The sequence below is a fragment of the Taudactylus pleione genome, unplaced genomic scaffold (genome assembly GCF_031769625.1).
Source record: "Taudactylus pleione unplaced genomic scaffold, aTauple2 ptg000644l, whole genome shotgun sequence".
NCBI lineage: Eukaryota > Metazoa > Chordata > Amphibia > Anura > Myobatrachidae > Taudactylus > Taudactylus pleione.
This window is the reverse complement of record NW_028285046.1, coordinates 127,902-272,080: the sequence shown is the minus strand read 5'-3', so window position 1 is coordinate 272,080 and position 144,179 is coordinate 127,902. Positions and strand designations below refer to the sequence as shown.

The 144,179-nt window shown below is 45.9% G+C and overlaps 1 protein-coding gene across 1 annotated transcript; it reads left to right on the top strand.

The window, feature by feature from the left end:
- The first annotated feature begins 82,156 nt into the window (after positions 1 to 82,156).
- On the top strand, positions 82,157 to 140,043 carry LOC148478902 (adhesion G protein-coupled receptor E1-like). Its single transcript, XM_088455200.1, has 12 exons — positions 82,157 to 82,201; positions 88,097 to 88,265; positions 104,492 to 104,605; positions 104,694 to 104,881; positions 108,708 to 108,875; positions 121,690 to 121,884; positions 131,270 to 131,505; positions 134,049 to 134,109; positions 134,206 to 134,297; positions 137,027 to 137,195; positions 138,004 to 138,102; positions 138,823 to 140,043. Exons 1-12 carry the CDS (start codon positions 82,157 to 82,159, stop codon positions 138,892 to 138,894), a joined length of 1,608 nt encoding a protein of 535 aa, XP_088311326.1. The 3' UTR covers positions 138,895 to 140,043.
- Positions 140,044 to 144,179: the final 4,136 nt, after the last annotated feature.

Sequence of the window (144,179 nt, the reverse complement as noted above, 5' to 3'; positions counted from 1 at the left end):
AATATAGCAGCGCTGATAGGCAGGTCTATGTATGAATGGTCAGTTCGCCTGACCGTTCCTTCAGCTGCCGATATCGACAGCTGCAGCATGGCGATGCCCTATCCCCACATCAGGGACAGCTCTGTCCAGGCACGGATTGGGATGGAAAACCAGCCCAGGAAAATTCTGGAAGCAGCCCTTATGGGGGCGGGTCTGTTGAGGAGGGCAGTATACCAGGGTTCACAAAATACACGCTATAGCATGTATTTATGTGCTATGGGCAATGAGAGACTCACTTTTTAAAAGTTAGTGGGTCCTGTAGGATGCACTACAGCAGCCGGCCCAGCATCTTCCCAAACCAATCAGCCTTGGGCGGCAGCGTCTCTTCATCCAATAAGGAAGACGCCCGCCCGTCCCCAGTGCCCACTAGCTATTGGAAAACATGAGGGGCCTGGATTATAGAGCACACAGCAGCCGCCACCACAGAAGGGGAGGACTGTGCATGAGGAGCCGACTCAGAGAGGTGGAAGCTGGAGCATGTGCTCCCCGGCACTGCACATCCAATCCCAGTACAAGCGGAACCTCCAATCCTCCCCAAGTATTGGCACTGGCAGCACCTACAACCCCATTACAAGTGGCACCTCCGATTTCCCTCTCCCTCCCCCCCATACAGGCACTGGCAGTGGTACCTCTGAACCCCCCCAGTCAATGTGGCACCTGCACATTGGCTCCAAGCAGCAGAAGCAGGTGTCAGGGGAGCCTTGTGTTGTGGAGCCCTTTTCCAGTCACCGGCGTCTGCACTCTCCTGGCCACCGCAGACCGAGTTCACTGTTTCCAGGACTCAGGTGAGAGGTGGCAGGGTGGCCAGGGCTGGGTGGGTGTAAAGTGACAGACAGAGCCTTTCTTCAGGCACCATCATCTGCACTCTCCCTCCGCAGACTGAGGGCTCTGCACTGGGGCACTCTGCCCAGGACCCAGGTGGCAGAGTGCCCTTGGCTGTTTAGGTGAAAAGTGGCTTAAAGTAGTGTGGGCAGGGGGCAGTTCACCTCCAGTTCTATTACTCCCTGGGGATTTGGAGGATGTGAGGTTCAGGTAGGTGTGTGAGTTAGGCCCTTTGTGTGGTAATTCAGGGGAAAACAAATGGCATGTATGACCTTATCTGATCCCCCTCTTACATTATTCTTATTATATTTTTTTTCTGAGATGCTTCAAGGGTTCTGTAAGGCTGTACAGGGGGATAAGATACAGACAGTATATACAGAAAATTCACATACACAATACAAGTGTGCAGTTAGCATAATTATGTACAGAAAAGAAAGGGTAGAGGGCTCTACTAATATGAGATTACATTCTATAGGGATTATGTTGTCCATACATTGGCAGAACCGGTTGTTTTGCAATGGAATTGAGCAGCCGGTTCTGTGCCGCGTTTGGCCACAAACACAGATTCTCAAACTAGGCAGAATCAGTGGTGTAACTGTAGTACACTCATCGGCAGATTGGATTTATAGGCAACCCTGAAGACAATGTAATTGATCCCTATCAGATTTTGTTCGGGATTGTTGATTATTTTGGGCCCAATTTGGTCATCCAAACTGGTGCGCGCGTGTGTGTGTGTATATATATATATATGTGTGGGTGTGTATGCGGTATAGATATATATATATATGTATATATATATATTTATATTTATAACACACAGCAGCCGGCGGCCCAGTATCTTGGGTGGGACGGATAGCGTGTGGGGGCCATACTGACAAGGGGAAAGCCAGAGTAGTGGCGAATAAGACTGGTCTCCCTGTCTTAATTGCCCCAGGGTGCTGACAGTGTGGTGGGACCCTTTTGGTGCAATGCCAGTGAATGCCCATAGCCCCCTCCTTGCACCCCAGTACTTTGCCGGCTGTCTACCTTTGCCACTTCCGTACCCCAGCAGTGCCTGCCCCTAGCCCCCTCCTTTACCCCCAGCTCTACCCCAACTGCTGCTTGCCCTTATCCCCCTCTACCCCATCTGCAACCTGTCCCCAGCACTGTCCAAACTGCTGCCTGCCCTCAACTCCTATAATATGTGATGGGACCCAGTATCAGTGGAGTAGGACCCCAATTTCTTGAGTGAGAGGTCCCAGGGACCCACAATTTTTTTTGCTTAGTGCAATCACTGGTATACTCCCTCCTCTTAGGGCCTTGAGGTGCTTTTGCAAGCCGTTGAGGGGAGCAGCGTCGGCAACAGAAATCTTGGTGAATGATACATTGTCCATCCCTCTGCACTAGGTACAGGTCAGTCAGTTTGGAGGTAATTTCTTACCTATATGGTGGTTTATCTGCCATGGGGAACCTCTGAAGAATTTGAGCCTCACTGAGCAGCGTCTTCAGCTGGTATTCACTATTCATGTAGATCACACTGCCTGGAAGATGCCTGTTTACGTAGAAATATAACCAATGTCCTCACCATAACCAGATGATGTATAGTAACAGAAGTTTTTGTGCAGGGCAAAATGTGAATTTCCCTGATCAAACAATTTCTGTGTCTCTCCAGGCCCCCGTTATACTCCTCTTACATCTCTCCATCCTCATGCCTCCCTGTGGTTCTCCAGGCTGCCTGTGTCTCTTCATCTCCAGGACCCCTTGTCTGTCTCCATATGTCTCTCTAGGCCTCCTTGTGTCTCTCCATCCCGAGGTCCACCTGTAGCTCTCAGCCTCATTCCCCCAGCTCCAGTGTGTCTCATCCCCATTCCTTCAGACCCAGTCTGTCTCATCCCCATTCCCTCCAGCCCCAGTGTGTGTCAGCCTCATTCCCTCCAGTCCCAGTGTGTGTCAGCCTCATTCCCCCCCAGCCCCAGTGTGTCAGCCTCATATCCCCCAGCCCCAGTGTGTGTCCCAGCCGCAGCGTGTCAGCCTCTTTCCCCCCCAGCGTGTGTCCTAGCCCCACCGTGTGTCAGCCTCTTCCCCCCCAGCCCCAGCATGTGTCATCCTCATTCCCCCCCTACCCCCAGTGTGTGTCATCCTCATTCTCCCCCCCCCCAGCCCCAGTGTGGGTCATCCTCATTCTCCCCCCCAGCCCCAGCGTATGTCCTAGCCCCAGTGTGTGCCAGCCTCATTCCCCCCTCAGTCCCAGCATGTGTCCCAGCCCCAGTGTGTCCCAGCCTCATCCTTCCAGCATGTGTCCCAGCGTCAGTGTGTCTCAGCCTCATTCCTACCAAGCCCCAGCATGTCAGCCTCATTCTCCCCCCAGCCCCAGCATGTGTCCCGACCCCAGCCTGTGTCAGCCTCATTCTCCCCCAGTCCGTGTCAGCCTCATTTTCCCCCCAGTGTGTGTGAGCCTCATTTCCCCCCCAGCCCCAGTTCATGTCAGCCTCAAACTCCCCACAGCCCCAGTGTGTCAGCCTCTTTCCCCCCCAGCCCCAGCGTGTGTCCCAGCCACAGCGTGTCAGCCTCATTTACCCCCCAGCCCCAACGTGTCTCCCAGCCCCAGCATGTAAACCTCTTTTCTCCCCCCAGTGTGCGTCCCAGCCCCAGTGTGTGTCAGCCTCATTCACCCCCTAGCCCCAGCATGTGTCCCGACCCCAGCCTGTGTCAGCCTCATTCTCCCCCAGCCCGTTTCAGCCTAATTTCCCCCCCAGTGTGTGTGAGCCTCATTTTCCCCCCAGCCCCAGTTCATGTCAGCCTCAAACTCCCCACAGCCCCAGCGCGTCAGCATCTTTCCCCCCCAGCCCCAGCGTGTTTCCTAGTCCCAGCGTGTGAGCCTCTTTCCCCCCCAGCGCCAGTGTGTGTCCCAGCCACAGCGTGTCAGCCTCATTTACCCCCCAGCCCCAACGTGTCTCCCAGCCCCAGCATGTCAGCCTCTATTCCCCCTAGCATGTGTCCCAGCCCCAGCGTGTGTCAGCCTCATTCACCCTCCAGCCCCAGTGTGTGTCCCAGCCCCAGTGTGTCAGCCTCTCCCCCCTCAGCCCCAGCATGTGTCCCAGCCCCAGCGTGACAGCCTTTTTCCCCCACAGCCCCAGCATGTGTCCCAGCTCCAGTGTGTCAGCCTCTTCCTCCCCCCTCAGCCCCAGCATGTGTCCCAGCCCCAGCGTGTCAGCCTCTTTTTCCCCCACAGCCCCAGCATGTGTCCCAGCTCCAGTGTGTCAGCCTCTTCCTCCCCCCAGCCCCAGTGTATCCCAGCCACAGCATGTGTCATCCTCATTCTCCCCCCCTGCCCCAGCATGTGTTCCAGCTCCAGTGTGTCAGCCTCTTCCTCCCCCCAGCCCCAGTGTGTCCCAGCCACAGCATGTGTCATCGTCATTCTCCCCCCCAGCCCCAGTGTGTGTCATCCTCATTCTCCCCCCCTGCCCCAGCATGCGTCCCAGCCCAGTGTGTCAGCCTGTTTCCCCTCCAGTGTGTGTCCCAGCCCCGGCATGTCAGCCTCTTTCTCCCCCCCAGCCCCAGCATGTGTCCCAGCCCCAGTGTCAGCCTCTTCCCCCCCAGCCCCAGTGTGTGTCATCCTCATTCTCCCCCCAGTGTGTCATCCTCATTCTCCCCCCCTGCCCCAGCATGTGTCCCAGCCCCAGTGTGTCAGCCTCTTTCCCTCCCAGCCCCAGTGTGTGTCCCAGCCCCAGCATGTGTCATCCTCATTCTCCCCCCCAGCCCCAGTGTGTGTCATCCTCATTCTCCCCCCAGTGTGTCATCCTCATTCTCCCCCCCCTGCCCCAGCATGTGTCCCAGCCCATGTGTCAGCCTCTTTCCCCCCCAGCCCCAGTGTGTGTCCCAGCCCCAGCATGTGTCATCCTCATTTCCCCCCCCCAGCCCCAGCATGTGTCATCCTCATTCTCCCCCCCAACCCCAGTTTGTGTCATCCTCATTATCCCTCCCAGCCCCAGCGTGTGTCCCAGCCCCAGCCTGTCAGACTCATTCCCCCCCAGCCCGTGTCAGCCTCATTTTCCCCCCAGCCCCTGTTCATGTCAACCTGATTCTCCCCACAGCCCCAGCATGTCAGCCTCTTTCCCCCCCCAGCCCCAGCGTGTGTCCCAGCCCCAGCATGTCAGCCTCATTTACCCCCTCCCAGCCCAGCGTGTCTCCCAGCCCCAGCATGTCAGGCAGGGATCGCCGGAGGGGGGAGTTATCACTCCCCCGCTCTAGGCTGATGAGATGTTAATACTCGGTAAAGAGGCGGAACAGGAAGCGTTATAGCGGCATGATAAATGCTGCTATAATACATCTACCCCATTGGCTCCAAAGGAAGCTCATCCCTCTGATGTGTAAGAAATGTAATGATCACGTTAGCAGTAATTTCACTTCTGTTTTGTGCCTCTGCAGCGTTACTGTGCATGTACAGCCTACTGACCATGGGTGGTTAGCTGCCATTCTGCGCTAACTTGCTGGGGACTGTAATACATTTCAATGTCAGATGGAGTCCCAGAGCAAATAGTTTGAGAACCCCTGTTTATAAGACAGAGTGGCAAACCTTAACACAATTCTGACGCAGTGCTGGAACTGGGACCTCCCATTAGCAGATGTCTAGTTTTGCCTATGCCACTGGGTGGTACATAGGGGCACTTACAAACTTTTGCTTTGGGGCCTTCATATACCTAGTTACACCCCTGCTCTAAGCCTGCCCATGTGTGACAGTGATATGACTGAGATTGAAATGTGATAGGGTGCGGAAATGTGAAAGTCTCGAGAATTCAGCAAGTTAGCAGATACATTTAAGCTGGGTTTAACTGAGTACAGTAGCAGCGGGCGTCGTACTTAGCATACAGTAAGTCTGTTGTTGACCTGTAGACAAAATTACAGCCTATTTAAAGGTAAAGAGGCTTATCCACTAGGTGACCTGAAAGACTGAACGACTAGCGTTCAGACCTTCAGGTCGCCGAGCTGCGGTGCCCGCACTGAGCCCGACCTCCTATCTTTGAACATACCGGACCTGACAATCGGCGTCAGGTTGACGGGCATGTTCAGTAGATAGTCGGGGTCGGCAATGACCCAGCGTGCACGCGCATCGCTGGTCCTTGCCGTCTACCCATTACATGACTTTGTGAACAATGCGACCAAAACCTCCTGGTATACAAAGCTCCTGTGATTTCAGATGAATATCTTGCACCCAGGATAGGGCAGGTGCAAATCTGTGCTGATTAGTGTAGACGGCTGCTCTCACAAGCATATGCACGGGGGCTGTGCTGCCGCATAGATGCAATATGGTTGGAAATCCACAGCTGTTTTCTTGCATACAGATGCAGCTGCTTTGTGTGTGAGGCTGAATCACACTTATTGTCTATTGCACATGTTTTGCTTTTAAGTAGAGATGAGCGGTTCGGATTCTGTGGAATCCGAACCGCTCCGAACATTGGGGATCCGAGTCCACCCGAACCCTGTTCGGGTGTTCACCGCCTGACTCGGATCCCCGTTCGGGGCCGAACGGCGGCCGCCTGATGTCGGATTCTCACTAGAGAATCCGACATCAGGTCTCCTCGCGTGTAGGGCAGAGCAGTGATAGCGCTCTGCCCTACACAGACACAGACACACAGCCGCCAGCGGCAGCTGTGTGTTTGTTACAGCAGCCAATGAGAGTCACACAGACTCTCATTGGCTGCTGCACGGAGGGAGCCGGCTGGAGCTCACACATGAGCTCCGTCTTCCGGCTCCCTCCTCAGCGTGTGACAGAGCGGACGGCGCGGGAGCGGGGATACAGGTAAGTTTTATTTTTTTTATTTTTTTACTTGTCAAAGGTCCGGGGGCGCTACTGGGGGGGGGGGGTCTGCACTACTGGGGGGGTCTGCTACTGGGGGGGGGCTATACTACTGGGGGGGCCATACTACAGAGGGGCCTGCTACTGGGGGGGCTATACTACTGGGGGGGGGGTCTGCACTACTGGGGGGGGGTCTGCTACTGGGGGAGGCAATACTACTGGGGGGGCCATACTACAGAGGGGCCTGCTACTGGGGGGGGCTATACTACTGGGGGGGGGTCTGCTACTGGGGGGGCCATACTACTGGGGGGGCCTACTACAGGGGGGGCCATACTACAGGGGGGGCCCATACTACAGGGGGGGCTACTACTGGAGCAGCCTACTACTGGGGGGGCCTGCTACTGGGGCAGCCTACTACTGGGGGAGCCATACTACTGGGGGGGCATACTACTGGGTGGCATGCTAATGGGGGGCATACTACTGGGGGGGCCTGCTAATGGGGGACATACTACTGGGGGGGCCTGCTAATGGGGGGCATACTACTGGGGAGCATTCAACTGGGGGCACTGCATAGTGGACCGTACTACTAAGGGGACTGCATAGGGGGCACCACTGCTGGGGGACATTGTGTAAGGGACACCGCTACTGTGGGCATTGTGTAAAAGGGTCACTACTGTGGGCATTGTGTAAAAGGGGCACTACTGTGTGTCGTAACATAAATAAGAGACACTACTTTATGGTGTAATGTGAATCAGGCCCTATGTGCGGTGTAATGCTAATAAGATTGTGCACTGTGACTCCTAGGGCCGTAGCCCACTTTGTAAACAAGTACTGTGACTCTGCTGGCCGTACCCCACTGGGTGGGTGCACTACTTTTCATTTCTGCCACTGCTGTGTGGCAATGTGTCATAGATGTGCTTTATACTGTGGTGTCTGTGTCGTTGTGCCGCTGCTTTGTCGCTTAGTAACCAGTCAGCTCACTGCAACCTTTGGCCAATAATGTTGAAAACAATATTATAAGCTGTGATATGGTCTAAATTGACTGGAAATTAATGTTATTGAGGTTAATAATACTCTAGGAAGAAAAAAAAGACCAATTTATGTGATTTTAGCTTTTTTTGTCAATTTTTGTAAAAAAATCCAAATCCAAATCCAAATCCAAAGCCAGTCACCGCAGTTTGGCAAATCCAAATCCAAATCCAAAGCCGGACGACGAATTAGAACCAAATCCAAATCCAAATCCGGCAAAAATGGTCCGGCGCACATCCCTACTTTTAAGTAAAAACAGTTATTAAATATAAAATAATGAATAAGTGCTTGTCTTCACTTGTCCACAGTAGAAAAACTACCAAGCGCTGGATTATTTCTTTACTGGTTTTTTTTTTTGGCTGCTGTCTGTAAATCCTATATATGGACTTTAAATGTGGTTTATAAGTCAGCCTTGTTGAATATCAGCCTCCATGATTGAGGCGAGTGCAATTGATTTGAACTGCAATTAATTGTACTGTTAAGGAAGCTGTTAGTGAAGAACTTGCAGGAATGTGTGACCTGTGAGGTGGGCTGCAAGTTTAAATGTTTTGATCAACATATTAACTAATATTTCAAACTTTCCTTTTGTTAGATATATAGAACAACTGTCTTTCTGTTTTGACTCCGTTTCCACTAATCTTCTAGGGCTTTCTGTTGTTAAACTGCTCCATCTCAGGTCCTGAGCTAAGAACTAGTAGTGTCAGTGACCCTTCCAACTAGAGATGTGCACAGACTCCTACTTGTTTTGGTTCTAACTCATCATCATGTTTTTGATTTGGCAAAAGCACCCTCAAATGTTTGGTTCGGCTTTCTTTAAAAATTGAATTGATAAAAACAGCTTAAATCATGTAACTTGGACCTATTTTTGTTCCCATAGTATTACTATCATCAATAACATTCATTCCCAGTGATTTCTGACCACCACACAGCACCTGAAATAACAAGGAGAGGACTTACATGCAATGATGCAATCCAAAACATACATGATTTGTTTTTTAGATCCAATTCACGAACTTAGCGAGAAGACCTGAATTGGGACATGCTTTGACTCGGAACCCCAAAGTTTGGGTGTTTTCAGTTTTCAGCAAAACCAAACCACTCATCTGCAGTACCAACATCTCAGGATGGATTCTAATAATCTCGAATGGAGCCATTAATCTGGGAGGGCAAATAGTGTTATCTAGAGCCTGTTTTTCATGTGACACAACTGTCCTTTTTCTATTAGATAAGCTCACACTTTAATCCACCTCCTAGCTGTCCTACATTGGGGATGTAGTTATATTGCCGACGGACTGGATGCTGGCCACCGATATACCGACGCCGGCATCCCGCTGCCTGGCATATTGCCAACATCCCAAAGGATATCAGGATACCGGCGTTGGCATCCCGAACTGCCCGAAGCCCGAACGTCCAGACTCAGGTAAGTATAATACTGTACTATAACAACTCAAATAAAAACAATGTTTGCAGAAGCGATTTCATTGTGGGCGAAGCTGCAGGCAACAGTCATTTTATTATAATTCTTTTACACATAACTGAGCATGCACTGATCTAATTGATCTGTGCAGCGCTTTCAGGCCCGTCCACAAAGGTGGAGTTGCTTCAGAGAGGAATAGGTTCGAGGAAGTAGACAGGGAGGGATTGCTATACAATCCAAATCACGCAAGATCTGACATTTCCAGGATTATGATGTTTTACCTTGATTTGAGACCCATATTTGTTTGGGGGAACCAAAGCATGCCTTGGTTCGACTCGGTACCCCTACGTTCGGATGTGTTTAGTTTTCAGCAAAACTGAACCTCAAATCTCTAGTCATGAGTACCTCACAGTTTATATTGAGACTTTGGCCCTCATTCAGAGGCTGTCGGAGGATGCAAGTGGTCGCTCAGAAACTGGGCGGCCACTTGCATCCTGACCGCCCACCTCTGTTTTGGTCGTTAGGCTGTGGGTTTACACCCACAGCTCTAACGACCGCTAGGGTGATGATCGTGATGGTCATAGACCATCGCGACCATCGGGGCTTACGACGAGACCCTAGGGTAGGGTCTCACTTGTCGTAAGCCCCGGAGAGCTTCTGGCTCTGTCAGAGCCGGAAGCTCTCCACTGACATCACTAGTGATGTCAGTGGGGCCTCCCCCAAACGGCAGGCGTTCCCATGGGAACGCCTCCATTTGGGCTGCCACCCCCCCGGCCCGCCTTCCAAACGGGGTGAGCTGTCAATCAACATCGACAGCTCACCCCCTTTGGAAAGAGACCCGCTACGACCGGCGCTGTCGGTCGTAGCAGGTCTCACGCATGCGCACGAAGGAGCCGGCTCCCTCGTCCACATGCGCACTGGACAAACATCGAGGCGGCCGTGCGGTCGTAGACCATACAGCCGCCTCTAAATGAAGCCCTTTATTAGGTCATTAGCCCATAAACTGGCTGGGGGATTGGGGAGTTCTTACTAACTGTGGGCTTCTAACAGCTTCTAACAAACAGTTGTTCAACTAAATTGGGGGAGGGAAGTACACCAAGAAAAATATGATTAAACTACACTTCTCCATTGTCTGCTATGCACTGTAGGTATTATACATTTACATGTGATTATTTATACTCTCCATGTTTTTGTGTTGCATTATTTTTATTTTTTTTATTTGACATGGATCCATATTATTATCCACCCCAGATCTCTGTGATAAAAAAGGAAGCAGTACTCCATGTGCGTGTTTATCTGGATCTATTATGAAGAAGAATGATGAAGGACTTTACATATGTACAAGTAAGAGAGGGATGGGATGAGTGGAGTCTGCTGTTTAACCCTTATGCTGGATACACACTTGTCAATATATTGTTCGTTCAATCGACAAGCGATAAATTGTGAGTGCATTGGCAGTTGTGTTCATCTGATCTACCTCTGAAATACGTCTGTCACAGATATATCAGGGCGGCCCTGCAGCACAGTTAATGCCGATATACCTGAAAGATATATCAGTGCATCTGCGTGTGTATGGGCGAAACGCCGACTGCCGACATTGACATCTGAACTGGGCGGGCAAATTTAAATGACACATCGAACGGCCAATTGGTAAGTGTGTATAGTTTATCAATCGGCTGCTTGGATGGCTGATCGGTCTACCGACTGTTCCGTTGTCAAAGTGTGTACCCAGTGTGTACTTGAACTGGCTGCAGGGGCGTGACCAGCCAATCTGCTGCCTGAGGCCATATCAGTAATGCTCCCCCTTATCTCTTATACAAACTACCATGAACATTTCTATATGTGTAGTGGGCACATAGATATTGCCTCAGACAGCTGCAGCAGGTTGTTTCTTTATGGGTGTACATATAACTAGCTGAGACTTTCTTTAATAAGACCAAACTGAAATGCTACAGTATGGCATGCACAGAGCTATCACTTGCACCAGTTATCAAGACCACTGCTGTCATCTGATTAGGCTAATTAGAGACTGTACACACTTGTATGCAACAGTATAAGTGCCTTTGGTCAGTATATATGTTTCACTAACTCTCTAGATAAAAAAAAAAGTTATCACAACCTCTACTGGCTACAAATATCACCATTCCTGCACATTTTAATGCACAATTAATGTTTATTTACTGAAGTTGGGCAGCCTTTCAATTTATTCAGAGCTGATTAAAGCTATGGTGGTCTGGGGGACTTCAGATATACCCCTAAAAGTCTAAAATTTGTCTAAATTTGTGAGATAATGCTAACAAGCCATCGTTGGTATAACTTTATATGTATATATTAACAGTCAATCCTTTGCTGACTTATGCTGCTTAAAGCTGGGTACACACTGGCTGATATATTGTCCCAGACATCAACCAGTATGTACACCTGGGAGGGAGAGGTACAGATCAATGATCCGCTCTGCAGCACTGATGTGGCTGTTCCTTGAGAGGGACCAGTGAATTTGAAGGCAGCCCCATAACTGTATGCCATGCCAGGAGTCAGATGGGACCTGTTTGGGAACTTAGACCATTCGCCGCTGTTCGGCAGCAGGCCCCCAGAGATCCAATGGGCCATAAGCTCATTGCACACAGACATATATACTACACACTAAATCTACGCAAACACAACACACCATGTACACAAGAGCCACACGCACATTGCATCTGTCACTCACCTGGTGCAACAGCATCAGTCATAAGGTCAGTAGAAGAATCCTGGGGAAGCTCATTTTGCGGCTAAGCTGGGGCCACACTTCTTGTTCTGTCCTTTGAGTCCGGCGCGCTGCTGAATTGTTGCCAGGCGGCTGACAGAGTGCATGTATCCCTAGTGGCACCCTCTGCTGGCTGGCGCTCTATGTGCCAGTGTAGTCTGCCAAATGGACGGGTCGGCCCTGAGTAGTACAATGAAGAAAGTAGAAGGAGGGAGTTGAAAATAGCTAAGTATAATTTAGAATCTCCCCTTTACCTCTTATATAATCTGGGTGGTGATGCACTACCTATATATGGCAATAGACAGTGTATAGGAAACTGTACATAGAACAGGACTTTTACTCAGGGTCCATTTCTCAGTGATTTATGGGCCTATTTATCAATCCCCTTTTAAATTAAATTTGTGCAGAAACTGTCATTTCCGCTAGATTTAGGTACAAGGACTATTTAATAGGAGCCTAGTGCAGAAGATATCAGACATACTTCTTGCATTAGGCTAACAGGACAGATCACAGTCCCAATTATTTATAATGGAGATTGGGGTTTGGTTCTATTTTTCAAGCTCCAAAAGGTGGAGCTTTACAGACCTAGGGGTCTATTTACTAAGCAGTGTTAGGAGACAGAGGCCCTGATTCAGAGACGGACGCTCTGACAGAGCGCTCGCTCTGAATCAGGGCCGTCCCTCTTAGTTTTTAGAGCGGCCTCCTGGCCACTCGTATAGCTGTGGGTGACCACCCACAGCTATAGCGAGCGGCCAAAAAGATGGTCGCGATGGTCTTGCGACGAGACCCTTGTGGTAGGGTCTTGTTGCCGCAAGCCCTGGAGTGCTTTCGGCTCTATCAGAGCCGAAAGCACTCCCACTGACATCACTTGTGATGTCAGTGGGGCTGGCCCCAGACGGTAGGCGTTCCCACCAAAGGGGGCGTGCTGTCTCTCACCATCGACAGCACGCCCCCTTTGTAGCGAGACCCATAGCGACGGCTTGCCCGTCGCTATCCGGATCTTGCGCATGCGCACGACGGAGCCGCCTCCGTCGTGCGCATGCGCACTGGCCTAACATCGTCCCACTTGCGAGCGCTCAGGAGCGGGTCTGAATTAGGCCCAGAGTGAAAAGTGATAAGAAAGTGATAAGGTGCCAGCCAATCAACTCCAACTGTCATCTCACAGGCTGTGTTTGAAAAATGAGAGTTGGGAGCTGATTGGCTGGCACCTTATCACTTTCTTATCACTTTTCACTCTGTCAGGCAAGAACTGGCCGGTAGCCGGCCGGCTTTTTTCTGGCAATCAGTGCCTTTCATAAGCAGAGGCTTTGAGCCGCTTTTTATGTCAGGTGTTTTTTTTTTCCCTATTGGGAATGCGCAGCAGCAGCTGCTGCACAAGCCCGGCCGGCGGAAGCCAGTGTGTGTGAAAGGAAACATTGTTTCCTTCACACTACTGGCGTGCAGGGAAGGCACGACACCGTCCTGCATAGTCGTTTTTTCTGGCTATATCACGGCGACCGTGCCGTGACCGTGTCGTGTGAAAGGAGCCTGTCCTTTCCCTGCAGTACTATATTCCACAGCCGGTTAAATAGCGGGCGCCTTTTTGCCGCCCGGTCAAAACCAGCATGTGTGAAATAGCTCTATGTGTTCCTACAAAGAAATTAAGAAATCACGCTAAGATGATGGATTTTTTTATTTCAATACAAAATACTCCAATACAGAACAAATACATAAATTATTAAATATAGAATACACACATTATATACACAAATAGTTTAAAGAAATAAAAAGACAATAACACAGAAGTTCTAACTTACAGATTATGAGTTAGGAAACTGCGGTGAGAGAAGTTCACTATGGAAATTAAAAGGTGCATCTCAGCCTTAGGCTCTCCTCAGAACATGGTCAGTACATTACAGGTCTCCTGCAGTTTTATTCCTGTGCTTGACTCCTTTATTATCAGTTATTTATATAGCACACACATATTCTGCAGCGCTTTACAGAGAACATTTGGCCATTCACATCAGTCCCTACCCCATGTGGAGCTTACATTCTATATTCCCTATCACATGATCACATGCATCCACTTACACACTAGGATTCATTTTTTATTGGGAGCCAATTAACCTACTGGTATATTCTCGGAAATGTGGGAGAAAACCAAAGCACCTGGAGGAAACCCACACAAGCATGGGGAGAATATACAAACTCCACACAGTAAGGGCCGTACTGAGAATTGAACCCACAACCTCAGTGCTGTGCAGTAGAAATGCTAACCATTACACTGTCTGTGCTAATGAAGGGTCCCTTTACACACATTTTTGTTTTGTCAGATTTCTCAAAAATAAACAAAAGGGGGGGTTTAGGAAGATCGCACCATACTACCAGGGGTGGACAGAAGTTCATATAACTTTTAGGACAGGAAGTTTGGTTTTCTAGAACAATATATGGGACAAATTTGATTTATAATCAGAATGATTGAAGTGTAGCGACGTACACCCGAGTACAGCTGGGACATCTAAAAACCCTTTAGAAGTACATCCTGGACCTTCACATGTGACTTCTGTCACTGTCTTTTACAAATCCCCAAAGGGAATGGAGCCTTGCTGCCCAGCTTTCATTGAATTATAAGAATACTGGCCTCTTATGCACAGGGCCGGATTAAGGCTTGTGGGGGCCCTGGGGCAACTAAGTTGTGAGGACCCCCACCAAGCCACATGGAACTTACCGCCCCTCCCCCGTCACATGGAGCCTACCACCCTGATTACTTACCTTGTGGCTCTATGTTGCATAGAGCGCAGAGCGGCTCCTGAAGCACGACATCAGTGATCAGCGTCACGGACATGTCACATGATGCTGATGAGGGGACTTGGGAGCTGCTTTGCACTTATTGTGCTGTTGCATTCAGAACACAGATCAGCGGCAGCTCAGCCCCCATCTGAGAACAGGTGAGACTGGACACCTGTTCTCGGCAGAGTCACACCGACCCTGTGTGGGCAGGAGCAAATGCAGGATTTTCCGAGGAGTTTTTCCACATACATACCTCCCAACTTGTATGCTCCATGACGAGGGACACTTCGCGCGCCAGGGCATGGGGCTTTGATGGATATATATATACTGCAGCTAGGGGTGTGCACCTGCCACTTTTCGTGTTTTGGATCTGGATCTTTCTTCGTGTTTTGGATCTGGATTGGTTTTGCCAAAACCACCCTTCCGTGTTTTGGGTTCTGGGTTTTGTGTTTTGGATCTGTATTTTATTTAAAAAAAGCATAAAAACAGCTAAAATCACAGAATTTGTAGGTTTTTCTGCTCCTATGCTATTATTAACTTCAATAACCTTAATTTCCACTCATTTCCAGTCTATTCTGAACACCTCACACCTCACAATAGTGTTTTTATGTCCAAAAGGTTGCACCGAGGTAGCTGGATGACTATGCTAAGCGACACGAGTGGGCGGCACAAACACGTGGCCAATCTAGGAGTGACACTGCAGTGGCAGACAGGATGGCAGTTTGAAAAACTAGGTCCCAAACTGTACATAATGCAAAGAAAAAAAAGAGGTGCAAGATGGAATTGTCCTTGGGCCCTCCCACCCACCCTTATGTTGTATAAACAGGACATGCACACTTTAACAAACCAATCATTTCAGCGCCAGGGTCTGCCACACAACTGTGGCTGAAATGATTGGTTCGTTTGGGCCCCCACAAAACAAGCTGGCAATTAATCTGTCCCTGCACAAACTGGCTCTACGGAGGCAAGTTGTCATCCTCATCCTCCTCATCCACCGATTCCTCACCCTCTTCAGTGTGTACATCCTCATCCTCACAGAGTATTAATTCGTCCCCGCTGGAATCCACAACCACAGGTCCCTCTGTACGTTCTGGAGGCTGGTCTCCCTGGAAGAGTTGATAATTCATTTTATGAACATCATCTTCTCCACATTTTGTGGAAGCAACCTCCTACGCCTTTCGCTGACAAGGTTCCCGGCTGCACTAAACACTCTTTCTACTTCAGGGTCCATAGGGTATCCACAGGATACCTTGGGTATAGGTGTGACGTCAGTCGCAGGGCACCAAAGAGTTAAGCTTTCAGCCTCCCAGGATGCACTAGGTCCCCCTCCTATACCCCGCCCCCGGGCCAAGGCACCTCAGTTTAGTTTGGTGCCCGGCCGGAGTCGGGTGCACATGTTGGAGTGGGGGCTAGAAGAGCCCCTGAAGCTTATTCTTCATGCAGCTGTGGCTGCACAACTGGATGAACAGCATGGACAGTCAGTCCTGACGTCCATGCTGTCTTCCCTACACCCCGCCGGTACCAGAACGCCGGTACTGATCCGGGGATGCTGGTGGGCGTCTGGGGTCACAGCTAGCGGTGACCCCAGATGCTCCGGACCATGGCCGGATTCAAGGGGGACAGAGGTAAGCAGCGGGGTCCCGCGGTGGGTCCCCGCTGATCACATGGTCCTAAGTCCCCAGGCAGGGGGCTCCCTGGGGACTGGCTGCAGCGTGGAGCCAGGCGACCAACCTGCGCTTCCACTACCCCCTGGGACAGCGGACCGCAGCAGAGCGGTAGCGCTGCGGCGTCCCAGGGGTTAAATGCATGCCAGGGGAGCGCGCCTTCCCTGTCTCACAGCCGGCGCCTCCCCCGCTGCACACAGCCCTCTCTGCATGCTGCCGACTGGTCCTGTGGCAGCGCTCCTCCCCCAGGCCAGCCTCCTCTCTGCTCCTCGGCGGCCATCTTCTCCAGAACGCATGGTGAACGCTGCTGGAAGCGCTGGACGGAAGCATCGTGGTCTGGGTCCCCCCGCATACCTCTCCTCCGCTGTGGTCAGGTCTGTGTATGCAGCGGTGTGTCCTACCAGGCCCTGTGTCTGTGTAGTTGAGTGATCAGCGCTGTTAGTGCAGGAATTGTTATTTCTCTGCATTGTATGTGACTGTGCTAGCGCTGCTGCCTGTAATCTTTTCTTCATCTAAACTGTCAGCTTTATTACTGTCCCTGTTCTTTCTGCTAAAGCCCTTGCGGTGCGGTGCTGCAGGGTGGTCTCTCGCCTATTTAATACTTAATTGGTGAGAGAGGTCACATACGTGGTGCCATCATGTCTGAAAGTGATTTTCCCCTCCGGCTACAGTGTACCACGTGATAGCGGAGGGGGAGGGTAGCGCGGAGGGCCTTTGCCGGCAGTGTTTGTCCATGGCGCGGCCTATTACGGTTACAGCACCGGTACAGGAGCCGCCCTGGGCTTGTTTCGCTCAGGCGTTAACAGCTTTAGTGGGCCAGTTAGCTCCGCAGCCCGCGTTTACTCCGATGGGTTTGTCCCAGCAGTCTGTGGTGTCGTCACCCATGCAGGGGTTCCCACGACAATTGGTGGTACCCCACAGTCTCCCTATTTCCCCGCTCCCGGGTTCTCAGGAGCCAGCGTGGGTTAACTCCCTGACGAGTTCTGTACAGCACTTGTCGGATGTGTTGCAAGGGGAGTCTGTGATGCGGTCTCATAATAGGCCGGTGGCGTCTCTGTCCGCTCCTTATGAGGATGACGAAGGGACGTCTGATGATGGGGAGATTCTAGATCCTTACGATCAGGAACCTCTCCATACTAAGGACGCTGATGCTAAGTCCAAAGTATATATTCCTGGACTTATTCGGGCGGTCCGCACAGCCTTGGTGATTGAGGACGAAGTTCCCCCAGCGGCTAAATCTAAGTATGCCTTTTTCAAAGATGTGAAGGGCGATGCCACAGTCTTTCCTCTTTCGGGTCAGTTGGTGGACCATTTAGAGGAGGCGTGGAAACAACCTGGCAAAAGATACCAGCCGCAGAGACGCCTGGCGGTGGCTTATCCGTTCGCGGATAATTATTTTGCGAAGTGGGAATCCCCTCCACAGGTGGATTCTCACGTGACCCGTCTTGTCCGTAGTGCCACATTGCCGATGCCATCCATGTCCTCCCTTAAGGATGCTATGGACCGCAAGGTAGAAATCTGCCTGAAGTCCGCTTATTCCCTTGCAGGGGGGGCAGCACGGCCGGCTATGGCCATTTGCTGGGTTGCCAGAGCGATGGAGCGCTGGGCGGATTCATTAGAGGCTTCTTTTGAATCCGACTGTCCGACCGATCAGGCGGAGTTGATTGGCAATCTCCGTGATTCGGCCACCTACATCAACGAGGCGGCTCTAGACATTAGTACTCTGGTGTCTAGAATTTCTTCAGCAGCGGTAGCTGCTCGTCGCACCTTGTGGCTGCGATCCTGGAAGGCGGACGCAGATTCCAAGAAAGGTCTGGAAGCGTTGCCGTTTACCGGAGAAGTTCTCTTCGGTCCGGATCTGGATAAGATTGTGGCCACTCTGGCGGCAGCCAAATCTGCCTGTCTCCCGTCGGCCGCTGCTCCTTCTGGTTCGGGACCATCGTCCTTTCGGTCATCTAGGGCCCAGGGCAGGCCCAAACCACAGTCGTTTCCTCGACAGGCTGGCCCTAAGAAATCGGTCAAGCCCCGGAAGCAGGCATGGAGTACCAGACGTCCGGCCCCCAAGCCAGATGACAAGCCTGCGGCCTGACGGTCCGGACCTCCCTTTGGGGGGATCCCAGGGTGGGAGGCCGCCTGCTACAGTTCGCCCAGTGTTGGTCGACCACTACGACAGACACTTGGGTTCTGGAGGTGGTTTCTCACGGATACGCCCTCTCCTTCCGGCACAGACCCCCGGCTCGCTTCTTCACCACGGGTCTCCCATCAGACCGGAACAAGGCTACGGAGCTGCGGAAGGTATTGCACACTATGCTCCAGGCTGGAGTTATAGTGGCGGTTCCATTCTCCCAGAGGGGCCAGGGTTTCTATTCAAATCTATTTTTGGTACAGAAACCCAATGGGTCATATCGTCCGATTCTCAACCTCAAAGCACTCAACAAGTCTTTGCGGGTCCCGAAGTTTCGGATGGAGACCCTACGGTCCATCATTCTGGCGCTGGAACCTGGGGACTACTTGGTGTCATTGGACATACAGGACGCTTACCTGCATGTCCCTATTCTTTGGCGCCATCAACAGTTCCTCAGGTTCGCAATCAGCAGCGACCACTTCCAGTTTCGGGCGTTACCTTTTGGCCTGGCAACAGCACCACGTGTTTTCACCAAGGTGATGGCGGTCATGGCGGCTTCTCTGCGGCTGCAGGGAGTCCGCATGTTGCCGTATTTGGACGACCTGTTATTGGTGGCAGGATCTCCAGAGCTCCTGTTACGCCACTTGGACCTGACCATTGCACTGCTGCAACGGCACGGCTGGCTAATCAACTGGCAGAAGTCCACTCTAATCCCGTCTCGGAGGATTCTGCATCTTGGAGCCTTATTGGACTCGGGACAGCAAAGGATCTTCGTGACGGAGGACAAGATCTCTGCTTTACAGTCAAGGGTGCGCAGTTGTCTGCACAGCCGCCGGGTGTCCTTACACTCGGCGATGAGGTTACTGGGCTCCATGGTGTCGGTGTTCGACATGGTGGAATACGCCCAGTTTCACTCCAGACCTCTGCAGCACCTGATCCTGTCCAAGTGGAACGGGCTGACTCAGTCTATGAAGTCCCAGACGATTGTGCTCACCCAGGAGGTTCGCCTGTCCCTTACGTGGTGGTTACAGACGACCCACCTCAACAAGGGACGTCCGTTCTGGGTTCCAAATTGGGTCCTGTTGACAACGGACGCCAGTCTTCGGGGCTGGGGAGCAGTTTCGGGTCCACACTTGTTCCAGGGCAGGTGGACGCCAACAGAAGCGGAGCTTCCAATAAATATCTTGGAACTCCGTGCGGTCTTCAATGCTCTCCAGCAGGCACAGCGGTTTCTCCAGGGTCGCCCGGTGCAGGTCCAGTCGGACAACGCTACCACCGTGGCCTACATAAACAGGCAAGGAGGAACTCGCAGTCGGGCGGCTCTCGTAGAGGTCTCTCGGATCCTGGTTTGGGCGGAGCGCAATCTTCCGGCCATATCAGCGGTCTTCATCCCGGGAGTGCTCAATTGGGAGGCGGACTTTCTAAGTCGCCAGGACGTTCATCCGGGGGAATGGTCCCTGCACCCGGACGTTTTTCAACTACTGGTGGACAGGTGGGGTCTTCCAGAAATCGACCTCATGGCGTCCCGGCACAACAACAAGTTGCCGGTGTACGGGTCTCGCACAAGAGACGAAGGGGCGTCTCTGGTGGATGCTCTGTCCGTCCGGTGGACGTTCCGGTTCGCATACCTGTTCCCTCCGGTCTCCCTTCTTCCACGGGTAATCCGGAAATTCAAACAGGAAGGAGGGATGCTCCTGTTGATAGCTCCCACGTGGCCCAGACGGCACTGGTTCTCAGACCTTCAGGGTCTGTCCGTGGACATTCCTCTGCGGTTGCCGCTACGACCGGACCTTCTGTCTCAGGGTCCTTGCCTTCACCCGGACCTGACTCGGCTGTCTTTGACGGCGTGGCTGTTGAGACGGCCATGCTGAGGTCCCGGGGGTTTTCCAGCTCTGTGGTGCGTACCATGTTGCGAGCTCGGAAACCGTCTTCCGCGAGGATATACCATCGCGTGTGGCATACGTTCTTCCAGTGGTGTCGACCGAGAGGTTATGCACCGCGGGAGTTTCGTCTGTCTCGGATTCTCGCCTTCCTGCAAGCGGGACTAGATCATGGGCTTCGCCTTGCTTCTTTGAAGGTACAGGTTTCGGCCCTATCTGTCTGGTTTCACCGTAGGATTGCTACAATCCCGGATGTGCGCACCTTTATGCAGGGTGTTCTCCGCATTCAGCCGCCCTTTGTTCCACCTGTGGCGCCTTGGGATTTGGCTGTGGTCCTGAGGGCTCTCCAAGGACCGCCGTTTGAACCACTGGGCTCAGTGGATCTTAAATGGCTAACTGCTAAGACTGTTTTCCTTCTGGCCATTGCTTCGGCCAGACGTGTTTCTGAGTTAGGGGCTCTTTCTTGTAGACCCCCTTTCTTGGTTTTTTATGGGAACAGGGCAGTGCTCCGCACTCGGCCCGAGTTTCTTCCCAAAGTTGTTTCCCAGTTTCATATTAACGAGGAAATAGTTGTTCCGGCCTTTAACTCACCGGGTCTTTCCGTGGGTGAGGCCTCTTTGGATGTTGTGCGGGCCTTAAGGACTTATGTTGACCGCACTTCTTCGTTTAGGAAGTCGGACGCTTTGTTTGTCCTCTATGGCTTCCGTAAAAAGGGTTGGCCTGCTTCAAAGCAAACTTTGGCAGTCTGGATCCGTATGGCTATTTCTGAAGCTTATCTTCATGAAGGCCTACCGGTCCCTCCTTCTCTGAAGGCTCATTCCACTAGGTCTGTGGGTCCTTCGTGGGCAGCTCGACGTGGTGCCTCGGCAGTTCAGATCTGCAAGGCTGCTACGTGGTCTTCTGTCCATACCTTCGTGAGGTATTACAGGTTTGACACCTTCGCCTCTCAGGATGCTTCCTTCGGGCGGCGGATTCTCCTTTCTGCACAGGAGCGTCCCCACCCTTAAAGGATACTGCTTTGGGACATCCCCAAGGTATCCTGTGGATACCCTATGGACCCTGAAGTAGAAAATATGAGATATGGTAAGAACTTACCCTTGTTATCTCTATTTCTACGAAGTCCATAGGGTTCCACAGGACTCCCGCCCTGTCGCACCTGTGCTGCAGATGGGCTTTGCTCTGGTCACCGGTTTTCCTTCTCCCTCTGGTGAGAATGTGATTCTTGTATGTGTCCAGATCTTTGTTCTCTCTCTTCCTTCTCCTCCTCCGGCCTATGGCTTGGTAACTAACTGAGGTGCCTTGGCCCGGGGGCGGGGTATAGGAGGGGGACCTAGTGCATCCTGGGAGGCTGAAAGCTTAACTCTTTGGTGCCCTGCGACTGACGTCATACCTATACCCAAGGTATCCTGTGGAACCCTATGGACTTCGTAGAAATAGAGATAACAAGGGTAAGTTCTTACCATATCTCATATTTTCGGAGTACACACTGGAGGGGGGGCAACTCAGGTAAAATAGAGCCAGTTTGTACAGGGGCCTCCAAATTGCTTCTTTTTCCTGCCAGTACAGGTACGGACTGTCTGACATGCCTAATTGGATGCTGTCACCGATGTAATCCTTTAACAGACAGATGCACGCTTGTCGCTGCTGCTTTGAGGATGCAAGTGCGGCTACAGCCCACACAATTCACAAAGACAGAAAAAAAAAGAAGAATATTTTTATTCTTTGTGGAGCGCACTTTGAGGGTTACACCACCCTTTAACAGACAGACACACGCTTGTCGCTGCTGCTTTGAGGATGCAAGTGCGGCTACAGCCCACACAATTCACAAAGACAGAAAAAATAAGAAGAATATTTTTATTGTTTGTGTAGCACACTTTGAGGGTGTCACCACCCTTTAACAGACAGACACACGCTTGTCGCTGCTGCTTTGAGGATGCAAGTGCAGCTACAGCCCACACAATTCACAAAGACAGAAAAAAGAAGAATATTTTTATTGTTTGTGTAGCACACTTTGAGGGTGTCACCACCCTTTAACAGACAGACGCACGCTTGTCGCTGCTGCTTTGAGGATGCAAGTGCGGCTACAGCCCACACAATTCACAAATACAGAAAAAAGAAGAAGAATATTTTTATTGTTTGTGTAGCACACTTTGAGGGTGTCACCACCCTTTAACAGACAGACGCACGCTTGTCGCTGCTGCTTTGAAGATGCAAGTACGGCTACATCGCACACAAGTCACAAACACATTAAAAAAATAGTTTTTTATTTTTTGGAGCACTTTGAGAGTTACACCACCCTTTAAAAGACAGACGCACGCTTGTTGCTGCTGCTTTGAGGATGCAAGTGCGGCTACAGCCCACACAATTCACAAAGACAGAAAAAAAAGAACAATATTTTTATTGTTTGTGTAGCACACTTTGAGGGTGTCACCACCCTTTAACAGACAGACGCATGCTTGTCGCTGCTGCTTTGAGGACAGTATCATATGCAGTGACAGTAGACTTGTCAGAAATTGTTGGCACGTCCTTCAGTCCGGACCAGATGTCCAAACCAGCCCTTGACTTATGACACAGGCGCATGCTTGGCGCTGCTACTATGTTGATGCACGTGCGGCTACATCGCACACAAGTCACAAACACATTAATAAAATAGTTTTTTATTTTTGGGAGCACTTTGAGGGTTACACCACCCTTTAACAGACAGAGGCACGCTTGTTGCTGCTGCTTTGAGGATGCAAGTGCGGCTACAGCTCACACAATTCACAAAGACAGAAAAAAGAAGAATATTTTTATTGTTTGTGTAGCACACTTTGAGGGTGTCACCACCCTTTAACATACAGACGCACGCTTGTCGCTGCTGCTTTGAGGATGCAAGTGCGGCTACATCGCACACAAGTCACAAACACATTAAAAAAATAGTTTTTTATTTTTTGGAGCACTTTGAGAGTTACACCACCCTTTAACAGACAGACGCACGCTTGTTGCTGTTGCTTTGAGGATGCAAGTGCGGCTACAGCCCACACAATTCACAAAGACAGAAAAAAAAAGAACAATATTTTTATTGTTTGTGTAGCACACTTTGAGGGTGTCACCACCCTTTAACAGACAGACGCACGCTTGTCGCTGCTGCTTTAAGGATGCAGGTGCAGCTACAGCCCACACATTTCACAAAGACAGAAAAAAAAAGAACAATATTTTTATTGTTTGTGTAGCACACTTTGAGGGTGTCACCACCCTTTAACAGACAGACACACGCTTGTCGCTGCTGCTTTAAGGATGCAGGTGCGGCTACAGCCCACACATTTCACAAAGACAGAAAAAAAAGGAACAATATTTTTATTGTTTGTGTAGCACACTTTGAGGGTGTTACCACCCTTTAACAGACAGACGCACGCTTGTCGCTGCTGCTTTAAGGATGCAGGTGCGGCTACAGCCCACACATTTCACAAAGACCGAAAAAAAAGAACAATATTTTTATTGTTTGTGTAGCACACTTTGAGGGTGTCACCACCCTTTAACAGACAGACGCACGCTTGTCGCTGCTGCTTTGAGGATGCAGGTGGAATCTAGACGGGATTTGGAACCGGGTACACACTACCTCCATCAATTGTCTAAATCCCACTGCACTAATGGCTGATACCGGACGCACGTCTAACACCAACATAGCAGTCAAGGCCTCAGTTATACGTTTTGCTTCAGGATGACTGCTGCCGTACTTCATCCTCATCGCTAGGGACTGTTGGAGGGTCAATTGTTTAGTAAAAGTAGTGATGTTCCTACTTCCTCTCTGGGATGATGAACAACTCCCAGCAGCAGCAACAGCACTAGGAGGAAGTGGTTCTTGATCTTTCCCTATTTTATTTTTATCGGAGAAAGTTTGGTCCTCCATTTATGTTATATTGATATATACGTGCGGCTAAAGCGCACACAAACACAGAAAATAGTTTTTTATTTTTGCTGGAGAGTAGTGCACTTTGTGGGTTACACCACCCTTTAAGAAATGAGCCAGCCGGCTCTTTACTTATGGGACACAGGCGCACGCTTGGCGCTGCTCCTTTGTTGATGCACGTGCAGCCACAGTGTACACAAGTCACAAACGCAGAAAATATTTTTTTTTTTGGTTTGGACTGGAGTGTACTTTGGGGGTTACAGCACCCTTTAACGGTCAAGCCAGCCGGCCCTTTACTTATGACACAGGCGCACGCTTGGCACTACTTTGTTGATGCACGTGCGGCTACTGCGCACACAATTCACAAACACAGAAAATATATTATTTTTTTAGCACTTGGGGGGAGCACCCCTGATGGACAGAGCACCCCCTGGACAACACTACAGCACCCCTTTAGGACTGGGACACTGCACAGGACTTTGGAGTGGACACAGCCCCTATGGAGAACTGACTGCACAACACAGTCCAGCCAGCCCCTATGGACTTTGAAGTAGTGGACACAGCCCCTATTAACAACAGCAGCACAACACAGCCAGCCCCTATGGACTTTGAAGTAGTGGACAACAGCAGCACTACACTACACTACACTACACAGCCCAGCCAGCCCTAACTCCCACCCTCCCTCTTCACTGTCCACAGCCGAGTGAGAAAATGGCGCCGACGCGGGTACCTTATATAGGATCCAAAACCCGCGAGACTCGGAAGGCGGGATGATGACGTTTTGCCTCGATTTCAGATCCGAGTCAGGCGGGAAAAGTTGAGCCTGACTCGGATCGGACTCGGATCGGGGGGGCTCGGGGGGGTTCGGATTTCAGAAATCCGAACCCGCTCACCCCTAACTGCAGCAAACGTATATATTATATATAAAATACTCACTAACACACATATACAGTATAAACACATGCGTACACACTAACATATACATACACAGTATACACACATATATACACATTATCAAATACATACACTCATAGTGAGTGTGTATGTATATATATATATATATATATACACATTAACACACATATACAGTATACACACATAAACACATGCATACACACTAACACATATACATGCACAGTATACACACACAAACACATACATATACATACACAGTATACACACATAAACACATACATAAACAATAAAACAGTATACATACACTTACATTTTATGCAGCTGCTGTTTACCTCATTAGGCTTGCCATATTGGCTCCGCTCCCACTTTGGCCACAGTAGCAGGGGGAATTGGTTCATCAGGGGGGGTTTCTAGGTACTCAGAAACTCCCCCTGCGTGCTCTAGTGGTGGGGACACCTCTGTGTGTGGGGGCCCTGGGACGACTGCTCCTGCCGGTATGCAGTTGGGAAACCAGCTGCCTTAATACCGACAGCTGGCTTCCCGGCTGCTTTATCCCAGAGTGGGATAAATGACCGGCGTCTATATCTAGACGCCTGTCATTTACCCAACGCCGGGAAACCAGCGCCCGGCATCCCGATCGAAGGGATGCCAGGCGCCACAAGCGGATAGCCACGGGGGAGAGGGTTAGGTTTAGGGCACCCGGGAGGGACTTAGGGTTAGGCACCTCCCCGGGAGGGTTAGGCTAGGGCAGTGTTGGCTAACCTTGACACTCCAGCTGTTGTGGAACTATATATCCCAGCATGCCCTGCCACAGTTTTAGCATGCCCTAATAGCAAAACTGTAGCAGTGCATGCTGGGTTATGTAGTTCATAACAGCTGGAGTGTCAAGGTTAGCCAACACTGGGCTAAGTGAAGGGGGTGTTAGGGTTAGGCACCCCCGGGGGGAGGTTAGGGTTCGGCAACCCCGGGGGACTTAGGTTTAGGCAGCGGGGAAGGGGGGAGTTAGGGTTAGGCACTTAGAGGTGGGATTAGGATTAGGCACTTGGGGGGGGGGAGGTTAGGCTTAGGCACCCCTACTACTATAGAGATAGAGGGTTAGGTTAGTTTACACTTACCTTAGGGACGATCGGGATATCCAGCGCTGTCGGGCTTCCGCTGCCATGCTCTGCTGATCTGTCGGGCTGCCGCTGCCGGGAATCGAACTGCCACCCCCCCTTATGCCTAACTCTATACCCTAACTCTGACACTCCCCTTAACAGTACTTACCTTTGGGATCCCAGAGCGTCGGCATTCTGTACGCCAGGATCACCGCGGTCAGGACTCTGACCGTATCATCCCCTAACCCTACTATCAGTCCTTTCACCTCTGCAGTGGCCAGGACAGGCAGCATCCCCAGTGGGGAAGCATTTTACCCCAATCTCAAAACTCCCAGAGAAACCTAGAGAGCATATACTACATATGAACTGGGATATCTTATGACACGGAATGGAAACCAGTGCAGGTTCAGAAGCGGGGGAAGCAGTATAGTGGAAAGGCGGCCCATACTAAAGATTGTCCTGGGCTGCTGACATGTTAGTCACTGATGTGCTGAAGGAATGTTGTAACTGCCTATATATCAGATAGGTATGTGCGCAGCCACTTTGGCGACCCAGACATTCAACTGGCTAAACTTTGCCATGAGCCAGTAGCCACAGCAATGACTGGTCTTAATTCCCCCCACCCCCTCCTCAATGCAGCTCTAAATTCTTTAATTATTTTCTTAAGGTCTAATAACTTGATTGACAAGTTAAGATTTAAATGAAGCAACTTGAGGTAATTTCTAGAGTTCTTTTAATGTTCTACAGGCAATGGCGAATTTTACGAGATCGAGCAATTGTTTGCCATTGTGTATGCGCATAAGCCGCACTACGCACACACTGTGATTGTGTTTTGATTCACCACGCCCAGAGAACCATTTGCAAAGTGATTGGCAGGTAGTCAGCATTCAGTGGAGGTAACGGGAGGGGGTTCATAAAAATGCAGGCGTGTCTTGCCATTTAAACGCCATTACACGGGCGTGCATTTATTAGCCATTATGATCGCCTATGCAGCATGAGAACGCTCTGAGTGTCAGGAGAGCTGCAGTGTTTCGCGGCTGGTCTATCCTTCCACAAGGGCAAGATGGCTGCTAGATGTGCGGCGATGTTACAGATATTTACGCAGGTAAGCAACACTGAGAAGGCAGCAGTGGGCGCCCCTATGCTCGGGTGATCTGTAGAACAAATAGCATATTTTCACAGATTTGTAATGGCCCGTACACACGGGACGATCAGACAACGTTCAGATATCGTTGTCTGATCGTCCTGCATGTGCTTGATATTCGATATTGCACCAGCCCCCAAACTACTAAAACAACCAGCGATAAACGATATCAACTAGGTTGGCCTGCATGCATGGACGATGGTCGATATCGATATCAGCCATCCGTGCCTGCGCATCGACCGTCATTTCAAGGGGCCAAAAAATGGACGACTTTATCAATAACGATATGATAGATATTGTTAGCGTACAAATCGACCAGTAATATCTTACCGTGTGTACGCACCATAACATGTGAAATCTAACCTGCGATCGCGTTAGCGTCCATCTCTGAATCAGGCCCTCAGCATTCTTGGAATGCTGTGCCTACAGCCATAGGCTCCTCTAGGCAACAGTCTGCAAACTTGATAATAAAGACACCTGACTACACCGAAGTAGAGGAAGGCTAGAAATTTCAGATGTAAGTGTTTACGGTGTAAAATAGAAGTTAATGGGAACTGTTGCAGATGTCAAAGATTAGGCAATCTCTGATAGAACTGCCAGTAAGTTGTCAGATACTGGGGCATATTCAATTTGGCGCGAGGTTTAGCGAGGAAAAAACCTTGCGCCCAATTTTGGATTACCGCGAGTATGCATGCACCTGATACTCGTGGTATCCACATAAAAAGAAGTGGTTGTGGGGTTTTCAGCACTGAAAACCCTGCACCGCGTAAAAAAATATATAAAAATCTCCACTTACCTGGCCGGGGAGCTCCGGTGGTCTCCGCGGCTCTCGGTGGCCACCCCCCATCTTCTCACTGGAGAGGGGGCTGCTGGGAGAGTCCCAGGTGCTGCAGGGAGGCACGAGGGCTACTGGGAGATGTTAGTTCTCCCAGCGCCCATTACGGGTGTCACACTGACACTGGGGTGGGGGCACACACATTGGGGGTCACACACACAACACTCATAAACACATACTCACTCATACAGACTTTTCAAACACTGAAACACTGACATACTCACCTCTGCTGCAGGAGACCGCGTCCCGACACTAGATGCAGAAGACAACACTTCGGGAGGTGAGTATTACCGACTACTTAAGCTAATTGGAAACTTCCAATTGCTTAATTAGCCATTAGGAGGGGTGCCGTCGGGTTCCCAGAGCATTTGCCGAACTTTTTTCCAAAATTTTTGGATTTTAGGAAAAATTGGTCGTGCTCTGGAGGTGCACAAAAAAAATACTTCCCGGCGATCAAGAAAGGAAATAACGAGCACCTAATTGAATAGCAAAAATCCCGCACTTGCAGGATAAACCTCTAAGGTGCAGGATTTTTGCTTTTATCCACCCCAATTGAATATGCCGCACTGTATGCAAATCAGGACTTGCATATTACTGCAAATGACTCGCAGAAGTGATTACCTGATTACAGTAATAATTTACACACAACAGTGTTCCTTTCACAAAATGTACTTTTTTCTCTTCTACAAGCACATAACAGAATCCATGTCTAAAATATGTAAGAAAAACAATACTAAGAGCTGTGATCTGCTTGTACAAAAAATGAGGTTTTTGGACACAACCACAAAAGACACATTTGGAGAACAAATTAGGGAAGCCGGGGAAGAGAAGAACACTGTGTCAACTATTCAGCAATGAGGGCGGATCTATTATGTGATGGTGTTGTGTAAGCGAGGATGGATATTTAAGTTATATAACAATTCAAAACATACAGTATATTAAAAGTCATTATTAAGTACTTATATGAATATACTGTATATAGAAATACAAAATCATAATAATGGTTCTATCTAAAAGTAGCTTTCTTCTTCCTAAAGGTAATTGTGAAAATAGCCAGGACTGCCCTTCAAAGGCCGAATGCCGACAGAACAGTTATTGTTATTGTTCGGATGGATCTTGTAGCAGCAAATCACCTAAAGGAAAATGTGATACACTTGTCACCCTGGACGGAGAGTGTGTAGGTAAACAAGCTGGACATGTTTCTGTCTTACTAACTGTACTAAGCTGGGTGTATCTGGGCAGCATTGGGCATAAGTCTGTTGTGGGCTGTAGATTTCAATTTCGGTGGAGCAAAGAGGGAGAGGGGTGAGGATACTCTTTGCCTGGGCTTGCTGGTGGGGCAGGGAGAGAGCAGAGGAGACTGCTGGCTTCGATTCCTCATCCTGAGGCTGCTGCAGCCTCCTCTCTTCCCTTGTATAATGTGCCTGCTGCTATACAGCGGCCAGTAGTAGTAAGCAGGTAAGTATTACCAGGACTGTGGCAATCACACTGTTCTCCATCCCGCCCCTCCTCTTTTTTTATATTGTTTTTTTTTCAGGGAGGGTGTGTGGTCAAACCACCCCCACCCACATTTGCCCATGCCCTCAGTACCCAGGCCTGTCCCTGCTTTCGGCAGCCCTGGATGGTTTTGCAGTCCGTTCATTTAGAGATGAGCGCCAACCCCCGTGTTTTGGTTTTTGATCCAGATTCATCTTTGTGTTTTGGTTTTGGATCTGTATTTATTAAAAAGTATTTAATTTTTTTTTAAACTGCTAAAATGACATCATTTTGACCTATTATTAGCATGCAATCCAAAACCCGAGTTCAGTTTTAAAATCCGAGTTCTGAACAGCGGGAAGATCCATACCGGTGCTCTGTTTGACTCGGTGCCCCAAAGTGATTCCGAACTCTGACTCAGGGCCTGATTCAGAGCCGGACGCTATTTGCGGACGGTCGTTCCAAAAAAGGGGCCGGCTATTTAAATTGAGAGCTCGCTCTTTGCGGTTTGTTGACGCCTCTATGTCTGAGCGAGCGAACGAAAAATGCGCTCGCTATTTTGTAAAGACGCCCCTTTGCCGTTCGCAACACACGTCATCTCTGGTATTTATCAGATTAATCTGGTACATCGAAAGGCATCTGAACTGCTTGCAGTGCTTGTGGTAGGTTTTTCCTACCGCAATCACTGCGAGCATTAAGGCTAAAAGACAACCAAGTGACGTGGTCGATGACGCTCCTTTAATAATTATGCACTCCCATTAAACGCCCTTTTGACCGTTAGGCACGCCTGCGTTCACAAGCAGCTTCCCGTTATCACCCACAAACGGTACATTCTATCAATCAAATTAGCAGCCCCTCGCTGTTTTGCGAGCGCACGATTTCCGACCGCAATGACTGGTTTGCGCATGCGCATTATGACCCATTTGCATGCGTAGTTGTGCGAACATCGCTCAGAGCGAACGAGCGGCCGCTTACGAGCGGCTCTGAATCAGGCCCTCAGTTCGATTCCGAACCCCTAAATTTAGTTGTTGTTGGTACAGTAAGTGCACAAAAAAGTCCTGTGATTTCAGATGACTATCTTGCATCCATGATAGGGCAGGTGCAATCTGTGCTGTTATTGATAGCTGCTCTCACAAGCTGATGTCTAGGATGTATAGATGTACAAGCGCACTGCAGTCTCATAGATGCATCTGACTCTGAATAATGGGTGGACATCTGCAGCTGTTTCTAGCATGCAGGTGTGGCTGCTTTATTTGTTTGTCTGAATCAGGTTCATGTCTATTGCACATATTTTGCTTTTAAGTAGAGATGAGCGGGTTCGGATCTCAGAGATCCGAACCCACTCGAATTTCGGGGATCCGGGGTGATCCGAGCGAAACTCGGATCTCCCTGCCTGCCTCGGATCCCTCACTCGAGGCAAAACCTTGTGACCCCGCTGTCGGTTTGCGAGGTTTTGTATTGAGCGGGCTTAATGCTGATTGGCTGAGAGAGCCATCTGTCACTGCTCTCAGCCAATCAGCATTAGGCCCATTGAAAATGCATGCAGAAGAAAAAGAAGATGGCGCCCACCATCCCCCACCGCCTGACACCGCCAGCACCCCTACTGGCAGCATTCCCCACTGCCGACACCACCGCTGCCGGCAGCCCTGCACTGCTGCCCCATGTACTGAGGACACCGTCAGCGACCCCCACACTGCCGACACACACTAAGGACACCACCAGCACCCTTGCACTGCCGACACTGTCAGCACACATGCACTGAGGACACCACTGGCACCCCCGCTCTGCCAACACCGCCGGCACCCTGCATTGAGAACACTACTGCACTGCCAACACAGTCAACAAACCTGCACTGAGGACACCGCTGGCACCCCCCGCACTGCCGACAACGCCGATACCCTTCACTGAGAACACTGCCAGCACCGCAACACTGCCATTATATGTACTGAGGACGCCGTCAGCAACCCCCGCACTGACGACACTGCCAGCAAACCTGCACTAAAGACACCGCTGGAACCCCCGCACTGCCGACATCACCGGTACCCTTCACTGAGGACATTGCCAGCACCGCAGCACTGCCATTTCATGTACTGAGGACACCGTCAGCAACCCCGCTCTGCTGACACTGCTGTCACAGTAAGTGCACTATTGGTGTATCCAACCCACACTTAAAAATCATAAAAACAGCTAAGATCACATAAAATTGGCCTGTTTCTGTTCCTACAGTATTATTAACCTCAATAATATTTATTCCCACTCGTTTCAAGTCAATTTTGACCACCTCGCAGCTCACTATATTGTTTATATCCAGTTTAGGCCCAAAATTTGCACCAAGATAGCTGGCTGACTAAGCTAAGCGGCAGCAGTGGGTGGCACAAACACGTGGCTGTTCAACTTCCAACTTCAGGAAACAAATGCTTTTATTATTCAAGTGAGGCCTGAGGGAGTTGGAGTATGTATGTAGTTAAAGGCACAGACAGGAAGGGTTTGGTAGTAAATTTAATTAAATTTTTTTATTCCAAACTAAATTTATGAGGGAGAAGGGGAGGGGAGGATGCATTTACAAATAAATATTTTACTCATTCACATCAGTCCTAGCCCCAGAAGAATCCTTGAGCGCCATGCCTGCTGCTGGGTGTGGGTTTTCTCATTGCAGAAGTGGACTAGGAAGACTTCTAGTAGTGCTTTACACTTGAAAAAACATTTCCCAACCTGTACAGGGACATTAAAAAAAATAGTTCATTATTGGCCTCCAAAACTGCCCCTTAACCAGCACAAAGATATTAAGGGGTAAATTTAATTTACTAAAGTGAGAGTTTTTACAAGTGCATTTTAGAAGTGATGTTGCCCATAGCAACCAATCAGATTCTACTTAACATCATTTACCTAACACTTTCTAGGAGATAATAGCTAGATTCTGATTATTTGCTATGGGCAAGCAACATCACTTCTAAAAACTCTCACTTTAGTAAATTACATTTACCCCCTTAAGACCATACATTGTGTCTTTCTTGAGAATCCTGCACCTACTTCTGCGGCTAGGAGTGGATTTTCATCCCAGAAGGGGACCAGGAAGAGTGCTTTCTAAAAACAATTGACTGTTAAATAATCCTTTGCAAACCTTCCGAAAAAGCATTCCCCAACCTGTACAGGGACATTGAAAAAAACGTAGTTAGTGGCCTTCAGTTCAAACTGCCTTTGTACCCACTGTCCACTTAACCAGAGCAGATATTGTGGACAAGTGGAACAGAGCAGCAAATGCAACATTTAAGATTTAAGGTTTACGTCTTACATTGTGTCTTTCTTGGGAATTCTCGAGCGACATGCCTGCTGCTGGGAGTGGATTTTTATCTCAGAAGGGATGAAGACATTGGCCCTCATTCAGAGGCGGTCGCAACAAGCGATCACTCTCTCTGAATGAGGGTGACCGCTTCCTTTTTTTAGTGCGGCCTCCTGGTGAACACCATCGCGACCATCGGGGCTTATGACGAGATTTGGGTCTCGGCAACTGCAAGCCCCAGGTTGGGTCTCTGCACCCGCAAGCCCCAGGGAGCTTCCTGCTCTGATTGAGCATGAAACTCCCCACTGACATCACTGATGATGTCAGTGCGGCTGCCCACGGTTGCTTAAGGAACGCCTCCGTTTTGGAAACCACCCCCCTGGCCCGTCTACAAAACGGGGCGAGCTGTCAATTTACATCGATAGCCGCCCCTTTTGTAGAGAGCTTCGGAGCTAGAGAGTTTCTCTCTCGCTCCGGGGCTTGCGCACGCGCAGAGCGGCCGCTGCGAGTGTGCAGGGCTAACCATCGACTCGGTTGTGAGCGCATCGGTGCTTGCGACCGGGTCTGAATGAGACCCATTGTTTTTTCTTACCAACGGACACAGATCTGAAGAGATCCATGTAAATAACTACTGGCAGGAAAAAATAGGCAATTACTCAAAACTGCCTTTGCTTTACTTGAGCTGCCCACCTTCCAGTGTGTACTCTTAAAGAGTTTTCAGCACAGCCGGGAACCTTGTCAGTGATTGGCCTGAGACTACTTCCCTAAAATGTGGAAAAGATGATGTCTATCAAAATGAACTACAAATTCTATGAGAAAGACCTTTACCTTCAATTACGTGCAAAAATTACAGAGCCACCTGTAATGGTGGGGTCCAGCGGGGACAAATTAATATTGTGTGAAGAAGATGATGTTTACATCACCCCAGATTATACCATCACCCAAGCCTATATCGTCATCCCATCCTGTGTTGTGTGTAAATTACAGCTGTGTTCCCTATTAGATTGGGGATTCATTGTCCACTTTAGTGGATGTGAGCTCTATTTTAGTCCATATCATCACCACACCCCCTACACATCTTCTGACCTGGGCTACAGGAGGAGCAGCTGCACTCTGGAATACAGTTGTATAGAGTTGCCCTACTGACTCACTTCAGGTAGAGGGGCCATGGGTAGGGACACTATAATCAGAGAACACAGTTTTAGCTGCTTTAGTTTTATTCTATTTTTCAAACCATATCCTCTATTTTCACATTTTGAAAATGTTTATGCAAATCTCAGCTAAGGCATTTGTGATGTCATGGCTAACACGCACACACACACAGAAAAAAAACACATTGAATGATTAATTTTTTTTTAGCACTTGGGGGGGAGAGTACCCGAACGAGGCAGCAGCCTCTTGATAAACAATACAAGCAGCACCCCTGTGCAGCTACAGTACATTGCTGGTGATAAGTGTGCCTAACATGCACACACAGACAGAAAAACAAACACATTGATTGATTAATTAATTTTTTGGGGGTACTTTGGAGGGAGAGCACCTTTACAATGCAGCAGCCTCTTGATGAACAATACAGGCAGCACCCCTGTGCATCTATATTGCTGGTAATAAGTGTGCCTAACGCGCACACACACAGAAAAAAATACATTGATTGATTAATTAATATTTTTTGGTACTTGGGGGGAGAGCACCTTGAACGAGGCAGCAGCCCCTTGATAAATGACACAGCCAGCACCCCTGCGCAGCTACGTTGCTGTTGATGTATGCATAACGCACACACACACACAGAAAAAAATACACATTGATTGATTGGATACATTTTTTTTTGGCACTTGGGGAGGGGAGCAGTCTGAATGAGGCAGCAGCCCCTTGATAAATGACACAGGCATCACCCCTGCGCAGCTACATTGCTGATAAGTGTGGCTAACACACCCACACAAACACACACACACACACACAATATATTACTTTCACACTGGGGGTGAAGACTACCCCTGATGGGACAGAGCTCCCCCTGGACAACACAGCAGCACAACCAGTCAGCCCCTATGGACAACAGTCAGCCAGCCCCTATGGACAGGACAACAGCCAGCCAGCCCCTATGGGGAGAACAACAGCCAGCCCCTATGGACATTAAGCAGCCAGCCCCTGACAAGTGACAAAAGTATCCAGCCCTTATACAGAGCAACCACAGCCCCCTCCTTCCTCTTCACTCGCCAAAGCAGGAATGAAAATGGCGGCGATCGCGGGACCTTTTATACAATCCAATACCGGCTCGGATCGCTAAGTTCGGGTGGGTTTGGATCTCTGACATCTGAACCCGCACATCTCTAGTTCTAATATACTGAAATGGAGCATCTAATCTAGGAGGGCAAAGAATGTTATATAGAGCGTTTTTGTGTGACACAACTGTCCTTTTTCTATTAGAGAGATAAGATCTCACTTTAATCCACCTCCCAGATGTCTTATATTGAGCTATGTGCACTGGACTGTAAGATATCCGGAAACGCGTAGTTAGGGTGGCCAATCCTGGGATCGGTGGGATCCTGGGATTTTGGATTGGTGGGATTCCCAGGAATCGTCAGGATTGGAATCCTGGGATTAGTCATCAAAAGCATTTTTTCTTGTTTGTTTTTTTAAAGCTGAGCACCTGCAGCAGACGGCTCAGATGCTGCCCCTGCCCCCGGCTGTGCGCAGCATGTTGTGATGTCAGAGGTCACGCTGCGCAACCCGATGCCAGCCGCGCCCAAGCACCATGCTTAAGCCTTAGCAGAGGACTGTCTGCTGCTTCGTGGGGCAGTGGTGGGTGTATTTACAGCGGGAGCCAGCCCAGGCAGCCATGGAGAGAGGACCACACAAGCGGAGACTTGTACTCGGGGGGATGGAGGCGAGAGAGATTTATCTTGGTGGGGGGAGGAGAGATAAGGACTGAGGGAGGAGGATGCAGAGTCGCTGAGTCCTGCTGCTGCCTGCCAGTGCCACCACCAATCCCGGGATTGAGCATTTTTAATCCAAAATCCTGGGATTGACAAAAATGGCCCAGGATTGGCCTTCCTACCCATAATATGTGATTAGGAAGGGTAAAGAGATGTAGTAATAGCTGCACAGTGTTCCAGGATTATCATATCGCAAATGTATTTTTATCATTTATATTATCATCCAACCTTTATAGTAATAATTAGCAAAACTAGAGCCTCATGGGCCTCTTAAAATTTTGGGCTCCATCTCCTACTGTACTTTGGCCTGACCACTCATTTCCCTATTCTTCTTTTTTTTTTTTTTTCTTTGGTTACCATATCCTGTTTTGGTAGCTAGTAAATAAAGCAAAGTTCCTTTCCGGTGAGTATGCCCATCTCAGTGACTAAAATACTCAGCAGAGCACATATGCAGCAGCTGATTATTATATTATTATATTATTATTATTATTATTATTATTATCATCCTTTATTTATATGGTGTCACAAAGGTTCCGCAGCGCCTTACACAGTACATAAATGAGCACACAAGGAAAACAGTTATTAGCAGTACAAAACAATGCAGGACAAGGACATAGTTTATATACATTGCTCCATAACACAAGCAGCAGGGTGTCAGCAACCAAGTGTTAGGTGCCAATTGGGGAGTTAGGAGTACATGATAGTATAAGTAGGGGGAAAGAGAAGCACGTGAGGGATGAGGGCCCTGCTCGACAGAGCTTACATTCTAAAGGGGATGGGCAGGCAGACAGGGGCTGCACCATACTTGCCAACTCTCCCTCATTGTCAGGGAGACTCCCTGAAACAGTAGCAATCTCCCTGTCTCCCTGAAGAGCCTAGCAATCTCCCTGATTCTAACTTACTGCCATTATGAATATGTTATATATAAAAATAAACAGAGATATTTACATTGAAATTGGATCATTAGTATAATTTCCCTGCATTGTTTATAAGGCACAATGATCCATATGGCTACATGCATGTTCTGAAATGTGATAGTGTGTTTTCATCAACAAATAGATCGAAAACAAATAGATCTTACTGACTGCTTTGGGGCTCATTTACATTTGGATGTAAGTCAATTTTATGACACGCCTCTCAGATGTAGCTGTACACGCCCCTCAGTGTATGACACGCCTCTCAGATGTAGCTGTACACACCCCTCAGTGTATGACACGCCTCTCAGATGTAGCTGTACACGCCCCTCAGTGTATGACACGCCTCTCAGATGTAGCTGTACACGCCCCTCAGTGTATGACACGCCTCTCAGATGTAGCTGTACACGCCCCTCAGTGTATGACACGCCTCTCAGATGTAGCAGTACACGCCCACTTTATCGCCGCACTCATAGGTGCTGCTTTCACAATCTCCCTGAAATGCATTTTCAAAAGTAGGCAAGTATGGGCTACACAAATAGGGCAGATAGGGAGGAAGGCGCATGGAGTAGTAGGTTAGGATATATGCTGCGGAATGTGTGTGTTATAAGATGACCTGATGTTATGTCAAAATTAAGTCCTTCATTCATCTATCTCTATGACAAAAAATTGATTTTGTTTGTGTTATGTACATGAGATATGTACAAAATAAAGTAGTTGCTCTTAATTTTTATTTTTGTCTGTTACATTTTAGCATCTAAATACATCCAGCAAAAAATGCAGCTAATATGGGACTGTCCAGCCATCCTAATGGTGCATACACACGGTCAGATCTGTCAGATGAACAATTTGAACGATTTTACCAAAGATTTGAACGTTTTGAACGATTGAACGATTTTTGACTGCATTAAAATGAATGGAATCGTCCAAGTCTGACTGCATACACATCAGATGTCAGATATAGTTATCTGACCATCGGGAACGCGCATCGTTCATTGTCTATTGTTCAGGCATGTCAGATTTTCCATCAGATTTGAACGATTGAACGATTTTTTAAATCGTTATCGTTCAGATCTGAAGAAAAATCTGACCGTGTGTATGCACCATAATGGTGAATACTTTAGTCCCAGCTGCTGAGTGCTATGCCATGCTCCTGTGAGTGGGTGCTTCTCACATGCGAGACCCACACACAAATGGGTGCAGCCATGCCCAAGATGCTGTGGTCCCACAGGTTGTTGCTGTACCCGGGCCCAAACAAACAATAAAAAAACAATTATACAAATTATACAAAGCAGGGCATATTCTAGTGGCCAGTATACAAAGCAGAGCATATGATATTTACATATATCAAACCCCCTTCTGGTGAATACAAACAGGTCACATGCCTAAACATCTATCAGTCTACACTATCATTTGCATATATGGCTGTCAGTTTTAAAGACTAGACATTGAGATGTATTGTAACAGTGTACGTGCATTAAGTACGTCTAGTACGCGTTAGGTCAATTTTACCAAGATGGGCTGTAAATAAATCTGGTACGAGAGAGGTACCCCTTTAAAATCATGATTGAAACATACTTGCTGACATTCAGCTCCCTCCGGGAGGGAGCTGAATGCCTGCATACTGCGGGGGGCGTGGCCAGACACTGATGCTGGATTGGGGGTGGGGTCCGCATGATCACGTCATCGTGGCCCCGCCCCCTCTTCACAATGCCAACATTAAAGGCATTGTGAAGTAGGGGGTCGGGGACGCGATGACGCGATTCAGCGCGAATCACGTCATCGCCCCCCGCCGTTGCGGGGATTTGTATTAGTAGACGGGGGGGTCAGGCAGCAGCCGGGAGGCTTGTCTGCCTTTCCGGGGGGTTCGGGAGCGGCACCCGATATTCGGGAGGCTCCCGACCAATTCAGGAGGGTAGGCAAGCCTGGATTGAAGTCACCTTAATTTCATGTATTACAGGACCAAGTAGGATCTTTATATTACCGCTGGTCCTCTGATGTAAAAACTTGATCTAGTGCTTAGGAGTCTATTTACTAAGCAGCGTTAGGAGACAGAGTGAAAAGTGATAAGAAAGTGATAAGGTGCCAGCCAATCAGCTGCCAACTGTCATCTCACAGGCTATGTTTGAAAAATGACAGTTGGGAGCTGATTGGCTGGCACCTTATCACTTTCTTATCACTTTTCACTCTGGCCCTGATTCAGAGCCGGACGCTGTGACAGAGCGCTCGCTCTGAATCAGGGCTGTCCTTCTTAATTTTTAGAGCGGCCTCCTGGCCGCTCGTATAGCTGTGGGTGACCACCCACAGCTATAGCTAGCGGCCAGGAAGATAGTCGCGATGGTCAAGACCATCGCGACCATCGGGCTTGCGACGAGACACTTGTGGTAGGGTCTCGTTGCCGCAAGCTCTGGAGTGCTTTTGGCTCTATCAAACCCGAAAGCATTCCCACTGACATCACTTGTGATGTTAGTGGGGCAGGCCCCAGTCGGTTTTCCCGTCGCTATCCGGGTCTCGCGCATGCGCATGACGGGGCCGCCTCTGTCGTGCGCATGCCCACTGGGCCAACATCGACCCGCTTGCGAGCGCTCAGTGCTCGCGAGCGGGTCTGAATCAGGCCCTCTGTCTCTTAACACTGCTTAGTAAATAGACCCCTTAGTGCTGTATGAAGCTGTGTGTAATTACAGGTAAAACAATATAACCAAGTTATTATCTCTATGCTGTATTTTATGACAATTTTGATAGAAGAATCTCCTCAGGAGGTTGAATTAGAGGACAAGTGGAGGTGTTGGTCTAGCAACCAATCAGATTCTAGTTATCATTTTATAGACTGTACTAGATAAATGATGTCTGGAATCTGATTGTCGCTATGGGAAACACCCCCACTTGTCCTCTTTAGAAACTTGATAAATGTCCCCCTAGGTACTGTATGACAGCATGTCTGGGAACACTAGAAAATGTGAACTTTTCTTAAGGAATACAGAAGGCATTTTATATGCCTGGTGGAATTTAAACCACTAAGCTGAGTGAGAATACATTTAAGGGCAATGGTTTAAATTTATCGTGTGAGTTGTGCCATCCTATTACAGTTAAGGGGTGGGGCTTTGGTGTTGAGGTGCTGGTTTATAATAGTGATTTCCTGGTTGGAGGTCACTTGCATCTCTGGAAGTTTGAAGGACGTGGTCTATCATGTCAAGTGCAACAGAAAGGTCAAGAGGAATTAGAAGCAACATTGGCCTTTCTATTTAGCAGTGATCAAATCACTGGCCACTTTAGTCAGTCTAGTTACAGTGGAGCGTGTGAGGTAATCTGAGATGTTGTAAATTCAGGTGGGTTTGGTTCTCTGAGAACCAAACCAGCGCATCTCTAATTCTAACCCTTGGCTATTCACGACTGTTCTCTTAGATTTCCCTGTGTCTGTATGGTCTGTGCACCAGTTCTAGACCTGTCTGGCTATTCTCGCATATTACTGTACTAACATATTGCACTAGGAGCCTGGGTAAGGAACTACAACCTGCGTACCGGGCACAGCAAAGTCCAGACCTTATTTAGGTGGTTCCTTGCAAAAACCAGCAATGCATTACACTCCACCTCTATGTTGAAGACGGCCCCAGTCCTCAATAATAGTACATAATTCAACAATCATTAAACTGCTCTGACCTTCCCACAGGCTTTCAAGTGTACAATGGCAGCTAGTCCAGTACAAAATAGAAATAAACTGCATTCAGCCTCTACAACCTTCTCCCAATATTAAAAAATGACATCTAGCAGCAACTTAATCACACTTAGTAGAAACCTCCCCACAATACAGATGTGTCCTCCATTAGCATTGCTGCAGTCCAGTGCCAGTTTAAGGTCTACCTGGGAGTGGAGCTGAAATTTATGAAGGGCCTATATTATGTCACTGCAGGGGGTGTGACCAGTGTGGTGGGGGTGTGACTAGTGATGAGAGGGGTATGACCAGTGCGCTGGGGGTGTGACTAGTGATATGGGGGGTGTGACCAACCAGTGTTTTGGGGTGTGGTCTGTATTGTGGGGTGTGACTAGTGCCTACCTTCAAAAACCTCAATCTCCCTCCCCTCTTTGCTTATATCTGTAGTGTAATTTGAGAGTCTACAAATTGATAAAGGGAAACACCCTTAGGAATGGACATCAATACTTGATGGTTTAACACCATCAATGTTTTTGTTCTGATGGTATCTGTCATTGAATGGTGTGGGTCGCTATTGCACATGCGCAAACATGGGTATATTCATGCGCAAACAATTGTAATTTTGAATTTTTTTTTTATTGAATCATTTTGATGTGATGGTTGGTTACCATCGCATTCAAAGTTTCAATGGCGGAAGCCCAGCCACCATTCAATGGTGGGCTTCCAATATCCATCCCTAAATGCCCCCTGTTAACGTGACCCTACTATGAAAATAAAAGGCAGTTAATGAAGATGTACATGTAAAACTCTTCTACTAAAGAACATACAGGTCACTTGCGGGCCTATTCACGATCCCTTATAGGCCTGGTACAGAAACGGTATGAAATACAAATGGAGGGGATGCCGGCTGTTAGACAGCAGCATCCCGATGGTACAAATCCTGACGGGAATTGTGAGTACTGTTCCCCTGTCCTATTTACCCCCTAACCCTCCTTTTTTGTACCCTCATACTAACCTTCCCTACCCCACACCCTAACCCTCTTGGTAAGTGCCTAAACCTAACCCTCACCCCTTAGTGCCTAACCCTAACTTCCCCCCGGGTGTTGCCAGAAACTAACCCCTCTGTCTGGAGCCTAACCCTAACCTCCCCCTCCCACAGACTAACGCTAAGTCCCCCTGGGGTGCCTAAACCTAACCCTCCACTCCCACGACGGATACTTACCTTGCCCCAGTCTCCTTACGATCAGGATGCTGGTTGGCGGGATTCTGACGTCTGCATCCCCAGTCATGTTGGGATTCCGGCGCCAGTGTTCTCTTGGTGAACGGGATTCCGACGCCAGGATTTCGGCAGCCGGCATCCCAGTCATAGGGATATTAACTGCATCCCCCTGGTACAAGAGCTAGTTTACACATGTTTTTTGTAATAATCCCAGATGGGAGCATCTAATAATCAGCAAACTCCAAAAACTGAATGTTTTCAGAGTTTGCGGGAATCCAATCTTCAGATGGCGTTGATTTCCAGAGCCCTGCTCCTTCATATGGGAACAAAGCCCGGGGTTGCGAAGAGGGACGTGAGTGGATTATTCTGCTGCCTCTGCCATGCGAGACCTGCAGCCGTGCATGAAGTCAAGTCAACCATGCACAGTCATTCGGATCGGGCAGTGGTAAGTAACACTGCTACGTTGGTAGCAGTGTATGGGTGTTATGAATTTCTGGGAAGATTCACAGTAAGAATAATTTATCAGGAATCATGGAAGCTCATAATTAGAAGTGTGAATTGATTGAAAAAGAAGCTTTGAGGAGTCTATTGATAAAGAAGCTTTGAGGAATCGATTGATGAGGAGTCATTTGATAAAGAAGCTTTGAGGACTGGAGTGTACTTGACTGGAATGTGGCCTGATGGACAAGTTGCTGCCTTGAGAGCTGATGTGTACTTGGCTGGATTTGTGGTCTTGTGGTCGAGTTGCAGCCTTTAGGGCTTATATGAACTTGGCTGGGATGTGGCCTTGTGGCCAAGTTGAGCCTTGAAAAATATAAAAAAATAAAAGAATGATGAAGTCCAAAGAGTGACAAAACGCATTGGGAGCTGAAACTTACCTGCCTTGATGAACTTTATTCTGTAAGCTCCTAGATAATCTTTTTGATAACTATTTATACATTCTATCTGGTCATTGATATACATTTTTTATTGTCATCATTAATTTTACCACATCATTTCTTATCTTTTTGAATGGAATTGGTTATCCTTGATTTTATTTTAATTTTTTTATGTCCTAAAATAAATATATATTTTTATCTATAGTTAGTCACCATTTTATTAGGAACCCTTATCAAATATTAGCACTAAGCACTTATTAATGCAAACTGAACTAAGATTGGAATACCTCTAGAATATATGACTAATTGAGACCATAATCACTACACTCTAAATAGTTTATTTATTTCTCATACCTTCATCATACTAATTGCACAGTCACTTAGCACTTTATTCTAAATATATGAATGTAGACTATTTTTTTTTTTTTACACTTTACACTCATTATATTTACACACTTATGTACACGTTTTAGGTGCATTTTTCCAGGTTCTTTGTTTCAATATATATATATATATATATATATATATATATATATATATATATATATATATACTTATTTTCTTTATCTTTGGCGGCACTCACAGGTCTTGTAAATACACAAGCGGTTGCTTAATCCAATGTTTCATTTCTCACAGTGGTATTTTCATCAGGGACACAAAGTACAAAAACAAATTCTTACCTATATAGCTGAGACACCCACTGCATCCTCGCGTCTCCCCCAGGGGCATTCCGTCTCCCACCAGTGACGTCAGTGGTGTGCGTCTACAATCAAGCACCGGTACACGTGACGCGTCCTAGCTGGCTGGGAATTTTGCCATGGGGATCCCTGACGCTGTACAACAAACGGTGCAAACCATCACCAACACATATACAAATACAATGATTAAAAACAGAACAAAGTCAACATCTGAATATCTTCCAAATTTAAGTGCTAAATTAGCTATACATAAACTAGAAAATATGCAAAACCACATCCATTCTCTGTGGCACAATTGATGCCCTAAATAATACAATAACAGTATCTGGATAATGTTGTTCACAGAAAACAACTCAATGGCAGGGATTAATTTAACCCAAAGGTTTGCACCGTGTTCAATCGGAAAATCCAGTGGGATTCAAGCTTGAGCAACTTTTTTCTCTCTATCACCCTTTCTAATGTTGGGGGGAACTAAATCAATAATTTTATATCTAAGGGATGCCAATGAATGTCTATTCTCTTTAAAATGGCATGCCACTGGTTGGTCGCACTCTGCCATCAAGTACTTGGCAGATTGCCGAACGATGGAGCGCCATCTTTTATTTAAATTTACGGGATGTCTTCCCAATATACAGATACCCACAGAAGCAACTAATGAAATAAACAACATAATTGCTGGAGCAACTCAAAACATGATTAATCTTAAACTTTTTTCCAGAGTGAGGATGTGTAAACTTATTCCCTATCACTAGATACCCACATGTGGTACAACCAAGGCACCTATAGCAACCATTTTTCTGTGAAAAAAAATGTCTATCCTCCTTTTTCTTTAGATTGGATAAAGAAACAGATCGTCTATGTACCTTTGTAAAAAATACATTTTGGATGAAATTTTCGGTTCTTCAAAAGAATAGCTTATGCTCAAGCTCAAACATAAAAGCATTTGCAAACGCCGGAGCTACGCAGGATCTCATGGCGCAACCAATTAATTGAATAAAACATTTTCCGTCAAAAATAAATAATTATTTTTCAATGTCATCTCCAAAACTGCATCAAGAATGTGAGGTCAGGACCTGAATAATTACTGTTGTTGGTTAGAAGCCTCCTCGTAGATTCCAGGCCCCTTGCATGCAGTATATTTGTATAAAGGTTTGTTACATCAATTGTGCATAATACACAGTCCTTTGGCATAGTATCTAATTCCTGTAGTTTTCTAATGAAACTTCAAGTATCCTGTAAAAACTTACTTTGAGCCTGTATCACTGGTTGCATAAATTTATCCAGGAATTGTGACACTTTGTATAGCACTGAATCTCTGGCTGATATAATGAGCCTACTGGGAGGATTTTCTGCATCTTTGTGGATTTTGGGAAGTGTGCATAATATCGGTACAGTTGGAGGTGTTGAAATAAGGGCTTTCTGAGTTTTAGCATAAATAAAGCCACTGGCATAAGCGTTGTTCACCACTAATGTTAATTCGCTAAAAAATAACTGGGTGGGATCGTTATCTAGCCGATGATAAATGTTCTCATCATTTAATTGTCTGTAAATTTCCGATTTGTATTCAACCAAATCCATGATGACAATCGCTCCTCCTTTATCTGCATTTCTAATAACTATTAGAGATTCAGTGCTATACAAAGTGTCACAGTTCCTGGATACATTTATGCAACCAGTTATATAGGCTCAAAGTATGTTTTTTAGAGGATACTTCAAGTTTCATTAGAAAACTATAGGAATTAGATACTATGCCAAAGGACTGTGTATTTGTCACAAGCCGCACTGCGAATGCAGGATGAAACGAACAATGGGCGAGCGTTCGCTGAAACGCCTCCTACCTCCTGTTCTTCATTCTGGGATCGTTCTGGATTGGCTCCTGCATCTATTTCCTTCTAGTGCGAATGCTGCTCCGAATCCGGTGATAACGTTTCACATGTTTCCAGTTTTTGTGCTGTCTCCTTTAATCCAGTCGAGTACCCAGTCCTCCTGTCTGGTTTTGTTACCTGCCGTTTTTGTCATCCAGGCGGCATGGTCCGCATATCTACAACCTGCCGCTTGTGGCATCTAGGCGGCACGGTCTGCATATCTACGCTCTGCCGTTTGTGTCATCCAGGCGGCACAGACTGCACTCAGTGTCCAGAGGGCCTGACTCAGACCCGCTCGCAAGCACATAGCGCTCGCAAGCAGGTCGATGGTGTCCCAGTGCACATGCGCGAGCCCCGGAGCGAGCGCAAAAAGCACTCGCTCTGTGGCTTACTACAAAAGGGGCGAGCTGTCGATGTTGATCGACAGCTCGCCCCGTTTTGTAGGTGTGGCGGGAGGTGGCTTCACAAACTGAGGTGTTCCCAATCGAACGCCTGCCGTTTGTGGGCGGCCCCACTGACATCACCAGTGATGTCAGTGGGAGAGCTTCCGGCTCTATTAGAGCCAGAAGCTCTCTGGGGCTTGCGGCAACGAGACCCTACCGCAAGGGTCTCGTCGCAAGCCCGATGGTCTTGATCATCGCGACCATCATCCTGGCCGCTCGCAATAGCTGTGGGTGGTCACCCACAGCTATGCGAGCGTCCAGGAGGCCGCACCAAAAAAAAGAAAAAAAAAAAGCCCTGATTCAGAGCTAGCGCTCTTTCCCGTCTCTGAATCAGGGTGTGCAGTTCTGCATCCAGCTGCTTGTGTCAACCCGGCGGCAGAGGCCGCACTTCAGCGTCCAGCTGTTGGTGTCAACCCAGTGGCACATGCTGCATTCCAGCGTCCAAAGTACGCAATCCAGTGTACCACAGCTTGAGTCAACCTGGCGGCACAGGTCCATCTTCAGACCACCACAGTCTGCCAAGGCCAAAGCTGCTACATGGCCCAAAGGCCGCATCTTGTTCTACGGCCCACAGGCCACAGCCTGCCAAGGCTGCTACACGGTCCAAAGGCCACATCTTGTTCTACGGCCCACAGGCCACAACAAGCCAAGGCTTACCAGCCCTCAAGGCTGCTTCATGGCCCAAAGGTCGCATCTTACCTTACAACCCTCAGGTCCTGACTAGTCAAAAACATACCAGCCCTCAAGGCTGCTGCATGGCCCAAAGGCCACATCTTACCTCACAACCCTCAGGTCCTGACTAGTCAAAGACTTACCAGCCCTCAAGACTGCTTCCCGGCCGCAGCTAACTAAGCATACCAGCTATCAAGTCTGTTGCGGGACTAACTAATCTCAGTTAATACCTCAGTTCATAACAGTATTATGCACAATTGATGTAACAAGCCTTTATACAAATATACTGCATGCAAGAGGCCTGGAATCTACGAGGAGGCTTCTAACCAACAACAGTAATTATTCAGGTCCTGACCTCGCATTCTTGATGCAGCTTTTGGAGATGTTATTGAAAAATAATTATATTTTTTTTATGGAAATTTTTTTATTCAATTAATTGGCTGCGCCATGGGATCCTGTGCTTGCAGATGCTTTTATGTTTGACCTTGAGCATAAATTATTTTTTGAAGATCCGAAAATTTCATCCAAAATTTATTTTTTTACAAGGTACATAGACTATCTGTTTCTAATCTGGACTGGAACAAAAATAGAATTTAAGGAGATGATGAGGGATATCAACTTAAAAGATGAGAACATCACATTTACGTATTAATCCGGCAAAACGTCCATTAATTTTCTTGATGTCTAAATATCTGTTCAAGAGGGAGCTATTTCAACAACGATCTATCAAAAACCCACAGATCGCAACATCTTTTTACATGTTGACAGTTGTCAACATAAACCGTTGAAGAGAGGTTTACCTTTCTCTCAACTGTTACGGATACACCGGATCTTCAGTGATATAGGTGAAATTAACATCCAAATGGATAAAATGATAAGGAGCAGTGGCGGCTCCAGGGGTAGGGCTGCAGCACAGTCTAAAATTCAAATAGGGGAGCCATACCAACGTGCATTCTGCACATTACCACCCAGGCCCCTTATCTCTCTAAACAAGGTATGCTACCCCTGCCTTGCTCCCCCATCCAAGTCCAGCCAGCCAGCTTTCCCTGCTGCTCGCCTCCCTCCCTCCCCCCCAGTTCAACCAGCCCTCCAGTCAGGCCACCAATCTAGTCCAGCCAGCCAGCCACCCACCCTGTTTTCCCTGCCCCAGTTCAGTCAGCCCTCCCTGCTCCCCACCCACAGTCCACCCAGCATTCCCTTTGCCCCCCCCAGCCCAGCTAGCATTCCCTGTGACCCCCCCAGTCCAGCCAGCCTTCCTTGCTACCTACCCCCAGTCCATATAGCATTTCCTGTGCCCCCCAATCCAGCCTGCTTTCTCTGCCCCCCCAAGTCCAGCCAGCATTCTAGTATAGCCAGCCAGCCTGCCTTCCCTGCGCCTCCCAGTCGAGCCACCCTGACTTCCCTGTTCTGCCCCAGTCCAGCCCATCTTCCCTGTGCTTCCCCCCACAGTCCAGACAGTATTCCCTGCGCCCCCGAGTCCACCCAGTGAGCCTGCCTTCCCTGCCCACCGCCCCCAGTACAGCCAGCCTTCTAGTCTGGGCAACCTTCCTTCCCTGTGCCCTCTCCCCAGCCAGCCAGCCTGTCTTCCCTGCCCTGCTCCTGTCCAGCCAGCCTTCCCTGCACCCCCCACAGTTATAATAACAACAATCCCCACAGCCCAAATGTTGATACTCCTTAAAAGTAGCTCCACCCACATTATCCACAGCTCCGCCCACGCTGTCCCATACCCCGGAGTGGGGCCCTGCCTATTTTGTCAGTACTATGTGTATATATATATATATATATATGTATATATATATATATATATATATATATATATACTCCAGCCCAACAAGAGGTGGCACTCAGAGACTTGCAGGAAGTGATCCCTGTGTAAGGGTGTTTATTAGGTGGTCAACGTTTCGGGGAACAAATCCCCTTCTTCAGGACAGCAATCTAACATACTGTGATACAAACAAGCAAATAAATAGTGTGAAACGTTAATCCAAACTTATCCCCATCCCCCTGAGGGTGCCCAGGTCCCGCTGGCCATTCGTCCTGCACAGTCACTTCCGGTAGTGGCAATCTTGTCGCACCGGAGGTGACGTCATCCAGTCTTGCCCTAGGACCATAGCAACATTTTAAAAACAGACCATGGTAACATTTCCATGAAAATGTGGTATATAATCAAAGTGCATTGGTATAGCCCAGCAAAGCAATAAGAGACAATGAGCATAAGCATAATGCATTATTATTTTTTATTATTATTATTATTATTAGAATTTATTTATATACGTAAACATTGCATCCTGGTAAACATTCAGAAATAATTTTGTTTTAAAGTGCAAATGTGCGAATAAAAACTCACATCATATAGATAAAGGCCCTCATTCAGAGCCGTACGCTCTGAGCAGAGCGCACGCTCTGCATGAGGGCCGGGCTCCATTTTCATGGAGCGTCCTCCTGGACGCTCGTATAGCTGTGGGTCACCACCCACAGGCTATACGAACGTGCATTTTGATGGCCGCGATGGTCGTGACCATCGCGACCATCGAAATTGCGAGCCGGAGCCTGCGGTTGAGGTTTTCAACCGCAAGCTCCGGAGTGATTTTGGCTCTATCAGAGCCAAAATCACTCCCACTGACATCACTAGTGATGTCAGTGGGCCGGCTTCTGACGGGAGGCGTTCCCGTGGGAACGCCCCCGTCAGGGAGGCACGCCCCCGGCACGCCCACCAAAGGGGGCGTGCTGTCAATCAACATTGACAGCACGCCCCCTTTGATCGGACACAACGAGCGAAGGAAAGTCCTTCGCTCGTCGTGTCTGGCGCATGCGCACGACGGAGCTCCCTCCGTCGTGCGCATGCTCAGTGCAGACCATCGACCCACTTGCGAGCGGACAGCCGCTCGCGAGTGGGTCTGAATCAGGCCCAAAGTGCAGAAAAAAGAACCCTAAACCAAAACTATAAAAACACTGACATTTTATACTGAAAAGAGAAAATTACCTGTGTAACATCCCTATCTAGTGGTTAAAAAGCAGTGTAACCCACTCTTCATGAAAAACAAGCTTAAAGTCTTAAATTGTCAACATATTCTCATAGGGAACATCAAATAAAGTTAATTAGGCCAAGATGTTTCCCTATAATTTAATTTAATTGAACCTAATTAAGATTAAATTAAATAAAAGGGCTCATGAAGCCTTTCTTTGCGCCGCCATTTGTATTATGTTCAGGTTTCCTTGACCCCTTGCTCCTCTTGTAGAGCCGGACAGGAGTGTGTGTGGTCGTTACCCGGCAGTGTTGAATGCGTGGAGCCTCACTCAGACCGCCTTTGAGAGGCTGTTTAAGAAAAAAAAATGCTCCTGTCACTAGCGGTTTCTGAGGGAGTGGCAGGCCTATTTTCATTGGTGGCCTGGAGCGGCAGCTCCACCCATATTGGTAATCCTGCCCTGCTGCAGTCGCAACAAGATTCTGTGCTACTCTTCTAGCGCCAAATGTCTTTTTTTGCTTACTTTTTCCCGCAAATGTGTCTTAGTCACAATGTGATGTAACTAGGATGCACCAGGAGACTCTGCTGGTTAATTTGATATGTGACACTTGTATATCTGTGTTGCGAATGAGTCTTTGGGGTAAATTTATCAAAAGTCGATTTGATGGTTGATTTGAGGAGTGATTTAGTTCATCTCAAATCGAATTGTGTCTAAACCATTTTTTCACTAGATTTACTATAGTTCGAATTGTTTTGCGATTTGCAAAACAAATTCGATTTGATTTGGTTTTGAACAGTGATTTGCAGTTCGATTTGACATGTTCATGTCCAAATCGAACAGCAAATCATACTTCAAACCTAACTGCAAATCCCCGACGGCATAGAACTGCTTCATGCTTTCACTTTCAGCATGAGCAGTTCGTTCTCACACATATACATGCAGACATCAGTGAGATCCCTGCATGTATCTGATTGTAAAAAGTAAATAAAGAGTAAATTTTTTTTTTTAAATGACGTGAGGTCCCCCCCAAAACAGAACCAGTCCCGGACTTTGCAAACCCAGGTCTGGTTGACTAAGTACAGGGAAAAAATTGTGTAGGGTCTCCCTGTACTCAGTACAACCACCACTGGGCTATGGGAATCAGTGCTGGTTCTGGAATTACAGGGAAAAATTTGCGAAGGGTCTACCTGTAATTCACAGAACCAGCCCTGGACCCTTTCTAACGGGGGACTGATGCCACAGCCAGGGGAGCCCAATCACCGGGCCCTCCAGTCGCAGCATCAGCCCTGACCACTAGTCAGCCCAGTCCAGGGATCCCTGGGGAGTTGGAGACCCCTCTAATAAAGGGGTCTCCCTCTCCAGGGCACCCCTAACCTAGACTGAGCCCGGGGCTATCCCCGCCTCCCCTGGGCGGTGGGTGGTGGGTTGATTGTGTTAGTGTAGTGTAAGAATAGAAGAATAAAAACATTGTCTTTACAGTAGAACTGCAGGTCCCAACAAGCCTCATACTAAGCAATATTCATCCTAACCAGGATGAATATTCCTTCCCGAATGAAGAGCTCAGACGGGGCTTCCTCCTTTGAAGGTCTGGGTCTGAGCGTTCATTGGCTGAGAGGCCCCGCCTCTCAGCCAATGAACGGCTCCCTCCATTGAACTCAATGGTGGGAGCCGCAGGGTAACTCAAGTTTATCCTGCGGTTCCCACCATTGAGTTCAATGGAGGGAGCCGTTAATTTGCTGAGAGGGGGGGCCTGACCTCTCTCAGCCAATGAACACTCAGACCCGGACCTTCGAAGGAGGAAGCCGTGTCTGAGCTCTTCATTCGGGAAGGATTATTCATCCTGGTTAGGATGAATATAGCTGAGTACGTGGGTCGCGTTTATCGTTTTGTTATTTTAACAACACCTTGGATGCCTACTGGACAAGGGGACCACTCAAGGTAATATAGGTGAGTATGTGTGAGTGTGGATGTATGTATTAAACTCATACTGTGTAAGGTGTGTGTTTCTTTAAACATTTCTTTAGAGGAGAACTACAGGTCCCAGTGGGCCCTTAATGCCCCCCATGCTAGTACTTGTGGTTCTCCAAGTACCAGCATGCGGGGGAGGCTTGCTGGGACCTGCAGTTCTACTGTAAAGACAATGTTTTTATTCTTCTATGTTACAGTACACTAACACAATCAACCCGCCACCCACCACCCAGGGGCGGCAGGGATAGCCCTGAGTATTAGCCTAGGCTAGGGGTGCCCTGGTGAGGGAGACCCCTTTATTGGAGGGGTCTCCAACTCCCCAAGGATCACTGGCCTCTGCTGACTAGCGGTCAGGGCTGATGCTGCGGATGGGGGGCCCAGTGATAGAGCTTCCCTGGCTGTGGCTTCAGTCCCCCGTAAGAAAGGGTCCAGGGCTGGTTCTGTGAATTACAGGGAGACCCTACGCAAATTTTTCCCTGTAATTCCAGAATCAGCCCTGGTTCCCATTGTATACAATCGGGAAACTGGCTGACTTAATACCGACAGCCGGCTTCCCGACTGTCATATCCCGGCGAGGGTGAAATGCCGGGCGTCTATGTAGACACCTGACATTTCCCCGGGCCCCGTGAGTGGACAGCCGCGGGCGGGGGAGGGTTAGGTTTAGGGCACCCGGTGGGGACTTAGGGTAAGGCACCCCCCACGGGAAGGTTAGGCTAGGGGGATGGAGGGTTAGGGTTAGGCACCCCCGGGGGGGACTTAGGGTTAGGCACCCCCCCGGGGGACTTAGTTTTAGGCAGCGGAGAGGGGGGGATAGGGTTAGGCACTTCGAGGGGGGATTAGGGTTAGGCAGTTGGGGGGGGGAGGTTAGGGTTAGGCACTCCTAAGGATGGTTAGGGTTAGGGGATTAGGTTAGGCTAGTTTATACTTACCTTAGCGACGATCGGGATTTCCAGCTCTGTCGGGCTTCCGCTGCCGGGAACTCTGCTTTTGTCGGCCAGGGGGAATCATACACATTATTTTCCCATAGTCCAGTGCTGGTTGTACTGAGTACAGGGAGACCTTACACAATTTTTCCCCTGTACTTAGTCAACCAGACCTGGGTTTGTAAAGTCCGGGGCTGGTTCTGTTTTGGGGGGACCTCACATCATTTTTTTTTTTTTACTTTTAACTGTTTATTTACTTTTTACAGTCAGATACATGCAGGCATCTCACAGATGTCTAAATGTATCTGTGTGAGAACGACCTGCTCATGCTCCAATCGAAAGCATGAAGCAGGTCTATTCATTTGGTGATTTGAAGTTCGATTTGAAGTCCGATTTTGAGGTCGATTTCAAATCGAATGATAGTAAATAAGGGTTTTGTGTGTTGGGCTATGTAAAAGTACCAATGTTTTACCGATGTTCGATTTGAGGCCGATTTGACTAAAATTTACCTTTAGTAAATACCCAAAAGCAAAATCGAATACAAATCGAATTAAAATCGCACCTCAAATCACTCAAAATGCCAAATCGATCTTTGATAAATTTACCCCCTTGAATCTGAATACTATGTAAGAAGTACTATGATGCTGAAACTTTTTGATCCAATGTGCTTCGTATTAGAGATGTGCACCGACCCCTGTGTTTTGGATCTGTATCTCCTATGTGTTTTGGATCTAGATTTGGTTTTGCCAAAACCGCCCTTGCATGTTTTGGTTTTGGATCTGTATTTTTTTCTAAACAAATCATAAAAACCGCTGAAATTACATAATGTGGGCCTGTTTTTGTTCCAACAGTATTATTAACTTCAATAACATTTATTTATAGTCAATTTTGACCATCACACAGCTCACAATATTGAATTTATCCAGTTTAGGCCAAAAGGTTGTATCGAGCTAGCTAGCTGACTTATGCTGCATACACACCTATAGAAATATCTGTCCAATCCATCTTTTGGGATGGAAAATCTGGTAATGTATGGGAGCAAATAACAATAGAAATTTGTTACCAAACACTGGAAAACGGACAAGATTTTCCTTCCCACCAGACAGATTGAACAGATATATCTGTAGGTGTGTACACACCTTTAGCTAAGCGACAGCAGTGGATGGCAATAACATGTGGCAGTTCAGCTTCCAACAAGGTACAGAGTGGCACTGCAGTGGCAGATAGGATGGCAGTTTAATAAACTATACGACCCCATAGGAAGTTTAAAAATTAAGAATGTTTTAATTAATCAAGAGCTAGGTCAGAAGTCCAAGGGAGTTGGAATATGTTTATGAACTGAAGACAGGGAAAGGATGGAAGGATTGATTGTAAATGTATTTATTTTAACGATTTGATTCTGAAGAAAATTTATGAGGGATTACCAATGTAAAATTAAGTTCTTCAGATCTGGTGGAGGTTTTTTTTACACATCTAATAGAAATGTGGTTGCCTTGCTTGTGGAGATGCTGCTAAGTAGTACACACTGTAAACAGACATTTACTTTGTGCTCAGGGTGGTTGTTAGGGAAGATGGGACCAAGCCTTGTTTATATCAGAGGAAAGCAGCCAGTAGCTCTCCAGCTGAACTACAACTCCCAGCATCCGTGCTGCTTGCTGGTACTGCTGGAAGTTGTTTGTCAACAACAGGTGGCACGCCTGATGGTATGTACCATGTAAATATGTATGTATGTAACCAATATGTATAACTAATTTTTGTATTAAACATATTTGCACTTTATTGCACACATCATTGCAGGAAGATGTTTAGTGCTGCTGCTCATATTTCTGGTCTCTTGCATGACACCCACCATCTACGTGGAATTGGTATGTAATGCCGGCGGCTGAATAGCCCTAACCCTCCCCCTACCCTACCCTAACCCTCCCTTAGTGGTGCCTAACCCTAACCTCCCCCCGTTAGTGCCTAACCCTGATGTCCGCACATTAGTGCCTAACCCTGACCTCAACCTCCCCCCATTAGTGCCTAACCCTAACTTCCCCTCCCCACACCCAAGGTGCCTAACCCTAACCCCCCCCCCTAGTGGTGCCTATCCCTAACCCCCTCTCCCTACTCTAACCCTAACCCTTCCAGGGGTGCCTAACCCTAAGTACCCCTGGGGGTCCCTAAACCAACCCTCCCCCTCACGGCTAGAAGCTAAGACACCCATCTTACCTTCGTTTGGTATGCCGGGATTTCATAGTGGGACTAATGATAGGCATCAGGATTTTGATGCCTAGCTTTAGTCCCATGTCAGGCTTGCAGTCTCGGGATATTTTGGCGGGCAGGATAACGCCCGCCAGTATCCAGACCGCATCCCATCTACATTATCCAGTTATTCCGCTTAAAGTCAACTACATACAAAGGAGGCAGGTGGTTATTGAGTTGAACCGTTATTTATAATGGCCTATCAATTCACCAGGGTTCAAGGGTAACTGGCTGGGGTTGGGGGGGAGCAATTAAAAAAAAATGGGAAAATTTGAAAATCTACCATGTTTTGCCCGCCCAATCAACTTGGTGGTTCAGAATTTTTTTAAATAAATTAAAGGCGCATACAGTGGATGCTGTCTGTGGCCAAAACAATTTCTGGACATTTTTGGGATTCATCAACGGCATGTAGAAGATTTCAGCGGCTGTGGCGGTGCGACTTCCAACATGGCACATCTAGGAAACAGGAGTGGCACTACAGTGGCAGACGGGATGGCAATTTAATAATCTATAAAAAAAAATATTTGTCATCTACGCAAAAAGACAGTCACAGCAATGCCCCAAACAGCGCATAATGCAAAGAAAAGAGGTGCAAGATGGAATTGTCCTTGGGCCTTTCCACCCACTCTTATGTTGTATATATTACACAGGACATGCACAGTTTAACAAAACAATCACTTCAGCGACAGGGACTGCCAATTGTGGCTGAAGCGATTGGTTTGTTCGGGCCCCCACAAAACAAGCTACCAATGGGCAGCTGACATTGCTGGCAGTGATCTCTACATGCACAAACTGGCTTTACAGAGGCAATATGTTGTCACCATCATCATCTGATTCCTCACCTTTATCAGTGTGTACATCAGCTTCACACAATATTAATTTGTCACGCTGGAATCCACTATTACAGGTGCCTCTGTATTTTTTGGATGTAATTGGCGGTAAAGGTCTTCCTCATGGAATTTGTAGTTAAGTTTGATGAACATCATAATTTCCACATTTTGAGGAAGTAGCCTGCTATGCTGATCTCTGACAAGATTCCCGGCTGTGCCTATAACTCTTTCTGAGTACACACTGGAGGGTGGGAAGCTCAAGTAAAGCGAAACCAGTTTGTGCAAGGTCCTCCATATTGCCTTTTTTTACTGACAGTAGTCAAACGGACTGTCTGATATGCCTATTTTGACGCGATCATTAAAATACTGTATGGTGACCATATCAGATGGAGTCACGGTAGAGGTGTAATTAATTATAGGCAATTCTATTAGACCCAACCAGTTGTCAAAACTTGGTTGTGTTAACCCATCTGCATCACCAGTGGGTGTTTTAGGAAAGTAAATTTTTTTCCTGGCAGCCGCACTTGCTGTAGAAAACTGAAGAAGGAACTATTGCTGCATCACATGGCGCTTGAGCTGACAATTTCCTGACCAACAGATCTTTGCATCTCTTCAGATCTGTGTCCATTGGGAAGAAAGTCACAACATATGACTTAAACCTAGGATCAAACATGGCTCTTTGCATCTTTTCAGATTTACTGTATGTCCGTCAGAAAGAAAGACACAAGGTATGACTTAAACCTAAGATCATGTATGGTCGCCAAAATATAGTGATCTGATTTCTAGAGATTGACGACCCTTGGATCCTGTCGAAGCGAATTAAGGACTTGATCTACAAGTTCCACATACTTAGCGGAATCACTCCATTTCAGCTCCTCCTTCAGTTTCTCCAGCTGCTTTTGCAAAAGTCTGATTAGGGTAATGACCTGACTCAAGCTGGCAGTGTCTGAACTCACTCCACAGGTGACTACTTCGAAGGGTTTCAGCACTTTTCACAACACGGAAAGTATTCTCCACTGAGCTTGAGTAAGGTACATTCCCCCTTCATATTTTGTAGCCTTGGATGGCTTTTATCCTCCATCCGCTGAAGCATATAAAGGGTGGAGTTCCAACTTGTTACTACCTCTTGCAGCTGGTGACAGGGCAAAGTCAACATTTCTTGCATACTGAAATCTTCCAAATGCGCCTGCTGAATAGCGAAAATGTCCAGAATTTTTGTGGGCCACAGAGAACATCTCTTGCGCGGCCCTGTCATTTGTTTAAAAAAATGCACCACCAAGTTGATTGTGTGAGTAAAACATGGGACGTGTTGGAGTTCACCCAGCTGCAATGCTCTCACAATATTGGTGGCAGTGACAAATCCCGTTTTCTAGTGAAGTGGAATCTAGATGGGATTTGGTAGCGGGGACACAGGACCTCAATTAACTGTCTAAAACCCACTGGATTAATAGTGGTTATTGGATGCACATCTAATACCAGCATAGATGTTATGGTGTCAGTGATCCTCTGTGTAACTGGGTGACTGCTGTGATACTTGCTCCTCCTTGCAAAGCATTGTTTAAAAGTCAATTGTTTTTTTTTAAACTACTACTAGTAGTCTTCCGGATCCACTTGTGGGATGAAGACCCACTCCCAGCAGCACCAGCGGGTGTAGCGCTCAAGGATTCTTCTAAGGAATCCTGGATAGGGGAGGACTCAGTTAGCCTTATTAAATTGGATGCAGGACTATTTCTTGATTGAGGATATTGTTGATGAAGGTGCTTGTGGTGGAGATGGCAGGTGTTTGGATCTAGCAGAGAGAAGGGTACTTGCTGACGCTGGACTGCTTGTTACTTTTTTTGCCAAAATTTCTAAATTTGGCAAAAATGTTTGATTAATGTGCTGCAGATGAAGTAACAGGGAGGAGGTTCCTAGGTGGTTACTTACTCTGGCTTTGCAAATGCTACAGATGGCTTGACAATTGTTGTCTGGATTTCATTCCACACATGAGAACTTTATTTTTTTTGTCTTATGCCCAGGTATGACAATGGGCTTTTTCTTTTCATGGGCAACAACTGTTTCCACTGGTGCCTGATTTACACAAACAACATCCTCATCATCAACATCCTTTTTAGCCTCAGCTACACAAATACCCTCCTTATCCTGGTGCACTTATAAAGCAGCATGTTGCCTTGTGCTGCTCATCCCCACATTTGCAGAGGGCACACAAATGGTGGAAGGAGGCTGCTCTTTGAGTTCAGTATTGGAAAGGTCAGGCTCACACATGGCATCCGCGGACACTCTAAGATTCTCCTCAAGGATTTGTGGTGTTTATGAGAATGCAGTTGGTTCCTGTGCCTTAATAATTTTCATTTTTTGACACTTCTACAGGGAGAAGGGCTTACATCATCATCATTACAGACAGAACCACCAGTGTTAAAGGCCAAGGCCTTAGCTATTCTTTGCCACTTTGTGTGGTGAATGGCATATTGGCAATTTTATGTCTTTCTGCAGTTAACATTCCCTTTGATGTTTTTTTCATTACCACTGTAATTATTGGTCTTTATTTTAGGAGCCCTGACTTAAGCCCACTATGCCCTTGGGCAACAGCTTTACTAGATGACATTGACAGACTAGTATCATCATGACTGGTGGCAGCAGCTCCAACACTAGTATGTGGTTCCTGCTTTGCTCTTAACTGATCATTCCCCATATCTACAAACACGAACAAAGAGGTGTACAGTACACACCATAATTTGTACTTTTTTAAATTTTAACTTTCATTTAAACTTTGTTTACGAGTTTTAGACGCAGTAAGTTATACCGCAGTGTAATATTCAAACAATTCTTGTGCCACTGTAGGTCCTTATGATTCATTTTGTGCATTTTTCAGTGCCTCCAACCCACCAATGACCTGTGATGCGCAGGCACGTATGGACGATAATGATATCGTCCATTGCCCGTGCATGCAGGCCAACCTGGTCGTTATCGACCAGGTTACTATAGGAACCCACATTAGTTGATAGCGGGTAGCTGGCCGTTGTTGGTGATGTGCTGGGTGATCCATGTCGATCACCAGCACACCAGGGAGATCGTTCAGCAATGCCGTTATCGTTGACAATCTTCCCGTGTTTATGCACCACTAGGGCCTGATTCAGCAAGAATCACAATTGCAAATCTGCACATCTCTGATGTATATAATACAGGAAATTATGTAATTATCTAATTACTTTTTCAAATGGACAATAGCCATGCTCAGACCTTCCCAAAAAATTATCATTGTTATCTTGGACTTTACAAATACATTATTAAGAGTTCATGATTGTTTTGTTGAACAGTAGCACCTACCAGTCTTAATTGGGGAAATAAACCTGTCAAAATGCGTATTATAGGACATTGCCTGTGTGTAACCGATCCCCCATCAGTTTTACTCTACTTTGTTTTAGTACAGTAGATATTATTTTCACAATTGAAGGCACACAGACAAACCATTGTTGTACTGGACAGAGGGCTTGCGACGAGACCCTTGTGGTAGGGTCTCGTCCATCGCAAGCCCCAGAGAGCTTCCTGCTCCTTCGGGAATGCCTCCGTTAGTGTAGCCACCCCCCCTCCCCACCTACAAAACGGGGTGAGCTGTCGATCAACATCGACAGCCACCCCTTTTGTAGTGAGTTCCAGAGCGAGAGAATTTCTCTCTCGCTCCTGGGCTTGCACATGCGCGCCGCGCGTGCGCAGTACCCCATCATCGACCCGGATGGTCCACAATTCATTAAATAGAGACTTATGGATATTAGGACTTGAATGACAGTTCCTTATTCAAACTTTCAAATGTTTCTATTTTTTTGTTTTTCATCAGACCAGAATTTAAGTACTAGTCCAACATCACATCCTAAATCAAGTGTGGGAATAACTAAAACAGCAACAATATCAACAATAGTGCCTGCAACATCATACAGCACCCTACAGAAATTCACAACTAGTACACAAGCAAAAACACCGAAAATAGGTGTGTAGTTTTCTATGATACTTTATTGCAAGAAGTAATGTCTGTATTGGAATACAATCTTATTTGCTATTTGTGTTAAGGTGCCCACACACATAGCGACATTTTAAACGATTTGGCCGATTTCGACGAATCGTGACGACGAATCGGGTAAAAAAAGTACAAATCGTGAGTTTATACTCACGAGAATGATGCCGATGCGCGTCCCCGCTCATCGTACATCGCATCTTCTGATCTGCCGTGCTGTAGGGCAGATTAGCCAATCTGGGATACAATGCATTGGCTGCAAGATGGATCTTTAGTCAGATTGGACATTTTTAACTCCAAATCGTGATCACGACGGCAAGGGAGCTCCCGTGAAAGTTCATGAGGAAATTGGCCATAAAATCGTATCGTGAGGACATCGGTATGTGTGTGGGCACCTTAACAGTACTTTGTCAGTTTGGCAGTTTCATTTATGTTTGTGGTGAGAGGCTGGTACCAGGTACATTCACTGAAGGATAAACCCACCTGGGACCTCATATCTGGTTGCATTGTTAACTGTTTCATGCATAGCCAGATGTGTTCACCTGCCCTATGTTACCCTAACCCCGACAAATTCAATGCTTGTTACAAGAAAGATGATCCCTATCCTGTAGTTTATAAATTTGTTGGCTGTACATTTTTTTTTTTTAAAGGGTAATAACTAGAGATGTGCCCGGACCCAAGGGCGCCAAGAGCTGGGCCCAATTGAAGGGGGCGTGACCTAATTGAGAGAGGCATGGCCACACACCCTTTTAGAATAAAAAAAGAAAGACATTGTTGCAGTGCCACGGAGGCGCTGTGAGCCCCTCAGCCCAACGCATACCCAAGTGGGGGGCATGATCAGGATGAGCGCGCCCCTCATAGGCAGATAAGACTGATAGAAGTGGGGAATGACAGAAAAGCGCCCCTAAATCTAATACCCTACGGGCAGATACTATAGCCAAAATAAACAGAGTCTTCGCAGTGAGCCATTTGACATCTACTAAATCCAGAGATTCGAATGGAGGTTCCTGAAGTGCATGGAGAACCACTGACAAATGCCACATGAGGGACAAAGGGAGGTTGTATACGTAGTACACCTTGCAGGAAGGTGTGAACATCCAGTAGAGGAGCAATTCTGCACTTTAACCAGATGGACAGAGCAGAGACATGCACTTTCAGAGAGGCTAGGTGGAGTCCGAGATACAATCCAGCTTGAAGAAAAGCAAGGATTTGAGAAACCCTAAAAACCTGAGGGTCATAGGCAGTGGCGTAACTAGGGTATTTGGAGCCCAGGGCAAATGTAACCCCCCTATGTGCGCGCGCAGCAAAAAATGGGTGTGGCCACTTAAAAATGGGGCGTGTCAACATGACACGCCCATTTATCATCACTCTGAAAATTACTTTATATGCACCTTAACCCCAATAGTGTCCCTTATACAGTACCCCCAGTATGCAATGTCCCCAGTTGTGGTCCCTCTTATGCAGACCCATAGTAGTGCCCCTTATACAGTACCCCCAGTAGTGGTCCCCCTTATGCAGCTCCCAATTAGTTCCCCTTATACAGTACCTCCAGTATGCAATGCCCCCAGTAGTGGTCCCCCTTATGCAGCCCCTCATTAGTTCCCCTTATTCAGTACCCCAGTAGTGGTCTCCCTTTTGCAGTGCCCCCCCTATGAAGTGCCTCCAGTAGTGGTCCCCCTTATGCAGTGCTCCTTTATATAGTTCCTCCAGCAGTAGTTCCCCCCTATGCAGTGCCCCCAGTAGTGGTCCCCCTTATGCAGGCCCCAGCAGTGATCCCCCCTATCCAGTACCCCTTATACAGTGCCCCCTGTAGTTTTCCTCCCTATTTAGTGCCCCCAGTAGTAGTCCCCTAGTAGTAAGCCCCTTATATAGTGCCCCCAGTAGTACTTCCCCTCCACTCCCGATGCAGTCCCCCCCAATAGTAGTCTCCCCAGTAGTGGTCCCCCCCAGCAATGCTGTCCCCAGTAGTGGTCCCCCTCAGTAATGGTGCCCCCCAGTAGTGCTCCCCCCTGTAATGGTGCCCCCAGTAGTGGTCCCCCCCTGTAATGGTCCCCCCAGTAGTGGTCCCCCCCTGTAATGGTGCCCCCATCTGTAATGGTGCCCCCCCCGATGTGCAGACACATAACACAAGTAAAAAAAAAATACACTTACCTGAATCCACGCTCCGGCTCCAGCCACTGCTCCCGGCGCCGCACGTCAGTCCTCCCGGGATGGCGCGCTCTGCATTATGGGAGAGACATCATGACGTCTCTCCCATTACCCACTGCAGGATCCGGAATGGAGCCGTCTCTTGCAGTGGGAGCTCAGCAGTCAATGAGAGTCTGCCTGGCTCTCATTGGCTGCTGGTCAACACACACATCGCTGCCGCGCGGCGGTGATGTGTGTGCAGCAGCAGCAGCCAATGAGAGTTTGTCTGACTCTCATTGGCTGCTGGTTAACACACACATCACCGCTGCACTGGCGGCGATGTGTGTGTTACTGCACAGCCTGAGACCGCCCGCCTCCCACCCTCCTCCTGGTGCTATTGGGTAAGCGCTCAGGGGAAGGGAAGGTCTCGGCTGTGCAGCAAAGGACCGGCGCTGGGCGCAGGGAAGCCTAGCGCTGGTCCTTTGTAAATGTGTAGTGCTGACCGCACACACTGTGGTCGGCACAACACTGCCTAACTAGGTTGGGTCGGTATCGTGGCTGGCTGGTTGCCGTGCGTTCATCTGCCTAGCTGGGTGTGTGCCAAATTTGCATATGCTGGGTGCAAGCGTATGCAGCTAGCGAATGTTTCTGAATCAGGCCCATAATTTCTAGTAGCACACCACTGGAAATATGTACTGTATGCCAAACTTGGTGATAAATCCTGGCAGAGGCTGGTTTATGTGCTCTGAGCTTGGTCTGTGGACAATAGAGCTGGAAAACCCTTTAGACCTTAGGAGGGATGTCTCAGGGATCCTGAGACAACAGGTCTGGTCATAGAGGAAGTTGGAAAGGAATGTCTATGGAGAGACTTTGATGATCAGAGTACCAATGACGTCTGGGCTGGAGCTACCAACAGGACCATGCCCCCTTCCTGCTTGAGAGTCCAGGAAGGTTCCTAGATGAACCATTGTTTGAGAAGGGGTAAGGGAAGACTTTTTCCAGTTTATCAGCCAAACGTGCATTTGTAGAAAGGCAATGGTTACTTGTAGATGGCGATGAAGAATTCCTAGGGAGCTTGCTAAGAGCAAGAGATTGTCCAAGTGTGGGAGAAGTCTGAGCCCCTGTCGACAAAGATAGGCTGCCATGATCTTGGTAAAGGCCAGAGGAGCTGTAGAAAGCCCAAAAGGCAGTGCTTGAAATTGGTAATGTTGCTGTAGAACAGCAAACCAGAGATACTGCTGATGAGAAGGCACTATAGGTACATGTAGGTAAGCGTCCTGAATGTCCACAGACACCATAAAGTCCACACGCTCCATATCCAGGACAATAGAGCATAGGGTTTCCATACAAAATCTGAGCACCCTGATAAATTTGTTTAAAAACTTGAGGTTGACGACAGGCCGATGAGACCCGTTGGGCTTTTGAACCAAGAAAAGGGTAGAATAATAGCCCTTCCCTCTCTGTGATGAGGGGACCAGAAATATTACCCAGAGAGTAGTAAGAACTATATAGTCTTCTGGAGGAGCAGGGCTTTGCTTGGGTCTGATGGAGGTCCTGTGCAAAAGAAATGGTGGTGGGGCCGCCTCAGGAATGAGAAGGTGTATCCGTGGGAGACCACTTCTCTTACTCAGGCGTCTGAGGTGGTCTGATGCCAGAACTCAGCAAACTAAATAAGTCACGCTCCCACACTGGGAGCTGCCAGAGAGAGGCCCACCCCGTCAGGCTGAATGCTAGTCCTCAGATTTGGTAGGTGAACGTCTAGTAGCCCAGGCCTGTTTAGTTCTAGGCTTGGAGGCCTTAGTGGATGCCGACTGGCTGCAAAAGAGCTGACCTTTAACTTTTCCTTGGGGAAGAAAGGACCGAAAGGAAGACATCTGAGGCTCCATAGTAGATGCAGAGGGCAGTAACGCTGTCTTGGAAGCTGCCAAGTTAGTCACAATCTTGTCCAATTCTGGACCAAACAAGATCTCCCCAGAATAAGGCAGAGACTCCAAAGCCTTTTTAGAGTCCGAATCTGCTTTCCATGAGCGAAACCAGACATTACAGTGTGCTACTACGGAAGTAGCAGATACCTTGGAAGCTAGGAGGCAAGTATCCAAAGCTGCCTCCCCTAAATAGGAGGCTGCATCTCTAATGGGAGATATGTTTGACAGCTGTTCCCTGGAAGCATTAGAGAGAAATGTATTTTCTAGGGCTTCTGCCCAACTCTCAGTGGCTTTTGCCACCCAAGCCATAGCCCTGGCAGGACGAGTAATAGCTCCTGTAAGAGAGTATATAGACTTCAGGCAAGCTTCAATCCTTCTATCCGTAGTTTCCTTTAAGGAGGCTGCAGTGTAGGTAGGTAAGAGTTCTTAACTAGGCGTGCCACATGGGAGTCCAATGCAGGGGAAACTTTAGTGCAATCAGTAGCTGGATGAGAGCAAAAGGAAATCAAGCATTTAGGCAGCTGAAACTTTTTACTAGGTACAGTATATTCCATGCTTCACACATATGAGGGGGCTCCTCTTCTCCTGAGCGGAGTCAGAGTGAGAGAGGTCTGCATCTTCTGCCTCCCCAGATGATATCTCAGAATCCAATAGCTGGGTGGACTGGGAAGATAACAGCACGCTTAGTAGGTTTACTAGGTAAGGGTCTCTCCTTTTGCAGCATTTGTTGAAAGGCCTGACTTAAGGGACCTATCCATTTGGCGACTTTCTGCACGATGCAACCAAAACCAGGAGGTTTTGGTCGCATCATGCAGAAAGTCTACAAGTGGATAGCTGGCAAGGACCAGCAATGCGCGTGCACGCTAGGTCCTTGCTGACCCCGACTATCTATCGAACATGCTGGTCATCCTGACGACGATCGTCAGGTTCCACATGTTAATAGATAGGGAGGTTGGGCTCCTGCACTGAAGACGTTCAGTGAACATCTTTCACTGCGTTGCCCGCACCTCAGCGACATGAAAGTCACTTTTCATGTTGTTAAATGGATAGGCCCCTGCCCCTTTAAGCCCACTATGCCCTTGGGCAACAGCTTTACTAGATGACGTTGACAGTATGTGGTTCCTGCTTTCCTCTTAACTGATCATTCCCCATATCAACAAACACAAACAAAGTGGGGTACAGCACACACCATAATTTTAACTTTAATTTAAACTTTGTTTAAAAATGACACTGCGGAGTCACACCGCTAATGTTAATACACTGGGGTGCGACATACAGCATCACAATACTTGTATGAATATTACACTACAGTACGACCTACAGGGTCAGAATACTTGTATGAAATTTAATATTACACTGGTGTATGACCCTCAGTGTCACAATACTTGTATGAATATTACACTGCAGTATGATCCACACTGTATGTCATACCGCAGTGTAATATTTATACAAGTTTTGTGATGCTGTAGATTATACCGCAGTGTAATATTCAAACAACTCTTGTGACACTGTAGGTCTTACAGTGTCACAATACTTGTTTAAATTTTACACTGCGGTATAACTTACAGCGTCACAATACTTGTATAAAATTGAATATTACACTGCGGTACGGCCGGCAGCATCAAAATATGTGTATGAATATTACAATGCGGTATGACCTACAGCATCACAATACTTGTATGAAATTGAATATTACACTGTGGTATGGCCTGCAGCGTCACAACACTTGTATGAATGTTACAGTGGGGTACAGCACAAAAACAACAACATATGTTTCACTTTTTTTTTAAGCAGAACCCCTGGACGAACACACCAGGGACCCTGGACAGACACGGTATAGCATCTGGATGAACACAGCAGCCCCTGTCCCTGGATGGACACAGCAGCCCTTGCCCCTGGATGGACACAGCCAGCAGCCCTTGGATGGACACAGCAGCACCTGGATGGACAAAGCAGCCCCTGTCCCTTGATGGACACAGCAACCCCTGGATGGACACAGCAGCCCTTGCCCCTGAATAGACACAGCAGCCCCTGCACCTGGATGGACACAGCCAGCAACCCTTGGATGGACATAGCAGCCCCTGGATGGACACAGCAGCCCTTGCACCTGGATGGACACAGCAGCCCCTGGATGGACACAGGAGCCACTGGAGGACACAGAACAGCCCTGATGAATAACACTTAACAAGAGCCACTGCTGGAGAGAAATGGCGCCGATTACTAGGACCTTTATTTAATCCAAAACCCGCGACAATCTGACAGCATGAGGATGCCATTTTGCCTTGATTTGGGATCAGAGTCAGGCAGGAAAACTTGAGCCGGACTGAGATCCCGGCTCGGATCGGTAAGTTCGGGCGGGTCCGGTTCTCAGAGAACTGGACAAGCTCATCCCTACTTCGTATACAATATACAAGTGCCCAAATCATATTAATCAGTAAAGTTTCCTTATGTATCCTACTCGCATCACATTGTAAAAGTTGCATGGGACCTTCCAGCTCACTCGTTTCAGGCATCATCAACCACATGGCGTATTGAGGCTAGATGAGTTAGGACACATCTGTATTTCTAATTTAAAATGGCAGCTGAGAGCAGAAAGGAGTGGTTCATATGTGATCTACTACACACAGCATCCAAGATTTCCAGGAAAATTACATTTTGCCTCGTTTTTAGATACAGATTTAACAGAAGAAAGTAATGGTGCGTACACACGTTACGACTAAAATGCACGATATGAATGATAATGATCATATTGTTATCGTTCATATCGTGCATTTTTCGGTGTCTCCAACCCACCAATGACCTGTGATGCGCAGGCAAGTATGGACAATAACGATATCGTCCATCGCCCGTGCATGCAGGCCAACCTGCTTGATATCGACCAGGTTACTATAGGGACCCACGTTTGTTGATCACGGGTAGCTGGCCGTCGGTGTGTTGGTGGTGTGCTGTATGATCGATATTGATCATCCAGCACACCTGGGAGATCGTTCAGCAATGCCGTTATCGTTGACAATCATCCCTTGTGTATGCACCACTAGGGCCTGATTCAGCAAGAATCACAATTGCAAATCTGCACATCTCTGATGTATATAATACAGGGAATTATGTAATTATCTAATGACATTTTCAAATGGACAATAGCCATGCTCAGACCTTCCCAAAAAATTATCTCAGTGTTATCTTCGACTTAACAAATACGTTATTAAGAGTTCATGATTGTTTTGTTGAACAGTAGCACCTGCCAGTCTTAATTGGGGAAATAAATCTCGCAAAATGCATGTTATAGGACATTGCCTGTCTGTGACCGATCCCCCATCAGTTTATACTTTACTTTGTTTTAGTAGATATTATTTTCACAATTTAAGGCACACAGACAGACCATTGTTGTACTGAACACAGGGCCTGATTCAGACCCGGACGCTATTTGTATTCGCTCGCAGGCTAAAAGGGGCCGGCTATTTAAATCATGTGCTCGCACTGTCATGTAAAGCTGCCCACTAAGTAATAACAAGCGGCTGCACTATGCGCTCGCAGCTGTATAAAGACGCTCCTTTGCCACTCGCAGCACACGTCATCTCCGGCAGTTGTAGGATTAATCGGGAACATCGAGAGCCATCGGAGCTGCTCACAGCGCTTGTGGTAGCCTTTTCCCACCACAACATTGCGAGCAGTTCAGGCAAAAAAATACAACCCAGTCACGTGTGTAATGATGCTACTTTACTAAATATGCACACCCATTAAATGCCATTCTGACGATCAGTCACGCCTGCGTTCGCACATCCACACCCCCGTTTTCAAGCACCTTCCCCTGTTACCACCCACAAATGGCACTATCTGTCACTCAAAATAGCGGCCCGACTGCGGGCTACGGGCGAGCACTCTCCCATCGCAATGACTGGTTTGTGCACGCACATTGCGACACATGCATGTGCAGATTGCGGAAAATCGCTCAATGCGGGCGAGCGCAGCATAGCGTCTGGGTCTGAATCAGGCCCACAATTCATTAAATGGAGACTTATGGATATTAGGACTTGAATGACAGTTCCTTATTCAACCTTTCAAATGTTTCTATTTTTTTTTTTTTTTTCTTCAGACCAGAATTTAAGCACTATTCCAACATCACAGCCTAAATCAAGTGTGGGAATAACTAAAACAGCAACAATATCAACAATAGTGCCTGCAACATCATACAGCACCCTACAGAAATTCACAACTGGTACACAAGCAAAAACACCGAAAATAGGTGTGTAGATCTCTTTGATACTTTATTACAAGAAGTAATGTCTGTATTGTAATACAATTTCATTTGCTATCATTTTGTTTCTGCTTTGCATTATTGTTTGAGCTACTTTGTCAGTTTGGCAGTTTCATTTATGTTTGTGGTGACAGGCTGGTACCAGGCACATTCACTGAAGGATAAACCCACCTGGGACCTCATATCTGGTTGCATTGTTAACTGTTTCATGCATAGCCAGATGTGTTCACCTGCCCTATGTTACCCTAACCCTGATAGATTCAATGCTTATTACAAGAAAGATGATCCCTATCTTGTAGTTCATTAATTTGGTGGCTGTACTTTTTTTTTTTTAAGGGTAATAACTAGAGATGTGCCTGGACCCAAGGCTGCCAAAACCTCGGCCCTATTGAAGGGGACGTGGCCTAATTGTGAGAGGCATGGCCACACCCCCTTAAGAAAAAAAAAAGAAAGACATTGTTGTATGCCACGGGGGCGCTGTGAGCCCCTCAGCCCAACGCATACCCAGGTGGGGGGCATGATCAGGATGAGCGCCCCCCCCTCCACAGGCAGAGGAGACTGATAGAAATGGGGAATAACAGGAAAGCGCCCCTAAATCTGATACCCTACGGGAAGATGCTATAGCCAAAAGAAACAGTCTTCGCAGTGAGCCATTTGACATCTACTGAATCCAAAGGTTCGCATGGAGGTTCCTGACGTGCGTGGAGAACCACTGACAAATGCCACATGAGGGACAAAGGGAGGTTGTATACGTAGAACACCTTGCAGGAAGGTGTGAACATCCGGTAGAGAAGCAATTCTGCGCTGGAACCAGATGGACAGAGCAGAGACAGCACTTTCAGAGAGGCTAGGTGGAGTCCGAGATACAATCCAGCTTGAAGAAAAGCAAGGATTTGAGAAAACCTGAGGGTAGCTCGTAGCTGGTGATGTTTTGCAATATGCACATGCGTATGCATCGCAGTGCGCATGCGCAAACTAGTCCGAGCAATCGGGAAGCGTACGCTCGCCCAGCATAGACAGCCTGGCTGAATGAGTGACAGGAGAAGCCGTTTGTGGGTGGTGACAGGGGCAGGCCACTAGAAATGGGGGAGTGGAGGTGTGAACGCAGGCATGCCTGACCATCATAACGCCGTTTCAGAGGCATTCATAATCATCAGCGTCATTGTACACGTCACCTGGTTGTATTTTACACTGAAGTGCTCGCAGTGCTTGCGGTAGGGTATAGTCAACCACAAGTGCTGTGTTCACTTCCGATGGTACCCAATGTACCGATGGTTGCATACACTTCCTGGAGATGACGTGCTTTAGCTGGCGTCTTTGACAGGCTGGTTGCCGTGCGTTCACCTGCCTTGCTGGGTGTGTACCAAATTTGCATATGCTGGGTGCAAGCGTACGCATCTAGTGAATGGATCTGAATCAGGTCCATAGTTTCTAGTAGCACACCACTGGAAATATGCATGCCACACTTGGTGATAAATCCTGGCAGAGGCTGGTTTATGCACTCTGAGCTTGGTCTGTGGACCATAGAGCTGGCAAACCCTTTAGACCTTAGGAGGGTTGTCTCAAGAGCCAAGCCGTTAAAGACAAAAGGGCCAGGTACGGATGTAGTCAGGGATCCTGAGACAACAGGTTTGGTCATAGAGGAAGTTGGAAAGGAATGTCTATGGAGAGACTTTGAAGATCAGAGTACCAATGGCGTCTAGGCCAGAGCTACCAACAGGACCATGCCCCCTTCCTGCTTGAGAGTCCAGGAAGGTTCCCAGATGTACCATTCCTTGAGAAGGGGTCAGGGAAGACTTTTTCCAGTTTATCAGCCAAACGTGCATTTGTAGAATGGCAATGGTTACTTGTAGATGGCGATGACGAATTCCTAGGGAGCTTGCTAAGAGCAAGAGATTTTCCAAGTGTGGGAGCAGTCTGAACCCCTCTCTATGAAGATAGGCTGCCATGATCTTGGTAAAGGCCAGAGGAGCTGCAGAAAGCCCAAAAGGCAGTGCTTGAAATTGGTAATGTTGCTGCAGGACAGCAAACCGGAGATACTGCTGATGAGAAGGCACTATAGGTACATGTAGGTAAGCGTCCTGAATGTCCAGAGACACCATAAAGTCCGCAGGCTCCATATCCAGGACAATAGAGCATAGGGTTTCCATACAAATCCTGAGAAACCCTGATAAATTTGTTCAGAGACTTGAGGTGACTATAGGCCGATGAGACCCTTTGAGCTTTTGAACCAAGAAAGGTTAGAATAATAGCCCTTCCCTCTCTGTGATGAGGGGACCAGAATTATTACCCCCGAGAGTAGTAAGGACTAAATAGCCTTCTGGAGGAGCAGGGCTTTGCTTGGGTCTGATGGAGGTCCTGTGCACAAGAAATGCTGGTGGGGCTGCCTCAGGAATGAGAGGGTGTATCCGTGGGAGACCATTTCTCTTACTCAGGCATCTAATGTGAATGCACTGGGGTGTGACCTACAGCATCACAATACTTGTATGAATATTACACTAAAGTATGACCTACAGCATCACAATACTTTTATGAAATGTAATATTACACTGGGGTATGACCATCAGTGTCACAATACTTGTATGAATATTACACTGCAGTATGGCCTACTCTGTATGTCATACAGCAGTGTAATATTTATACAAGTTTTGTGACGCTGTAGGTTATACCGCAGTGTAATATTCAAACAACTCTTGTGACACTCTAGGTCCTACAGTGTCACAATACTTGTGTAGGGAATGAAGAGGCGCACTGGTTACAACATGACACTCAAAAATACACAAATTAAATATTCAGATATAAATAAACTTGTGACACACCTCAAAAAATCATTGAGTGGCTGCTCCAAAATAGTGATAGGGTATGGCACCCACAATACATTATATAAAGTGAAAAAAAGGAGCGCATACTAGTGTCAAGATTACTTCATAAAATAAACACACAAAAAAAGGTGTAATGAAGTGAAATAATAATCCGTGATATATCCACTACTTATTCGAAAGGATGTTTCTTCAGTCAAATGACCATTAGAAGAGATATGAAAGAGAAAAACAAAAAAGGAAACAACATAGTGTGTACCATCTTATACTGTGTGTAACTTTATATATTGTAATAATCAGCTAGATCCTTTTGGAAATCATTCCTTTTACCTATAAATTTATTCCAAGGCACATTTCAGGGTCAGAGACAGATTATACTAAAAGAATTTTAATGACACAGTATCCAAAAAATGGTAAAAAAAACACACGTACAAGACATAAGTATTCAATGCTTATCTGTCTATATATGAGGGGTTGGTGAGCAGCAATCCCAATCCGTTTCGTCTCTTTAAGACTACATCAAGGGGATGGAGACACAGTAACAAGATGCTCTATTTATACCCTATTCAATTAAATATGGAGACCGCACATGTAAAGCCAGTATGACCTCACTTCCTGTCATTTAGGGAGTGAGAAACCTTAACTCAGGGGTTCCCAACCACGGTCCTCAAGGCACACTAACAGTCCAGGTTTTGAGGATAGCCATACTGGAGCACAGGTGACTTAATTAGCACCTCAGTTATTTTGATTTAACCATCTGTGCTTAAGCCTGGATATCACCAAAACCAGGACTGTTAGTGTGCCTTGAGGACTGAGATTGGGAATCCCTGCTTTAACTGTTTAGTGTCACAATACTTGTTTAAATATTACACTGCGGTATAACTTAAAGCGTCACAATACTTGTATAAATATTACAGTGCGTTATGGCCAACAGCGTCACAATACTTGTATAAAATTGAATATTACACTGCGGTACGGCCAGCAGCATCAAAATACTTGTATGAATACTACAGTGCGATATGACCTACAGCATCACAATACTTGTATGAATATTACACTGCAGTATGACCTACAGCATCACAATATTTGTATGAAATTGAATATTACACTGTGGTACGGCCTGCAGCGTCACAATACTTGTATGAATATTACACTGTGGTACGGCCTGCAGCGTCACAGTACTTGTATGAATGTTACACTGGGGTACAGCACAAAAAAAACAACATACATTTCATTTTTTTTAAGCAGAGCCCCTGGACAGACACAGCAAGGACCCTGGACAGACACAGCATAGCATCTGGATGAACCAGCAGCCCCTGTCCCTGGATGGACACAGCAGCCCCTAGCCTGAATAGACACAGCAGCCCCTACCCTGGATGGACACAGCCAGCAGCCCTTGGATGGACATAGCAGCCCTTGGATGGACATAGCAGCCCCTGGATGGACACAGTAGACCCTGGATGGACACAGTAGCACCTGGATGGACACAGCAGCCCCTGTCCCTTGATGGACACAGAAGCCCTTGCCCCTGGATGGACACATCCAGCAGTCCTTTGATGGAAACAGCAGCCCCTTCCCCTGAAGTGGATACAGCATCCCCTGGATGGACACAGCAGCCCTTGCCCCTGGATGGACACAGCAGCCCCTGGATGGACACAGGAGCCATTGGAGGACACAGATCAGCCCTGATGAACAACACTTAACAAGAGCCACTGCTGGAGAGAAATGGCGCCGATTACTAGGACCTTTATTTAATCCAAAACCGACGAGAATCTGAGAGCGGGAGAATGACATTTTGCCGTGCTTTAGGATCAGAGTCAGGCAGGAAAACCCGAGCCGGACTAGGATCCCGGCTTGGTTCTGTAAGTTCGGGCGGGTCAGGTTCTCTGAGAGCCAGACAAGCTCATCCCTACTTCGTATACAATATACAAGTGCCCAAATCATATTAATCAGTAAAGTTTCCTTATGTATCCTACTCGCATCACATTTTAAAAGTTGCATGGGACCTTCCAGCTCACTCGTGTCAGGCATCATCAACCACATGGCGTATTGAGGCTAGATGAGTTAGGACACATCTGTATTTCTAATTTAAAATGGCAGCTGAGAGCAGAAAGGAGTGGTTCATATGTGATCTACTACACACAGCATCCAAGATTTCCAGGAAAATTAAAATTTGCCTCGTTTTTAGATACAGATGTGGCAGAAGAAACTAATGGTGCGTACACACGGTACGATTATAATGCACGATATGAATGATAATGACCATATCGTTATCATTCATATTGTGCATTTTTTGGTGCCTCCAACCCACCAATGACCTGTGATGCGCAGGCACGTATGGACGATAACGATATTGTCCATCGCCCGTGCATGCAGGCCAACCTGGTTGATATCGACCAGGTTACTATAGGGTCCCACGTTTGTTGATCGCGGGTAGCTGGCCGTCGTTGGTGGGTTGGTGGTGTGCTGTATGATCGAAATTGATCATCCAGCACACCTGGGAGATCGTTCAGCAATATCGTTATCGGTGACAATCTTCCCGTGTGTATGCACCACTAGGGCCTGATTCAGTAAGGATCACAATTGCAAATCTGCACATCTCCGATGTATATAATACAGGGAATTATGTAATTATCTAATGACATTTTCAAATGGACAATAGCCATGCTCAGACCTTCCCAAAAAATCTCAGTGTTATCTTGGACTTAACAAATACATTATTAAGAGTTCATGATTGTTTTGTTGAACAGTAGCACCTACCAGTCTTAATTGGGGAAATAAATCTGGGAAAATGCATGTTATAGGACATTGCCTGTGTGCGACCGATCCCCCATCAGTTTAGACTTTACTTTGTTTTAGTAGATATTACTTTCACAATTTAAGGCACACAGACAGACCATTGTTGTACTGGACACAATTCATTAAATAGAGACTTAAGGATATTAGGACTTTAATGACAGTTCCTTATTCAACCTTTCAAATGTTTCTATTTTTTTTTTCATCAGACCAGAATTTAAGCACTAGTCCAACATCACAGCCTAAATCAAGTGTGGGAATAACTAAAAAAGCAACAATATCAACAATAGTGCCTGCAACATCATACAGCACCCTACAGAAATTCACAACTAGTACACAAGCAAAAACACCGAAAATAGGTGAGTAGTTCTCTCCGATACTTTATTACAAGAAGTAATGTCTGTATTGTAATACAATCTAATTTGCTATCATTTTGTTTCTACTTTGCATTATTGTTTGTGTTTCTTTGTCAGTTTAGCAGTTTCATTTTATGTTTGTGGTGAGAGGCTGGTACCAGGCACATTCAATGAAGGATAAACCCACCTGGGACCTCATATCTGGTTGCATTGTTAACTGTTTCACCTGCCGTATGTTACCCTAACCCGACAGATTCAATGCTTGTTACAAGAAAGATGATCCCTATCCTGTAATTCATTAGCCTCTTAACTGACAAATAATTTTTCAAAAAACCGCTCCAAAATTGTCGGTTTCTTTTATGATTGAATTAGGTCAAGAACATAATTTTAAACTTATCATCACTATTTTATTTGAAATTTTTTTTTTTAAAACACAGTATTCCATAAAAATATCAATTTTTATGTTATACTGTAGTGATGGCCATTGACAGCTGTACCATCAATGGATCAATCATCGTTAGAAGCCATCAATTGTTTAGCGATTGGTCGAGATCTGTGTAGACCACAACTGCCGATGTTCCCTAAACATCGATTAAGGGTTGCTATTGATGGTGCAACATTGATGGCCACCAGCAATGGCAAACCACTTATGGTTTGCAGACAATCGATGGTTTGCAAACCATCGATGGTCAGCTGCCATCCCTAATCAGAGGCTCTGCTATATCTATTGATTATATATTTATATGCTCCTGCTTACACACACACTCACATATATACGGTATATATATATATATATATATATATTATACTATGATGACCCTTATAAAAACGGGCATAACGGATCACCGGGAGGAGGAGGAGCTGAGCCCGGAGGGATTGTGCGGGGCGCCGCTAGGCTGACTGGGTACATAGAAGTAGAAGCCAGAGCCGCGGCTGCTGCTTCCTGTACATAAGTGATCACTGTAGTCCCGGAGCCGCAGCGGGAGGGTGTCCCACTGGCGGCCTGGATACATAGCAGCAACGGCGGCTACCAGAGCCGCGGCTACTGTTTATTACTGAAGGGCGTGGGGAATTGGCTGCCCGATCACTGCTGGCCACAGTGATCGGGTCACAGCAACAGCTGCGGCTACATGAGGCGTGGCTGCTGCTGCTGCTGCTATGACAGTGCGCCGGGGGGGGGGAAGGGGGGGGTGTTTCCAACGGTGCCCGATGACTGTGGCCAGCAGTGATCGGTACACGCTGGAGAGGCAGCCATGCTTCAGAAGAAGGTCCCTCTGATGTAGGCGGCTGCTGGAAGATTAGCTTCCCACAGCCGCCTAGTGGGCATTTCTGACTGGCTGTATCTGATACGACCATGCCAGGCAAGTGGTTAATTTGGTGGCTGTACATTTTTTTTTCTAAAGGGTAATAACTAGAGATGTGCCTGGACCCAATGCTGCCAAGAGCTGGGCCCTTTTGAATTGGACGTGGCCTAATTGTGAGAGCTGGAAGAGGGCAAAAGGAAATCAAGCGTTTAGGCAGCTGAAATGTTTTACTAGGTAAAGTATATTCCATGCTTCACACATATGAGGGAGGGCTCCTCTTCTCCTGAGCAGAGTCAGAGTGAGACAGGTCCGTGTCTGCTGCCTCCCCAGATGATAACTCAGAATCCGATAGCTGGGTGGATTGGGAAGATAACACAGCACGCTTAGTAGGTTTACTTGGTAAGGGTCTATCCTTTTGCAGCATTTGTTGAAAAGCTGTCAAGGTACCTGCTAGACTCTGCACTGAGGTAGAAATTATGTCTACCCATGGGGGAGGCAAAGGATTCACAGGGAGTACCTGCTGTGGCCAATCCCATAGGGGGAGCTAAAGTACCACAGGGACCACTAGGTGGTCCACAATTTTTGCCAACACCTGTGAAAAAGAAGCCCAGGGGTGGCTCTGAGGAGAGGACACCGGGGCTGAGGGGCCAGGTGCCGTATAACAAGATGCACATAGACCATCTTAAAGGAGATCCTCTGAAGCCAAGTCTACTAAACAGGACTTGCAAGACACCAGAGTGGAAGCAGCAGGCAACTTGTTTTTCTTGCCTTTGCTAGACATAGCTGCAAGGATAATTGTTGCATGCAATCTGGCACAGTGCAGTGAGCAACCCAGATATATGTACAATATAGCACAGTGTAGTGGGCAACACATGTATACAGTATGTGATATCTCTCACAAATATAGGTAGATGTGAGGCACAATAAACCTCATATACCTCAGTATTCCATGGTTATAATGAAAGAAAGGGAAAGGTATAAGCTGACAGTTTGAGAAAAATAAACAGACAGTAGCGCTAGCACAAGTCACATACAATGCAGAGTATACAATATAACTGCAGTGGCCACTGTACACAGAACGCAGTGGCTGGTAGGAAATAGCACTGTATAACCTGGCCTTTGGGAGAGGTATACAGGGAGACCAGACCCAGCGTTCCCCGAGACCTGAATGTAGAAAATGGCTGCCATGAGTCTCAGAAGGGTCGGAGAGTGAGCAGCTCAGGGGCGGCAAGACCACAGTGGAATGGCGTCCTGAGCCAGTGAAGGGGCTGCAGGAAGAGTGCCTTCTCCCCTATGCTGACATCAACCACCAGGTCCCTGGCCTTAATCTGTGCCCTGCGCCAGTATTTGTAATGCCCTGATGGTCTAGTGGAGACTCGGATGAACCGGTGTCCACATCAGCACCTCCAGTCTGTCTCCTGAGAATGGAGGCAAGACTTTGCATAGACGCGGGTCCCCGCAAAGCGAGGATTCGTCTAACCTGTCCCCTTGCGTCCTGGCTGCAGTCTGGGGTCCGAGGAACCCTGTTAGGTAGGTCTCCCTGGAGCCCCACCGAGAGTACCTAGGCAAGGGCTGGAATTGCGGCGCTGCGGAGGGGTGTTGGAGCAGCAGTGCAGACATCCAGAGGACTGTCTAGCGTTGCTGCACTTTGTAAAAATTAAATTAAAAAGTAAATCATAAAAATAAAGCTTAGGCTGCTTAATAGCAGCCCCACTGTTCTAAATGTGATCCAGCTCCTGCCGGACACCAATGAAACTGAGTTGCCCTCAGGCTGTGGGCGGGGTATAGGGGGAAGACTGGAGCATCCTGGGACAGGAAAAAGCTTTGTTGTTGGTGTCTGGTCCTCGAAGTACCACACACCCCATTGTCTCCCTGTGGAGCCCTATTGACCCTGAAGAAGAAATAACACTTACCTGCAGCAGGATCAGTGATCGATGTCTCCTTCCGTGAGACACGGTCAGGTTAACCTGTGTAGTAGCCAGCAGAGATGCTGTGAAAGTCCTAGCCCACATTTCACACAGATCAGTTGGCTGGGTCACACAAATGAGACACGGATAACTGATGTCTGGGTGCAGGTACTGTAAGTTTTATTTGATTTGTTTTCTACTTTAACTATTTATTTTTACTGTGATTAGCCTGTGGTCTATTAGGCCCACATGGCTGATAACAGAAGTGTACTCCGGGCTCTGCTTTCCCTGTCAGCAGGCTGGAAAGGCAGAGCTGGAGTAGGGGTAATGGAAGGAAGCCTTCATAACACCATCTCCAGATAGTGTTATTATTGCAGGGCTCCCTCTGTTATGTTTTTACAATTTTAATAGTAAATTTGATCAGATCACATTTCCCATTACAAGTATGGGAAATGCGATCTGCTTACTAAAATAATGTAAATGTAAGTGCTTGAGTTTTACTAATTTTCCTCCAAATGCCCTTTCATAAATGTTTGTGATACTAAAATAATGTGAAAAGGATGAGAAAAAGCCTTCACATTATTTTCACATTATTTTAGTAAAAAAAAAAATCGTTATACAATTGAAAAGAGATTTTTCACATTTTGTGCTTCCAATATATACAAATTCAGATAGCTTAATGTGGGATATTGTATGTCTTATTGTACAGCGAGATACCATTTTCTGTGTTATTGCTGAGTGCTAAGTGCCATAGACATCTTGGGAGCATGTGACCCACAGGGCTGGTGGACAGTTTGGGCACAGTGTAATGTTGACTCAGATGCATGAGAGCATTCATTTACAATGTCTCCAACCTTGGGAGAATAAAAGCGTATTCAAAGCACCTGAACCTGTTCTTTAATATCCCAAAGGTTTGTTCTTTCACATTCCTAGCGTAAAAGTTGTGTCTTTACATCATAAGCCACCTGCACATTAAGGAAGTGGAAGTGATGCCTTTTTACATTCAGTCTCATGTGAGGTGCTCTTAGCATAATATGAGTACAATCAATTGCCACAAACTAATCAGCCCAGGGCTTATATTCCTCAGAAAGTCAAGAACTCCCAAAAAAATGGGGTCCTACTTCCAGAGTAACTACCAACCCTGGGCTATTCCCTGCATCCCTTGTGGCCTTGGTTGTGGGGTTAATGTGTAAAGAATAGATCAGAATAATGCTCTCTACAGGAGGACATCAGGTGCCAGCAAGCCTTTCTCAACACGCGGGCTCCTGTGGAACAACAAAAAATGGAGAGAGAGAGAGAGAGAGGGGGGGGGGGGGGGGGGGAGGGGGAGAGAGAGAGAGAAAGTACTCCGGCACTCGCTCACTCTGTGTCAGTGGACAAACAGTCCTATATTGCTCCGGTGCCCTCCAGGACCACAAGATGTTGTCTTGTTGTCCTGAGGAAGGGGTGGAAGACCCCGAAACATCGACAAACTGATTGAATAAAGTCCCTCGCTTGAGGGTTTCATGTCATCAGCCTACGAGTGCCGCCTATGATTTTAAGTATATTCTATATATATATATATATATATATATATATATATATATATATATAATGAGCAGGGGCCTTTTTCCTCATGTGCTTTTCTTTTCCTTGCTTACACTTTCATCTTCTCCATACCGCCTACAATGGGACCTAACTCTTGCATTCTGCCGCCCCCTGTATTTGAGTATAATGACCACTGATGCAGCAGTGATTATAAACCATGTCCTTGTCCTGCAATGTTCTGTACAATAAGTCACTTTTTTCTTGTTTTGCTCATTCTGTTTATCTACTATGTAAGGCGCTGCAGACCCCTTGTCCCACCACCACCACCACCACCACCCTCCTAAGATAACTGCAGTTCTTGGGAGACATAGACCTTCATGCTGCCCTTGCAGAGATTGATGTAAAACTGCTATACATTCTCTGGAAGCTGCATTATGTGTGTTTTTACACAAAATGCATCCAAATCTACATTAGCCCCACAATGTGAATTACCCAAAGTGGAATATTGTGTGTTCTTGGCTTGTGTTGTAATTAAGCAAAAGACCTGTGAACTTCCAGAGTGCATTAATAGTTACTGTAAGCCTCCACTGTCTCTTATTTTCCCAGAAGTGAATCAATGTCAATCACAACCTAGCTCTGAGCAGGAAGAGTGCAAGAGACTGAATCGCCAGGTTTGTAGTTCCAGTTAATACTCGTTACATAAACTTGTGACCTATGACCACCTATTGTCTGAAGTGTAAACAAATCACAACCACATTTTACTATGATATTTTGCTGAGACATTGGTTGGAAAGTAATATATAGGCCTAGTAGATATGTGTGGAGACCCCTGTGTTTTCGTTTCGCTCTTGAATCATTGTCATGTTTTGGTTTTGGCAAAACCATCCTGACATGTTTTGGTTTAGTTTTGGTTTTGCATTTCTTTAAAAATGTATAAAAACAGCTAAAATCATGTAATGTGTACCTGTTTTTGTTCCTATAGTATAGTATTAACATCTATAACTTTAATTTCTAGTCATTTAGAGGTAAACTTACTAAGAATCGAGTTTGGGTGAGTTTGCAAACTCATGCGAGTTTAGCCTGTTTTTCAAACTCGCAAATTTACTAAGACCTAAGGTGTCCTCGAGTGCTATGTGTACGGCTGACATTTCTGATTCTGACACTGTTGTCCTAGAGAAGCCTCCTTCCACCATTTCTAAACCCTCTGCAAATTTGAGGATGAGTAGTAGTAAATGTAAAGAAGATGGTTTAGATACAGAAATTGTGGACAGTACTTTTGAAGTTGTAACTGTGCAACAGGATGATGGGGATAGGCTGAGAGGCTCCAGGGGCTGGTGGGAGGGGCAAGGGCTGCTGGGAGATGTAGTTCTCCCAGCACCCATTCCAGGGGCCACATGGACACTGGGGGGAACACTGGCAGTGGGGGGGTCACCCTTTATATTCTTTATCAACTGGAGGAACATGCAACAAGCCATCAAGACATACACATCAAGCCATGAGATTGGGAGAGGGGACATTTTATTTTACTGTAGCACACTGCAGAATACTCCCGGTTTTATGCATGCTACTGAAATCATTTAAAATTGTAGCCTATGAAGTGAGTTCACACACTACCATCCTAAATCAGTTTATACCCTAATTAAACTAATGGAAAATTTAATTTGAAGGAGGAAATTAAACTAATGCTGGGCATACACTATACAATTACCTGTCAGATATTTGTCCAATCTTGCTGGGTTGGAATGAAAACCTGATAATGTATGGGAGCAAATGACAATTAATCATGTGGTTTTAAACACTGGAAAACAGACCAAATAATAATGGCTCAAATTTTTTACATTTGTGTTTTTCAACCAATTTGTCTGAACGACCATTTTTGTCTGTTTTCCAGTGTTTGTGAGCAAATGGTCGATTGTCATTTGATCCCATACATTACCAGGTTTTCATTCCAACTACTCAGATTGGACAGATATCTGACAGATAATTGTATAGTGTGTACCCAGCATAAGTGATGCCACTAAGTATATTGGATTTGTAGATCAAGATTTTTATTTGCTTCACCAGGATCAAAGGGGTACAACATCTTGCAATTGGATCACCACATTTTGGAAACCATGCTTGATCCTAGTTTTTAGTCCTATGTAATGTATTTCCTTCCAACTGACACAAATCTTTGGAGATGCAAATAGCTCCTTGTGCACAATTTGCCAGTTCAAGTGGCACATGGAACATCTCATGTATCTCTTGCAAATGCTGCTTACAGGAAAAGCTGACCTATTCCAAGAGACCCAGTGATGTTGATGAGTCAACTCAGTGCACCTGAGTTAAACATTGAGAGCTGGTCAGACTTAAAATAAATGCCCACATTCTTCTACCATACTTCTACCATGACTCAATCTGATACTTAAGCATCTATAGAATGGTGGATGATTACGATAATGATAATGTACAAATTAGCATGCCACACAGTCCCTTTAAATACTTGGAGGAAAAAAAAGAAAATTTGGAGCCCCTTGTGCAACTTAACTATGGTGCACTAAAGCATCCTGTGTGTACTCAGAATGTTTAGTACAGCCAGGAACTTTGTGAACAATCGTCGTAGGAGGATACTTCCAAAACATGTGGAAAAACTAATGTTCATCAAAATGAACAACAAATACTATGAGGAAGACCTTTGCTGCAAAATTACAACAACGTACAGAGATTCCAGTGGAAATTAGCTAATAAGATGTGTTGATGATATTAACAAAATTGATGAGGGTGATAATGAGAATGATGACATCTTCAACTTTGAAGATTATTAACAATGTTTGCCCTAAGCCTCTTGGTAGCTCGGTTTAACCAAACCACCTAGATTTTTTCTTTTGTGGGGGTCCAAACAAACCAAGCACTTCAGCCACAAAGTGGCAGTCCCCATCACTGAAGTGCTTGGTTTGTTAAACTGTGCATGTCTTTTTTTTTATATACATCATAAGGGTGAGTGGGAGGGCCAAGGGCCTATCTCTAATCATCTGTTCTGGCTTGAGGCCTGTGATTTGCTGGTTGGAAAAGTGTGTTGTTAATATATTTTCTCATAGGCTTTTACTTTTAGGCTATTAGTTATTGACTAATAAAACAGTGTATAGCAGGGGTGGACAATTACATTAAATGAGAAGCCACTTAACACTTCAGTGAATAGTTTAGAGCTGAACACAAGATATATTGTATTTACAACACCTATCATTAAAATGTCAGTAAGATATTTGCACCAGAAAATCATATTATTAAAAATGTTATAAGCTAAGCTGAATGGGAAAATCAACACTGATACAGTATAAAAAACATAAAATGTCTAGGCAGGAGAACCAGGAACAGGAACGAGGAAGATTGCTCATTCGCAGCATGTGGGCAGAGATGGGATGTCTGTTTTAGACAGACAGATCTTTTGCACCCAGCATGGGACTGGTTCCCGATACTAATTATGCCGGTTGTGGACGTAAGAACAGAAGGAAGGATGGGCTTCCTCATACAGTTGCCCTGAGTTTTAGTATACACAGGTGGATTCTCTCTTTACCATACTAACATTATGTTAATGCGTCTGATAAGGGGGAGGTGGGAGCGTGCAGCTGTACCTGGTTGTTCGCAGCTGTCTGCAGTTCATCAGTAACAGTCACGCTGCACATTATGGACTTGTCAAGTGTTTGTGAAAAAATGTCCATAAAAATGTCAAGCCCACCCCCCTAAAGCCTCTTGTCCCCCCATCCCATCATAATACCTGTGTCATGTACCTGTAACAAGGGACTCTTCCTTCATGCAGGCCATGGTCTCTGCCTGCATTTTACTCATACCCGGCACAGCAACCTGAGCCAATAGGGGCAGATCCGACTCCCAGAGCAATTGATTGTCATAGGCGCATTGAAGCAGCAGAGAGAGCCGGCCTGGGGCGCACTGACAGTGACGTCATCGGCTCTGCGGTGAATTCCTGAACAGTGCTGCCAGAGGAATCCCATCTAGCTGCATCAGGCTGGCTCTCTCCTTTAGTCATGGGTAGAGCGATTGATTCTACTGAGTTGAGCCACATGGCTCAGGTCAGTGGAGTGTCTCGAGATAGTGTCTCGGGACATGATTCTTTAAGACTGTGCAGACTACTGAGCATTGCCAAGCAGGGATGCCGGCGACTCCGAATGAGTCTCTGATAGCTCTGCCCCGTGCAGCCCAGCACTTCTGCTGATCCATCTGTACTGACTCTCCCGAGTCAGTGCACTCTCACCGGGGTCCAGCGATAGTGGCGCGACTCTGAGTGAGTTGCAAACAGCTCTGCCCCACCGCAGCCCTGCACTGCTGACTCCTGAGTCAGTGAAGGCACCCACGGCATGGGCACACTGGCAGGATCACATCAATGATGACTCTCCCGAGTTCCGACTCCCGGAGCTGCCGCAGACTACAGTAATGACACACTACACTGACACACTGTAACCTCTGCCTCCTGGCTCCCTCTGACTGTGTGAATGAGAGAGACTAGAGAGGTGGGTGTCTTGGCACACTAAACTTTGAGTGACTCGAATCATTCGAACATCTAAATGATTTGAGCCATTGTGTCGAGACACTCACTCACTAGCCATCTCTACTCTCCTTGGCTCTCTGGGCCTTATTCAGACCCGGTCGCTAGGCTGCGTTCGCATGCAACCATCAACAGCCAGAGTATGCAAATCCCGCGATCGCTAGCAAGACATTAGCACGCTCACTATGGCCCTCATTCAGAGGCGGTCGCAAGAAGCGAGCGCTCGCTCTGAATGAGGGTGGCCGCTTGACTATTCAAGTGCGGCCTCCTGGTCGCTAGCTAAGCTGTGGGTTACCACCCACAGCTTTAGCGACCGACCAGGTTTATGGTCGAGATGGTCAAGATCATCGCGACCATTGGGGCTTGCGTTGAGACCCTAAGGTTGGGTCTCGGCAACCCGCAAGCCCCAGGGAGCTTCCTGCTCTGATCGAGCAGGAAGCTCCCTACTGACATCACTGCTGATGTCAGTACAGCTGCCCACAAAACGCCTCCGTTTGTGAAACCACCCCCCCGACACGCCTACAAAACGGATCGAGCTGTTGATCAACATCGACAGCCGCCCCTTTTGTAGTGAGCTCCGGAGCGAGAGAATTTCTCTCTTGCTCCGATGCATGTGAACACGCAGTGTGGCCGCTGCGAGTGTGCAGGGCCTAAACATCGACCCGGTTGCAAGTGCCCAGCGCTTGCGACAGGGTCTGAATGAGGTCCTATGTTTTGCCGTGCGATCACGGTATGTATTTAGGCGCCCACCAGCCTGACAAAAGACGGCCACTTTTACTTAGTAACATACGTCATCTCCAGGAAGTGTATTAAACAATCGGTGACATTGAGTAACATTGGACCCATAAGCAACACTTGTGGCTGACCATACCTTACCGCAATCACTGCAAGTGCTGCTGTGTTTAATTCAGCCTTGTGACGTGTATGCTGATGCTGCATCTTAATTATGCACGCCCCGGAAATGTCATTCAGATGCACAGACACGCCTGCATTCGCACCACCACACCCCCATTACCATCGACCAGTATTCCCAGATGCACCTCTCCTGAAAGATAAGCATCTTACCATCTTTTAGTTTAATTATTTTATTTTTTTTAAAGATAAAAAATATAAGTGCCGTTTTTATTTGACTACCAGTGAAAAAGTGTCTGATTTTATTTTTGTGCTATTTTATTATTCTACCTATTACTAGCCTACGTTTACAGTGATATTTTTTGGAATATAATTTTTGCCTGATGTGTTTTTCTTAAATAAACCTAAGGGTATATTTTTAACACACTGCTCAGTCATAATTTTACGGGCTTGGGACACCAGAGGTTGCTGTCACCTTCTTTTTTCTCTTGCAATATATATATATATATATATATATATATCTCACTCTAGGGAGCTCATTCAGTCCCGCTCACAAGATGCGATCGCTCGCTGGCAAAAAAACGCACTGCATCGCGTAATGACTCCCACTATGTTTTAGCGAGCTACGGCAAAGGGAGCTCGCAAATGTCTGAAGACGCCCCCTTGCCGCTCGCAACACACATCATCTCCGGGAAATGAAGGATTAATCGGGACCATCGTGAGCCATCACAGCCCTGGGGTTGCCTTAGCCTGCCGCAAGCACAGCGATCAGCGCTGGCTGAAATACATGCAGGTGACGTGTACAATGACGCTACTTTGCTAATTATGCACGCCTTTTAAACAGCGTTTTGGCGGCCAGACACGCCTGCATTTGCACATCCACTTCCCCGTTCACAAGCACCTTCCCCTGTTACCACCCACAAACTGCACTATATGTCACTCAAAGCAGTGACCTGATAGTTGCTTACGAGCTACCAAAATCAGATTGCAATGAATGGCTTGCACATGCGCACTGCGACTTATACGCATGCGCAGATGGGCGGAAGTCGCTCAGAGCGAGCGATCACGCCTTAGCGAGCGGGTCTGAATCAGGTCCAGGGTCCGGCTCCGGGCCTAGAGAAAAGGACCTTCTGCATGCACCCAAAAAGGGAATGTGGCTAAGGTAATGGCAGCATGTCTTCATAACGTGTCCTCTTTTTGTCAGCCTTGGGGGTGTGCCTGGCACTTATGGACATGCCGGGCAGCCTCCAAGCACTGCGGTCACTGTGAATGGATGCCGGGTGCATGTGCCCGGCATAATTTTCTGTCTTGGCTGCTCCCATCACCGCCTTAACAAAAAAAGGAGCAGACATTTGTAATTGGTTCCCACAAGAAATTCAAGCCCTTGAAGCCTAAAAACAGGCCTTCATCTCAGCACCAGTTCTTCGCCATCCAAATCCAGAGTTACACTTTATCAATGAGGTCGATGCCTCTGAAGTAGGATTGGGAGCAATTCTTTCTGTAGTAGTGCCCACATATATTGCCCCTGTAGTAGTGCCCCCATATAATGCCCCTGTAGTGCTGCTTGTACAAAAAAACCCCACTTACCTTAATCCCCGCTCCTGCATCCGCCGCCGTCCTGTCCTTCCGGCTGCTCCTTGGAACTATGGGAGAGACGTCATGAGGTTGCGGCCCTTTGCTCAGGTTTTACGGGTTACACCTGTTAAGACTTCATCTGGACATATTATTTGGATAACACCAGGGCAGTTTTCCCTCATTCAAATCCCTATATATTTTTCCCCCTATAATTTATTCCCCTTCCATTTTCACATATCACCACTGTAACTGTCCAGTCCACACATTCCCACACATTCACCCCTTCCCTTTGTTATACTCAGTTTATACGTTTTGTCCTGTTACATGTTGATGTCCTATAAACATTACACTGCCAGCTGGCCGAATTTTTGTGAATAAGCAACACACAATTCTTTAAATTTCAATTAATTTACTTATCTTGTATTTTATGCATTACCATCAGGTTATATTTACCATTATTTAATAATCATGATGCAACTAATATTTTAAGGAATAAATTAATTTAATGAGATATTCAGACTTCATCAATTTATTTAGAAGATTTATTGCATACAGGTTGAGCGCTAAGGTATTACCAAGAGTATTAATTTTAAACCCTTATGTGATTTCAGGGTGGTTACCTCCTATACCTGCAGCTGCCCCCACCACAAGATATATTGTTCTTAGAGCGCTTGAGCATGCACCTATAAATTGATTTGGAGATATATAAACTTTGAATAATCTACCCGATTAACTACACATTTTCCTTTCTACTCTTTATGTATTAGTTGTGCTTGATATCTGTCTTATATAAGTCAAAAACAGACCTTTCCCACTTCTGATGACGTTTTAACACTCAGGTTATTTTTAAGGGGATAAACAGTATTTGCACATGACCCTGAACATAGTATTGCTTCTCCTAAATATGTAAGTTCTACCCATGAATTTCATAGAAATATCTTGTTTCATAATTAAAAAAAAAAAACATTTTCATTAGATGTATAATAGAGTCAACTGGTCTTTGCTCAGATTTAGTAGGGAAAGTTCTCACCATCCCAGTACCTATTATCACATCAAAATTGTATTTCCTCACATAAAAATTGGACACAGTCTCCAATATGAAGAAACAAGTATCACATCTACTTTTCCCTCCAAATTGACTCCGCTGTGGGGAATGCAAGTGTCCTGCTCTCTAACCTCCTTTATGCTTCAAAATCGTCTGTCACATCTGTTTATCAGCAGAACTCTTTTTATAATTTTAGTTTACATATGAAGCCTCTCTGCTCCCAAAATGGAGAGCTTAGGGCCTGATTCAGAGCCGGTCGCTATTTGCGGTCGTTCGTTCAACAAAAAGGGGTGGCTATTCAAATGAACCGTTCGCTCTTTGCGGTCTGTTGACGCCTCTATGTCTGAACGAGCGAACAAAACTTGCGGTTGTAATTTTGAAAAAGACGCCCCCTGGCCGCTCGCACCATATGTCATGTCCGCTATTTATTAGATTAATCGAGTACATCGAACAGCGTATGAACTGCTTGCTATTCTTGGGGCTGGTGTTTGCTACCACAAATTTGTGAGCAGTTCTGGCTATAAAATAACCCAGTGACGTGGTCAATGACACTCCAGTAGTAATTATGCACACCCTTAAAACGCCCGTTTTGACCTTTAAGCATGCCTGCGTTCTGATTTCCACTCCCTGTTTTCAAGCACCTTCCCCTGTTACCACCCACATACGCCTCCTCCTGTCACTCATATTAGCAGGCATTCGCTATTTAGCGAACAAACGAATTTCGGCCGCACTGACTGGTTCGCGCATGCGTATAACGATCCGTACGCATGCGCAGTTGGGCAAACATTGCTCAGAGTGAACGAGCGGCCACTTACGAGCGGCTCTGAATCAGGCCCCTAGTCTGTAAGTACATTCTATCCATTTATTGTGTCCCTATTCTAGCATGTCATTTTACTTCCATATCAATTGGCTACTTTTCTGACTGTATGGGGTTTATTTACTTTTCTGACTATATTTACTTTTCTGACTTTATCAGCAGAACTCTTTTTATAATTGTAGTTTACATATGAAGCCTCACTGCTCCCAAAATGGAGAGCTTAGTCTGTAAGTACATTATATCCATTTATTGTGTCCCTATTCTAGCATATCATTTTACTTCCAGATCAATTGGCTACTTTTCTGACTTTATGGGGTTTATTTACTTTCCTGACTATAGAACTGGAGATGTTGCTCATAGCAACCAATCAGGTACAACTTATCATGTATCTAGCAGCTTCTAGAAGATAATAGCTAGAATCTGATTGGTTGCAATGTACAACAACTCTACAATTAAGGAACAGCACTTTAGTAAATACACCCCTAGGAATTCATGACAGTTCTTCCTGAAAGGTTGCAAAGGAGTTGATTAGGAAAAAAAATGTCTGCTAAGGATGGTTGAATAAATGAGTGGGTAGATATCATTGTGTGTATGTACATATAACAATCATACTAAAACCATCTAATCTATTTGACCATAGGATACTTTGTGCCCCTTGTTGAAGTCCTTAGCCAGTATACAAAAACAGTCTTGTGAGAGCAACAATACCACTATTTCTGTGAAGGTAAGAAAATAATACATAATTTCTAGATGTGTGGTGCAGTCTTCCTGTGATTTTCATATTGTCATTTATATACAATAAGAATGTAAATATTGATTGAATAAGTATTTATTTTATACTTCTGCTCATCAAGGAGTGATATATACTGTAGATATATTTCAATTCAACTAGTATGACTTTACTTGCTTATTCATTATAACATGTACATACAAATATCAGTGCAATACATCAAGTGAAAAAAAAGTAAGATCATACAGGTGTTCAAAAGCCAACACTATCCCCCAACTGTTATAGAGATTGGTTTGTTATCAAGAAGATACAGATACAGAAGTCTCTCATCACAGTAACAGACATCATTATACAGCTTTGACTGAGTGGGACTGGTGTTTTTTTGTCTCTTTTTCAATCATAGGATGTGGCAATTCAGGTAACCAAAGTTCTCAACCAAACACCCTTGACCAACCTGAGTGTCTCGGATCTTAGGACTGCTGTTACCTCAATACTAGAGACTGTGGAAACCTCACTGTTGGCAACTTTTACCAAAGATCTCAGGAACCAAAATATCAGAACCCCTGAACTTGGTGAGCACTAAGAAAACCTTAATTATAATCTTTGCACTTTAGTATCTTCAAAAACAGTGGCTAATATTATTTTACATGTATCTATCTGTAGGCTACATAAGTTACATCTTTATTGCTTACAAGCATTTGCCCACAGCTTTGCTCGCGTTGATGTCTGTTATTGCTCAGCAGAACTAATTTTACAAAGACAGTAGTGGCATCTACTATTGTGAATTTTGTGTATTGTGTGTTTTATATTGTAAATGTCTTTATAAACAATTTTTGCAGTTTTTCCTTCAGGAATTAACACAAAAAGATGCTTGGGGCTACTAACTCGTGAGCAAGCCACATAAAGGCTACTTAACCGACAGTAAAACTGAAAGGTTGCAAGTAACATGAGCAGTGACTCTGATATGTACACTATGTAGACAAGTGGTTGGATACTGACAGCAAATACTGTAGATCAACAACATTTTATTGATGTCAGTACTTTGAAGGTCCACCACGTGCAGTGATTACTGCCAACACCCTTCTTGACAAACTGTCCACAAGTTCCTGGACAACAACAGGTGGTACGTTTTGGCATTCTGCCTTAAGTACAGTAACCAACTGACACTGAAGAAGGTTGAGTCAGCCTACAATGCACCCATCACTCCTAAACATTCCAGGTGTTCTCAATGGGGTTAAGATCTGGACTCTGAGCTGGCCAGTCCATCTGAGCAGGGGTGTGTCTTAATATTGGCCAGGATGGCACTCTTGAGGGGCGCCGGCTGGTGGAGGGGGTGCCGGCACTGCCCGGGAGTGCCAATAGCATCCAGTTCTGTCTGTCAAAAGTCTGTGCTGCTAATGATCTCTCAGTCAGAAGCATCAGCTCTGGATGACAAGAGAGGGTAGGGTGATTGCTGCCTATACAGCCACCACGGTGTCTGCCAACAGGGAGGGGTGCAAGTCCCTTACTTTGCCAGGTGCGCTCAGACCCCTAGATACACCCCTTCATACAGGTCACCAAATTTTCAGTATACCAGTCCAGCATCAACCTGGAAACATGACAGGTAGCATTGTGGTCCTGATAAAAACATTTGTGAACTTCCACAATGAAGAAAACACAAAGTTATCGAGAACATCTCTATAATTCTACCTTCACAAATATGTGTCTGTTGCAGAAGCACACTATTTCGCTTGAGCTGGGGTGTCCAATCACTTTTGTCTGCATAGTGCAGCACAGGTGGTAAAATGGTTAGCGTTACTGCCTCACAGCACTGAGGTCATGGGTTTGATTCCCACCACGGCCCTAACTGTGCAGAGTTTGTATATTCTCCCTGTGCTTGCGTGGGTTTCCTCCGGGTGCTCCGGTTTCCTCCCACACTCCAAAAATATACTGGTAGGTTAATTGGCTCCCACCAAAAAATTAACCCTAGTGTGTGTACATGTGGTAGGGAATATAGATTGTAAGCTCCACTGGGGCAGGGACTGATGTGAATGTCCAGATCTTCTCTGTAAAGCGCTGCGGAATATGTGTGCGCTATATAAATAAATAATAAACAGTGTAGTATTTGTCATGGTGCGCCATCTACTGGATTGAAATGTATACTGCAACTACATTAGTCAAGTCAAGTTGCCTTATTGGTGCTTAACATATAGCTGGATTTTCCTGCTAAAGAGATCTCAAGATATATATCTATGTATTTCTACAGTATATGCATACATATATAACTGTATAACTGTTTGCATTCAAGATGTGCAATAAGTATATATATGTATATATATATATATATATATATATATATATATATATATAGTTCGGTGTTACAGTTAGCATTGAACTGTATGTATCCTGATGAGTTTGCATCATGGTGATTTAATTGGTATGCCGGTCTTGTGGATAGAGATAAATATATAAATGGGTGTTCTGTTCAATGACTGTCTAGTTTCTAGCAAGTGAGTTTGTATAGGCAAGCAGTATTATATCACCTAAATAGCACCTGTATTTAACTAGGTGCATAAAGTGCGAGTGAATAAATAACAATATAATGAAAAGAGTACACAATGCATTGGTGAATAAATATATAAATAATGATTTAATCTGTACAATATATATAAAAAATAGAAGTCTCACAGATGAAACGCAACGCGTTTGGTCTGTGAGACTAATTCAGATAAGAATAGTCTTTATATTGCTAATTGTATTATTGTTCTTATATTTTTATTTATTTGAGAATCTCTCTCTTTTACTGAGCCAAATTGTTTCTAATCTCCATGAAATGTGATTCTATGAACTCCTGTTTTTAATTAATTTGCCTCTAATTATCCCCATTGTTTTCATTACCTACACTCCCATTGTTTTAAACCATATTGAATAGACCTTGTAGTATATCGGAATCAGTATGATTTACCGCTGGACGCATGGCTGGCGATTCAAACATTGACAACGTGAGGCCGATGAGGCTGAAAATCCTGATCGTCCTAAGGTAAGTATTGATCAACCAAATTCCCCCTCTAACCCTAACCCTCCCTTAGGGGTGCCTAACCCTGACCTTTCCCCCAGTGCCTAACACTAATCCCCCTTCTAAGTGCATAAACCTAACCACCCATTCTCCCCTGCCTAAATCCAAGTCTCCCGGGGGGGTGCCTAACCCTAACCTCCCCCCGGCGGTGCCTAACCTTAACCCTCCCTTCCCCTAGCCTAACCCTAACCTCCCAAGGGGGTGCCTAACCCTAAGTCCCCCCCGGGAGCCCTAAACCTAACCCACCCCTCCCCGCGGCTACCCGCGCCCGGCGTACCTTTGATCAGGATGCTGGGCGTCGGGCTCCCGTCGTAGATAAAAACTAAAAAGAATCTTTAGGTCCTAACTAGGGGGTAAATTTACTATTGGTCGATTTGCAGGTCAATTTGAGGAGTGATTTAGCACTTCTCAAATCAAATTTTTAAAAACCAGTGATTTTGCCTAATTTACTAATATTTGATTTGAATGTTGATTTGGCAAAAAAATTCGATTTGAGTCGGTTTTGAAGAGTGATTTGCAGTTTGATTTGACATGTTCATGTCCAAATCGAACGGCAAATCACCCTTCAAAACGAACTGCAAATCCCTGACACATGAACTGCTTCATGCTTTTACTTTCAGCATGAGCAGTTCGTTGTCACACAGATACATGCAGACATCAGTGAGATGCCTGCATGTATCTGCCTGGAAAAAGTGTGTAAAGAGTTAAATTAAAATTAAGCCTGGGCTGACTAACGGTCAGGGCTGATGCTTCAGCTGGGGGTCCCGGTGAAAGCCTCCTGGCTGTGGCATCATTCCCCCGTTAGAACGGGTCCAGGGCTGGTTCTGGATCTTACAGGGGAACCCTACACAATTTTTTCCCTGTAAATCCAGGACCATCCCTGCTTCCCATAGCCCAGTGCTGGTTGTACTAAGTACAGGGAGACCCTACGTCATTTTTTCCCTGTACTTAGTCAATCAGAACTGGGTTTCAGCAGTCCGGGGCTGGTTATGCTTTGGGGGGGGAGGGGGGGACCTCACGTCAATTTTTTTCTAATTTTAACTATTTCTTTGCTTTCTACAGCCAGATACATGCAGGCATCTCACTGATATCTGCATGTATCTGTGTCAATCCGACCTGCTCATGCTCAAATCGAAAGCATCAAGCAGGTCTATTATATTGGGGATTTGAAGCTTGATTTGAAGTCCGATTTTCAGGTCGATTTTAAATCGAATGATAGTAAATATGGGTTTTGTGTGTTGGGCTATGTAAAAGTACCAATGTTTTTCTGAAGGTCGATTTGAGGGCGATTTGAGTCGAAATTCGATTTGAAGTCCGATTTTACATTCGATTTGGCCTTTAGAAAATACCCAAAAGCAAAACCGAAGCCAAATCGAATCAAAATCGCACCTCAATTCACTCAAAATGCCAAATCGACCTTTAGTAAATTTACAACTAGACCTCTTACTTGCAGCTGGTGATATTTTCAATTTAATTTAATATCAGCACCAGAAAGTGTAGTGGTTTTCACTACAGCATTAAATTAATTCCTAGTTAAATACAGCTGCTAATCAGGTGATATAATACTGTTTGCCTATACAAACTCACTTGCTAGACACTGGACAGTCACTGAACAGTACACCCATATATACATTATTATTATTTATCTGCTCTATATTGAGGGGCGTTATCTGTTATTGGTGCCGTCTTATCTTCCCCTACACAAAGTTATATATACAGTGTATGTATGTATATATATACATATATATATATATATATATATATATATATATATATGTATGTATATATATATATTTTATATATATATATATATATATATATATATATACACACAATACCAGTTCGGCTGCACTCAGGTAAATAATCAGTCAAGAAAGCAGGTTAATATCTGGTGATATTAAATCTAAAAATAAGCACAATCAAGGGGGCACCCCATAGTGCATCAAAAGATAAATCCAATAAGCCGTTTAAAATAACAGAAGTCGAGTATGCGTACCAACAGTGGTGGTCACAACCACCGCAAGTCAAAGGAACATAGAGTATCAAATATGCATGGCATATTCAGCTGTTCCACATTCAATCATCCATGCGCTAGACCACCTCCCTACGCGTTTCATCACGAGGACTTCATCAGAGGGCTGGCCTAGCGTCCTCCAAGCTCCATTAAATAGAATGTTTCCTCCAATCGCAACACATATCAGCTGTGTCATTACAAACGGAACACTTGTTACAAATTAGCTCATCCGCATAAACAGAGTAAAGCACAATTCCTTTGCAAATACAGTAAAAATACACATAGTATATAATTATCTCAAATACCATTGCAAATAAAAACAGTTACTTTGTAACATTTTTATATGTATGTATTATCATAATTGTTAAATCTAGCTTTATATCCGGCAATGCAGAAACGAGTTAGATTTCCATCGCTAGCACTCTTTAAATTCTAGTATTACATTTTTGGGACAGCATACATATTCAAATGAAGTGGAATTTTTAACATATCTCCTTGTATCTGTCGATCTATATATATTTCATTACAGATAATAAATACATAAATATAGATCATAAAAAATCTTTAAAAATAATTTATAAAATGATAATAATCTACAGTTAATTTGTAACCACATGGATCACAGTGGCTGAAGCTAAAATAACAAAAAGAAATAGGACAGAAAGAACAAAAGTTGAGAAAAGCAACCACCGGCCCCAAAGAGAGAGAATGCATTCCCCAACAAGAACATAAGCTATAACCATAAAATGGTACACACTTATAGCTATAAAAAAGGAGTTATCTCATATCCCTCATTGAGCTCTTTTGGTTGGCATATATTGTCAAAATGGATCCCATACTTGCTCCATATATACAAGATCGACCCAAATTGGTGTTTAGATGAACTAGGACCCTTAAAAACTACCTGTCCCCAAGTGTATTACCGGCACTATCTATAAATCAACAAAAGGAAAAACATTTTTTAAACAAAACGGTTTCTATACCTGTGGCGGATATAAAGTCTGCCAATGCGGTTGAAGGGACAAAAACCCTTCACAAAGGAGCATGTGCAAGGAAAGGAATATAAAGTGAAAAGATATATTGGCCAAACAAAAAGAGCTCTGAAAATTCGGATTTTAGAGCATATCCGAAATATAAAAAATAAGATTGATAACCATAGTGTCCCAAGACACTTTAAACGATGCCAATTAAGTAATACAAACACACTAAAATGCATTGGTCTAGAGCATGTTGTATTAAGCGAAAGAGGTGGTGACAGACAAAACCTGCTATTAAAAAGAGAAACTTACTGGATAATTACTTTGGATATGCTATAACCAAAAGGGCTCAATGAGGGATATGAGATCATTCCTTTTTTATAGCTATAAGTGTGTACCTCTTTATGGCTATAGCTTATGTTCTTGTTGAGGAATGCATTCTCTCTCTTTGGGCCAGTGGTTGCTTTTCTCGACTTTCTCGACTTCTCGACAGGACTGAGGACTCAGGACTGCTCAGTAGAGACTTGGGTACTTTCTCACTCATGGTAAGGGTGGTTTGCAATAGAGATGGTCGTATATAAGTCTGCCTCATATACAGAATAAGAAACACAGCTATATATGTGGAAGTTATCAGAGAGCAAGGACTGAGAGTAGAATTTATGGAGAATACTTGATTGCAATCGGATTAGATCTTGACTTGAGGATACAATGATATTAGAGTGAGACCAGACTTGGAGAATGCAATTATACTGTAGTAAGACTAGACTTGGAGAATATACTAGGGCTGAAGTGGAACCAGACTTGAATAATATACTGGAGTTGGAGTGGAATCAGACTGGAGTTGGAATGGAACCAGACTTGAAGAATATACTGGAGTTGGAAAGGAACTAGAGATTAAGAATATACTGGAGTTGGAATGGAACCATACTTGAAGAATATATTGGAGCCAGAGTCATCAGAAAGACTAGCACAACTAGCATGGAAGCTAGAAACAGAGCAAGTTCAGGCTTTGAATGCTGTGAGGAGCAAGGCTTTATACCCTGTGCATCACCAGGCTTGGCTGTTGTCATCAGGTGGCTACTGACCTAGATACCCATTGTAGACTTATCGGTCAGCTGACAAGAATCAACATGGCATAGCCCAGTCTCTGGGGTTGGTGGGAATACCGCTGGAACCCCGAGCCTCCTGAGACCACCAGCATACTGAGGATCCTCCAGAAACACATCTAGCCAGACAGAAGCTGCCATGACTGCGCTCAGTGTCAGAAGCCGACGGGAACGCCAATGAACCCCTGAGATCAACACCATGCTGGAGACTTCTCTGCAAAACCCCAGGCCAGAACCCATGCCATGACAGTACAGTGCTACCCTGAAGGTGAGCATGATTCCTGACAGTACCTCCTTCTTCAAGCGTGGCCTCCGCACAGCTTTTGGGTTTAGACGGATTCTTCTGCTGGAAAAGTTTTACCAAATGAGGAGCGTGAACATCTGTACAATCTTCCAGGTTCTTTCCTCTGGGCCATAGCCCTTCAATCCATGAGATATTGAATATGACCCAGATGACAATGGGAATCCTAAGATTTGATTAACCTCACACTACACTCCACTGCGAGTCTCGATTCTAGTAGGTAAACTTAAAAACAAGCTCGATCAAACTCGAATTTTAGTATTTAAATTAGATTTGCACCACTAAAGCTCGGGTGATTTTAGGCTTCTTAAGCCCTCAAATTTAGCTGAGATGGAGTTGGCCAATGGTGAAGAAGATCGAGATTTCTCACTGGAATTGCAAGTTTTTAATGAGATCTCTCACCCGAGTTTGCAGAGTCTTCTCTTAGCAAAACTCTCCCGAACAAGCAGCCTGCACATATGTAAAGAATGCTTGTGTTACACACACCCCCTCAAATAACAATGCATAACAAGTCCCAGACACCTTAGCCAGTCCTGGTTCCAAAAAATACAGGGAAAAAATGTGTAGGGTTCCCCCATATTTTAGGAACTAGCACTTGGCTGCTGTCCAGTCCTAGTTTTAAAAAAGGGGGGAAAATTGTGTAGGGGTCCCCATATTTTGTAAAATCAGCACCGGACTCAAATCCGGCTGGGGTGTACTGCCACAGTCAGGAGACCCTATCACCAGGTCTCTCTGGCCAAAGCATTAACACCCCAAGCTGGTCAGCCCAAGCCGGGGATCTTAGGAGAGGTGATGACACCCCCAATAAAGGGGTTCCCCCTCTCCTGAGCACCCCAGGCTTAGACTGAAGCCTGGGGCTCTTCCCCATACCTTTGGAGCATTGGGTATGGGGGTAGTGTAAAAAATTAGAAACTATTGTTTTTTACAGTGGAACTATAGATGCCAGCATGCCTGCCTTTTGGCACTTGTGGAACTACTGTAAAAATAGTTAAAAGTTAATAAAACACAGTACACACACAATGTGAATAATATAGGTTTATTATATTATACACCCCCACACTTACACAAACTTACCTTCAGCCAGGTGATCTGTCCCCTTCTCCAGTAGAATTCCAATGGGATTACTTGTGAATAAAGATCCTATACTCACCTCCACTGGCCTCCGTAGCATCCCTGGTAAGTCCTGAGCACAGCAGACTGTAGCCGTCTATGTGTTGTCACATAGACGGCTACCTGACAGGACACTACACGTGTAAACTGTCGCCCGCTGATTGGCTGGCGGGTCCGGCTTCTGACATTTTACACCTGGGGTGTCCCATCAGAAGCCAGGTAGCTGTCTATGTGACAACCCATAGACGGCTACAGTCTGCTGTGCTCTGAGTTGGAATGGAGCCAGCTGGATTTGAGTCTGGTGCTGGTTTTAAATATAGAGGGATTCCTACACATTTTTTAAATCCAGGACTGGTCAGCAGCCAGGTGCTGGTTCCTAAAATATGGGGGAACCCTACACGTTTATTTCCCCGTATTTTTTGGAACTAGGACTGGCTGAGCAGCCCAGGGCTGGTTATGCTTTTGGAGGGGGGACCCTACGTAATTTTCTTTTAATATTAACCCTTTAGATAGTGTTTCCATGAAGAAACATACACAAATCACACTGATCAGTGAATGTTTCTGCCCATTAAGGAGGTGGTCTATTTGAAACTTCAATGTAACGGCAAGTATTTTCAGTGAAAAGACAGAAATCTCACCCGAGTTTGTCTTTAGTAAATTTGTGAGTTGAAAAAAGTGCCTAAACTCACCCGAGATTACAATTTCGACCAAACTCGACTCTTAGTAAAGTTACCCTTAGGAGTCTTAGGTGTCGAAGATTGAAATTTAAAATTAGTGGCCGTAGGAGAGAAATGTGGAAGGTATTATGTATTCGAAGATGTAGTGGCAACACCAACTTGTAAGCCACAGGATTCAATACTATACATGAGAAATTGAAAAGGGTCCAATGTAACGAGGAGCAAACTTCATGCTAGAAACTCTGAGATTAGTATTTCGAGTTGAGAGCCAAACACGGTCTCCAGGTTTTAAAGCAGCATTGGCTAGACATTTTCGGTCTGCAAATTTCTTGTAGCTGGAAGAGATTTATTTGAGTGAGGAATGTACATTGCTCCAGATTTTTAAAAAGGACTGAAGAGTATTGGCGGCTACCGGAATGTCTACAGCAGGTAGTAAATTCCAGAACACAAGGATGAGAGCCAAAGATTGTTAAGAATGAAGCAGAATTGGTATCTGTATGAAAAGTGGAAGTGTGGCAAACTCTTCCCAAGGCAGCATATTCACCCAGTTGTCTTGGGAAGAGGTCAGGTAAAAACAATCGAAAGTTTACAGGTCTTGGTTCAGCCTTTTTCTTTGTCTATTGGTTTGAGGATGATAGGAAAAAGAAAATTCTAATTTGACTTGCATAGTGCTCTTCAAAATCTGGCCACAAACTGCACGACTCTATCCAAGATTATTTCCTTTGGGAGTCCATGAAGTTGAAAGATCTTACTTATGAAAATAAGCGCAAGTTGAGGTGCAGATGGAAGACTAGACAGAGGCATGAAATGAGCCATCTTTGAAAAGCGATCCACTACCACCCAGACTGTATTGCATCCTTTGGAAACAGGTAGATCTGTGATAAAGTCAGTTGACAAATGGGTCCACGGTTGCTTGGGAAAAAAACAAGGGCTGGAGGAGGACCAATTGGTTTTTGATGCAGATTCTTGTGCTGCACTGTGCACATTTAGTACATGAGGCAATAAAGTCTCAACAATCATGTTTCATGGAAGGCCACCATCAGGGACGAGAGAAAAATTCAAGGGTTTTCCTAATACCAGCAAGTCTAGTGAACAAAGATGCGTGAGCCCAGGTTAATCATTTTTGGTAGAGTTCCGGATGCACTAACATCTTACTTGGTGGTGGTATAGGAGCTAATTGAGTATTACCAAAAGAATGAGGATTAATGATTGGACAAGACTCTTGATAAGTAACAACTTCAGTAGACCAGGCACGTGATAAGACATCTGCCTTATGAATCTGAGCACTGTCATAAAAAGCAGAGATGGCACCCTTCTTAGTTAGAGATGTGATTGGAGCAACAACAGTGAAAAAATTATTTATACATTTTCTGTAATAAATTGTGAATCCCACAAATCACTAGACTACCTTCAATGTAGAAGGTTGATGCCAATCCCGGATAGCACTTAATTTTTCAGGATCCATCTAAAATTTGTTCCCAGAGATAATGTAACCAATAAATGGTACTTCAGATACTTCAAAAATACATTTGGATGGTTTACCATAGAGGTGATTGAAATGAAGATGCTCCAAAACTTCCTTTATATGGTGCCGATGGGACTGTAGATCTTGAGAGAATATGATATTGTTGTCTAAATAGACCACAATGTAGATATACAAAATGTCTCAAAAAATATAATTTACAAAGTGTTGGAACACTGCAGCGGCTTTGCAAAAATCAAACGACATAACTAAATATTCATAATGGCCATCTCAGGTATTAAAAAGCTGTCTTCCACTCATCTTTTATTCTTATCAAGTTATACGCAAGCTTGGTGAAAACAACAGCTCTGTCACGACCGGGCACTAAGGAAACCTCTGATGAGGTTAGGAACCGGGGGGTTGCAGGCTAAGTCTCCTAATTGCGGCCAAACCCAGGTTTGACTATACCTGCCCAGAGGTGCAGAGTCTAACTCACTTGGTGGTTTTCTCCAGTGACCCCTCCAATCGGGATTTGGGTTTCCGCTGCACCAAGTGAGCAGGTCACGGCCCTCTGGACAGCTACCTGGGAGTGACAGAAGACTGAAAGTATATATATATAACACAGGGAACACTAGGAATAACACAATGGAATACTTCAACACTGGAGATAAGTAAATACTTGAACACGTGATGAACTTGAGAATGCTTGAACACTGGTGATGAACTTGAGAATGCTTTAACACTGGTGATGAACTTGAGAATGCTTGAACACTGGTGATGAACTTGAAAATGCTTGAACACTGGTGATAAACTTGACAATGCTTGAACACTGGTGATGAACTTGAGAATGCCTGAACACTGGTGATGAACTTGAAAATGCTTGAACACTGGTGATGAACGGAATACTTGGACACTGGTGAGGAACGGAATACTTGAACACTGGGAATGAACTTAAGAATGTACTGGGAATTGTTAGAAGTCCAAATGTTGATCTGCACAGAAACACAAATGAAATGGACACAGGTATGTACTGGGAAGCTAGAGCCTCAGCTGTAAGCTAACTAGCAATTAGCATGAAGCTGACACTACAGGAACACAGGGAAGTGATTAGAGAGCTCAGCAGCACACTAAATCACAGGCTTTTACAAGAACACTGGAGTGCTGCGAGAGCTGAAGTAGCACACAGGGATTTAGCATGGATGCTAATCTGAATAGCACTGGTGGTCAGCGTGAGGGCTGCAACAACAGGAAACACCAGAGAGCATAGTAATCACAGGAACAGCAAAGTTGATTAGCAACTTCCTGTTGCAGGAGTCGGCCCTAAATACCCTTAGGCAGCTGGTCATTGGATCATGAGATCAGCTGGGAGACCGCAGGGCTGCCATTGGAGGAGACTGATCAGGTGAGATGAACCAACATGGCTGTGCCCATGCCTGTTAATACAGGAACCAGGATTCACGCATGGAAGCCCTAGCAGGCCCTGGGGAGAATACTCAGCCATAACTCATCACTACAACTGGCGCCTGAATGCCTCGGAACATAAATACACTAGTTTAGCGATGAGTAAAGGCCGATCCCAGGCTGTATCCTGACAAGCTCCCTGTACCCTGTCAAAGAGCTCAGTGATGAGAGGCAAAGGATATCGATTTTTGAGTCATTGAGACCCCGGTAGTCTATGAGGGGTGAAGACCCCCGTCCTACTTCTTTAGAAAGCAGTTGATGAAAAAGGTCTTAATAAATCCTTTTTGTAAATTCTAATAAATGTATTCAGACATGGTGACAGTTTCTGGCACAGATAACAGATATGTTCGATCACTAGGTGGAGACTTTCCTGGAATCAGTTCAATTGCATAATCCAATTCTCTGTGGTGGCAAAGTATCAGCAGCTTGTTCACAAAAAACTTCAAGGAATTCCTTATAAGCTTCAGGAAGTACTACAGACCCACCAGACTGGGTTACTCGGACTGAAATGACAAAAGACAAACAAGACTGGAAACAAAAATCACCCCAGGATTAGAGTTGAGATGTAGGCCAATCAAACTGGGGGTTGTGAAGTTGAAGACATGGAAGGCCCAGGACCAGATGGTGCATAACTGGAAATAACAAGTAATACAATTTGTTCATTCCATTCAAGATTCGCAGCGATGATCTGAAATTGGACCAATATTGCCCGACAGAGCGGGACCCCTGCCAAATTCGTAAGGCATCCATGGAGGCAGCCGAAGATTGACCTGGTTCATCAAATATTCTTTGAAATCTGCCTAGTTGGATACAATTTGATCTGCATACTCTAAAAGGGGTGATACCTATTCCAAGGCTGAACTGAAAATAAGGGATCTGAAATAATCTATCTGAGATTGTTGTGTTGGAAATTTAGGTGGCAAAAGCTCAAATTAAATTTAACATTGATTGATAAATCACCAACACAGTTTAGAATTCCTCTCAAATCTATTGGGAGTTGGAAGCAGCATCTGGGACTGGGATCAGTGATAAGTGAAGGAGTAACTGTGGGCACTGATGAAGGAGCATTTGATACAGTCAAAGTAGTTCCCACGGTGGCTTGAATGGTGTCCAATCGGGATGAGATTTCCTGTAGATATTGTTTGACCTAGTGCTGGGCTGACTCTTGATTTTTCTAAGCATGAAGCCAATGTCTGCAGAGCTTTAATACCTGGATTCTCTTCTGAGTTCATTAGAGCCAAACTTACTATCAAGACAGAGGACTCTGTACTGCTCAGTAGAGACTCAGGTACTTGCTCACTGATGGTATAGGAGGTTTGCAATAGAGATTGTCATATATAAGTCCTCCACATAGATGGAATAAGCAACATGGCAATATACATGGATGCTGTCAGAGAGTAAGGACTGAGAGTAGAACTTATGGTAGATACTTGATTGCAATCGGATTGGAACCTGACTTGAGGTTACAATTGTATTAGAGTGAGACCAGACTTGGTGAATACACTTATACTGAGACCAATCTTTAGGAGAATACTGGAGTTGGAATGGAACCAGACTGGAGTTTAAATGGAACCAGACTTGAAGAATATATTTGAGCCGGAGTCGTCAGAGAGACTAGCACAACTAGCATTGGAGCTAGAGCATGCGACAGTGACAAAGTTCAGGCACTGAATGCTGTGGGAAGCAAGGCTTTATACCCTGTGCATCACCAGAATTGGCTGCTGCTGTCAGGTGTCCTCTGACTTGGTTACCCATTGGAGACTTAGTGGTCAGCTGACAAGAATCAACATGGCGGTGCCCAGTGTCCAGGGCCGGCGGGAACGCCGCTGGAACCCCGAGCCCTCTGAGACCACCAGCACATGGAGGATCCTCCATAGACACACCTAACCAGACAAGAACTGCCATGACTGCGCTCAGTGACCAAAGCCAGCAGGAACGCCGCCAGAGCTCAAGACCCCTGAGATCACCACCATGCTGGGGACCCGCTAGCAGTCCTTTCTGCGAGACCCCTCTGTAAGTAGCCCGTGATGCGGGTGTTCGCCCTAGCTGTCCCTACTGTACCTTAGTAAAAATTGTATATTGTAGTTTCACCTCCAGGGGACGATTTCTCCTTTCCCTGGGTCTCAGCGGTCTTGGTGGCCACGGCGCTGAAAGATGACATCAAACGCCGGACGCTTCACGGACCTAGCGGCGGGTTTACCGCTTGTTCTTGTGTATTTGCAATCCATTCTCCTTCACTCTCCAATGCATTTCGGACTGTTTTGGGTCCTATTTCATGGACATACATCAGACACACTCTATACATCAGGCACATGCTATACATTAGACACACTCTATACATCAGGTACACTCTATACATCAGGCACACACTCTACATCAGGCTGACATGCACCCATTTCCAGGAACGCTGGCTGTCAGGCAAAGGCATAGCAGGGGCTGCGTGCGATCACTCAGGACCCATTTTGGACATGCATATAAAGTGCATTGCTGAATCAGTCCCTTTGTTTTTAAAAAGTTTAAACAGTTATTACAGTACAACTTATTAACTAGTTTGTAGTACACAAAATTTGTGCTAAAATATAATCATACAAACCACAATTGAAGTTCGGTAGTGACTCATAGGCCACGGTACACCTTATTTAGCACTCAATATATTAAAACAATAGCTATACTTTCTATGCATTGCCCACGTCTACATTATTTACAGGTCAATTTTTAATTTGCTGTGTATGAGTGCCCAAAGTGACATAACATTGTATAGTAATGCACTTCCCAACACCGCAGGACCAAATATTTAGACTTAACTGACCATGTACTGATACATCCAAGCCACATAAAAAATGTCTTCAAACCATACCAATCTACCTAAGCCAGAAAAAATATTTTCTTAGCTCTGCTACATTGTAACTGTAGGTGTTCCCCAATGTTCTGTTCTTGGACCTCTCCTATTTTCCCTCTATACATCTTCTTTAGGTGAACTGTTCAGCTCTTTTGGCATCCAATATCATCTCTATGCTGATGATACTCAGATCTACCTTGTCTCCCCTGACATCTCCCCCTCTCTTCTCACCCGAGTCTCCAACTGCCTCTCTGTTATCTCTTCCTGGATGTTCGAGCTCTTTCTTACACTTAACATGTCTAAGACTGAGCTGATAATCTTCCCACCCTCTCGCATAACCTCACTTCTCACAATTGTATTATCTATTGAAGACACAACTATCTCCTCTAGCACCCAAGTGTGCTGTCTTGGAGTTATCCTTGACTCTTCCCTCTACCTCAAACCACACAATTCAGTACCTCTCACAGTCCTGCCACTTCCATCTCAAAAATATTTCCAGGATCAGATCCTTTCTCACCTTGGAGGCAACTAAAGGTGCATATCCACTAGCAGATAGAGAAATGACAGTGCAATTACAACATTGTAATTATACAGTACAGTAGTTCCTCATCCCCTGTAGTGCCTACACTGAACAATATGTCGTTCAGTGCAGGCACCTTCCCTCATCCCGAACATGCCCAATCTGTCGTGATCCACAGATTGACCGGCATGTTCAGACGATGATTGATGTCGAAAATGACCAGTGATTGAACGATAACGATGTCGTTATTGTTAAATCGCTCATTTGAGTTGCCTAGTGGATACGCGGCATAAGACCCCCATACACTCACTGGTTATCTCCAGATTGGACTATTGTAACCTCCTCTTATCTGGCCTCCTTGACTCCCACCTCTCTCCACTCCATTCTGTCCTTAATGCTGCTGCTCGACTCATCTTCCTCTCCAAACGTTCAACATCTGCCTCCCCTCTCCTACAAGCCCTACAATTCAAGGTTCTTACACTCAATTACAAAGCCCTCATCCAATCCTCTCCCATTTACATCTCTGATCTCATCTCACTTCACACTCCTGCCCACCCTCTTTGCTCAACAAATGCATGCTGCTTCTCTTGCCAACTGATTACTGTGTCCCACTCCCGCCTCAAATTATTTTGCCCATGCTGCTCCCTACCTCTGGAACTCTCTCCCTCTCAGACTCTCCACCTCTCTACAAATCTTCAAATGGGCTCTCAAAACTCACTACTTCATCATAGCCTTCCAGCTCTCATCCTATCCTGCTCCCATCTACCCCATCTGTGTCACACCCCTGTCTGCTGCTCCTCCCCTTTAGAATGTAAGCTCTAATGAGAAGAGCCCTCTTTCTTCATGTGGTTTTCCTTCCCTCACTCATATGATCATCTACTCCAAACTCCCCATAAGGGCGCCTATCACTTGGTAGCTGACAACCTGCTACTTATTTTTGCGTGTTAGGACTGCTATTGCAGCAATGTATATAAACTATCCTTGCCCTGCATTGTTTTATACTGTAAGTTGCTTTTTGTGTGAGCTAATTTTTAAATTTACTTTGTGAGGCACTGCGGAACCCTTGTGGCGCCATATAAATAAAGAATGATAATAATAATAATAATAATAATAATAAAAGTATGTGACTTTCAAAAAACCTTGTCTATTTAAAGCTCTGTACTGTAGTGATCGCTATGTACAAAATTACACTTACTATCCGTTACCTTTACATTCTATTTCGTACAATAATGGAATTGTTCATGCCCTGTTTAATGATCATGTTTTTCCTCTAAAGAGGTTCAGATGAAGGTTTCCACAGACATCTGTATTGGAGAAACAGACTCTATTACCTTAAATGTCCTGGGCAACACTATGAACGTTCCATGTTCACTAATGCGCAGAGAAACTGGTGAGGAAACGTGTGCTACTGTTATTACTGTTCCTGTCATAATGTATTTGATATTTATAATAGGTTATTATCTTTATGTACTTGCCAGGTGGATCCATTTTTATCTTACACAAAGAACTAGATACCAGATTAAATAGCAGTGTCCTAGGGGCATTAGGGGGCTCTGTTGGTGAAGGTACAAATGAGATTGTTTCTCAGGTGGTAAGTGGAGCCATCACAATCAACAATACAAAAAACTTGGACCCCCCAGTGTCCTTCTACCTGGAACAGCAGAAGGTCAGTATAAACAAGAAGGGTAGATTCTGTGTCTATGCAATTTTCATGCATTTGGGACAATTATTGGAATGCTTACATAAACATGTCAGGGAGATGCATTAGCCACCCCAGGAAAGGTGGAAGCAGCCTGATGTCTGGCCCAATGGAGAGTGAAAGAAGCTAGGAATAAAGTAAGTCTATCAAAAAAGGATCCTCTATCAGCCATCTATTTATTGACTTCATAGACCACTGTTTCATCCCCTACAGTTTACTCCAAAAGCCAATAATGCAGGAGGTTTCCTCAGATTTTGTACTTGTACACAAGAAGGATACTCTAATGCTAAATCAAAGGTATTCAGAGAGTATAGGAACAACTTTATTATTTTTTAAGAAGATTTCTAGTAGTCACATTGTGAAATTGGGGAGATAATCTAATTTACAGATGAAGTGATATGAAGGGGTTTATTTACGAAGTGTCAGGTTGTAAAACCCGACACTTCTATTCATGTTTGTTTAAAAGGGCAATGTTTTTACATGGAAGACAAGGCTAGTAAAAGCACTGCCCTTTTAAATATTGGGCAGAAACAAAAAGGTGTTTTACAACCCAATACTTTGTAGATAATCCCCCAAAAGCCTAGATGAGTAAATATCGCAATTATAAGAGGGATCCCATTACATTTAAAAGAGAACAAAAAAAAAAATAATTGTTTAAGGTTAAAGAAATGTCAAGATTCCAAGCAGCATGGTTTCATTCTTAGGAAGTATGTCAATATAAATAACTGGAGGTTTTTTTTTAATGGAATGGTTAAAGGTTTGAATAAAGGATATGAGACAAAGGCTGGAATTTATTAAGCAGTTAATTGAACCAATTTTAAATGTACGTGATTTTGAGAAATTTTCAAGTCATTGGTTTTATTAAAGCAACTGAAAGATCTAAGCAAAACCAACATATACAAACCTGACTCACTGTAATGGCCAAATTAATTAGGGTGTGAGTTTGGAAAGTGTGAGAGTTTAGCAGTAAACTTTCACACTATTACATTGGTCGAGTTGTATTTTCAAAGTGGGAAAACATCTGGATGAGAGTTTTTTCAGCCTAAAAAACATGCGAGTTTGCAGGTTCTCGGACTCTATTACATTGGCCGTGTTTAAAAAGTGTAAGAGTTTTATCTCAAATTTTCTAAACTCTCAGCCTATTACATTTGGCTCCAAATCTCCATTCTGAATAATTTAATTTAACAAAAAAAAAGACACAGCCCTGGACACACTGACCTGCGGTTCACTAACCACAGCAAAACCTGCCAATGAACTCCCACAAAAGAGATGGTTGTGGCAGTTGACCCCCCTCCCTTCCCTATAGTTCTGTACAACCAATGTGAGTCCCCTTATGACAAAAAGTTAAATCTGTGCCCTTTTTTCATTTCAAATTGTATCTGTGCCTGCTTATGTATTTATATTAATATCTAAGCCCCTTTATTGTTTAATATCCTTCTTATCGTCAGCTGACATAGTTGAAAGGGTTAAAACAAAACCATACCACACAGTCAAAACAATCTGCTCCGTAGAGCTTCCTGACGCAAGTGAGTTAAGCTTTGGCAAGTGCCCCTACTGTATAGACTGACAGCCAATCAAGAGTGGTCTCTCATTATTCAAAATGAGGTAAAGGGTTTGACAAAAAAAAAAGTTAAACAATAGATAAGAAAAAAACAAACAAACCTCTTCCTCTACTTTGTCTCTCTTTTATATTAAAGTGTGAATGTGACAGAAGCAGTGAAGGTTCCAGCTCAAACTTTTCTAGCCTATTGTTGCGCTACTGCTTTTCAGTCTCCAGATTTCCTGACAGTTATGCATACATAGGAATAATGAACAATCACCAGTTAATTTACCAAGGAGAGCATTGTCTGTATGGTTCTGCCAGTGCAGTTTAAAGTCTATGGGCTAAATGTAATAGGTTCCACTCTTCAGCCGGTACCTGGATTTATGCAAGTTTTCCAGTGGCAATTATTTTAAAGGCTAAAACCTCCACTTTTGTAAACCTGCACTTTAGTAAATATACCCATTACTCCCAGAGACTGATGGTACATCCTGTCCTCCTCCTTCTCTTGCCTTATCATCCCAACACCACTGCTTGTGCCGTCCTTTATCTCCTGAGAGAGCCATGGGTCTAGAGTGTGAATCTATCCTGAACAACAGGAGCTGTCAGTATTATCTGCCTGGCCCCAGTGCAGCAGGGGTTACTGACTCCGATGTATGTCAGCATTAAGGTACATGCATGGACACAGTCCTCAAATTTTTGGTAATTTTAAACGTCTTCCATGCTAATAATACAATAAACATAACATCTATTCTTGATTCAACATCGGAGAACTTGTGAATTGTTTTTGTTTTTTATCACTAAAATACATTGTACAGTATAAAAAAAATGTTTTTTTTTAAATTAAGAAATCACCACCAGACCTCACCATACATTTGCTATAACTTAATCAGGGCCAGAATGATAATGTTGCAGATGGAGCTACAGCTCTAGGTCTTCACATATAAATAGGACAATCACCATGGCAGCATGATAATAATCAGCAGTGCAGCTGGCCCCACGGTCAACCATAAATCATAAATATTAAAATTATTTTTCTATTTTCCTTTAAAAATGATGGAATTCTACCTTTACTTCTTTAGAGAGACATTGGGGCTGATAGTGTATGTGATGTACAGGCCCACATGTAACTGGCTACACCTACACATCTCTGGCCACACCCACACATCATTGGCCACACCCACAGAGCACTGGTCACACCTCCTCCGCTTCTCATAATAGGCCCCTGAATACCTCAGGCTATGTGACGCTTAATCCAGGCCTGATCTTAATCTAAGGGGGGAATTCAATTAGCCGTTTACTTATCACACGATTCGCTGGTTATTTTAGTTTATTGTGGCTATGCGCATTCGTGTTTTTTTGTGCAACCCTATTGCAAAAGTCACAATGCAGCATTCAGCTGATAATTTTTTGCAGTGGTAAGTATAGGTAAAAATGGGGAAATCTGCCAGATGTAACCCTGTAGATGCCTACATGGACCGAAGAGGACGTGATCTACGCTAGGAATAGGTGAGTATGGAATTTTTTTTACAAAGGTCTTGGATTCTACTGGACATGGGGACGTGAATGGCTACAGTGAATATAGGTGAGTAATCGTGTGTGTGTCTTATGTTTTTTTTTTATATATTTTTTGCAGGTGAACTACAAATACCAGTGGGCCCTTAATGCCCCCCATGCTGGTACTTGTGGTTCTTCAAGTACCAGTATGCGGGGGGAGGCTTGCTTGGACTTGTAGTTCTCAAGCAAAAGAAAATATTAGTTGTTACTACACTCCTTACCCACCCCCCCATCAACACCCCCAAATGGTCACTTCCTGTCAATCAATCTGCAAAGGACCTCCGTGGCCTGCGGGCATGCACGGCAATCTCTGCGGGATTGCACAGCTACCTTCGCGCAGGCGCACTGTGATGCATACGCATGTGCAATGGCAAACAATCGCTCAGTCTGCGTGCGAATTGCAATAGCGTCCACCTCTGAATCAGACCCTAAGTCCAGACATTTTTAGCCAAAAAGAGGGGTTTTGCACAACTTATAAACTGCTCATGAGGTCGTGAAATTTTTATTGCAACTTTGTTCTACGGAAAATTTGCAACCGCAAAAAAAAAACAGCTAATAGGATTTCACGATAAGTACAAATTGCACAATATGCAGTTTTTCCACTGAAAGCGGCTTATAATTGAATTCCCCCTAGGATTGACTGATGTTAGGCTAATGTACCACTAAATGACCCCATCTCATTTTCTTTTCCCGTAGGATCTTAGACCTTCATTCATTTTCAAATGTGTGTTTTGGGATACGAAAAAGAAAATTTGGACAAGCCGCGGATGTGAGACCAAGCTGTCAGATAAAGAGAACTTTACGCTTTGTTTCTGCAGCCACCTTTCCACCTTCGCTGTGCTCATGGCTCCTGGTGAAATTCAGGTGACATAAATTATGGTGAAATATGGAAATTGTGATATAATAAGGACATTTAACATTGGGGCAGATTCATTATGGATTGCAAATGTATCAGCATACACAGATTGGCCGATGGTGAGTACTGCGCATGTGTATGTAATACAGTGCGCGTGTGCAGGTCAGCATTGAGATCGCACTGCAATCATGTATGCAGATACAAAGCCATTGCAGAGTGAGTGACGGGACGTCAGCATTTAAGGGCTGGGCCAGCAACAGAAATCATGGAGCCCGGTACTCCCATTTTTTTTAGGGGCTCCCCATCCCAGGGTCCCTGGCAGGTACAGGCCAGATGCTTGAGATTCTGCCTTACCTATATGTGGTTTCTCTGGGGAACCTCTGAACCACAGTGTCCATCCATGCCCCACACTTACCTCATTCTATTTCTGCCTGCCACGGTGTCTCTGCTTGAGTGTCTTTTCTTTAGATCAGCGCCACTCCTCAGCTCGGCATGCGCTGGATCCTCTCTTGCCTCTCGGTGCTGGTTTGACTCCGCCGGCTTCTTGGTATTTGACGGACTTAACCTAAGCAGCATAGGGGCTGGTATTAGCTCCTTTGCATAAGCATATATATATATATATATGTATATATATATATATATATATGTACAGTCGGGGAGGGTATAACACAGTGGGGAATGGTATAACACAGTGTGGGATGGGAGAGCAAAAGCTGGCGTTACCCTCCGCATTGGAGCGCGGCGGCCAGGAGATTGATGCATATGGAAAATGTGGTAAACAGGGGTTTTACCACATGTTCCCTTTAGTGCATCCCCGGCCCCTGTGTTCTCCCCTCCCCTAGGCTGCACTCACCTGCTGGAGATTCCTGCCTGTGACATACAGGCAACTTCAGCTGAGTCCGACTCACTGCTGCTGCTGGACAGGACTGGAGAGGCAGAGGCACTGTGGTGGGGGTGGAGCTGCCGAATGACTCCTCAGATCTCTCAGACAGTGATCCAAGGAGACAGTTCAACTTACATCAGACTCCTCAGATCACTGGCTGAGAGATCCGAGGAGTCATCAGGCAGCAGCCCAGCCCCCACCACAGTGCTGAGCTTCTCCAAGTCTCGATGGCCAGCAGTGAGTGACACAGACTGAGCTGGCCCTGCTGCTATGTGTATATGCAGCGTGCAGGCTGGCTGCAGTTCATTTCTACTGGCCGGGTGGCCCAGCCCGCCCCTGGACTTGGTGCTGCAGTGATCAGCAGGGGCCCCTACATGCCTGCACCCTGCTGGTCAATGCAGCAGCAGCGCAGGCAGCGGTTTTCTCCGTGGCCCTTAAAGACCTCGGGGCCCGGTACAGTTGTACCCCTGGGACTCCACTATCGCCAGGCATGTTTGGGGGTGGTGTCAGTGGAGAGGTTTGAGAGATGTAGGTGTGCCAGTTCGTTTGAACACTGTTTCCTGGGCATGCATAAAATTAGCCACTGCGACGGCATATGCAGCTTGAGTACTCACTGTGGAGCTCATTCAGACCCACTCGCTAGGTACGTTCGCTGGCTCCCAGCATATGCAAATAGAGCGCACGCCCAGCAAGGCAGACAATCACACGGCAAGGCATTAGCACGCCCACCATGTCTTGGCGTGCAATTACTTTGTGCATGCAGATACCCACCAGCCATTCATAAGACGCCCACTTGCGCACGTCATCTCCTGGAAGTGCATGAAAACATTTGTACATTGAGCACCATCGGAAGCGATTGCAGCACTTAAGGTTGACCATACCCTGCCACAAGCACTGCGATCACTTCAGTGTGTATTTCAACCAGGTGACCTGTACAATAATGCTGTCTTTTAATTATGCACGCCTCTGTAACGGCATTGGGATGCCCAGGCACGCCTGCGTTCGCACCTCCAGTCCCCCATTTCTAGTGGCCTGCCCCTGTCACCACCACAAACTGCTTGACATGTCACTTATTCTGTATATGCCGGGGGAACGTACGCTTCCCGATCTCTCACTATGGTTCGTGCACTCGCAATGTGATGCATACACATGCGCAGATCGCAACTATCGGTCAGCTTTGAGCGTCCGCATCATATCAAGAGGGTCTGAATGAGCTCCTGTGTGCAAAGAGAATTGCAATTTCTGAGACAGGTCAGACTTGCTGTAATTCTGTGTGTGAGTCCAATGCTACTCGATGTTACCAATGTATACGCAGGATTGCGAGGTTTTATGGATGTGAGAAAACGGTAGTGGGCGTCTACAGTATGCTGGCTAAGCAGTTGCAAACAGCATATTTCGCAGCAGAACTGTGTGCGTAATCTGTAATGAATCAGGCCCATTGTGCATTACTTTGCATGTGAATTATTTAATGATCTTTATACAAGATTGGTTATGGGAGATTTGAGAGTAATCTGCCTTAATTCTGTAGCCTTTAAGTTCTAGTAATACATGAAGCATGAAGTCACAAAGCAGATGTGGAACAAGGGAGGGAGTGACTGTAATTGGTGATTGAAGAGACACTAATATTTGAAAAGCGAACAATGTGTTGAAATTGCTGATACAGAGCTGAATGCAAGTCTGGCGCTATTGCTCCCACATTGTATACATGGAAGAAAATATGTATATTTTCAGCCTAATACAAAATTAAATGCATTTATATATGCCTCTATCAATAGGATTGGCCTGATACCCATCTGAAAATTGGTTTGTTTAAATGTTCACTGTTAGGATCCGGAGGTTTAGTCAGGAAGATGTAATATAAAGTCCCGCTACAGCCTTGTGGGCTGGCAAATTTAGCTAGCTGCGGCCGTGGAGCAACCTTGAGGGCTGGTGGTGGCGTGTGGGCCATAGCATTAGATGCGGCCTGTGGGCCGTGTAGCAGCATAGGTAGACTGTGGCCTGAGAGCCGTGGAATTAGATTTGGCCTGTGGGCCGTGTAGCAGCCTAGGTAGACTGTGGCCTGAGGGCTGTAGAGTTAGATGCTGCCTTTGGGCCGAGTAGCAGCCTGGGCAGGCTGTGGCCTGAGGGCTGTGGAATTAGATGCGGCCTTTGGGCCAAGTAGCAGCCTGTGCCGCTTGGATGACACAAGCGATGGCACGCTGGATGCTGTAGTGTAGCCTGTGTCGCCTAGTTGACACAACCAGCAGATGCTGGAGTGCGGACTCTGCCGCCAAGTTGACACAAGCGTGAGTACGCTGCCTTGCGTATGGAGGACGCTGGAGTGCGACCTGTGCAGCTGGGTTGACACAAGTAGCTAACGCTGGAGTGCGGCCTGTGCCGCCGGGTTCACACAAACAGCTGACGCTGGAGTGCGGCCTGTGCCCCTGGGTTCACACAAGCAAATGATGCTGGAGTGCGGTTTGTGCCGCTGGGTTGACACAAGCATGACTACGCTGGCTGCGTATGAAGGACGCTGGAATGGGACCTGTGCCGCCGGGTTGACACAAGCAGCTGACCGATGGTATGCAAACCATGCCGCCCAAATGATACGAGCGGCCGGTATACAGAACAGGCAAGAGAACTGGATACTTGACTTAACAGGAGACCAATGCCAGAACCGGAAACACGTGAACGCTATCACTGGAATCGGAGCAGCATTCACACCAGGAGGAAATAGGAGCAGATGCCAATCCAGATCTACCCCAGCATGATGGACAGGAGGTAGGAGGAGTTAGCGAACGCTCACCCGGCGTTCGCCTAGCCATGCAGATGCAGTGCGGCGGCTTGTGACATTCGCTCAAGATTATATAGCTCGCAGCTCCGTCAACGCACCCTCGCTTAACTTAGTCTGTGTGAGAACGCCCAGGTACAACCAAGTTCAACGGCGGATTGGCCATAGATATCACAGGGAGTTTTCCCGGTGGGCCGGACAGTTTTTGGGTCACTGTAAGCAATTTATTTTTCAGATTTTGTTTTTAAATATGTGACCCAACCTACCCAATGAGAGTCGGCTCTGGCATATTAATGGCTGAAACTGACATGATTTGTTCATGGTGGCTGACCCCTCCCCAGGGACAAGCCACCTATGGCTGTGCTTCGCAGATCAATCCACCCCTTACTGATCCACTACTCACCCTCCCTTGGTTACCCGCTATTGGCGTCAGGTGCTGGAAAGTAGGGATGTGAAGTGGGCAGCACAGGCAGCCTCTCAAACCCGGGGTCACACATATACACTGAATGCCTGTCAATCTTTTCTGTGGATGCTGGGATTGACGGCTGCCCCCTGAACACTCACTGCTGAGGGGGTAACTACACTAGGGTTAGGCCCCTGGGGCGTTTCTAGAGAGGAAGGGGCCCATGCGCAGTCTCCGACATGGGCTCTGGCCGGCAGCCGGCAGCACACTGAGCTGTGTGCGGCCAGTGGCGTAATTATAGACTCTGGGCACTAGAGTCTATAGAGTATGCGCTGGTCACTGGGAAAATGGCCGCGGCGGCCATTTTCCCTGTACTGCGCATGTGCAAACGACGGAAAATGGCTGCGGTGCCCATTTTTCCAGTCATTTGTACAGCACCAGACCCCCGCACCAACGTGGGACTCCGGATAGGTAAGTGACACTATGGGTGCAGGGTGTGCAGTGTGGGGCCCAGCTGGACCTAGGGGCCCGTGTGCCCTGCACACCCTGCACCCATTGTAGATACGCCCATGGCCCCTGTACGCTCACTGCTAAAGGCAAGGGTGGATTGGCCATAGCTTCTCCAGTAATTTCCAGTGTAGTGTTTTGTTTTTTTATATAATTAATATTTTTACATTGCCCAGTGGTGTAACTTCCCTATGTGCAGCCATTCAAATAGGCCACATAACACAGTCTGCACTTACTGTGTACTGCGCAAATGTCTTTGCCCCCCAGCTGAATTGTCACCACTTGTCCTGCCCCCTTTGAAGAATAAGCAGCCTTGCTTATCTCAGTGGCGTAACTAGGGCAGTGCAAGCAAGGTGCGTGCACTGGGCGCCGTGGGACCGGCGGCGCGGGGGGGCGCCGCCGGTCATGGTACCAGCACGCCCTAGTTAGCCAGTGTAACGCCGACCGCAGTGAGTGGCTTCCAGCGCCGGTCCTGTGCTGCACAGCTGAGCCCCTTCCCTCCCCCTGAGCGCTTACCCAATAGCGCCAGGAGGAGGGTGGCAGTCGGGACTGTGCTAACACACACATCGCCACCACCATGGCAGCGATGTGTGTGTTATTCAGCAGCCAATGAGAGTCAGACAGACTCTCATTGGCTGCTGCTGTACACACATCCTCCGCCAGCGCTGGCGGAGATGTGTGTGAATCAGCAGCCAATGAGAGTCAGATAGACTCTCATTGACTGCTGCGCGCCCACTGCAAGAGCCGGCTCCCTTCCGGCTCCTGCAGTGGGTAATGGGAGAGATGTCATTATGTCTCTCCCATAATACAGAGCGCGCCAGCCTGGGAGGACAGACGTGCGGCGGCGGGAGTGGTGTCCGGAGCAGGAGCGTGGATTCAGGTAAGTGTATTTTTAAAAAAAAAATTTTTTGGAACTTGTGTGTCTGTACTACGGGGGGGACTACTACTACTGGGGACACTATCACTTGGCGGGGCTGCTACTACTGGGGACACTATTACTGGGGGGCTGCTACTACTGGGGACACTATTACTTGGGGGGCTGCTACTACTGGGGACACTATTACTGAGATGGGCTGTTACTACTGGGTACACTATTACTGGGGGGGCTGCTACTACTGGGGACACTATTACTGGGGGGGCTGCTACTACTACTGGGGACACTATTACTGGGGGGCTGCTACTACTGGGGACACTATTACTGGGGGGGCTGCTACTACTGTGGACAATATCACTTGGGGGGCTGCTACTACTGTGGACACTATCACTTGGGGGGGCTGCTACTACTGGGGACACTATTACTGGGGGGCTGCTACTAATGGGGACACTATTACTGGGGGGGCTGCTACTACTGGAGACATTATTACTGGGGGGCTGCTACTACTGGGGACACTATTACTGGGGGGGCTGCTACTACTGGGGACACTATTACTGAGAGGGGCTGTTACTACTGGGGACACTATTACTGGGGGGGCTGCTACTACTGGAGACACTATTACTGGGGGGCTACTACTACTGGGGACACTATTACTGGGGGGCTACTACTACTGGGGACACTATCACTTGGCGGGGCTGCTACTACTGGGGACACTATTACTGGGGGGCTGCTACTACTGGGGACACTATTACTTGGGGGGCTGCTACTACTGGGGACACTATTACTGAGAGGGGCTGTTACTACTGGGTACACTATTACTGGGGGGGCTGCTACTACTGGGGACACTATTACTGGGGGGGCTGCTACTACTACTGGGGACACTATTACTGGGGGGCTGCTACTACTGTGGACACTATTACTGGGGGGGCTACTACTACTGTGGACAATATCACTTGGGGGGCTGCTACTACTGTGGACACTATCACTTGGGGGGGCTGCTACTACTGGGGACACTATTACTGGGGGGCTGCTACTAATGGGGACACTATTACTGGGGGGGCTGCTACTACTGGAGACATTATTACTGGGGGGCTGCTACTACTGGGGACACTATTACTGGGGGGGCTGCTACTACTGGGGACACTATTACTGAGAGGGGCTGTTACTACTGGGGACACTATTACTGGGGGGGCTGCTACTACTGGAGACACTATTACTGGGGGGGCTGCTACTACTGGAGACACTATTACTGGGGGGCTACTACTACTGGGGACACTATTACTGGGGGGCTACTACTACTGGGGACACTATCACTTGGCGGGGCTGCTACTACTGGGGACACTATTACTGGGGGGCTGCTACTACTGGGGACACTATTACTTGGGGGGATGCTACTACTGGGGACACTATTACTGAGAGGGGCTGTTACTACTGGGTACACTATTACTGGGGGGGCTGGTACTACTGGGGACACTATTACTGGGGGGCTGCTACTACTACTGGGGACACTATTACTGGGGGGCTGCTACTACTGGGGACACTATTACTGGGGGGGCTACTACTACTGTGGACAATATCACTTGGGGGGCTGCTACTACTGTGGACACTATCACTTGGGGGGGCTGCTACTACTGGGGACACTATTACTGGGGGGCTGCTACTAATGGGGACACTATTACTGGGGGGGCTGCTACTACTGGAGACATTATTACTGGGGGGCTGCTACTACTGGGGACACTATTACTGGGGGGGCTGCTACTACTGGGGACACTATTACTGAGAGGGGCTGTTACTACTGGGGACACTATTACTGGGGGGGCTGCTACTACTGGAGACACTATTACTGGGGGGCTGCTACTACTGGAGACACTATTACTGGGAGGGGCTGCTACTACTGAGGACACTATTACTGGTGGGGGGCTGCTACTACTGGGGACACTATTACTGGGGGGGCTGCTACTACTGGGGACACTATTACTGGGGGGATGCTACTACTGGGGACACTATTACTGAGATGGGCTGTTACTACTGGGGACACTATTACTGGGGGGATGCTACTACTGGGGACACTATTACTGAGATGGGCTGTTACTACTGGGGACACTATTACTGGGGGGAGCTACTACTACTGGGGACACTATTACTGGTGGGAGCTACTACTGGTGGCACCATTACTGGGGGGAGCTACTACTGGGGGCACTGCATCAGGAGGGGAACGTCTACTGGGGGGGGACTACTACTGGTGGCACTATTTAAGGGGCTTACTACTAGGGGACCACTACTGGGGGCACTAAATAGGGAGGACCACTACAGGGGACCCTGTATAGGGGGCACTGGTTATGGGGGATCACTGCTGGGGGCCTGCATAAGGGGGACCACTACTGGAGGCATTGAATAAGGGGAACAAAGGAGGGGCTGCATAAGGGGGACCACTACTGGGGGCATTGCATACTGGGGGTACTGTATAAGGGGAACTAATGGGAGGCTGCTTAAGGGGGACCACTACTGGGGGTACTGTATAAAGGGCACTACTATGGGCCTGCATAAGAGGGACCACAACTGGGGACATTGCATACTGGAGGTACTGTATAAGGGGCACTACTGGGGTTAAGGTGCATATGGAAAGTAATATGATGATAAAGGGGTGTAAGGTGACCACGCCCATTTTTCACAGCACGCACCTAAGGCGCGTGCACATGGGGGTGGGAGCTCCATTTTTACATTTGCCCTGGGCTCCAAATACCCTAGTTACGCCACTAGCTTATCTTAACCATGGCTGACAGGCAGGGTTGCATTAAGGGCTACATGGGCCTTTGGCTGTAACTGTACAATGGCTTATATTGAGAAGGGGAGAATCTGTGACCAATGCTGTGGGTGTGACCAGTGCTATGGGGGTGTGCCCACCCCCCACACTCTCAGCCCCACTGTCTCCCTAAATAAAAAGAGAAAAGTTGAAGAATTTTGTAAAAAAAATAGAAATACCATTTTTATTATAAGATTTATGGGCGACTATATGATGCAGCTGATCACCATCATGCTGCAATGATGGTAGGCCTGCTTTTATGTGGAGGCCTTAGCTCCATCGGCTCCATTGTTAATCTGGCCCTGCTGACAGGAGGAGAACAAACACCAGCGGCTGGGAAACTCCCTCGCAGAGAGAAAAGTCCTGTCTACTCGGTTACCAATGAGCTTGAGGATTCACCTCTGGGGATTGACAGAGTGAGTCCCAGCCAACAAGACCTCCCCTGCTCAACATTTAATTGACTCCTCCTCTCTCATAAATATGGTGAGGGAAATATTACATAATCGTCCAAACACACAGTGCACATATGAAGATCCCTTTATCAAAATAACACAAATTGCTTAGATTGCCAGCAATCAAAATACAGTTGTGATTAATCCAACTCAGGGATACATAATTTGGCATTCTCATACTCTAGTCTGCAGAATACATATGAGAAAACATGCTTCTGTATAATAACTTAAACCAAAATACTGGCTAATTTTACTAAAATATAGGAAACAATTACTTAAACTACTGATGTAGACTAGAATAACTATACACACCTAAACAGCAGGGCGGATTGGTTGTAGGCTACACTGGTAGATGTATTCAATTTTTTTGTTCAACATGCAACAAGGGTCACTCAAGTATGGTGATCTCCCATGTTGGTCTCCACACAGTCTGTTGGACACGGGCTATGGCCAGAGTGCTGTTTCATTAGTTTTTAATCCAATAGTGATCCAGCTACAAGTCTGGGTGCTATGTACATTATGATGTACTGTATGGCATCACCTTGATGCTCAATGTTCTGTATGACATTCAGTGGAGTGCTGTCTGCAGATTATGGCAGTCACTGGGATGCTGTATGGTGATGATGGGATATAGCCTTTGCTGTATGGTGGTAGCTGTTTGTGCTGTATTGTCACTAGGATGCTCAATTTAATGTGTGCCAGTCCCTGGAATGATCTATGTACTTTATGGTGGTAACCAAGCTAGTGGTGGTGATTGAGATGCTCTTTGTACTGTAAGATGGTTACTGGGATCACAAGCAAGACCTATGGGGGTCCATTAGAAAAATTTACAAAGCCCCCCATCCTGGGCAAATTTTGATTGTAATTTACCTAATATCTATCTACTTAGCTGACATGCAGAATTAAATAAATTGTAATTAGCATATAGTAAGCATTATAAACGAATAATATATTTAAAAATATATAGTGTCTCCCTAATCCTAAATGTTTCTAAAACAACATGGTATATAAGAAGGCTATGATTCACTAATAAATCAGTTAATGAAGAGAGATGGAGGCAGAGACGACTGTGCCAGTGGCAATAGATGCCCTGCAGCAACACTCAGAGGCGGCCTGGGCCCCATAGCAGCCCCAATCTCTGTACCTACTGTCTGAGATTTGCTGCAAAATTGGACAGGTGTGTAGGCATATACTGGATGTCGAATCTGCGTCCAGGTATCCAGTAGGATTGTGTTATAGTTTGTTTTTTATATATATAGCACTTTATACACTTTTTATTATAACCTCCTACTTAGGTAGGACTTAACATATAGGCATTATTCTTTAACACTCATTTTAAATCTCACACCATGGGGCGGTTCTGCTGGGTTGGCCTGGGGGGGTCCCGGCCCTATATTTGTTCCATGAAAGTGTTAGGGACCTGCCTGATAGAGGTCACCTGGATGCGGTGGGCAGGCCCATAATTATGGCCATTATTATGCAAAGAACCTCTTTGATGCTATTTAGCAGTTATATTATTAGGTTCAGCATGGAGAGAGAGTGCACTTGCATTTGTCTCTTTATGCTTGCAGCACTACAAGTCTCAGTAGGTAGCACCTCATATTGTGCTTAGGGTGTGCAATCTAGGGCCCCCTCCCCCTAAGGATTGTGTTAACAGTCTAGCCTGGGTTGAGTCCTCCACTTGGACAAGTGTGTATTCATCTTAAGTCATGCAGTGCATTATCCGATAAAGAATTTGCTTTATCCATTGTCTCAAAATTAAAAACTGCAGGTAAAATGGAGGGAGAGGTAAGGGTGACAGGCCAAAATGTATTAAAAAGTCCTTACCTTAAGATGTTTGCAGATTCTTTTTCTAAAACTGTTGCTGTTCAGGACCTTATTGGGAGATATAATCCAAAGTTCATATCAGTAGTCATTATCCAGAGTCACCTACATAAAAAAGGAACTACTCAGAGAGTATTAATGTAGGAGAAAATGTCACCACAAAATGGCTGCCAGTAGCTGGGCATCCTTTATATAGGGCTGTGACCTGCATTGTGACATCTCAATGCATGCAGGCAGCAGCTAGTGATGGCTGTAGCTTGGATCATCTCTGGCCCAGCCCAGATACCCTATAGCAGCACTCTGATGAGAATAGAAAAGCTGGGGCTCAGGAGATGGCGTATTACTCAGTGCAGGGAGAGGGTGCCCGTAGCAGCCGCACTCTCTGCACCTACTATAGCTACACCCTTGGCAGGGATGCTGTTTGTGCTGTATGGCAGGCATAAAGCTACTCTCTGTATTTTAGGGCTGTCAAGTTGGCTGTTTGCTAGCACAACATATGATTGTTTTGGGGCGCCAAATTTGAATGAGGCCACTCTCAGAATTTTTTCCAGGACCACTTTAAGTTCCCAATCTGCCCCTGACCAAGTTCCACCTACTCAGCCACATGTAGACATGCCACTGAAATGTGTATGACTCTGCATTGCCTGTACTTGTGTACGCCTGGTTTTGGTGTATACACAATGCTTGATTCATGTCTGGATAGTGTATAATTTGTTCACGCAGTTTTAAGTTTATTGGAGAACCGTGCATGTGTAGGTCGAGTCCTGTGCTCTCGCACGCCAGCTAAGTGACCGTTTGGGGATAGGAAGTGGGCGGCACCAGGCTGCATTCCTGGAAATAGGGGCATGTTGCTCCTGTTTCCTGGGAATGCCGAGTACAGGCTCTGTGTTGTTGGATGAGAAATTCCTGGCCTTGCAAGTGCCCATCAGTAAGCTTCAGCTCATGCATCCGGATCGGAGATGCCAGCAGGAGGCATTTTTTCCCTACAGACACATCCTACTGCATCTGCATCTATGTGGACGGCATTACACAGCCGCTTCCCTGCCACTGGGCAATATCATCCAAATCTGTTTCATATCCACAGTGCAGAAACACACAAGATACTGGGCCTGATTCAGAGCCGCTCGTAAGCGGCCGCTCGTTCGCTCCGAGCGATGTTTGTCCCACTGCGCATGCGTACGGATCGTAATACGCATGCGCAAACCAGTCAGTGTGGCCGAAAATCGTTTGTTCGCTAAATAGCGAATGCCTGCTAATATGAGTGACAGGAGGAGGCGTATGTGGGTGGTAACAGGGGAAGGTGCTTGAAAACAGGGAGTGGAGATCAGAACGCAGGTGTGCTTAAAGGTCAAAACGGACGTTTTATGGGTGTGCATAATTAATACAGCAGCGTCACTGACCACGTCACTGGGTTATTTTATAGCCAGAACTGCTCGCAAATTTGTGGTAGCAAAAACCAACCACAAGAATAGCGAGCAGTTCATACGCTGGTCAATTTACTCGATTAATCTAATAAATAGCGGACATGACGTAGGATGCGAGCGGCCAGGGGGCGTATTTTTCAAAAAAACTACTGCAAGTTTGGTTCGCTCGTTCAGACATAGAGGGGCGTGAACAGACCGCAGAGAGCGAACGGTTCATTTGAATAGCCACTCCTATTTTCTGGACGAGCGAGCGCTAATTGCGTCCGGCTTTGAATCAGGCCCACAGTCCACACATGGCCATGTGTTCATCACTGAATCAGGCAGCCTCAGGGTGGTTTCTGATGGGCAAAATTAAGTGATGCACCAGTGGGTCAGAGGATGTATTAATACAGGTTCACGCTACATTGGTCACTGGATTCAGGATAAATATCAGGTCCATTAAGTGGTGTTAATGAAAGAGCTGTAGTGCTTTAAGGCCAAATAACCTTCAGTGCTGTACAGCTGTTGGTCTCTTGTTCATTGTCCAACCTCCCAACTGTTAAAAAGAATCTAGTTCTCTAAGATCCTTGATAATATTACATGATATAATTTTCATTTTGCATCCTGTATCCTGTATCTAACCTTCTAGAGGACAAGTCCTTATCAACCAATCCGTTTCTAGCGATCATTTATCAAGTTTTTTTCTTTAAACTGACAGGTAGTAGCTGATTGGTTGCTAAGGTCAACACGTTTACTTGTCCTCTTTAGAAGGTTTTATACCTTCCCCCTTAGTATAAATTCAAAGACCTCCATATTATTTGTCAGCACTGACCAGAATGTCTGAGGTCCCATATTGTCTCTTTCCTGTCTATGTGACTGAAATGGTCTTTGTCTCATCTGCAGGTGGATGCTGGCTTAGTTGTGATCTCTCGCATTGGCCTCACTCTGTCTCTTGTCTGCCTGTGTATCTCTCTCCTCACGTTTATCCTATGCCGCTCTATAAGGAGTGCTCACACCTCTGTCCTGATAGCCTTGTGTGGATGTCTCTTCCTGGGACAACTCCTTGTTCTGTTCGGTCTACACCAGACTTGGAATACGGTAAATGTATTTTTTGTTATTTTTACTTTATTTTTGGATTGTGACACTTAACCACTTCCTAGTAGAATAGAAGCATTATTATGTTTTCATTATATTACAGGGGCAACATTAATTGTCAGTTGGTGTTTAAAATGTTTTTAGAATGGGTGCGAAATTTATAATTTTATGACTATATAAATGGTGGCCACATCATAAAATAATAAATGTTGCCACCACCATAAAAAAAAAAACATTTTTAAAAATGAATTAACAAGTAATTTGTATTGCCCCTTTAATATAGTTAATAAATAATATTGCCCTCTTAATAAAATTAAACAATAATGTCCCATTAATATATTAATAAAATAGTGTTCCCCCACAACAGGATTACTGTAGCATTCAATACATACTGCAGTAATTGCCCTCATTATAGGTGAAGGTAAATCCTGACCTTCTCATTGGCCAGATAGCCCAAACTTCATGGGTTTTGAGATTTCTCACCTGTCACAAGTCAGGTTCTAAACCATCTACTTATTAATTCTGGGGGTTTCTTTAATTGTAACAGGAAAACCATTGATGGTGCTTCAATGCTCTGTTGTATTCTAAAGTCTCAATTCTCAGCAGGTCTCTGGCAGTTTGGTCTGTAGTAAATTAGCAGGACATAATCCCACCATTATACAGCTGAAAAGCCACTGAAAATGCAAAACTGTCACTTAGTAAATATACTCCAATTGTCTGTTTTGCCTGGGTTCTCCTGCTTTAGCTGGTTGTGAGAATACTGGCTTGATTTTGATGACGTTTGGTGCTCACTCACCACTTATACCTCTTTTCCACCAAAAACCCAGGTCCAACCTGGGTTTTTGGACATGGTTGCAACCCTGGTCAGACCCAGGTCAAACCTATTTACACTGCACCTTCGATCTGGGTTACTCCCAGGTCAGCCCTGTTCACACTGAACTCAGGTCTGCCCTGCTAAACCTGTGAGGTCATAAAAAGTGGGAGGTGACTGCTCCACAACTACCAATCAGCTCATTTTAGGCATAACCCAGGTCAGATAACCCGGGTTGCACCGTTTACACTGCACCATTACCCGGGTCCAACCCTGGTAGCTACCTGGGTTAGATTGCTGGGTCACTTGACCTGGGTTATTTTTCAGGGACCCTTTTACACTGAGCTGCAACCCGGGTAGACCCTGCAAAAACCCAGGTTTTTGCTTTGGTGTAAAAGGGGTATAACTGGTCAGGCCAAAGTCATGCGCTGGCTGTGGTTACCCAGTACCTTTAATGGAACCAGAATCACTTATGCAAACAAACAGTCAAGTACAAGTGTACATTATTTTGTATATTAAAGTACTACTAAGAAACAACAGCCAGGATGTTTGCCGCATGATTCCTTTAGAGTGTATTACCTGTTTCAGACACGTTGTTAACTCCTCAGACAGCTGTACAAGAGGCAAGAGATGGGAATAAAGTAAGAAAGAGCAAGTAACTGCGCACATTGGTAATACCATGCTGCACTGCAGGTGGGGAATATTTTAAAATGTACATTTATATTTTAAATGTGCAGAGAGATTTAAATTTGGGAGGGGTGTGTTCAAACTGACTTCTGAGCTTCAGTGAAATAATAAAGCTGTCCAGCATTTGTGGGCTACATGCAATAGCAGCCAGTATTTACTCTGCATGCAAAAAAACAATGTATGTAATTGCACCCCTTGCATTGCAACATCGGAGGGCTGCATGCAAATTCTCATTTGCGTTCCTTGCTGAATCAGGCCCACGATTACTAGCTACAGTATTTCTTACTCTATTCCAAAATTCCATGAAGCCTTCCCCTAAGTTCTTAGAATACAGAAAGCTAGTCTGTGGGGAACAAAGGTACACCCATTTGTCCGTGCAGTTATTTATAATGCTTTAAAGTCTCTGATTACCTGAATCCATATTCTATAGTTAAACTATTAGGGCCAAATGCAATAGGGTGAGAGTTTAACTCACATTTTTAAACTCAGCCAATGTAATAAAGTCACAGAACATGCAATTTTGCATGTTTTTCAGACTCAAAAAACTCAAAGACTGGAGAGAGAGAAATTGTGAGAGATAAAGCATTAACCAATCAGCTTCTAACTTACATTTTACAAGCTGTGTATGAAAAATGACAGTTAGGAGCTGATTGGTTAATACTTTTTCTCTCACAATGTTAACTCTCATCAAGCTTTAGTACATAGACCCCTTAAACTCTCATCCAGGTATTTCCTATTTTGAAAATACAACTTGATCAGTGTTTTAGGGGCATATGTATCAAAGCTTGATGAGAGATAAAATTGTGAGATATACTGTATATCACCAAACAATCAGCTCCTAACTTGCATTTTGCAGGCTGTGTTTAAGAGATGATAGTTTGGAGCTGATTGGTTGGTGATATCTAATTCACAATTTTATCTCACATTAAGCTTTGATACATATGCCCCTTAGTGTGAGAGTTCTACTGCTGAACTCTCACATTTTCTAAACTCTCACCCTATTACATTCGGCCCTAATAGTCTTTTTCAGGGTATGCAGGAATTGAGAATGAACAGCCCTTCTGGCACCATGTGGCCAACTGCCAGGAAAGAGACTTCCATACATAGGTGTAAATTTACTAAGAATCGTGTTTGGGCGAAATTGCAATCTCGGATGAGTTTAGCCTGTTTTTTTGACTCGCAAATTTACTAAGGCCAAACACGTGTGAACTTGCAGGAAACAGACATCAAAACTCGCATGAGTTTACAAAACACGACCAAATACACCATCAGCCAAACTTGCAAGTACTTTCCATAGGAAACCATACAACACGCAAATTTACCAAAGAATCGCATTTTGAAACTCGCATGAGAAATTACCAAACTCCCAACAAAATAGACTTTCCAAATACTGTAGACCACCTCCTGAGGTGAGTGTTTGAGTGAGTTTGCATGTGTTCACAGGTGTTTCAAGTTGCAATTAGTGGGAAAACAATGATGATGCCTATTAAAGGGGCTAAATGAGTTGCATTGATTTGAGTGAAGCAAAAATGGCAGAATATACTATCATTGCTATTCACTATATGTGACTGGGATTTCAGAGGCTCTACCACCAGACTGGAAGGACCCAGGAGCATGAAAAAAAAGCAGAAAATTAGGTAAAGCAGGTATCACAAAGGCCGCACAGTCCACATTTTTTTGGATGTGTTTGAACCTGAACACATTGGCCGATGGTTAAGTCAAACAGATGATCCAGTTGAACTGTAGCAACATATTCCATTTTTATGACCAAGTCAAACTGAACCTAGACTCTGACACAGCATGTTCCCACTCTCTCAGACCTGCATAAGCTTCTGGCTGTGTTTCACTTTCTGGCTACTGGTAATTTTCGGTCTGTGATTGTCATCTCTCAGCCACACCATTGCATCTGCTTTCCTAGCCTGGAGTCACAGTGGCATGCAGTAAGGGTAGATTTTTTTTTTTAGCATTGTCGGCATGCCTAATGTCCTGGTGATATGACAGTCTTGCGGTGGGGCAATATGCTGGCAGCCTTTCATCCAAATAGCATGTGGTGGGAATTCATGACCACCTGCACAAGGACCATGGTCTTCTCCACAGAAAAATTCACATTGTGCCCCATCTTGGTCTTGCCCCTTTGCCTGGGCAACTCATCACTGCTGCCTGTACTGCTCTATAGGGCTTCTTGAGATGCAACCTCCTCCTCCTCCTCACTCTCTCCCTGCCTCTCCTCTGCCCTGGACATATTCCTTTCCCCCTTCCTATACAAACGCAAAACACACAGAAAAAAAGACAAACTTACACAAACCTCCTCTCCCACTACCCACACATATGCCACACACACAAAACACACTGATAGGACAATAGAAAAAACGCAATCAATAAAAATAAAAAAATTACACAAACAGATAGATGACAAGACAATAAATAAGCACGAAACAATTTCCACATACCAAGTAGCAATCTGTTCCAGTAGCCAAAAACTCTCCGACACCACTAAACACGCTCCTCATAGTCTCTCTGCAACATCCAACCAACAAAACCCTCAACGGTTAGACTCTTTATGGTGTTTTTATTAGGGATGTGCAGGCTCGCATAGGTTCGAGTTTGCACGTGGAGTTCGGATTTTTCCCTCCAAAAAAAACGGAACTCAGAAAGAGGCAAAACGTCATCTTGCATGGACGAACAAAAGTCCAGGAATGATGATGTTCGTCCGTGAAGATGACGTTTTGCCTCTTTCTGAGTTCCGTTTTTTTGGAGGGAAAAATCCGAACTCCACGTGCAAACTCGAACCTATCCGAGCCTGCACATCCCTACTTTTTATATGCTTAAGCAGTGTGTACATGAGGTGACTGCTTCAATCAGAACATGTTTCTAGGATGATGCATGCATTCTCCTGTGTGTTTTCTAAACACATCCATTCTCACACGTGTTTTATAACACATCCATTCTCACACGTGTTTTACCTAAAACTCGCACGAAAAAACACGTTTGCATTCACCATCGAAAAACACGATTTTGCAAAAATCACCTCTTGGTAAATTTGCGAGTTTGGTTTGGGAAAACTCACGCGTGTTTGTGGGAATCTGGCCCTGATTTAGAGCCGCTCGCAAGTGCTGTGTGCTCGCAAGTGGCCCGATGTTTAGGCACTGCGCATGCGTCGCGTCTGGCGTGCGCGAGCCCCACCGAGCGACTGAAGTTCAGTCGCTACGGGGCTCGCAACAAGACGGGGTGGCTGTCGATGGTGAGTGACAGCTCGCCCCGTTTTGTGGGCGGGTAGGGGGGGTGGCTGGACAAACGCAGGCGTTCCCTTAGGAACGCCTGGCATTTGTAGGGAGGTCTTACTGACATCACTACTGATGTCAGTAGTGGACTTTCTGCTCTATTAGAGCAGGAAGTCTACTCGGCCTTGTGGCAGCCTAGACCCTACCGTAGGGTCTCGTCGCAAGGTCAATGGTCGCGATTATCGCGATGGTCTCCTGGCTGCTCGCACAAGCTGTGGGTGGTCTCCCACAGCTTTGCGAGCGGCCAGAGATCAAAAAAAAACCTGCCCACAATCCCAGCGTGTGGGCAGCGGCAGCGAGCAGCTCTGAATCAGGGCCTCTGTTCGAGTTTAATCTTGCCCAAACACGATTCTTAGTAAATTAACCCCAGAGTACTGAGCCAGCAGCCAGTGCAACTTGTCGGCAGCAGCCTGTTGACTGGGTGCCTCTATTGTCCTAAGTGTAGCTGCTTTAGGGAATTGTGTAAGAAATTAGCATAGCCATATGAACACAACTGCCAACATTTTAGACTTATAAACTCAGCATTCTCAGAATTCATACATTACATCTACAACACGTAGGTGCTGATTCTGAGTCGGGTGCAGCATCTCCCTGTGGTAGCTTTCTGGACGCATGTGCTGTGTGACTTGAATGTATGTGCAGACTTAAAACATCGGCCATCTGCGTGCGGCATCAATACTGCACCCACCTTTAAATCAGGCCCATAATACGAAGCTGGCAAGAAAGGTTGCCATGTGGGATAAACCTTCATTTGTAATTATCAAACAGTGAAAACAGTCTTTAGCCAGACACTTCAGTAATGCAGCTGTTAATCCACACCACAAAGCACAGTCCAACCTTCTGTCGTAATACCAATATATCAGAAAAAGCGTATCATCCAGCGCTGAATAAACTTATAAAATGTTCCTAGGCTTCAATTTGTTCCTTTGTAATCTCAGAGAGGGCACAGTGTGTGATACGCTATTATGTGATGTCCAAAAAGCCCCTAGGAGGGTTTTAAACTTCTATTGAAAAAATAGATGAAAATGTTCAATTCTTCAATCCAATGCTTAGTAACAGTATTCTAATTTCATATACGAGAGACAGATGTAAATAAGAAAACTTTGACGTTTATTGAAAAGATACAGTAAAAATGACTTAACTCAATCATAGTCAGTTTTTAAATTCTTTCACAGCCAAACCACACACTAAGGGCCTGATTCAGACCCGCTCGCGAGCGCACAGCACTCGCAAGCGGGTCGATGGTCCCCCGCTGCGCGCGCCGGAGCCGGCTCTGATGTGCGCATGCACGAGACCCGGCCAGCGACGGGCGCTCCGTCGCTACAGGACCCGCACCAAAGCGGGGCAGCTGTCGATTGTGATTGACAGCTTGCCCCGTTTTGGAGGCGGGCAGGGGGGGGTGGCTGGCCAAACGGAGGCGTTCCCTAAGGAACGCCTGCCATTTGGGGGTGGCCCCACTGACATCACGAGTTATGTCAGTGGTGAGCTTCCGGCTCTATTAGAGCCGAAAGCTCACTGGGGATTGCGATAACAAGACCCTACCACAAGGGTCTCGTCACAAGCCCTGATGGTCACGATGGTCGTGACCATCGCAACCATCACCTGGCCGCTCGCTAAAGCTGTGGGTGATCACAGCTATGCGAGCGGCAAGGAGGCCGTCTTTAAAAAAAAACAGGGGCGACCTGATTCAGAGCGAGCGCTCTTAAAGAGCGTCAGGCTCTGAATCAAGCCCTAAGTTCCATTACAGCAGTGGTAGCTGGGTTTTCCATAAAATATGTGACATACACATCCAACAAATGACGGAGTATTAGCGGTGTCAGTGGAGCATAGATGTTCAAATTGCTCACCAGACCTTTGGAAGTCTTGAAAATATGCGGCGGTACGATTGTCAGCTGATGTAAAAATTCTGGGTCCCCGCGGTCTGCAAACGCTTAACTTTCACTTCCCTCTGCTTGTCCGACATTGATCACACATAGCAAAACATATTTGCGCTCCAAAGGAAAAAATGGGCATGGTCAATTACAGAAGGGGTGTGCCCAATGAAAATGGGGCGTGCCAACATGACACGCCACCCATTTCTCATCACTCTGGGAACATTCATTTCCATTCCATATGCACCTTACCTATACGGTAGTTTCTCACAATGTGGAACCTCTGAAGAAATGTATCCCCCTGGGAAGATGGCATCTTCAAGTCGGTATTCAGTATTCATGTAGGTCACTTTGCCTGGAAGATGTCTGTTTGTGTAGGCATATTAATAAGGTCATCATCATACAACAGTGGTTCAACCAGACTCGTTCCCCCTGCATCTCTCAGCCACATAATCTCCCCTTGCGTTGTCTCTCAGCACACCATCACCTCCCCCCCTGCGTTGTCTCTCAGTCACACCATCGCTTCCCCCCGCGTCGTCTCTTGGCACACCATCACCTTCCACCCTGCATTGTCTCTCAGCCACACCACTGCTCCCCCCTGCGTCATCTCTCAGCACACCATTGCCTCCCCCTGCATCAACTCTCAGCACAAAATTGCCTTCCCCCGCGTCGTCTCTCAGCACACCATTGCCTCCCCCCGCGTCATCTCTCAGCTACAACATCGCCTCCCACCCTGCGTCTTCTCTCATCCACACCATTGCCTCCCCCCTGCATCATCTCTCAGCTACACCATCGCCTTCCCCCGTGTCTTCTCTCAGCCACAAAATTGCCTCCCCTCCTGCATCGTCCCTCAGCACACCATTGCCTCCCCCTGCATCATATCTCAGCCACACCATCGCCTCCACCTCCTACATAGTCTCTAAGCAACACCATTGGTTCCTCCCCTGTGTCATCTGTCAGTACACCATAGCCTCCCCGCTGCATCGTCTCCCAGCCACACCCTTGTCTCCCCACCTGTGTCGTCACTCAGCACACCATTGCCTCCTCCCTGTTGTCTCTCAGCCAAACCCTTGCCTCCCCCCTGTCATCTTTCAGCACACCATCAGAGATACACACACACATACTGACACAGATACACACACTGACACAGACACACACACACTGGCACAGATAGACACACTGACATAGATACACACACTGACACAGATACATACACACACTGACCCAGACACACACACACTGACACAGATACACACACTGAAACAGATACACACACTGACACAGATACACATACTGACACACACTGACAGAGATATACATACTGACACAGATACACACACACTGACACAGATACACACACAGACACACACACTGACATAGATACACACACACACTGACCCAGACACACACACTGACCCAGACACACACACTGACACAGATACACACACATGCTGACCCAGACACACACACTGACACAGATACACACACTGACACAGATACACACACACTGACACACACACACACACACACTGACAGATACACACACACTGACACAGACACACACACTGACACAGATACACACATACACTGACACAGACTCTTTCACACAAATGCACATCCCCTCCTTCCCCTGCGGCAGTCCTTCCCCCTCCACCCCCGGGCAAAAAAAGAACACATACCTGGGAGCTCCGGAGTTGAGAGAGCGCCGCAGAGGGAAGAGAGTCACTCTGTCACCTGGAAGCTCTCAGGATGGGAATGACTGACTGTGAGGGGCTGCGCACTTCTGCTGCAGCTCCCGTAACAGTCAGCACCAGCAGCCACATGATTAGGCAAGTCCTTAGTCCGGGCTCAATGATGGCAGGGGGGGTGGGCGGTGTGGGTATGATGCCCTGGTCGGCAGTGCCCCCATTCTGCCGGGCCTGTCACTGGGCCTGTCACTGTGCACAGGGCACGTGCCCTGCTCGACCCCCCCTAGTTACTCCACTGATGACCATTTATAATCTATTTTATATGTGATAACGAGCACCTTGAAAGCAAACAAAGGCTGCACAGATCATAGATTAGAGATGTATAAATATCAAATACTAAAGGTGGATATCCACTACTAGATATACAAATGAGAGCACGATTACGACATTGCAATTGTGCTCTTGTTGGTATATCTAGTGATGTGCCTAGACTGAACATTCACTTGTTCAGTCCTGGCACAACCATCATCCCCGCACATGCTGAACCTGACAGAATCGTAAGGTTGACCAGCATGTACGGGCGATGATAGATATCGGAAGCGACCAGCGTGCACGCGCATCGCTGGTTACTTCTGACCAAAACATGCACGATGCATGCGCGATTTGCAAGCGATTGCACTATAACGACATCGTTATTGTACAATCGCTTGCTAAAATCGCCTAGTGGATACCCCCTTAACTGAATTTCCCAAGCTAAAAAAAAATACAAAAACAGCATTCATCAACCAAATATAAAGTCTTATATATGCTTTCAATCTATTAGTGATATGATATTGGAATAACTTGTATTCCTTTCATTTTCATATTCATAATGGACAACTTGTAAAATGTATTTAGAGCATATTAGCAATATACTGAAACATGCATAAATGGGTAATACAATATATTGCATATAACTGATTACTCTATAATACAGCTCTGCATGATTTTCATGTAACCCTTATTCAGGCTATTTATTTTATTCTCTCATCTTTTCTCTCCATCTCTCAGGTCCTCTGTTCTGTGATTGCAGGCAGTCTGCATTTCTTATTCCTATGTGCCTTCTCCTGGATGTCTATCGAGAGCATCCTGCTCTTCATGACTGTCCGAAACCTGCAGGCTATGAATTACATGACAGCTCATCGCTCTCATTTCCCTTATGTCTGTCTGGTTGGGTTTAGTATCCCTCTCATCATAGTTGTTATCTCAGCAGCAATTCGTTCAGATGGATACCGGAATTATGAATAGTAAGTTATATCACTGAGGCAAGACAGCAAGATGTTACTCATGTGTCTGTGTATGGATTGCACTTCCTGGTATTATAAGTCTCAGCATTGCTTACCCATTTACCCTCTCCACTGAGACTATGCCATTCTGCACTGATTATTATTTCTCATTTCTCCTGTTAATTACCATAGGAAAATTCTCCCCCTGTCTACTGATTACCCTGCCCAATGGTGCAAGTAAAAAAAAATTCTTAGTGGTATGGTATGCACAAATAATGGGCATGGCCATGTGTCACAAGGAGCAAGGTCATTCAAAATGGGGACATGACAGCATGACACACCACCCATTTCTCATCACTCTGGAAACATTCTTCTCCATTCCAAATACACCTTACCAATATGATGCTTTCTCTGTAACGGGAAACCTCTAAAGCAGCTGATCCTCCCTGGGCAGCCAGTGTCTTCAGTTGGTAGTCACTATTCATGAAGGAGATCACATGATCCAGAAGATGCCTGTTGTGTAGGAATATAACCAATGTTATCATCATACAACAGAGGTTCAACCAGACTTGTGTCCCCTGTGTCACCTCCTGCCCTTTGCATCCCCTACAGCCTCCGGCCCCTTGTCTCTCCAGCCTCTTGTCTTTCCAGCCTCCTGCCCCTGTCTTTCCAGATTCCTGTAGGAGACAGCCTCCTGCATCCTGTGTCTCTCAGCCTCAACTCCCTCCCCTGTATCTCTTAGCCTACCCATTTGTTTCAATCAGCCTTCCTTTTTATGTCTCTCAGCCTATTCCTCTGTGTAAATCAGCCTCCCCTGTGTCTCTCCGCCACCTCCTCTATTAACCTAACCCCATTGTCTCTCAGCCTCCTCCTGTGTCTATCAGCCTCCCCCTCTATGTCACTCAGCTTCCCATGTGTCTTTCAGCCTCCCCTCTGTTTCTCAGCCACCACTTCTGTGTCATCAGATTATCCCTGTGTTTCTCAGCGCCCCCCTGTTTCTCTCAGCTTCCCCAACTGGCTACCCAATCCTGACCCGTGTCTACCCAGCAAGCACAGCCCACATTTACCTTCTCCTACTGCTGCTCCATCACCTTCATGCTGGGCAGCTTGGCTCCTCTCTTCAGTGCCCAGGAGAGCAACGTCATGATGTCACACCACTGTGTCTGTCTGTGGACTAAACAACCCTTATTGTGCTACCCACTGGCAGCTGCCGTGCTGTCCCAGCTGTGCCTCCTCTCAAATGTCGGACATGAAAATGGAACAAACTGTCCCACCGGCGATAGGGTAGTAGGGGCACAGCATACTCTCTATGAATTTCTGAATGGTACGCCATACTACCCTGTGCCACCAATTTTGCACGACTGACCCTTCCTGACATCCCTATGTTTCCACTGATTATCCATTCTCAAGATTGCCGCTTTCTCCACTGATTCCCCTTCCAGTGATCCCCACTTTCTTCACTGATTACCCTTAATGAGTTCCCTAATGCCTGTGTCATTTTGTAAATACTTTATGATATAAAAAGGTACTTTGTATCTGCACCCTCTATAGTAACGCCATTGGTATTACATGTAAGTAGATCTGGAACTGATGCAGAACTGAATGCAAGTTTTACCTTCACTTCATCAATGGTTAATTGTAGTTTTACACTGTATGCACATTTGTTATGTGTAATGTAATTATATAAAGAAAATGAACTGTGGGACATTTAAGAAATCAAATGCATGGAAGAGAGAGAGTGGGAAATATATTGTGGTAGAGGGGGAGATTTTTTTTATGTTTTACTTAATCCTGTTGTCTTGCATAGCCATAGAATTTGGACAGTTGTGAAATGTCTCTACTGCTGGGTACACACTGGACGATGTGTGTAAATGTCAAATGCGGCAAACCCAGTGGGGGTTTTGGCATCGACAACTGCATACACATTTGCTGATGCCGGCAATGACGAATGACGGCGGGGGTGAGGGGCGGGGTCATGCTGAATTTGGCATCATGGCATCATTAACGATATCCCCAGATTGGACTGAATGTACAGATGAATGGGGATATCGTTAACAATCCGCGCGAGGGAGCATCATTTGTCGGTAAGGGCATACACACTGGACGATTTAAATGATATATCGTTGAAAGATATCATTATCGTTCTTAAATATCATCCAATGTGTACGGGGCTTTATTGTGCTGATCTGCAATACGGGATATTACCTCTCTCCATCCATTTCTCTTCCAGAGATTCTCCCTCTCTCCAGTAATGTCTCTTCTTTAGTTTCTAATTTTATCAATTGTGTTCCCTACCTGAAATCCCCCTCTCATCTTGTTACCCTTATGACACTCTCCATCTCTCTTTAATGTTTAACCATCCTGAGATTTCTGTTTGGATGTTGTGTTTTGTTTTTTTTTATTATATTTTTTCTTACATGAAAATGTTTTCCTAATAAAAGCATTGCCCTTTAACTTTTGGGCTTAAACATACCTGGAAGTGCAAATAGAGTGTAAACCCAAACGTGTAATGACATTAGACCATACAGTGACAGATAGCTGTGTATGTATCTTCTGTCTTTCAGTTGTTGGCTGAATAGAAGTCTTGTTTGGAGTTTCCTTGGGCCAGTCTGTGTATTTATCATGGTGAGTACATCATAAGAATAATCTGTGTCCTCTCTGTCACACACTATCCCTCTGTCTCTTGTACTCACTCACTGACTTCTCTCTCTCTTTCTGCAGATGAATTTCATTCTCCTGGTCCTCACATTTTATCTTCTCAAGCAGAAGTTGGCATCTCTCAACTCAAATGTGTCCACTTTAAAACATACCCGGTGAGTCAAAAAGCCAGCACCCCACCTGGGGTAGAGACACAGGAACTACTGTACTCAGTGAATCAGCGCAGCCAGCAGGAGGTGTCTATTTACATACGATGTCCCCTGTGGCATTAGCATATTGTTGTGGCACAGTCACTGCGTCCAAAGCCACAGCGGCTGTGTGATCTGCGTACAATGCTGAGTCAGGCCCAGCCTTAGCAGTAAATGCTGTAATAACATTACTCAGTTTGTAATAAAGTGTCTGGACAGTGTTGTTGTATAATAATTGTCAATGCTGCACTGACCATGGATGTCCAATAAAATATTGACAGAAATAAAAACATAAAAGTACAACTGACATTAATTTAAAACAAACATCCATTGTCTCCCCCTTTATATAATATACCAGCCATAGTAATTGGCGTAACTCCCATAGGTGTAAGGGGCAGGGGCAGAACTATGGGAGACAATGGAGGTGCCTGCCGTTGGGCTCCAGCTCTAAAGGGGCACCTCCTTCATTGTCCTTAACATATTTACCACAATCCCACTTAGGGCTGTAACTATGTACCTGGAGTGTACCGTCACGGCCGCCCAATACATGGCACCCCTTCCTTGCACCTGAGAAGCCACCATACACTAGTGGAGAGCTCCATGTCAGACTATCAGCTGCCACCTTTGTCTATCTATAGTCTGTCTGCATGCGAATAGCTACAGTACATTACAGTGTCAGAGGCTGTGACGGGGGGCACCAAATTATAACTTGCCTCCGGGCGTCTGGGATGAACTTACGCCACTGGTAAGGGGTGCAGCTGCCATGGGGCCCAGAGCTGATGGGGGCCCAACTTCCTTGTCAACGTTACATGTGTTATATACATTTTTCACCATCAGGTGGTACATAGGGGCCCTTACAATGTTTTGCTATGGGGCCTTCAAATATGTAATTATGCCACTGGGCATAGTAATGGTTTATATACAGTTGGAGGGGTCCAGTCCCAGTTAGCCAATAAGAGGTGACTCCCAGTTGTCACCATCATCTCTGCTTATTTTGAGCAAAAAAAAATGTCTCTGTGGGCCTGATTCAGCAAGGATCGCAAAGAAGAGATTGCAGATGCCTGGCCGCTGCGAGAATATGGTAATGAATGCATATGCACGGCAATCGCAACAAAAGATGCAGACGCCCACCACTACATAAAGCCAGCCCACCTCCCTTTACTCTATGCTTGATCAGTACGCAGGCTAGCAAAAGCATCGGTAACATCGAGAACCATCGAACTCATACGCACAACTATGGTAGCCTTGACCAGTCGCAGGTTTGTGGCAGCTTCCTGTGTACATTGAGACATACAGCTGGGTATGCCGTCACACAAGCTTAATTATGTACGCCCCTATAACCCCGTTAAGATGCACAGGCATGCCTGCGTTCGCCCGACCACCCCGCTGTCACCACCCACAAATGGCACTTCCTGTGAATCAACATCGGAGGTCTCTCCATGCTAATTGAGTATATGCCGTGTGATCCCTTACTTGATCGCATTGATTGACTCGCGCATGCGCACTGAGATGCACACGCATGTGCAGAGACGCAACATCGGCCAACTGCGAGCAAATTCTTACTTGCGATCCTTGCTGAATCAGGCCCGGTATGTGTCTAAGGGGTGCAAGTATCAATCAGTGAAAAGAGTGGAGAAGTGGACCAGTAGAGAGTTTGCCCATAGCAACCAATCAGCATTGAGGTAACATTCATTAATTACATTCTATAAAATGCTAGGTAGAAGCTTGTTGCTATGGGCAACTTCTCCTTTTGGCCACTGTTTTCATTGTGTGATACATCAACTCCTAGGTCCAGGTCGAACTCAAACACAATCATATTAGTATTATTACTATTACATTTTATTTATAGGGTGCCACAAGTGGTCCACAGCGCCGTACATACAGTAAAGGGTACACAGAACATTACAATACAGTAACCAAATTATAAACAGAGCACAAGTAACAATTAGCAACACAATTCTCCATACACAATTCAGCTGGGAAGGTGAAGGCTGTCATAGAAGTGCTAGAGAAGAAGGCTGTGAGACAGTGGGGAGGAGGACCCTGCTCCTAGGAATTACCATCTGGGGGAGAGGGGAGAAAGACAGATGACAGGAGGCATTTAGATAACATTTATATTATGGCCCATTCCATGTCAAGTGGACCAATTCAGAAGAACGTCCTCACCAAATTTTAGTTCATGACTTGCAATAGAGGCAAAGCTACATTTGGCCCTCAAAGTGGGGTTACTGGGTCTGGTGACACCCGGTGCGCACTCTAGATACCCCTGGTGCACCCGGTCAAAAAGTGGGCATCACCAGAGATGCTGGGCTACCCCTGGAGACTGGGCAGTCTGCACTGTCGGCTCCTCTTCTATAACAGGAGCGGGGTGCTGCAGGAGAATGTCACACTGTAGCACCCGGCTCCTGTCATGGCAGAGGAGCCGGCATTTAGGTGTCTCACCCGGGTGTGGCCCGCACCTCCCTCATGACGCCACTGGGGGTGGGTGATTTGCTACTATTGCATAGTGTGAACTAAAATGTTCCCAAAATTAATCTGACATGTATGCTGTCCTTCATGTAACATTGTATGATTATTGACGATGGTCAGACGGGGACCCCTGGTTCAGTTATCATGGAATGGCCCTTATACATTTGTGCTTTTCAGATTTGTGCTGGTAAATGTGTGAAAATCATTAACCTCTTTTCTACACACAGTCTACTGACGTTCAAGGCTATGTCTCAGCTCTTTATATTGGGCTGTACCTGGATTGTTGGCTTCTTCCAGTTCGGGAGTGGATCTCTTGTTGTGTCTTACATCTTCACTATCTGCAATAGCCTCCAGGGAGTCTACATCTTCTTCGTACACTGTCTTCTCAATCGCCAGGTTATGGGACAAAGAACTGTCATTATATTGTGTTGGGCCATTTATTACATTACATTTGTTGTTTATTAAATTAATTCCCTTTATTATGTAGTGTCCTGAAACTTGCTGCCTTAGGCAGCTGGCTAATGGTGCCTCATTATAGACCCACATCTAAGCCAGTACAATTACTCTAAAATGTTCTTTCATTTATTTATTGTTATTCCTGCCTTAAGTGAAATATTTGATGACATACGTTGTATAGTGCTATATGTATGATTAGTAAATTGGACCTGGCATTGATGGGTTGAGGGTATCCCCTCTTCTCTCCCTGCATGTACACTTACCTGTGGTCCCACTTCCTTTCACTCTGTCAGCAGAAGTGGGAGCCATTAGCGGTGGATGGTGGTTTGCTGTAGTCGATTTTATGACATAATAGTAATTATATCATCAACAGTGGCAATTTTCTACATTTTCTGTATTGTTAGAAGATAATTTTATTTAATATTGCTGATCCCCCAATATATTACATATTCTGCTTCATAACTCTGACCACTAACACTGTAATTATTATTATTATTATTAGTGCTGACCTATTGCTCCGCAATGTGGACTTTATTCAGATACATCATTCTCTGTCCCAGTGGTGTATAAAAACTCATTTTCTGCCGCAGTGCACACACACACTAGCACGTATACACACATACTAGAGTTCGTTGAGTCAGAAGCCAATTGAAAGCCTTACACACTCCACAAAGATAACAAAGATGGCCAAACATGTTTTCAACCCCAGCACTGCATAACTATAAATATGTTATTGTCACACCTACAGGTAAGAGAGGAGTACAGCAGAACCTTCTGCAGGCTTCGTTCAAAGAAATCAGAGTCCGAGGTTATGTCTGGTAGTACTATACCCATGGGCATTAAATTTGTAAGTCTGATATTATTATTTATTTTTTTTAATCTGTGTATGTCTAATAATATTCTTGCAGAGACATTTAGGTCTAATTCCAGTTGGATTTAGTAAGATTTTCTCCACTTTAAATTGTTACTGAGATACCTATATCTAACAACACATTATTCCAGGGCCTTTCAAATACTGTATACGAAGATCCAATACTATATTGTTACTCAACTCCAATACTGCATTATTCCTGTTACATTAATGTAGCATCACATTAATAGATATTTTCTTCCCCAAGGGCTTGTACATAAATGAGTTTAATGAACGAGCTTAATAACTAAAAACTTGTTAAAAATGATTTACCATCCTCACAGACCTACTGTTTCTTCAAGAATGTACATTTATATTGTTGCTGTCACTGAGGTTTTAAAAATGTGTTAGACTGTTTATAATTTGTTAAATGATGCCAGTCACCATGAATTGGAAATATATTATTGCACAGATTATAAATTTATACATTGTTGCAGAGACACAAATCAAAGAATGCATTATTACATTGTTACATTCACAGATCAAATAATACATTGCTACATGGTAGCAATCACAGATCAAATAATACATTGCTACATGGTAGCAATCACAGATCAAATAATACATTGCTACATGGTAGCAATCACAGATCAAATAATGACATTGCTATATTGTTGTAGTCACAGATCAAATAATGACATTGTTACATTGTTGCAGAGTGACGCATCTGAATATCGGACGTCCGAAATTAGTCAAAGAGAGGAGACTCAGGTGGCCTGGAAGAAATGATCTTTCTCTGCATAAATAGACAACTGTCCTGTTCTCTATATAAATGGATAACACATCATCAAGTTTATTCCTAAGTCTCCAAGCAGCCCAGTATGAGCAGCATGAAGTACAGTAAGAATGAGGATATATTAAACCATTTACAATCATTATTAAAACATATGAAGAAACTACATCTATTGGTGATCAGCAGTACTGGCAATATCATATTATAGGATAAACTAAATATCTATTGCTCCGCTAGACATATAAACCCCTTTTCATGTTTCAGTATTCCCAGAATCCCCAGCTGGACCTGTGGCAGAATGTAAAGACTAATATATGGAACACAGCCAAGTTCTATAGTAATAAAATCAGACATATGATTGTGAAAAGCATAATAGGCTGTTGTATTATACCGTAATACAGTGTTATATTTATTGTGTATAACTGCAAAGTCTACTGTTTAACCATATTGTTTATTGAAACAATTTGTACTGTTATTTTATCACTATGAAACAAATGTAATCAGAGAAATATAATTAAGTGAGGTTACATGAGCTTTGAACTAAATTTGCCAGAACAGGGAGAAAAGAGATAAAACACATACTTTGAAGCTTCTCACACTGACGAATAGCCGAAAGCTTGAGAGAGCCTGGAGAGGCTTAAACCAGAAGGCCAGTGGGCTGGCTTGAGTGGCGATCACATGCATCTTGTTGTACCAATTAGGCACCAGGGGGTGTGGTTTTTTTTTATTTTTTAGAACGTCTATTTTGCCCCTGATTGCAGGCTTTGACCCTATTTCCTAAATCCAATTTCCCGTCCTCCCTTCCATATTGCCTTGTTTGTTGTTAGCTACTGTGTAGTGTTTGGCGAGAAAGTACGGGTTATCATCAGCCCAGGTGCAGTTGGAGCATTGGGTACACTCACCTTTTAGAAATTGTTGTGAAATACTGTACAACCAATACAGGGGTCACTATGTCCATCTCCAGATGTGATAGTGACAGTCAAAAGTTTCAGTTTAGTACCTTAGTGATTTGGTTTAGCATCCACAGGGCGGATACCTCTTGCAATGCAGTGTTTTTACCTTACGTTTGCTTTTTTGGGCTGCAGTGTTTAGGGGCCGTGGTTTCTTACCACCATTCAATTCTTTAAATACAAATTTTTAAAATAAAATAGCCACCTTTTTAAATTCCAATTACAGTCTCAGTGTGTTTATTTTATAGGTAAGTTTGTTATGTATGATGATCACACACTGAAGACACATGGCAGCCGTTACTAGGTTTATAAAATAATACTTCTCTCATCTATAGGAGATAATTTGTTGTAAAGTTATTACTATGTAAAGACACATATTCTATATTTATTGTATTCCTATTTAGTTGGAGAAGTATAATTTTAATCAGTCTCCTACAAGGATAAAGGGCTCACCAAGAAAACCAATGGTAGGTGCCCTCTAAAAGCATAAAGGTAGCATGGCCAGCCTGGAAAGTGTGAGGCTAGTACTCAACATTTCTGAAACAGAAAAACAATCTGTAACTTAACTAATTTTTTAGTGAAACACATAGTTTCCCATAGACAGGACCATATACTGAAATTATTTAAGCATTGAAAGGTGTCTTCCCTGACCATCTCAGCTAGACAAGGAAACACCAGTTGAATATCTTAGTATGGTAAGTTGGACACATATATAAGTGGTCCTACAGTCTAATGATGCAGATTAAACGAGTTACCCATGTGGGGAGGCATAGTCCTGACTCTTAACATTACAGTAACTCAAAATCCTTAATAAATGCATGAGGGGGAATAGTTTTGTTTTTCTTTATAGAGCCATCATTTGACCTAATGATGCTGTGATGCTTAAAAAAAGAAAAAGTCAGCTTGATAGTATGAGTGGTTTGTGCTGGAGATATCCCTGTCCACACTTATGCATGAAGCCGTATAATTCCACCGTCCATGACGCTCCCCACCTTTGGAATTCTCTCCCCCTCTCTAACAGACTCCACCGCTGTACTAAGCTTCAAACTGTCACGACCCTGTCTAGTTGTCACCTTTTTGCCTTGAGACTTACCCCTGTCAGCTGTCCCATGGATCTGTGTTTGTAGTTCTCCTGGGGGATCTGCTCTGACTTCTCTATGCATTCCTGTCACAGTAATTACTGCACCTGGTCTCTCCTGTCTGTGAGCACTGCTAGCCCTGATTGGAGTCGCAGGTGTGGTTCTGATTCTCAGAGCTGCAGAGATGAATACTCCCTCTGCATGTTGTGCCTTCCACCACTCAGAATGCTACTGCCAGACCACCTGTCCATATCCACCAATTGCTGCCAGACCCAGGGTATATGTTTCCTCCCCTGATAGCATTCTGGGCCTGAACACCTCGTCTTCCCGTGGTGTATGGTTCATGCTGTTTCTGCATTTCAAGTGTATCCCTGAAACCTGCTACAGCAACCCCGGTGCTTCCAGAAAACCTGCTACAGTAATACCTGGCATCCAGTCATCCTGTTACAGCAATACCTGGCCTGTGGTCTGCTGCTAGTCCTAATCCTGGTTGGTCCCTGGCACTCTGTAAACCTGCATCGTTTCACCTTGCCTTGTTTCCTGCTGTGGATCAACTCCTGCTCCTTTTACTTACCTACCTACTCCCTCCCTGAACCTAAAATTCCCAAACCTATCCATTCCTTCCTGAAAATTGTTATTCCGAATTATCCAATCCAGCCTGCACCTGAGTTCCAACCTTGTCACAGCATTTCCGGATCACCCTGTTTAACCCTCGTCTCAGCATTACCTGATTTCCCTTCAGCCATTGTCACGTTATTCCAGTCCAGAGTCAAGTTCCAAGCTCATCAGCTCTATCCACGTAGCCACCCAGCTACCAGCGTCTACCCACGGCTATCCAGCCACTCCACGTAGCCACCCAGCTACCAGCGTCTACCCACGGCTATCCAGCCGCTCCACGTAGCTTCCCTGCTACCTGCGTCCACCCACGGCTATCCTGCCGCTCCACGTAGCTACCCAGATACCAGCGTTTACCCACGGCTATCCAGCCGCTCCACGTAGCCACCCAGCTACCAACGTCTACCCACGGCTTCCCAAGCCACAACAAGTAGCTTCCACGCTACCATCCGTCTGCAAGCCCATCTACTAGTAACCCGACCAGCTCAGTCAGCCTACCTGCCGGTCCCTCCCAAGTTCCTTCTGGTCACATTCCAACGTCTCAAGTTTCCAGTTCCAGTCACTCATCACCAAAGGCAGTTCTCACTGCTACCCACTTCTTATAATAAAAGAGCTATTCATCTACACCCATCTGTGGTTCCAGTCATGCCGGCCTCCGTTGAAACCCGATCACCACCTGAGACAGGTAACTTGCAGACACCAATTGTGACAGAATGTTCAGGCCCAACGATGGTGGCGGATCAAGCACCTATTAAGGGACTAGATGCTTTCCGTAACCTGGTCACCCGCTTGGATTCACAGGAGGCCATACAGCATCAAGTGCTACAGCTTTTGAAAATCCTGAATAACCGGCTAGATGTTACCCAAACCTTACCTGAACCCCTAACTACCTTCCATCGACTGCTGGAACAGCTTCAGGCTCTACTCAGCAAAATTTTTCAGATCATTCCTGAATTTCTTAGAGCTGCCTCTGTCTCGACTAAAACCTCTGCCTTGGAATCCCTAAGAAACAAGGATTCTTCCGAACCAAGTAATGTCAGACATCGTAGTTACCCATGCCCCAAGCTCTCTGTGGCCGAACGCCAGCGGCGCAAAGATTTACAGCTCTGTCTCTTTTGTGGGAGTTCTGACCACTTCATTAAAGACTGTTTCCTTTGCAACTCCAGCAGTGGTTCCAAGTGTCAACGTCTCAGTGCCCGTTCTGGCTCCAGCCCGGATTCTGCCCGTTCCGGCTCCAGCCCGGATTCTGCCCGTTCCGGCTCCTGCCCGGATTCTGCCCGTTCCAGCCCCAGCCCGGATTCTCCCCGTTCCGGCCCCAGCCTGGATTCTGCCCGTTCCGGCCCCTGCCCGGATTCTGCTTGTCCCAGCAGGGGACTCCAGTCAGCAGCCCCAGGAGGGGTCTCAAGTCTCGTACCCCAGGAGGGGGTTTCAAGTCTCGTACCCCAGGAGGGGGTCTCAAGTCTGGCACCCCAGCAAGGGGCCTCAAGTCTCGCACCCCAGGAGGGGGTCTCAAGTCTCGCGCCCCAGGAGGGGGTCTCAAGTCTCGTGCCACAGGAGGGGGTCTCAAGTCTCGTGCCCAAGGAGGGGGTCTCAAGTCTCATGCCTCAGGAGGGGGTTTCAAGTTCCTGTTATCAGGGAGAAGTGTCTTGTACTACAAAATCTGATTATGGTTCCTGTTCAACGTCTCCTGCATATATTGTTCCAGAAGATGACAACCTCTGTAGTCTGTTCTCAGCTTTGATTGTTGATGCTACTGTCTCTAGCTCCTCTGGACCCCTTCCAGTCCCATCAGTTGGTCCGAATACCGAACATCTGTCAGCTTCTGTTGTTTTGACTCCTCATAAATCGGAGCATCCTCAAGTCTCTTCCAGCCCTGCACCTGAATGTGCTCCACAGTCCTTGAACACACAGGATTCGTCGGATACTCCAACATGCATTTATTTTGATTGGGACTTAACTCAATACTATGCTTTATTGAAACAATTCTTCGGTATGATGAATTCTTCTTTGTCATGTGGAGTCAAGTCTACTAATATGGTAGAGTTTATTATCTCATCTTTTCAGGGTAAAGCTTGGGACTGGGTTGCCCCTATTTACAACTCCAATGATCCAAAGCTTCAAAATATAAAGTCTTTCAGTGAAGCTGTTGTCAAAGAATTTGGTCCTTACCCTGTAAACCAAAATTCTAGCGAAGTTCTCAGTTCCAAAATATTGTCCGAGCAGTCTGTTTGTGCTACCAAGAATTCGTCCTCCACTCCTCTGAAATCCGAACAAGGTCAAGTTTTCAAGGGCCAGCGTGCCGAATTCCAGGCATCCCAAGAGAGCAGCACTTTTGAATCTGTAACCCAGAACATGACTTGTGCACACACCTCCTTTTCCCCTTTCTGCTACTGTTCCTCCCAAAATTCTGATCCTGTCCTTCCCAGCCACATATTTCCACAGGAGTTACCAGAGATTCCTTGTCCGTCGTTTGGCACAAAACGTTATCGCAGCAAAAAGAAGAATCGGTGAAGGTCTTGAACTATCTCCCTTGTAGACTTTGCACTCTAAGTACCCCAACAAAATTGAGAATTGGGAAGAGCTTTGAAGAAAGTTCTTTTTTGTTTTTGTCCGGAGTCCACCCATAAAGAGGGGGGT

Coding starts and splice junctions, on each gene's coding strand:
- LOC148478902 (XM_088455200.1), top strand. CDS start 82,157: ATGGGTAGAGCGATTGATTCTACTGAGTTGAGCCACATGGCTCAG. Junction 131,506..134,048: donor GGATACCGGAATTATGAATA/GTAAGTTATATC, acceptor TCTGTCTTTCAG/TTGTTGGCTGAATAGAAGTC. Junction 138,103..138,822: donor TACCCATGGGCATTAAATTT/GTAAGTCTGATA, acceptor ACATTGTTGCAG/AGTGACGCATCTGAATATCG.